The 144,179-nt window shown below is 46.9% G+C and overlaps 1 protein-coding gene across 2 annotated transcripts; it reads right to left on the bottom strand.

The window, feature by feature from the left end:
• Nucleotides 1-77,851: 77,851 nt before the first annotated feature.
• On the bottom strand, nucleotides 77,852-143,337 carry LOC142251544 (histo-blood group ABO system transferase-like). 2 transcript variants are annotated; one of them, XM_075324442.1, is made up of 8 exons: nucleotides 143,252-143,337; nucleotides 142,874-143,172; nucleotides 113,934-114,009; nucleotides 113,646-113,699; nucleotides 113,497-113,562; nucleotides 102,433-102,468; nucleotides 92,490-92,624; nucleotides 77,852-78,866 (listed from the first exon to the last, which is right to left on the bottom strand). In XM_075324442.1, exons 2-8 carry the CDS (start codon nucleotides 142,887-142,889, stop codon nucleotides 78,128-78,130), a joined length of 1,122 nt encoding a protein of 373 aa, XP_075180557.1. In that variant the 5' UTR covers nucleotides 142,890-143,172; nucleotides 143,252-143,337; the 3' UTR covers nucleotides 77,852-78,127. The 2 variants fall into 2 exon arrangements, with proteins under 2 accessions (XP_075180557.1, XP_075180556.1); XM_075324441.1 differs by lacking the exon at nucleotides 143,252-143,337 and having other exon boundaries at nucleotides 142,874-143,225.
• Between the last annotated feature and the right edge of the window lie 842 nt (nucleotides 143,338-144,179).

The raw sequence follows: 144,179 nt of genomic DNA, 5'->3' as shown, positions 1-144,179 counted from the left end.
ACCAGTGCATGGTCTTCTGCTTCAGCTACATTTGGCTCTTCCAGGTTCTGAACAGGTTCTTCTGGGTCTCTTACTTCTCCAGATTGAGGGAATGTAATGACTGGAATAACTACTGCTCCATTGTATTGAGGCCAACTTGCTGGAAAATCTCCAAGTACAGTATGGATCATCTTTTCTTTTGGTTCTTGAACTGGCAAAGGGTTGGGAATTTCTTCAGGGATTCTTAGTTGTTCAGGACATTTCTTTAAGCGATCTCTAGAAACGACAGCTGTTGTTTTTCCTCCATCCTTGCTGATACGGCATGTCTTTTCATTGCTAAGCGTCGATGGTAACACAGTATAGGGTTCTTCTTCCCAGTGATTGTCAAGTTTATGATGTCTTCTCTTTCTCTTGAGAACTATATCTCCTGGCATCAAAGGAACAGCAGGTGCTTTTCGATTGTAGGCCTTTTCTTGTTTCTCACGTTGCTGAGTCAGGCTTCGCTCCACACACTCTTGTACTTTCTTGTATTGGGCTTGGCGGTTGGAATCCCAATCAGCACCTTGTAGATGGTCTTCAGGGGTCTCAACTCCCATTTCCAGATCTACTGGCAATCTCCCTGGTCTGGCCCTCATCAGGTATGCCGGTGTGCAGTTCGTGGAACTCACGGGGATGTTGTTATACATGTCCACTAGATCGGGCAGTCTCTCCGGCCACTGACTTCGTTCTTCCAGCGGGAGAGTCTTCAGAAGGTCGAGAATGATGTGGTTCATCTTCTCACACATGCCATTGGTCTGGGGATGGTAAGGCGTAGTACGGATCTTCTGGCAGCCGTATAGGTTACAAAACTCCTTAAACACTTCAGCTTCAAAGGCTGGTCCTTGGTCAGTGAGCACTTGATCTGGATAGCCATGTGGTCGACAGAAGTGTGTCTGGAAAGCTTTGGCTGCAGTTTGACCTGTCAAGTCCTTGACTGGTACTACCACCAGGAATCTGGAGTAGTGGTCAACCATAGTGAGAGCGTAGTTGTAGCCTTGTCTGCTGGGTGCCAACTTTACATGGTCCAGGGCCACGATCTCCAGGGGCCGTTTAGTTTGGATTGGCTGGAGTGGTGCTCTCTGGCTGTGCTGGTCTTTTCTTCTAAGATTGCAGGGCCCGCAGTTTCGACACCACTTCTCTAGGGCAGATCTCATGCCCACCCAGTAGAATCTTACTTTAAGTAGGGCCTCCAGTTTCTTCCAACCAAAGTGGCCTGCACCATTGTGATAGGCTTCTAGCACCATCCTCGTATCCTTCTGTGGTACAATCACTTGCCACACCTTCTCATGCGTCCTCGGGTCAATGATGCTCCTGTAAAGTTTGTCTTGATAGATGAATAATCGACCCCTCTCCTTCCATAGGTACTGTGCCTCAGGTGGGGCTCCTTTGTCAAGGCTGGCGCCAGGCTGGCTGATCAGTTTCTTTACCAAGCCTACCGCTGGATCATTTTCCTGGGTCTCCTTCCAGTTGTAGTGAGGTAGTGGGTTCAGGGTCACCTCTTGGCGGTTGGCACGCGACTGCCGACACTGTTTTGCTCCATGGCGATGGAACGCTGGCAGCTCAATCTCTTCAAGATCATCTACATCTTCACCCTCGTCTGCTAGGTGAGGCATCCTGGACAGAGCATCTGCGTTGCCGTTCTTGCGGCCAGCTCGATACTTGACAGTAAAGTCATAATTCGCCAGTCGGGCTACCCAACGCTGCTCCATGGCACCCAATTTAGCAGTATCCAAGTGGGTCAGGGGGTTGTTGTCCGTGAAGACAGTGAATTTGGTGGCTGCCAGGTAGTGCTTGAACCGCTCTGTGATAGCCCATACCATGGCCAGGAACTCTAGCTTAAATGAGCTATAATTCTCTGGGTTTCTTTCAGTAGGCCTGAGCTTCCTGCTGGCGTAAGCAATCACACGCTCTTTGCCTCCCTGCACCTGTGAAAGCACTGCTCCCAGTCCCACATTACTGGCATCTGTGTACAGTACGAATGGCAGACCGTAGTCAGGGTAGGCTAGGATCTCTTCACCCGTCAAGGCCCCTTTCATTTGTCTGAAGGAGTGTTCTTCTGCTTCTCCCCAGTGAAATGGCGGGCCGGAGATCTTTCCTTTCTTCTTTGGGTGGCCTACCAGGAGCTCTTGCAAAGGCGCTGCCATTTTCGTGTAGCCCTTGATGAACCTTCTGTAGTAGCCTACCAAGCCAAGGAACTGACGTACCTCCCGGACGGTAGTGGGTGTGGGCCATTCCTGGATGACTGTGACCTTCTCTGGGTCCGGTGCTACTCCTTCTGCACTGACCACGTGACCTAGGTACTGGACCTTTGGCTTCAGTAGATGGCACTTGGATGGTTTCAACTTCATTCCATATCGGGATAGTGCTTCAAAGACTTCAGCCAGGTGTTTCAGGTGGTCCTCGTAGGTCTTGGAGTACACGATGACATCATCCAGGTAGAGCAGGACGGTCTCAAAGTTGAGGTGCCCTAGGCAGCATTCCATAAGCCTCTGGAAGGTCCCGGGGGCATTGCAGAGTCCAAATGGCATGCTGTTGAACTCACAGAGGCCCATTGGGGTGGTGAAGGCCGTCTTCTCCCGATCTTCCTCTGCTACAGATACTTGCCAGTAGCCACTAGTAAGATCTAGGGTAGAAAAGTAGTTGGAGGTTTTTAAGGCAGCGAGGGATTCCTCTATCCTTGGCAAAGGGTAGGCATCCTTGTGTGTTATCTGATTTATCCGTCTGTAATCCACACACATCCTCATCGTGCCATCCTTCTTTCTTACCAGGACCAGGGGAGCCGCCCAGGGGCTACAACTGTCCCTTATGACGCCTGCCTCCTTCATGTCCTTCAGCATGTCCTTTGTGCGCTGGTAATGGGCTGGTGGAATAGGCCTATGTCTTTCCTTAATGGGAGGATGACTGCCTGTGGGTATGTGATGTTGCACCCCTTTGATCCTACCAAAGTCTAGTGGGTTCTTACTAAAGACCTGCTCGTATTCCTGCACGACCCTGTAAACCCCATGTTTCTGGTAGTCGGGTGTAGAGTCAGTCCCCACGTGTAGTTTCTGGCACCAATCCTCTAACTGCTTTTGGGAGGTCTCGCCCTCTTTTGAGTCAGCTTGTGTCAGGGGACCTACAGGTGTTATGGCGTCATCTGAGCATGTAAACAGTTTGGCTATGGTAGCGTACCTTGGTAGTCTGGCTTCCTCCTCCCCACAGTTCAACACTCGTACAGGCACTCGTCCCTTGTGTACATCAACTACCCCCCTGGCTGTCAGAATCGTGGGCCAGTGGTCTGAATGAGTGGGCTCTAGTACAGCCTGGTAATCTTGTCCTCTGAGACCTACCGCTGCTCTACACCACATCATCATTTCACTCCGTGGGGGTATCACAATGGGGTTAGCATCCATCACCCGTACACTACCAATCTCACCGCCAGTCTGTTTTACCTGTTGCTTCCTCAGAATGATTCGGATCTCCTTTTGCAAGGCTCTTTTCGACCCGCCCTCAGAACCTTCAACAATCTGGTGAAGCAACAACAACACTTCCCCTAGGCAATTTTCTATGACATTAGTGCCTAAAATCATTTGCGGGTTCCTTTCTCTAATATCAGTGTCCACAACAATCAGTCCTTGTCCCTTCATTTCCTGCCTTCCCACCTTTATGGTTACCTCTTTGACCTCGATCTGGTCTATAGGTTGTCCGTTGGCAGCATAGATGGTGAGGGAGGGGTCCGGTGGTCGGAGATAGTCGTCCGACCAAAACCTCCGATAAAGGACATACGGGATCGTGGTGACCTGAGAGCCGGTGTCCAATAACGCCGGGGTAGGGATCCCGTCCAGGACGATGGACAGGACAGGACGTCCACCCACGTACTGATCACAGCAGCGACTTGGGCCTGATCTTCTTAATCCTGAGGACTGGCCCCCGGCCCCAGGTTTGGCTCGTTTAAAGGACAGGCCCTTGCATAGTGTCCTGCCTCCTGGCAACGACGACAGATGGGTTGTCCAGATGAGTCATAGCGATCACTGCTCCTGCCTCGGGTTGGGGGACCTCTTCTCCTCCGCATCCAAGGGACGTCCTCTGGGCTGTCAGCTAGCAGGATCCGATGAGGGACTTTGGTCTCTGAGGGCAACTGCATTGCTTTCAGGATTTGTGCGACGTCCTTAGTGAGCTGTTGCACCTGGGAGGATAGTGTATTTATGGTCTCTGCTGGCGTGTTGAGTCCTTTTGCGGTTACCAGGGCCTGCGAGGAGGATTCCGCTCCTGCAGCCGTGGAACTGGCAGGCCATGCTGGTGCGACGGGGTCTGTGTCCACAGGAGGTTGGAGTGCTTTCACTGCCCTGTCTTTCAGAATGGCAAAGTCCACGTCAGGGTGTTCCAGGGACCACAGCTTCATCTGCTTCCCATCCTCAGGAGAACGCAGGCCCCGCAAGAATTGTTCCTTCATCATCCGGTTTCCTTCCTGATCACTGACAGGGTCCACCAGCTTGAGAGCCCGCAGTGCAGCCTGCAGCCTGAGGGCATAGGCTCTTATGCTATCTTGGGGCTTCTGCCGGCAGTTATAGAAGTCCGTCCTCAGCTCTCCCTCGGTGCGGTGTTCAAAAGCAGCTGCTAGTTTGGCAAAGATGGTCTCAACAGAGCTCCGGTCATCATTGGTCCAGGACTCAGCTTCCAATTCTGCTGCTTCAGTCAATTGTCCCAGCACCACAGCGGCCCTCTGCTTACCAGTCATCGCGTGCATGTCTAGCAGGGTGTTGATCTTCTTCTTAAACCCGGTCAGCGTGTCTATTTTACCGGCATATTGGGGCAGCCATTGCGCTCCTGGGACATACAGCAAGGAAACTGGCATTATGGGGGAGATTTCAGCCGGCGCGGCTGCGACCGCGGCACCGGCACCAGGCGCTGCTGCGTCCAGTGCGACGGGGGCTGGCATCGCTTGGGCTGCGTCGCCCTGACCAGGGGCATTACCTCCTGCAGCGTCCATTTTTCTTCAAAAATCCCCGCGCCCCCTTTCCACTTCCTGGATCAGAACGCTCTCCGAATTGTGGGGATTCTGGGGCGGCCACACCTCTTCGTGGGCGGTGCTCTTCTCCCTCGCGCGGGCTGCAGCGCGCGCTTTTGAAGATGGCAATATGGCGGCGGTTCAATTTTTGCGGTCGGACCTCTGAGGCACACGGTCACCTGTCTGAACAGGTCTAGTCCTTATCCTGTTCGTGACGCCAGAAGTTGTGAAGCCCCGCTAGTATGTGTCGGTGCAGTACCTTCAGGGACTCCACGTGGATGGAACAGTCTGGTCACAGGTAGGGAACCTTCTTTTAGGATTGTCGTGACGCCACTCTCAGTATTGCGGTCAGCGGGGACCGCCACTGCAGATTAAGGGATGCCTGGGGCTGATGGTGGGTGCAGTCAGTATATTAGCCCCCTGAGAGTGAGGCAAGCCCCAGGCCCCGGTGTATGTGTGTGGGACCACAGGTCGCAGAATGACTCAAACACAGTCCAAGAAGTCTTTCAACGTGTTTACTCACTGTTTGGAGGTCACGGTGAGATGCCCGGGCGACACTGTGATAACCAGGTGGAACCAGGAATTCCAGGAGGCCGTTCTGAGGGTAGCTGTCCACTCGCCTTCCTTGCACTCTTTCTGTTTTAGGAGGATCCTTTGCTTGAAGCGTGGTAGGACCCCTCCAGGGAAGCTGTTACCACCCTGCTCCCCTCTCTCTGGCTCGTCTGCCGGCAGCGTGGCCTTGGTGGGATGGCTTCTGGCCCTGTCCCCTTATGGGCCTGGTGATTGCTGCTTGGCTCAAGCTCTGTGTAGTCGTGGGGAGGGCATGAAGTACCCCCTCCACCTGTAGGTTAAGCAGCTCTGGATGATCTGCTGCCTGTGCTGGGGACCTAGTTCCCCTTGTGTGCTCGGATACTGGGATCTCCGTACTCAGCCACCCTTCTCTCTGGATGGTTTTCAGGCCGACCCACGGTACTCCTTTCTCCCCCGCTTTCAGCTACTGCACTCCTCAGGACCTGTCTCACACTCTAGAGCTCCTCTGCCCTGCTTCCTCACACTTCAACTTCTTCCTCCAGACTCTCCTCTTCCTCTCTCTCTCTGCCCTGCTTCCTAGCAACCAGCCCCTGAACACACCCCCAGCTGAGAATTGAAAGTTAACTCCTTCTGGCTACTCAAGGGTCCCCTCTGGTGATGTGGGAGGCCTGATCACTATATGTTTGTGTGTGCACCTCATCCTGGCCTTTGGAGATTACCTGGAAGCATTGCTCCCGCATGGGTGCAATACTCTGTGGTGCCTGACCAGGTCAGGGGCGCCACAATGCCACACATCAAATTCAGATCACTCCAGCCTGGCCCAAACAGATTCTGGGCATTAGAACTGGCATCAAAGTGGGCAAAACCCCAATTTTCACAGATTTGAATAAGTAATTGGTGTTTTTGAGGGGTTAAATGGCTTTGGGCCACTGATATCTCACCATAAATACAAACCTTTAGGATTCTCATTCACTTTGGTGCATCCAAATCCCCTTTATAATTTTGTACAAATCTGCACAAGTCAAAATCTTCACAATAACCCACTAATTTACGACAGACTGGAGTTACTTGACTTTGATGCCAGTTCTGATGCCCAGAAACAGGGCTGGCGTCAGCACCCGGCAAACCCGGTCAAATGCCGGGGCCCTGGGCTGCCAGGGGGGCCCACTCGCAGTGGCAGGACAAGTCACAGCTACTCAGGGGCGCCCGGTGCCCGCGCTGTGACCGGCCTCCCCCTTGCCAAGGATTGCACTTTAAATTGTATCGGCATCACAGTTGCCGATACAATTGAAAGCAATGAATGAGAAGATGGAGCATGTGAAAGGGTATTTGAGAGAGCAGGCAGAGACACCAGGCTGATGAACAATCCAACAAGTTTAATTGAGACCCCCCCGAACTCCATCACCGAGGCCCGGGGAATCCCCCCTACCCGTGGAGGGGTCTAACACCTGGCTGCCCACTCCATCGCCCCCGGGTACTCCCAGCTGCAGCAGTGGTACTCCAAATTACCACATACCACGGGTGGCGTCACGAACTCTACACACAACCCCCTGTAAATAGCCCTCTTTATTTTTCGAGTAGCTGCACGACCCCCGGGTCTGGAAACCCCTCGAGCCATCGTGGATCCGGATCCGAGCAGCCAGGCTGCTTGAACACATATGTATCTGTGCATGTCTATGTGTGGATGGGGCCCACTGAGACACTTTCGCCCAGGGCCCAGAAAAACCTGGAGCCGGTCCTGCCCAGAACCCATTTGGGCAAGGCTGGAGTGACATGAACTTGATGTGGGGCATCACTAGGTATGTAAATGTGGTGTGAGATCAGTGGCCCAAAGCCATTTAACCCATCAAAAACACCAGTTACTTATTCAAATTTGTGAAAACTGGGGTTTGGCCCAATGTGATGCCAGTTCTCATGCCCAGAATCTGTTTGGGCAAGGCTGGAGTGATCTGAATTTGATGTGGGGCATCACTAGGTATATAAATGTGGTGTGAGACCAGTGGCCCAAAACCATTTAACCCCTCAAAAACACCAGTTACTTATTCAAATCTGTAAAACTGGGGTTCTGCCCACTTTGATGCCAGTTCTGATGCCCAGAATCTGTTTGGACCAGGCTGGAGTGATTTTAATTTGATGTGTGGCATCTCTAGGTATGTAAATGTGGTGTGAGATCAGTGGCCCAACGCCATTTAACCCTTCACTAAGATACTTCGGTGCCCACTTTAATGCCCTTTTTTTTGCCAGTTTTATAATTTTTGCAGCTGATTTTAAGCGTATTTATATTAGGGCACCTGTTACGAACCGGCGACGTCATAGCCGCAAGCAGCCTTCTGCGGTTCCTGTTGCGCCCAGGCGCCGGCTGCCGTTCTTGGCCATGCCTCGGGTCGTCCAGCTGGCTGCTCCTTCCACCACGTCTAAGTGTGGAGAGGCGACTAGTGCGCATGCGCGCGTCGATTCACCACAGTCAGAGCCAAAAGGGTGCTTTACACGCTGCGACATCACTAGCGATCTCGTTAGCGATGTAACACACCAGATCACACCTGCGATCTGCCGAGATCGCCCATGTGACCGACGCTTCAAAAAAATGACCTATGTGCGATCTCGGTACTGGGTGTCGCGGACTGAAATGGCATGTTCGTCTTCTTATACCAGACTGTTTTACTGCTGAGGGCAGGGTCGAACTAATGCTAGAATAAGATGATGACAGTAGGATATTATTAATAAATTGAATGTTTTGACTCTTTCATGCATTTTCATTTGTAAAGTGTAGCATGTACTTCAAAGTTAGGCAATAGAAATCCTGACTACAGAAAAGACTATAGAAACAAGGTTAAACATTCGTCATTACATCTAAGGGTACTTTCACACTTGCCTTTATTTCCTTCCGTTACAATCCGCCCTTTTGGAAAACAGCGGAATCCGTTAACGGATTCCGCTGTTTCCCATATACTTGTATGGGTGACGGATTGTACCAAAAGGACCTGCGTTGCTTGCGCTGGGCGACGCTCCGTTGCTTCCGCCCAGCGGGAGGAACGCAGCATGTAACGTTATTTTGAGCAGCGGAATTCTCTGAATTTCACTGTGCATGCTCTTTTTTTTTTTTTTTTTTTTTTTTAATCAAACTTTATTTTGGCTCGCGGTGGCTGAACGTTCAGCTGAGCGCCCGGCCATCGGCAAGCGACAGCGCTCAGCTGAGCGACCGGCCCCCAGAATGCCCGGCCGCCGGCAAGTGACAGCGCTCAGCTGAGCGCCCGCCCGCCGGCATGCCCGGGCGCCGGCAAGTGACAGCGCTCAGCTGATCACCCGGCGGTCGGCTGCAGGGAGCGATCAGCTGATCACCCGGCGACCGGCAAGTGACAGCGCTCAGCTGATCACCCGGCGGCCGGCAAGTGACAGCGCTCAGCTGATCACCGGCGGTCGGCTGCAGGGAGCGATCAGCTGATCATCCGGCGGCTGGCTGCAGGGAGCGATCAGCTGATCACCCGGCGGCCGGCTACTGGGAGCGATCAGCTGATCACCCGGCGGCCGGCTACTGGGAGCAATCAGCTGATCACCCGGCGGTCGGCTGCAGGGAGCGATCAGCTGATCACCCGGCGGTCGGCTGCAGGGAGCGATCAGCTGATCACCCGGCGGCCGGCTACTGGGAGCGATCAGCTGATCACCCGGCGGCCGGCTGCAGGGAGCGATCAGCTGATCACCCGGCGGTCGGCTGCAGGGAGCGATCAGCTAATCACCCGGCGGCCGGCTACTGGGAGCGATCAGCTGATCACCCGGCGGTCGGCTGCAGGGAGCGATCAGCTAATCACCCGGCGGCCGGCTACTGGGAGCGATCAGCTGATCACCCGGCGGCCGGCTGCAGGGAGCGATCAGCTGATCACCCGGTGGCCGGCTGCAGGCAGCGATCAGCTGATCACCCGGCGGCCGGCTACTGGGAGCGATCAGCTGATCACCCGGTGGCCGGCTGCAGGCAGCGATCAGCTGATCACCCGGCGGCCGGCTACTGGGAGCGATCAGCTGATCACCCGGCGGCCGGCTGCTGGGAGCGATCAGCTGATCACCCGGCGGCCGGCTGCTGGGAGCGATCAGCTGATCACCCGGTGGCCGGCTGCAGGCAGCGATCAGCTGATCACCCGGCGGCCGGCTACTGGGAGCGATCAGCTGGCGGCCGGCTGCTGGGAGCGATCAGCTGATCACCCGGTGGCCGGCTGCAGGCAGCGATCAGCTGATCACCCGGCGGCCGGCTACTGGGAGCGATCAGCTGATCACCCGGCGGCCGGCTACTGGGAGCGATCAGCTGATCACCCGGCGGCCGGCTGCTGGGAGCGATCAGCTGATCGTTCACAATAGTCTGCCGCTGCTAAAACTGTAAAAAAAAAAAAAAAAAAATCAAAACGAATTGCGTTGTTTTGCAGCATCCGTTGCGCCACTATATGCAACACATCCGTTGCATCCGTTACACAACGCAATGCAACGGATACCGTTCAACGCAAGTGTGAAACTAGCCTAATTCACCCTTCAGTATGATGACACCTGAACTGACATGGCGTAATTGATGGATTGTTTTAAGCAACACACAGAGGATGATAAATGCTTAAAAAATCTGAGGCACCATTTTTCTTTCAATGAAAAAATGGTTCCAACAGATTTTGAGTCTAATTTAAATTATGGTAACTTAAAATTATTTTATGTACTGAATGAATCTACCTTTAATTGTCTTTCAATTAAGAGATGAATGAATGTTGGTGATTTTAGCAATAACTGCAGTAACAAATGATGATCACTTGTTCCTTCCAACCATAGCTGTATTCTGCACAAGGCTGATGATCACTTTAATGTTTAATATACAAAAGTTAGCTTTAACCACAAATGAAATATGCAAATTAATTTACCTTTTCTACATTTATGTACTTGAATCTTTATCAGCTTCCAATCAACTAATCCATTTTCAAATAAAAAATTTAATTCTGTTCACTCTACTATTTAAAACAGTTTCATATCTGCAAATGATGCATTAACATTTTACACACTTTAATAAAACTATCAAATTCTAAAAATTTTGATCATTAATTTTTGGCTATCTCAACTGAATAATCAAAAGGTCAATTTTATTTACATTGAAGAACTGTTAAATTGTATTTAAGTTTGTGATAAATCTGGCTTAGGGGTAGTTCACACACAGCGCGATCGCTACTGAGTCACGTTTTTTGTGACCTCATTAGCGATCTCGCTGTGTGTGACACTGAGCAGCGATCTGGCCCCTGCTGTGAGATCGCTGCTCGTTACACACAGCGCTGGTACGTTTTTTTATTGTTGCTCTCCCGCTGATAAGCACACATCGCTGTGTTTGACAGCGAGAGAGCAACAATCCTGAATGTGCAGGGAGCAGGAGCCGGCGTCTGGCAGCCTGCGGTAAGCTGTAACCAAGGTAAACATCGGGTAACCAAGGTGGTTACCCGATATTTACCTTCGTTACCAGCATCTGCAGCTCTCACGCTGCCAGTGCCGGCTCCTGCTCCCTGCACACGCGGTGTGAGCTGGTAACTAAGGTAAACATCGGGTAACCATACCCGATGTTTACCTTAGTTACCAGTGTCCGCAGCTTCCAGACGCCGGCTCCGTGCAAGCGCAGCGTCGCTTGCACGTCGCTGCTGGCTGGGGGCTGGTCACTGGTCGCTGGTGAGATCTGCCTGTTTGACAGCTCACCAGCGACCATGTAGCGATGCATCAGCGATCCTGACCAGGTCAGATCGCTGGTCGGATCGCTGCTGCATCGCTAAAGTGTGAAGGTACCCTTACGTGAACAATGACACCTTTTATTTTTGGTCACACCATAATAGTCATAAAGCAAGATAGTACAGTTTGTCTAAGGCGGGCTTTGCACGTTGCGACATCGCAAGCCGATGCTGCGATGTCGCACGCGATAGTCCCCGCCCCCGTCGCAGGTACGATATCGTGTGATAGCTGGCGTAGCGAAAATTATCGCTACGCCAGCTTCACACGCACTCACCTGCCCTGCGACTGTCGATCTGGCCGTCGCCCCGCCTCCTTCCTAAGGAGGCGGGTCGTGCGGCGTCATAGCGACGTCACACGGCAGGCGACCAATAGCGGCGGAGGGGCGGAGATGAGCAGGATGTAAACATCCCGCCCACCTACGTCCTTCCGCATATGCATATACTACGGAAGCTGCGATGATGCCGGTAGGAGATGTTCCTCGCTCCTGCGGCTTCACACACAGCAGGAACGAGGAACCACATCGGACCGTCGCGTCAGCGTAATTATGGATTACGCCGACGCTGCAGCGATGATACGATTACGACGATTTTGCGCTCGTAAATCGTATCATCTAGGCTTTACACACTATGATGTCGCATGCGATGCCGGATGTGCGTCACTTTCAATTTGACCCCACCGACATCGCACCTGCGATGTCGTAGTGTGCAAAGCCGCCCTAAGGCCCAGTCACACACAACGACTTAACAGCGATCCCGAAAACGATGCGACCTGATAGGGATCGCAGGTAAGTCGCTGGGAGGTCGCAGGTGAGATGTCACACGGTCAGATCTTAGTAGTGACCTGTATAACGATCTCAGCAGTCACTGTGACCCTGGCACACAGTGTCAAACACAGCGAGGTGTCCTGCTCAGCAGGACATCGCCTTTGAAGAAAATGGCCTGGACCATTCTGCAATGACTAGAGATCTCACAGCAGGGGCCTGATCGCTGGTAGGTGTCACACATAACAAGATCGCTAACGGGATCGCTACTGCGTCACGGAAACCGTGCCTCAGCTGCGATCTCGTTATGTGTGACGGTACCTTCAGTCTTGCCCAAGCCCTTTATTATCCAATCACCCAAACACCCCCCCTCCCACACATAACTGCCCCCCTCTACACCCATAATCACACTCCCCTCCCACTCCACCCAACTACACTCCCCCACCCACAAACTACTTTTCAAACCCTCCCACCCACACCCCCTTTGCCACCCACAAACAAACCCTCTCCTGCCCCCCCCCCCGACTACACACTTTCTCCCACCCACAAACTACCTCCCACCTCATCCGTCCCAATCAACTCCCCCATCCCATTCATACCTCACCGCCATTTACGACCCTTCTCCTTCCCATAACCATCCTTTGGAACCCTCCTCCATTCTTCCATCCTTTCTTCCTCTTGTTTCTTTTTTCTTTCTTTTCTTTTCCTTCCTCTCTCCTGGGAATGAGCCTCTCTATAGTGGGTCGAGGTTCAACCTACGTTCGGTCCTCAGTGCTTGGGGATACTTGTATATATTTCTGAAGCTATGTTTAGCATGCCTTTAAGTGAATAAGTGAAGTGTGGAAGCTCAAGAAAGCGAAATTATTTTGAGGAGCGAAAGAGGGATCAGTAGGAGTCCCTACATACATGCTGGAAAAAAGTGAAGTCCGCAACTGTGTTTTCCTACAAAGGATATAGGATAGCGGTGTTATTTTGTTGGTTTAATTGACTTTTTTTTTTTTTTTTGGAACCACCAGAGAGAGACGCGTTGGACAGATTTTTTTTTTTATAACTGAATGTTTTATTAAGATTTTCAAAACAGATACAAAAAAAAATACATGGATGCATGGATATGTCTCACAAACTTGTTAATGACTGTAAACCAGAAATCAGTATCCATATTATCCACTAATACACTGAAAACAGGGAATATGACAAGACGAACAATACAATACTAGACAGGGAAACATAAGGGAGGGGGGATGGATTGGGGAGGGTGAGCATATCAGGCTTCCATCAAGGCCGTACTTCACTGTTATTCTTTGTTGGCCCAATAAGTATCCCAAAGTGACCAAACACTCTCAAAAAGATCTACTGTGTTAGGCTAAGTTCACATTTCCGCTAAAATCTATCAGTCACAATCCGCTGCTCTTGTAAACAGCGGAATCCGTTTAGCGGATTCCGCTGCTCCCATAGACTTGTATGAGCAGCGGATTGTGACTGATGATGCTGCGTTGCACCCTCCGCCCGACTGATCAGTCGTGGAACGACTGACCGCCGGGCGGGAGGAACGCAGCATGTAACGTTTTTTGAGCAGCGAGATCCGTCGGATTTCGCTGCGCATGCTCTCTGGCTCCCTGCACACGTCACCAGCTTTGGTTGGTTACCCGATATTTACCCTGGTTACGGTGCAAGGAGCCAGCGCTAAGCGGTGTAGGCCCGTAACCAAGGTAAATATCGGGTAACCAAGGTAAACATCGGGTGCTTTGCTGTTACCCGATATTTAGGCTGGTTACGTGTGCAGGGAGGCCGACACTTCCCCGCTCGGCCCCGCCCCCTCCCGCACTCCGCACATGTATGTACACACACACACACACACACACACCTGTCCCCAGCCATGCAGACAAGCACTGACACCCTCGTCTGGCCCCGCCCCCTGCTCGGCTCCACCCCCTCCCGCACTTTGCATGTGCACACACACACATACATACATACATACATACATGCACATACACACACTCACTCACACATACACTCACCTGTCCCCAGCCATGCAGACCGCAGCACTTCTACTGACATCCTCAGCGCCTGGCCCCGCCCCCCGCTCGGCTCCGCCCCCTCCCGCACTTTGCATGTGCACACACATACATACACACATACATACATACATACATGCACATACACACACTCACTCACAGATACACTCACCTGTCCCCAGCCATGCAGACCGCAGCACTTCCACTGACATCCTCAGCGCCTGGCCCCGCCCCCCGCTCGGCTCTGCCCCAGAACTCCGCCCCCCGCACACAACGGAATCCGACAAAGAATTCTGTTCTTTGTCATCCGTTGTACAGCGTTGAACAGCGCATCAGTCACATGCGTCAAGCGACGCATGTGACTGATACAAATCAACGGAAATGTGAACTTAGCCTTATTTGACAGGGCAGATAAATACTCCATCCTTCTCACATCTTGGATCCGAGATTGGAGTTCGGTAAGTGAGGGTGGATGAGCTAACTTCCAGTTGCGGGCAATCAGACATCTAGCTGCTGTGGTCATGTGTAATAGTAACCGCTTCACTCTTTTCCCCAGCTGAGCAAGTGGTATATTTAATAAATAGAATTTAGGGTCCAGGGGAATCCGAAGATTAGTTACTTTATAAATAAGAGATTGCACCAACCTCCAGAAACACTGGATATTGGGGCATACCCAGAATATGTGCGGTATGTCTCCTCCTGTGGCTCCACACCTCCAACAGTTGTCAGGTATAGCTGGGTTTAGTTTATGTAGTAGTGATGGGGTGTGATACCAATACATAAGTAATTTATACTGATTTTCCTTATAGACATAGCATGAAGATGTCTTAGAGGCCGCATCCCAGATCCGCCTCCACATACACAAGGGAATGGACTCACCAAGGAAATCTTCCCATTTCCTCATATTATGTATGCTTTGGCTTGTCTTCCGGGCACGGAGCCATTAAAATACGATATATATCGGAGATGAGGCCTTTAGTAGAGGCCCCAGCTCTGCATAATCTCTCAAAAAGTGTAGGGATAGAGACTTCTAATGAGGCAAAAAGGGAATGCATCAGGTGTCTAACTTGTGAATACCGATATTGGGAATTGCCTGGGAGATTAAATTTAGCAGCTATGGTGGCGTATGGGAGAAGGACTCTGGAACGTGCGTCTACTATGTCAGCAAAGCAAAAGAGTTTCCTGTCAAACCATGTTTTTGTCGTTATACCATGCATACCGTCTAGCATTCTGGGATTAAAAAGAAAAGAAGTCAATGGAGAGTGTTCAGATTTAAGTGGAAACTTCTTGACACAACAGTCCCATATCCTCTTCGTAAAGGCTATAGGGCCCAGGGTATGTGGGTCAGGCTTATTAGATGAGGTGCCCCAAAGGTAGGAGTTAGGGTGTATTGGGGCTAGCCATAACTTCTCTATTTCCATCCATCTAGAGAAGGCACTGCGATTAGACCATGCAGGGATGTGACGTAAGTGTGCTGCCCAGTACGCGTTGGACAGATTTTAAGAAGGTTTTAGTTAAGCTAGGATGAGGAGTAAGATTTCAAGTAATATATAAGGATGCGAATTGTGTCTTAGAACATGAAAGGTCTGCAATCGCTGTGACGACATGGATTCTCATGGGTTAAAGTTTCTTAACATTCAGCCAGACTATTGTTCTTATGTGTGCTAAGTCATGTTTGCTTAGCTATTGCTCTCCAGACTTTTCCAGTAATCATTGTATTGTAGTTGTGTATTGATAATGTAATTACCTTAGTAGCCATTGTCTAGTCGGTGACTTGCCGACTCCATGTAGATATACTGAGTCTTTCTATGCACATCATTTAAATGAACATTATCCATGCAGCTTGAAATTCATCCAATGGGAGAAGCAATCTTGTCCAACCAGTCGATGAGGACGCAGTGTATCCTAAGGGAAGGTTATGGCTATAAAAGGGACTTCTTTAAGCCACCAGGTTGATGAAGGTGGATGGATGCTGATGGATCCAGTCTAAGCTCTTTGGAGCTGACTAGAGGATCAGGATATCTTATGGCTTCAATCTAGGGACCCCGGTTCCGGTTGGAGACCATATCCACAGCCTAGGGATTTCGACTCCGGCTGCCAGGATTGTAACATCAAACCAGGACTACCTAAGGAGGACACTCAGGTTGGGACAGTTCAGTCACCTGTTACAGACTTTGCAGACCTCACACAGCTTCCTGAATCTGGCGTTATTCCTTTCTCGGTGGGTGCCCGCCAAAAGCGGGGTGCTGCTGGACTGGAGTAAGCAGCCCTGGAAGCTCTGAGGCATGGACATTCTAAATCCCTGGTGAGCCAGTGGAAGGGTGAGACTCTGTTGCCTGTTACATTTGGTGTTTTGCTGGTTATGTGTTATGTGCCGTTAATTGTTTGGGGATCCAATAAAGTCTAATTATTGTGATTCCCTCACCCTGTGTTGTCTGAGTAGTGTTACGCCCACGGTTAAGGAGGCCGGCGTTCAGTTGGGATGAGCCCTGAGCCACGCTGTCTTTCTAAAGGCGGCGGGTTTTAGTGGACGAGAGCACCCACTGACCCCCGTGTCTCCACAGGAGAGCACCCACTGAGCCCCGTGTCTCCACAATCGCCACACAAAAGACGAATGATATTGAGGCACTTAAGCTTAAAGTAGACATTGCCCTACTTCTGGAGACCAATTTGAAAAATCAGGATTTCACCAGAATGTGCAAAATGTGGGTGGGAGAAGTGATGGGATCCTCAGCCCAAAATAATAAAGCAGGTGTGTTAATACTACCCCATAAGCAGGCAAATTGTAAGGTAATAACACAGGAAAATGATGGCGATGGGAGAATACAAAAAGCTTTGCTTGATACCCCATGTGGACGACTCAAAATCTATAATGTATATGCACCAAATGAGAGTAATAAGATTTTCTTCCAGGAGTTGGAGAGGCAGGTTTTGGAGGACCCTGAGAGGAACATAATAATAGGAGGGGATCTTAATACGGTAATGAACGTCAAAGAAGATAGGTCGGGCACAGGACACAAACGCATGGTAGCCAGGTCACATGACAGGGTGCTGAATCCATTCACAGAACATACTAGCGAAACTCACACCCGGCAGACCGAGAGTACACTCATTTCTCCCACGTCCATAGCACATGGTCCAGGATAGATTATTTTCTACTAACCCAGGGTCTACTCAACAAAATGAGGAGGATCGACATACAAGATCTGGTGATATCAGATCACGCCCCATTACTCCTAGACCTAGAAGAAACCTACCCCAAGGAAACAGACATACTGTGGAGATTCCCTTCACACTTAGCGCAAGACGAGAACTTCCAAAAACTGGTGAAAATGTGGTGGAAGTGTGACGCCCTGGACTAGCCAGGGGTCCCAGATAACAACAACATACACACACCCCCACCCTAGGCAGTTACAACAGTCAGACAAAAACCCTTGTTGCCTCCCTCCAGGGGCTGATGTCCACACCAGGTGGGGCGGAACCAGGTGGTTGGCCCCGCCCATTGAGGAGTTCACAGTCCTGGAGGCGGGAAAAGGAGTCAGATTAAGTTTGGAGGTGAAAGTGAGAGGAGGAAACTACTGACGTGCCTGGGTTGGACCCCATCTGAAGGCAACCGCTCACACCGTGAGGATATACAGCCACCGCCACAGGCTAGAGATCCAAGGGCCAGCGCCTGCGGGCAAAAGGGCTCCTACGGCACCTATACGCCAGGGAGCGGACTACCATGTGGGAAAACCATCGGAGTCAACTCAGTACATCAAGGTGCAGGGAAAGACAGCCACCATCAGCCGTCCGGGGAGAGCACAACATCAGCACTGCAGCCGGCTGCGGGACCCGTCCATCCGGCCGTTTGGTTTACCAGAGACTCTGTCATTGATTATCTGAGTGAGTACACCAGTGCCGTCCGGCACTGCGCCACGCTGACCCTGCACCTCACCCACCCAGCCTCCCCGTCACCCCACCGGGCCCCGGGACCGCCAACCCCTACCCACGGAGGGGGAAAACAACATCCCAGCTGCTCCCTACCATCGCTCCCGGGATCCCCGTCAGCAGCAGCTGTGGTGCCCATCTTCACCACGACCCGTGGGTGGCGTCACGGACACTCTCTCCCCAAACCAATCATTTTTCACTCACGCTCGAGTCCCTGGATCCGGCCCACCGCTCGAGCCACCGAGCAGCAGCAGCAGCGCTGGACCCGAGCGTTAGCGAGCGCAGCGCCCCGCCGCCCGCGACAGAAGGAATATACATGGGATAATAAGGAGCATGAGGAGAACTCCCATTTATACTGGGACGCAGCTAAGGCAGTACTAAGGGGAAGAATAATGGGATATGTGAAAGCATTGCAAAACAAAACTAATAAAGCATACACTGAAGCCAGCAGAAGGACCAGAGAAGCATACACAAAATACATTAATAATCCATCTATTGGTAATAGGAACAAGTGGATCAAAGAGAGAGCAGAATTTGACTTGTGGGTGGACAGGGCAGAGAGGATGAGGGGCAGAGAGGATGAGGGGCAGAGAGGATGAGGGGCAGAGAGGATGGGGGGCAGAGAGGATGGGGGGCAGAGAGGATGAGGGGCAGAGAGGATGAGGGGCAGAGAGGATGAGGGGCCAGAGAGGATGAGGGGCCAGAGAGGATGAGGGGCCAGAGAGGATGAGGGGCCAGAGAGGATGAGGGGCCAGAGAGGATGAGGGGCCAGAGAGGATGAGGGGCCAGAGAGGATGAGGGGCCAGAGAGGATGAGGGGCCAGAGAGGATGAGGGGCCAGAGAGGATGAGGGGCAGAGAGGATGAGGGGCAGAGAGGATGAGGGGCAGAGAGGATGAGGGGCAGAGAGGATGAGGGGCAGAGAGGATGAGGGGCCAGAGAGGATGAGGGGCCAGAGAGGATGAGGGGCCAGAGAGGATGAGGGGCCAGAGAGGATGAGGGGCCAGAGAGGATGAGGGGCCAGAGAGGATGAGGGGCAGAGAGGATGAGGGGCCAGAGAATTGCATCGCATTATTTTAGATTCGGGAACAAGGCAGGTTCGCGTCTGGCACGAATTGAAAAGGGAATAACTCCTTTAACATCTATAACTCATTTGAGGGACCCATCTGGGGCTAGTCACAATGACCCAAAGAAAGTTAATGACATACTTGGAGATTTCTACAAAAAACTGTATGAACAAGGGCCAGCAAATGACACAGAAGGAAGCAACTTCCTAAACAATCTGTCATTACCCACAATTACGGAGTCGGACAGGGAAAGGTTAAATGCCCCTATAAAAGAGGAGGAAGTGAGAACAGTTGTGAAAAACCTTAAAAATAACAAGGCCCCAGGCCCCGATGGAATGACGGGGGAATTTTATAAAATACTACAGGAAGATGTTATGCCCACTTTAGTAAAAGTTTTCAACTACACTCTCCAAAATAAAATTCGACTACAGTCTGGCAATATGGCGTATATAAAGGTAATACACAAACAAGGAAAAGACCCCTCGGACCCTTCATCATACAGGCCCATATCGCTGATAAATCAAGACATTAAAATATTCTCTACAATCCTGGCAGACCGGCTAGCATTGATCCTCCCATCGATAGTAGGACCACATCAAGAATGGTCAGCAGTATTCAACATTCGCACAGTGTTGGCGGTACTAGATGAAACAAAAAGACCGGGGCTGATAAAAGGGGAACCCTGCATTGTTGGCCTTAGACGCGGAAAAGGCCTTTGACAACGTAAATTGGCATTGGTTTGGGCTAGTATTAGATAAATTTGGCATAATGGGTACTTTTAGGAACTATATGGAGACACTTTACGCTACGCCTGAAACTAGAATTTCCACAATGGGCTTTCTGTCAAATTCTTTTCAGCTACAGAAGGGGACTAGGCAGGGGTGCCCCCTGTCCCCTCTTCTGTTTGACTTGGCCCTTGAACCACTAGCCCAATACTTAGGGGTACTTCACACACAGCGAGATCGCTACTGAGATCGCTGCTGAGTCACGTTTTTTGTGACCTCATTAGCGATCTCGCTGTGTGTGACGCTGAGCAGCAATCTGGCCCCTGCTGTGAGATCGCTGCTCGTTACACACAGCGCTGGTACGTTTTTTTATTGTTGCTCCCCCGCTGATAAGCACACATCGCTGTGTGTGACAGCGAGAGAGCAACAATCCTGAATGTGCAGGGAGCAGGAGCCGGCGTCTGACAGCCTGCGGTAAGCTGTAACCAAGGTAAACATCGGGTAACCAAGGTAGTTACCCGATATTTACCTTCGTTACCAGCATCTGCAGCTCTCACGCTGCCAGTGCCGCCTCCTGCTCCCTGCACACGCGGTGTGAGCTGGTAACTAAGGTAAACATCGGGTAACCATACCCGATGTTTACCTTAGTTACCAGTGTCCGCAGCTTCCAGACACCGGCTCCGTGCAAGCGCAGCGTCGCTTGCACGTCGCTGCTGGTCACTGGTCGCTGGTGAGATCTGCCTGTTTGACAGCTCACCAGCGACCATGTAGCGATGCAGCAGCGATACTGACCAGGTCAGATCGCTGGTCGGATCGCTGCTGCATCGCTAAAGTGTGAAGGTACCCTTATTTATGTCAGAACCAGACAACCATCTGAAGAAGGTAATAGACAAACTGACGTACTTTGGCTCCTTTTCAGGCTACAAGATAAATATCAGTAAAAGTCAGATTCTATATTTGACACCCCTGGGAAATAGGCAAGGTGAGGGAATAGAAGTAGCCATAGCCCCCCATTACATCACTTATTTAGGAATTAAAATAGGCAGAGACTCAATGTCATTATATAGACTTAACTATCCACATCTAATTGAAAAAATAACTAAAGAGCTAGACAGGTGGAAAAATCTTTCCCTGTCCCTGTTTGGCAGAGCACATCTGGTAAAGATGATCAGTTTCTCCCGCTTGCTCTATCCTCTACAAACTATCCCCTTATTGCTGAAACACGCCGATATCAACAAGTTGCAAAAAGCGTTTGTAACATTTTTTGGTAGGGAAAGAGACCAAGAGTATCCTACTCAAAGCTGTGTCTACAGAAAAAAGACGGAGGGGTACAAATGCCCATGATTAGATTGTACAACTTAGCGGCACTTGCCAGGCATATAAAAGACTGGATCAATGGGACAACCTTCTTTTCTAATGTTCAGCTGGAGAAAACTATATGGGAGAGAAAAGGCGCAATAGGGTCTTACCCGATATATTGGGCAAAATCATAAAGAAGTAATGCACTCACCTGAACGGGTTGTGCCAGTCACAACTCCATTGACAGCAAAAAATGAGCGCCCAAGCGGTCCAGCAGCAGCCCTGTTACACAAGTGGAACATCAAAGGAAAAAAAAAACTGGAGAAAACAGGTTTTATGCCGCGCTTGAAGACCACAGACATTGATGTCAGAACAGATGATTCTTTTATTATTTCATTCCTACGCGTTTCGGAGACCTCAACTGTCTCCTTCTTCAGGGTAAGTTCTTTTCCCTGAAGAAGGAGACAGTTGAGGTCTCCGAAACGCGTAGGAATGAAATAATAAAAGAATCATCTGTTCTGACATCAATGTCTGTGGTCTTCAAGCGCGGCATAAAACCTGTTTTCTCCAGTTTTTTTTCCTTTGATGTTCAGCTGGAGAGGGAGCTAAAAAGCCCTTTTAACCTGGTAGCGGTATTACATATGAAGCTAGATAAAATACCAACGTACGTGAAACAGAGCTGTTTATTAAAGGACACGGTGGGGGCCTGAAGAGCACTGAGAAAACTGTATAGACTCCCTTATTGTCTTTCAAAATTTACCCCGCTGTGGGAGGATCCAAATTTTATTCAAGGGTCTCAAAAAAAATTATTTCAAGGATGGAAGCAGAGGGGGATACGGAGGTTGGGTGATTTACTGAAAACGGAGGAGGGGAGAGTTCTGAGCTGGGCGGAGGTATCGGAAAAATGTAACATGGAAAATCACCATTACCTACAATATTTACAAATAACAACACATTACACATCAGTGGTAAAAGAGGTCGGGAAGGCTGAGAAGAAGCGGAGTTTTGATGTATTGATTGGTCAGGGAGCGGGACTTGTATCCCTTTCCATCATATACCAACGATTGAGAGATCAAGTACAGGGCCCCTGGAAAGAGCAAATATATAAAACCTGGGAGACGGCTCTGGGCGATCCGGACATCTCTGATAAAATTCTAAGGGGGTTGGAATCTGTTAAGAAAGTAATGATAAACGAACAATGGAGGGAGATGCAATTTACACCTTTATATACCACATAGCAGCGCACCAGTGCATTTCTTGGACCATTTCCCTAAATGTGGACTCCATAAAGCAAAACTGTTTCACTGCATTTGGGAATGCCCACAGGTGAGGGGGGTATGGGAGGAAGCGGTGGCGTACATATTGAGGATTTGGAAAGTAGTTATACCCGTCACCCCTCAGGCCTGTTTGTTTCACTGTATAGAACCCCCTACAGAAACTGACAGAGCCATTGCTCACATTCCAGGTGTAATACACGTAGTGTTGCTTGTAGTCAAGAAATGCCTACTTAGGAATTGGCTGATAAGACAGACTCCGAGAAATACAGAAATAGTTGATACCCTAAAAACAATAATGATGTACGACAAACTGGATTCGGAGAAACATAAGGAGAGGTCCACTAAAAGATTCTTCAAAAAGTGGAGAACATTTATTGAGCAAAGCTTCACCCAGATGGAAATCACCCAGTTAATTAAAGCATTTGAACACACGTCTTGGTATTGTGTGGAAGACACTGCAGGGGCACTGAAGATGGGGAGCATCCAAAGGACCAACTGAATTGAACAAGTATGTTAATTTGTTAAGTTAAAGGAAATTATTGTTAAGATAATTCTATGAAGATGAAATTGTTGTGACAATGAAAAAGAAAATGATGTAACAGAAACATTGTACGATCCGGAGAATTTTTATGGAATGTAACAACATGTTCTCTTGTTGATGATATGTGCTTGCTGACATCAAATAAAATATGTTTTAAAAAAAACCCCAACCTGACTACATTTCATAGGTCCAAACAACTGGGGGGGGGGGGGGGGGTGCAGCAGTATCAGATTTCTTCTTTCATTATTTAGCTGGTCACCTAAAAGCGTCATCGTTTTGCATGCCCAGTTCTTAAGGCCCAGTCACACTAAGGGTACCTTCACACTTAGCGATGCAGCAGCGATCCGACCAGCGATCTGACCTGGTCAGGATCGCTGCTGCATCGCTACATGGTCGCTGGTGAGCTGTCAAACAGGCAGATCTCACCAGCGACCAGTGAACAGCCCCCAGCCAGCAGCGACGTGCAAGCGACGCTGCGCTTGCACGGAGCCGCCGTCTGGAAGCTGCAGAGACTGGTAACTAAGGTAAACATCGGGTATGGTTACCCGATGTTTACATTAGTTACCAGTGTGAGCAGGGAGCAGGGAGCCGCGCACACTGAGCGCTGGCTCCTTGCTCTCCTAGCTACAGTACACATCGGGTTAATTAACCCGATGTGTAATGCAGCTACATGTGCAGAGAGCAAGGAGCCGCGCACACTGCTTAGCGCTGGCTCCTTGCTCTCCTAGCTGCTGTACACATCGGGTTAATTAACCCGATGTGTACAGCAGCTACATGTGCAGAGAGCCGGAGCCGGCAGCACAGGCAGAGTGAGAGCTGCAGAGGCTGGTAACTAAGGTAAATATCGGGTAACCACCTTGGTTACCCGATGTTTATCTTGGTTACAGCTTACCTCAGCTGTCAGACGCCGGCTCCTGCTCCCTGCTCGCTTCATTTGTCGCTCTCTTGCTGTCACACACAGCGATCTGTGTGTCACAGCAGGAGAGCGGCTTTGAAGAAAACGAACCAGGGCTGTGTGTAACGAGCAGCGATCTCGCAGCAGGGGCCAGATCGCTGCTCATTGTCACACACAGCGAGATCGCTAATGAGGTCACTGCTGCGTCACAAAAAGCGTGACTCAGCAGCGATCTCGGCAGCGCGCTCGCTGTGTGTGAAGCACCCCTAAACAACTTACCAGCGATCCCAACAACGATCCAACCTGATAGGGATCGCTGGTAAGTTGCTAGGAGGTTGCTGGTGAGATGTCACACTGCGACGCTCCAGCGATCCCACCAGCAACCTGACCTGGCAGGGATCGCTGGAGCGTCGCTACACGAGTTGCTGGTGAGCTCATCAGCAACCAGTGACCAGCCCCCAGCGCCGCGTGGAAGATGCTGCGCTTGGTAACTAAGGTAAATATCTGGTAACCAACCCGATATTTACCTTGGTTACCAGCGCACGTAGCGACACGTGCAGAGAGCAGGGAGCAGCGCACACTGAGCGCTGGCTCCCTGCTCTCCTAGTTACAGCACACATCGGGTTAATTACCTGATGTGTGCTGCAGCTAAATGTGCACAGAGCAGGGAGCAGCGCACAACGCTTAGCACTGGCTCCCTGCTCTCCTAGCTACAGCACACATCGGGTTAATTACCCGATGTGTGCTGCAGCTAAATGTGCACAGATCAGGGAGCAGCGCACACCGCTTAGCGCTGGCTCCCTGCTCTCCTAGTTACAGCACACATCGGGTTAATTGAGCAGGGAGCAGCGCACACCGCTTAGCGCTGGCTCCCTGCTCTCCTAGCTACAGCACACATCGGGTTAATTACCCGATGTGTGCTGCAGCTACATGTGCACAGAGCAGGGAGCAGCGCACACTGCTTAGCACTGGCTCCCTGCTCTCCTAGCTACAGCACACATCGGGTTAATTAACCCGATGTGTGCTGCAGCTACATGTGCACAGAGCAGAAGCCGGCACTGACAGTGAGAGCGGAGGAGGCTGGTATCAAAGGTAAATATCGGGTAACCAAGGACAGGGCTTCTTGGTTACCCGATGTTTACCGTGGTTACCAGCCTCCGCAGAAGCTGGCTCCTGCTGCCTGCACATTTAGTTGTTGCTGTCTCGCTGTCACACACAGCGATCTGTGCTTCACAGCGGGACAGCAACAACTAAAAAATGGCCCAGGACATTCAGAAACAACCAACGACCTCACAGCAGGGGCCGGGTTGTTGCTGGATGTTACACACAGCAACATCGCTAGCAACGTCACAAAAGTTGTTCGTTAGCAGCGATGTTGCTTAGTGTGACGGGACCTTTAGGGGTGCTTCACACACAGCGAGCTCGCTGCCGAGATCGCTGCTGAGTCACGCTTTTTGTGACGCAGCAGTGACCTCATTAGCGATCTCGCTGTGTGTGACGCTGAGCAGCGATCTGGCCCCTGCTGCGAGATCGCTGCTCGTTACACACAGCCCTGGTTCGTTTTCTTCAAAGCCGCTCTCCTGCTGTGACACACAGATCGCTGTGTGTGACAGCAAGAGAGCGACAAATGAAGCGAGCAGGGAGCAGGAGCCGGCGTCTGACAGCTGAGGTAAGCTGTATCCAAGATAAACATCGGGTAACCAAGGTGGTTACCCGATATTTACCTTAGTTACCAGCCTCCGCAGCTCTCACGCTGCCTGTCCTGCCGGCTCCGGCTCTCTGCACATGTAGCTGCTGTACACATCGGGTTAATTAACCCGATGTGTACAGCAGCTAGGAGAGCAAGGAGCCAGCGCTCAGTGTGCGCGGCTCCCTGCTCTCTGCACATGTAGCTGCATTACACATCGGGTTAATTAACCCGATGTGTACTGTAGCTAGGAGAGCAAGGAGCCAGCGCTTAGTGTGCGCGGCTCCCTGCTCCCTGCTCACACTGGTAACTAATGTAAACATCGGGTAACCATACCCGATGTTTACCTTAGTTACCAGTCTCCGCAGCTTCCAGACGGCGGCTCCGTGCAAGCGCAACGTCGCTTGCACGTCGCTGCTGGCTGGGGGCTGGTCACTGGTCGCTGGTGAGATCTGCCTGTTTGACAGCTCACCAGCGACCATGTAGCGATGCAGCAGCGATCCTGACCAGGTCAGATCGCTGGTCGGATCGCTGCTGCATCGCTAAGTGTGAAGGTACCCTTACTTGCAAACTCTGTGAGCCACTTAGCTTAACTTTATTTACTCTGCTTCCTGGAAACAGATAGGCTAAGCACACAAAAACTTCTGCCCCTCCTTAGATTGGTGCAGCAGATTGGAGGCAGGCAAAGAGTGTCGTCCGCTTCTCAGACACCATTGCTGAAATGCCCCTATTCCCACATTCGGAAGCTGGCACGGTGCTTTCGCTCTTAATGATATATACGAACAAAATGCCTTGTTGTCCTTTGACCAGATGCAATCCAAATTTCATTTTGCTAGGTGTTATTTGTTTAGTTTTTTTATACTGGGAGCTCAAAACGGAGATACATGACATGCAAAAAACACCTGGGTCTGTTTTAATATCCTCCTTTCCTTTGATAAAGTTGAGCCAGGTCAATTTCCCAATATTTATGCCACACAAGGTGTTCCATAAAAATACATCAGTGGTCAGATATAAAAACACTCCACAGATAGAAAACAATGTGTCCTTCATTCATTTGATTCAGGCACAGCGTCTGAAAGTCCAAGCCGCGGGAGTAGCACAATTAAACTGGACTATTGAAGGTGAGCTGAACTATACATTCCTTTTTCCTTTCCTTTGATAGGGATACTTTGATCTCAAGGGCCTGAAGCAATGTTTCTCAACTCCAGTCCTCAAGACCCACCAACAGATCATGTTTTCAGGTTTTCCTTAGGCTATGTGCGCACGAAGGCTTGGACGCCGAAACGGCCGTCGGGTGACGCAGGTCACAGTGCTCTCCGAGGTTTCTTGTCTCCCAGGTATGTCTGCCAATCCCATGTGGTTTACTCTCTATTTCATCCTTTACATGCAATTGCATATGTAACCGATTGGATCGATTGTGGTCCGGTTACTCTTTATTGGATGCCATCCTGGTGGACAATGTATACCATCCCATTAATTATGGGTTGGCACTAATTTTAGTGGTTATACGGTTTTTCTATCATTTACTATATCTTGGATTGCCTGTGTCTTGCTTTTTCACTTGTGGTTGTGCCGCATCTTTCACCTTCCCTGACCTAATAAAGACATCACTTTTGCACAAATGGCATTTGGTCGCGTCTTTCTCTCCTCTTATGTGCGCACGTTGCGTACAGTCACTGCAGAAATTTCTGCAGCGATCTGAAGCGCACACGTGTGCTTCAAATCGCTGCAGAAAATGTCCGTAGAGAAAAAAAAAAAAAAGCCGATTCCATGCGCTCTGCCATAGACAGAGCAGGAGCTGCCGGCAAAGCGCACGGAAGAAGTGACATGTCACTTCTAGAACGCAGCGCTTCGGACAGCAGCCGAAGCGCTGCGCTCTAAGACGCCACGTGCGCACGGCCCCTGCACAATCTCCATAGACTGTGCAGGGGACGCAGGACGCATGCAGTTACGCTGCGCTACAAAGCGCAGCGTAACTGCATGAATTACGCACACGTGCGCACATAGCCTAAGTCAGGTTTTCAGGAATTCCTTAATGTTGCACAAGTGATGCAATTATTCCCTGTCTAACATTGAGGAAAACCTGAAAACATAATCTGTTGGTGGGTCTTAAGGACTGGAGTTGAGAAACACTGAAAGGGCTAATTTTACTCTATGTACACGCACTTGTTGTCCGTGGGGAACAAATCTCAGCCTTTGGCATGTAAAGAAACTTGACAATTGTTAGTTCCAAATATGCAAGAGGAGGACTGGCAGGAGGTTTTGGAATCACCAACTAAGGTCTCCCCCTCAATTAACACTAATATGACTGAAATATATACAGTTAGGTCCAGAAATATTTGGACAGTGACACAAGTTTTGTTATTTTAGCTGTTTACAAAAACATGTTCAGAAATACAATTCTATATATAATATGGGCTGAAAGTGCACACTCCCAGCTGCAATATGAGAGTTTTCACATCCAAATCGGAGAAAGGGTTTAGGAATCATAGCTCTGTAATGCATAGCCTCCTCTTTTTCAAGGGACCAAAAGTAATTGGACAAGGGACTCTAAGGGCTGCAATTAACTCTGAAGGCGTCTCCCTCGTTAACCTGTAATCAATGAAGTAGTTAAAAGGTCTGGGGTTGATTACAGGTGTGTGGTTTTGCATTTGGAAGCTGTTGCTGTGACCAGACAACATGCGGTCTAAGGAACTCTCAATTGAGGTGAAGCAGAACATCCTGAGGCTGAAAAAAAAGAAAAAATCCATCAGAGAGATAGCAGACATGCTTGGAGTAGCAAAATCAACAGTCGGGTACATTCTGAGAAAAAAGGAATTGACTGGTGAGCTTGGGAACTCAAAAAGGCCTGGGCGTCCACGGATGACAACAGTGGTGGATGATCGCCGCATACTTTCTTTGGTGAAGAAGAACCCGTTCACAACATCAACTGAAGTCCAGAACACTCTCAGTGAAGTAGGTGTATCTGTCTCTAAGTCACCAGTAAAGAGAAGACTCCATGAAAGTAAATACAAAGGGTTCACATCTAGATGCAAACCATTCATCAATTCCAAAAATAGACAGGCCAGAGTTACATTTGCTGAAAAACACCTCATGAAGCCAGCTCAGTTCTGGAAAAGTATTCTATGGACAGATGAGACAAAGATCAACCTGTACCAGAATGATGGGAAGAAAAAAGTTTGGAGAAAAAAGGGAACGGCACATGATCCAAGGCACACCACATCCTCTGTAAAACATGGTGGAGGCAACGTGATGGCATGGGCATGCCTGGCTTTCAATGGCACTGGGTCACTTGTGTTTATTGATGACATAACAGCAGACAAGAGTAGCCGGATGAATTCTGAAGTGTACCGGGATATACTTTCAGCCCAGATTCAGCCAAATGCTGCAAAGTTGATCGGACGGCGCTTCATAGTACAGATGGACAATGACCCCAAGCATACAGCCAAAGCTACCCAGGAGTTCATGAGTGCAAAAAAGTGGAACATTCTGCAATGGCCAAGTCAATCACCAGATCTTAACCCAATTGAGCATGCATTTCACTTGCTCAAATCCAGACTTAAGACGGAAAGACCCACAAACAAGCAAGACCTGAAGGCTGCGGCTGTAAAGGCCTGGCAAAGCATTAAGAAGGAGGAAACCCAGCGTTTGGTGATGCCCATGGGTTCCAGACTTAAGGCAGTGATTGCCTCCGAAGGATTCGCAACAAAATATTGAAAATAAAAATATTTTGTTTGGGTTTGGTTTATTTGTCCAATTACTTTTGACCTCCTAAAATGTGGAGTGTTTGTAAAGAAATGTGACAATTCCTACAATTTCTATCAGATATTTTTGTTCAAACCTTCAAATTAAACGTTACAATCTGCACTTGAATTCTGTTGTAGAGGTTTCATTTCAAATCCAATGTGGTGGCATGCAGAGCCCAACTCGCCAAAATTGTGTCACTGGCCAAAGATTTCTGGACCTAACTGTATAGTGCACCCAGCATATTTAACCCCACTATGATTATTTAGGCTGCATCACTAGGTGACGTTGAAATGCTTGCGGTACCAGGGGGAGGACGCGGACTCTGTCCATATGATCTTGGGATGCCCGGTAATTGCCTCCTTTTGGCGTGAGGTGGTATTGATCATGTTCTCCCTGGCCTCTGTCCCTATACCTCTCGATCCGCTGCTGTCTATTTGGAGTCTTGTACGAGAGAACCTGGTCACAAAACTTTCTTGTAATGGAATCCAGCTCACCCACGCCTGACCTCACCGCACCTCAGACTCGGATCCAGCCCTGCCTCGGCCGCAGCAATGAGAAATGAAGGAAAGCGATCCAGCTGAGTGACCAGGTGATTTATTCAGTGCAATACAGACATGGCATAGTTGTGGTTAACGCGTTTCTGGCTTAACGCCCTTAATCATAACCATGGTTATGATTAAGGGTGTTAAGCCAAAACGCGTTAACCACAACTATGCCATGTCTGTATTGCACTGAATAAATCACCTGGTCACTCAGCTGGATCGCTTTCCTTCATTTCACAAAACGTTCTTGCTTTTTATGGGCAGGAAACTTATAGGAAGAAAAAACAATAAAGCCAGCTCAACTCAAAATGGCATGTATTACAAAATGTGCACTGCACTAAAATTCCAAACTGTACTATTTTAAAATTTTACTACAAGTCATTGGGTATGGTGGCTGTGTGGAGTGGCCTCCGCTCACCTGACCTGACCCCATTGCACTTCTTTCTGTGAGGTCACATCAAACAGCCGGTGCATGCGACCCCTCCACCAACATTGCAGGACCTACGACCACGTATCACAGATGCTTGTGCACACGTGTCACCTACCATATTGCACAGCGTGCAGCAAGATACAGTATGCTGTGCAGAGGCCAGATGTGCATTGCAGCAAGATACAGTATGCTGTGCAGAGGCCAGATGTGCATTGCAGCAAGATACAGTATGCTGTGCAGAGGCCAGATGTGCATTGCAGCAAGATACAGTATGCTGTGCAGAGGCCAGATGTGCATTGCAGCAAGATACAGTATGCTGTGCAGAGGCCAGATGTGCATTGCAGCAAGATACAGTATGCTGTGCAGAGGCCAGATGTGCATTGCAGCAAGATACAGTATGCTGTGCAGAGTCCAGATGTGCATTGCAGCAAGATACATTATGCTGTGCAGAGTCCAGATGTGCATTGCCGCTGATGGGGACCACTTTGAGCATCAAAGTTAAATGAGCGCCATATGCGTGACCAGCATTCAATGTTTTGGGGGGTCATGGGTTTCATATCATAGCATTTCTGTATGCAAGGTGTCGATTCGTATTGATTTGATGATGCCCTGCAACTTTTTAATTCACTTTTTTTCTCTATCTCGTTCCGTTTGAGATAAAAATACTAACTCCGTTGTTTTCCACCAGGTGGTGCTATAGGTGGTTTCATTGCGTAGCGCATGGCTACTTTACTATACCTAGACACCACTTCTATGCCTATGTGGCGCCCCTGAGGCTTCCGTCGCCACAGGTCATTGCACCCCATCCAGCGGTGTGATGCCCCATTCTGGGAGAGGAAGAGAGTGAACTCCGGTCCCCTGGTAAATCCACACTACACCCATTGCTAGGAACACACTGGGACCAGGGAAAGTGGCAGACAACCCTCCCATGCTACATGCTGGGAGGGGTCGTAAGACCCATCCCTGCTCCTATAGGGTAGAACAGGGCAATTGGGGAGGTGGGAGGAGCCATCTGAAAGCAGACACAGAGAGGAAGGTCAAGTTTGAGTAGTCTACCTCAGGGAGTGAAAGGGTGAGGAGCCAGCATGTAGTTGGAGAAGGAGAACGAGAGAAAGTGGGGAAGGAGGAGGAGGCCTGCTGGAGGCAGGAAAGGAGGAGAAGAAGTAACGGAAAGAAAGCTCCAAGTCAGTCAGGAGCTGAAAAGGAAGAAAGAGACACTTCCTGGTGAAGATCCTGGGACTCTGAGGGTCCAGGTGACACCACGCAGAGAGCAGAAAGGTCCCAGGGCCACGGGTAGTCCTAGAGGTGCCACGGGTAGTTGTAGAGCTGCGGTGGCCTGCTCCACAAGAACATCGGTGGAGGGATCAAGCTGCAACAGGGGACGGTCCCTAGAGACTGGAGGAGTGCAAAGATCATCTCCAAACAGTAAAAACCGAGGCCCAGGGAATGTTGTAAACTCCCAGGGCCAGAACCCATCGCAGACCTTTCAGAAAAGGAGTAATCAGCCGACAGGTGACCCCCCAGCCTGGAGGCTGTTGTGGAGGCCAAGCCAGGTTTATCCTATCAAAGGCAAGGCTAAGGAAGACAGCTTGAGATAGAGACACTAAAGAGAAGGGTCTTGGCTTTTACTCTCAGAATCACCCAGAAACGGCGGAGGTCCCTGACAGTGGTCCCAGCAGTCCAAGGGCCCTGGGCCCCGACAAGAATTGTGAGTAAAGAACTTGAACTGCACCCTTGAAGTTGCCTCTGTTATTTCATCTGCATAGACACTCACAAGCACCAACAGTGCCCTGGGCATTGCTCCACCTGTGGGGAGCAGTACCACCATTGCTGCTATAACATCCCCTGGAGGCCTCACACAGCAGCGGCGGCTTCATAGCCGCAGACCACAGGTGGCGTCACGAACACAAACTTTAATTCAAGCCACATACTCTACTGACACCCACCAGGGCCACGGAGCCGGGCCCAGCCACCACTGACTACCACCGGACTAGTCCGGCCCGGCACCGGGTGTCCCATAGCCCTGGGGTGGGCGAGTCAACTTTGGCGTCACAAACAGGATTTCGTGCCCGGTCACACCGGGTACTGTGCGCCTGAAGAATCGTGAAATAGCCTGTGTTTACTGTGAGAAACTGCCGCCATTGAAGCCACTGAGCGCGGGAAGAAGGGGGGCGTGAAAGAAGAAAGTGCGCGAAGAGAAGCCCCGCCCCCTTGTCCAAGAAAAGAGCGCAAAGCGGTGCCCGACATAGAAGGCGGAGGAAGAAGAAATGGCGACTAGATAAACTGGCCGGCTGGCAGAACCAGTCTAAATGCCAGACCAGCAGATAAAGAAAATGTACCTTATCGCCAGCGGAGTGATGCCGGCCGTGATGGGCTGGGCGCCAGTCTGGCGCCAGATGCTAGCGCAGCCTCCGGCCCCGCCTCCGAGAAGGGAAAGGGAGAAGCCGAGTGGCGTGGTCGAGCACCCGAGCAGTGATCCAGCAAGCGTTCCCCAGGTCGGCAGCATGGCAGAGAGGCTGCAGAAGTACGTACCAGGGACCGGGAAGATGGATCCCGAACTGGACCTGCTCCGGGAGGAAATGCAAATCCTGGCTCGGAGACTGCGCAACATGCAAGCAGAGGTGGACCGGCGGAGTGAAACACCGATGGTGCCGGAGAGTGTGGGCCACAGGATGGAGGCCGCGGAGCAGCGACCGGGTGAGCAATGTGAAGCCCCGACCCGTCCGGACCCACTGACCCACCAAGCGCCACCGCCCAGTCCCTCCACTGTCCCGCAAGCCTTCCCCGCCAGCCCCGCTGATGCCCGGTGGGGCACCGGAGGCCTGCCTGAAACCCCCGCAGACGGAGCCTGGGGAGGGGTGGACCCCGAACAGCTAGTGGGCCCCCTACCGAGTCCCCCTGTGAGTCTCCTGGGAACAACATCCCCGGGAGTAAACTGGGACGCAGCGCCCATAGAGAGTGGGAGACTGCAACAGCCCCTGCGCCCCAAGGAAACCCCATAGGCACACGAGATTACCTGCCGGAGACTGGTGGAGGAGTACCGGCGGGAGCGGGAGGCCCGGGAGGAGAAGCGGAAAGCCCAGGAGGCAGCCAACCTGGCCTCCAAGGAGCAAATTCGAAAGGCCCTTAAGGGGTCACAGGGCCCAATGAGACGGGGCACAGTAGTCAATTTCCGGCAGAAAGGAGGCTGGGGCTTCATCAGAGAGCCCGGACTGGGTAAAGACGTCTTTGTAGCCCGACGGGATATTGAAGAACACCTGCCTAAAGGCCACCCCGGGCGAGATGCCAAGTCGGGTGACGCTGTAGAATACACACGGCTGATGGGAGGCCGGGGCTGGTATGCCCTACATGTTCATATCCTGCAGGAGGAGGAGAAGATGGCCTCCGAAGAACCGGAGTGGCGCCGCACTATGTCAGCGTGCAGCGTCTCCCCTGCAGGCAGCAGCCGCAGCACCACCGCGAAGCAGGTCCAGGCCGCAGAACTGAGCAGCGGTCCTGCAACAGCCACGCAGGAGACACAGACGCGGATCTCCATGGCTTCTGTGATGCAAGGTGCAAGACCAAAACAAGACCCAAAGGACCACAGCAACAGCCCCCTGCAGACGAGCAGCCCTCTGCAGCAACGCCGTATTGTGCCTGCAAGCAGCCCCACTCCAATCCAGGTTGCAGAGCAGCGCAGAAGGTCAGGGACCAGCGCCCAGGGGACCCAGACGATAATCTCGTCGGCATACCTGCTGCCAGGAGCAATGCCGGAGTGGGACCCCCGCATCTACCCTCGTGAGTAAAGAAGAAGAGATGCTGAACTGTAAATAGCCCCTGTCTGCCCCTTATGCTTTGTGAAGATGTCCCTTTTGTGCTGTCCTTATGTTCTTTTTGAAGATGACACCCTTTCCTGCTTTACTGCCCCTTGTACTTTTTGAAGATGTCACCCCCCATGTTTATATGTACCGGGCCACGGAACTGGAATGTGGTCCCCGGTGAATGTTTTTGTGTCATGTCTTACCAGGCCACTGGACTTAGTGGCTGGTGTGTTGTTTATGTGCCTTGCGTTTAAAATGAAGCTGAACGAACTGCCAGGCTACTGGACTTGTTGTAGCCAAGAAATGTATATAGTTGCACCCGTTGTGCCCCCTACCAGAATTATGGGGGATGTGCCCGAACCGTGCAATGGACTGGAAGTGCACACTTAGAGTTTTCTTTATAAGAAGTTCGTAACGTTCGAATCATTGTGCCTCCCATAAAGGGAAGAGATGTTTACTGTTTTACTGTTGTTCATAACAAAAATGTTTTGCAGTTCTTCCACATGTTTTTGTTGTTTTTCAGCCCGAGGACGTGCTGGGATTTGCTGTGGGGGAGTGTGGCGCCCCTGAGGCTTCCGTCGCCACAGGTCATTGCACCCCATCCAGCGGTGTGATGCCCCATTCTGGGAGAGGAAGAGAGTGAACTCCGGTCCCCTGGTAAATCCACACTACACCCATTGCTAGGAACACACTGGGACCAGGGAAAGTGGCAGACAACCCTCCCATGCTGCATGCTGGGAGGGGTCGTAAGACCCTTCCCTGCTCCTATAGGGTAGAACAGGGCAATTGGGGAGGTGGAAGGAGCCATCTGAAAGCAGACACAGAGAGGAAGGTCAAGTTTGAGTAGTCTACCTCAGGGAGTGAGAGGGTGAGGAGCCAGCATGTAGTTGGAGAAGGAGAACGAGAGAAAGTGGGGAAGGAGGAGGAGGCCTGCTGGAGGCAGGCAAGGAGGAGAAGAAGTAACGGAAAGAAAGCTCCAAGTCAGTCAGGAGCTGAAAAGGAAGAAAGAGACGCTTCCTGGTGAAGATCCTGGGACTCTGAGGGTCCAGGTGACACCACGCAGAGAGCAGAAAGGGTCCCAGGGCCACGGGTAGTCCTAGAGGTGCCACGGATAGTTGTAGAGCTGCGGTGGCCTGCTCCACAAGAACATCGGTGGAGGGATCAAGCTGCAACAGGGGACGGTCCCTAGAGACTGGAGGAGTGCAAAGATCATCTCCAAACAGTAAAAACCGAGGCCCAGGGAATGTTGTAGACTCCCCGGGCCAGAACCCATCGCAGACCTTTCAGAAAAGGGGTAATCAGCCGACAGGTGACCCCCCAGCCTGGAGGCTGTAGTGGAGGCCAAGCCAGGTTTATCCTATCAAAGGCAAGGCTAAGGAAGACAGCTTGAGATAGAGACACTAAAGAGAAGGGTCTTGGCTTTTACTCTCAGAATCACCCAGAAACGGCGGAGGTCCCTGACAGTGGTCCCAGCAGTCCAAGGGCCCTGGGCCCCGACAAGAATTGTGAGTAAAGAACTTGAACTGCACCCTTGAAGTTGCCTCTGTTATTTCATCTGCATAGACACTCACAAGCACCAACAGTGCCCCGGGCATTGCTCCACCTGTGGGGAGCAGTACCACCATTGCTGCTATAACATCCCCCAGAGGCCTCACACAGCAGCGGCGGCTTCATAGCCGCAGACCACAGGTGGCGTCACGAACACAAACTTTAATTCAAGCCACATACTCTACTGACACCCACCAGGGCCACGGAGCCGGGCCCAGCCACCACTGACTACCACCGGACTAGTCCGGCCCGGCACCGGGTGTCCCATAACCCTGGGGTGGGCGAGTCACCTATAGCTGCCGCCGTTCTCAAGTTAATGGCGGTGGACAGGATATGGGTGGACACACTGTCTATGTTATGTCTATATATCGTACCTGTTATATCTTTGTTGTTTAATAAACAAAATAAAAACTTAACCTTCCATGGCTTCACACTAAACTTGGTTTAACAAAAAATGTTGTAGTTGCAATTGATCATTATAGAAATGGTTTACATTATGTTTGAAGAACTGAAAGCTGAGGCTAAAATAAAGGTCGAAATTGGCATCTAAATCAACAAACTAATGCATGATGACCCAGTCCGAACAAAACTCAACAGGTTGGAACATTTGTGCTCGTTGTACAGAACTGATTATGGAACAGACGAGCTGAACACATAGACAACATGCTTAAAGCATATAAGCAACATGGCTGCCGAATGTCATTGGAAATGTATTTTTTAATGTTCCATCTTGACTTTTTTCCATCCAATTTGGGAAACGTAACTGGAGATCAGATACCAAGGCTGCTGGAACCCCAACATGACGGGGAACTAGAGCTGGATTTTTCAATGGGCAGATATGATGCTCCCAAGTGCAAAACCAGATACATGAAGCGCTTAGAACAGTAGTGGGCCTTGCTGAAGTAAAACTTTTAAACTGGAATACGAGACTTTTTTAAATTATGTTATTACATTACAGTTACATCTAAAAAAATTTTAAGAAATCTTTGATGCAGATCAGATAATTATTGGTGAAAAACTTTGAACAGAATAGTCCACGGCTATTGCCTTCAGAGTTGGAATCTGCTCTACATTTAGTGTAGTACATATGGATTTTTCCCAGTAGCAGATGAACCTTTTTTGATGATTTAATCTTTTATTATGGACATAATATATTACCATATTTTTCGGACTATAAGACGCACTTTTTTCCCCCCAAATGTTGGGGGAAAGTGGGGGGTGCGTCTTATGGTCTGAATGTGGCTGCGGGGAATGTGGGTGCTGCGGTACAGCGGGTCATCGGGGGCACGAGCAGGCTGTAGCAGCCTGCCGTGACCACGTGGACCCGCTCATTTAATATGCACGCCCATCCCCCGCCCATCATCCCTCAGCGCTGAAGCCGGCGCTGACAAGTGGGCGGGATGATGGGCGGGGGATAAACAGCCGGCTCGCATGATCACCCCTGGCAACTACGGCCTGGAGTGATCATGTGCGGCTGTATTCACTGCCCCCGTGCATCATCATCAGCGCGGGGAGCAGTGAATCAGTGTACAGTACTCACCATTCCCCTGCAGCATCGCTCGTCCTCCCGTCTGTGTCAGTGGCAGCGCCGCTGATTGGAGCCATCCCCATTACCCTGCTGGATCGCGATCATCTCCTGTGTTTGTGCCGGCGGCTGAGTGGAGGCTATCGGCGTGCACAGCGATGACGTCATCGCTGTGCACACGTGTCCACACTCAGCCGCCTGCCCGGCACAGACACAGGAGATGATCGCGATCCAGCAGGGTAATGGGGACGGCTCCAATCAGCGGCGCTGCCGCTGACACAGACGGGAGGACGAGCGATGCTGCAGGGAGTGAGGTAAAGTGAGGTGAGTATGAACGTTTATTTTTTTTATGTGCCACAGGATGCGGCCATACACCAGGATGGGGGCATATTATGAGCCGGATGGGGGCATATTATGAGCCGGATGGGGGCATATTATGAGCCGGATGGGGGCATATTATGAGCCGGATGGGGGCATATTATGAGCCGGATGGGGGCATATTATTATGAGCCGGATGGGGGCATATTATTATGAGCCGGATGGGGGCATATTATTATGAGCCGGATGGGGGCATATTATTATGAGCCGGATGGGGGCATATTATTATGAGCCGGATGGGGGCATATTATTATGAGCCGGATGGGGGCATATTATTATGAGCCGGATGGGGGCATATTATTATGAGCCGGATGGGGGCATATTATGAGCCGGATGGGGGCATATTATGAGCCGGATGGGGGCATATTATGAGCCGGATGGGGGCATATTATGAGCCGGATGGGGGCACATTATGAGCCGGATGGGGGCACATTATGAGCCGGATGGGGGCACATTATGAGCCGGATGGGGGCACATTATGAGCCGGATGGGGGCACATTATGAGCCGGATGGGGGCACATTATGAGCCGGATGGGGGCACATTATGAGCCGGATGGGGGCACATTATGAGCTGGATGGGGGCATATTATGAGCCGGATGGGGGCACATTATGAGCCGGATGGGGGCACATTATGAACCGGATGGGGGCATATTATGAGCAGGATGGGGGCATATTATGAGCCAGATGGGCCCATATGCCATGATGGGTTATATAGCAGGATGCGACCACATGCCAGTATATAGCAGGATGCGGCCATATGGCAGGATTACGGTATATAGCAGGATGAGGGACATATACTGTATATACCAGGCAGGCAGGATCATTACCAGGATGCGGCACCTTAGTAGAGAATTTGGGGACATTACCCCCATAACAGTGTCAGCAGCAGATCCTCGCCCCATAACAGTGTGTCATGACCACATTTTTTGCTTAAAATTTTATTTTCCTATTTTCCTCCTCTAAAACCAGGGTGCGTCTTATAGTCCGGTGCGTCTTATAGTCCGAAAAATACGGTAGGTTTCTAGCCATTAATGCAATTAGCATTCTCTGCCCTATCTAGTGGGGGAGTGTGGCCTTTGTGCAGGAGGCTTCATGTTACAGACATTAGGGAGTTCTACACACTTTGAATTGAATGATATAATTGTGTAAAGAGGTGGAGTGTAATGTTATCTACCCAACAAGGTAACTGACCCCTAGAAGCAGGAAGAAATAAAAATACAAATTTATGGGGGATGTTATTGCTGTGTCTTGGAAGCGTTCAGACCGGCCACTACTTGGGTTGTTGGAGAATGTGGTTCCTTTTCCACGTGGTATTGTGTGGTCTTGCCACTCTACTGTATTTAAAGAATGGTTATAAGGACCAGTGTCGTAATTTCATTGATGTCGGATAAATGGGTAGAATTCCCTGCTTTATTCCTTTCGCTGTTCCCTGTGTTACAGAGTAATCGTTAGTTTTTGCCGTCTATCTCTACTGACAGACTTTCAAAAAGTAAGTACACAATATAACGTACATTTAAAAATGGTAAGATATACTTTGTAGATACTATTATGTACACCCCTTTCACATGTAAAGCGCCTTGGAATTGATGGAGCTATAATAATAAATAATATTAATAATACTTCAAGTTTATTCCCCACATAACAAATACAAGAAATAAAATACATAACTGTTTATATAGGATAAATGTTCATTCGCAGTAATCTACATACATTCTTTGATCATTGCCCAACGAAGAAGATTATGCGCGTATAGCGTTATGTGACAAAGAGTTACGTGAAAAACTTCTGAACTACACATAGACTTGATAATTTTTTTAGCAAATATTATTCAGGACATTGAGATGTTCATTTTAAGTACTTGAGGTCCAGGGTACCACTTTTTAAATTAATCGTATGGACGATTGAGTACATTTGATTACGCTTGTATATAGCATTATATATCTTAGAATTTCCAATTCATACAGAAACCTTGAGACATTCATTTTGAGCACTTGTGGACCAGGCACCTTGATCAAAATAAAAATTATGTATGATCAGTTTGTTTTAAAACAGTTGGTCACCATAGATGAATGAATACCTAATAGCGAACGTCTAACTGCAGACTATCCTGAATCTGGTCTTGTTAATGTGGGCGGTGAGGAGCCTTTCTGCCAGACACAAAATCTCTTTTGGCTTACGAGGGGTGAGGGATTACTCCTAATATATGTAGAATTAAAATAACAGAGATGGGTTTAGCGATTGGGCGGCTACTTCTCTAAAACAGGCTGATAAACCGCGACGGCTAATCTCCGAAAACAATGAACTTCCTTCAGCTCCAAGAAAAGAGTAATTATAAAAACACAGAATAATAAATGTAACCGTCATCCACCGAACATGGTAATGTCTGTCATGTGGTGTATTCAGAAAAAAATCAGAGAATATAAGCGATACATTATTATCAGGACAAAAATAGGGGCAGTATTATAGTAGTTATATTCTTGTATATAGGGGGCAGTATTATAGTAGTTATATTCTTGTACATAGGGGCAGTATTATAGTAGTTATATTCTTGTACATAGGGGCAGTATTATAGTAGTTATATTCTTATACATAGGAGCAGTATTATAGTAGTTATATTCTTATACATAGGAGCAGTATTATAGTAGTTATATTCTTGTACATAGGAGCAGTATTATAGTAGTTATATTCTTGTACATAGGGGGCAGTATTATTATAGTTATATTCTTGTACATAGGGGGCAGTATTATAGTAGTTATATTCTTGTACATAGGGGGCAGTATTATAGTAGTTATATTCTTGTACATAGGGGGTAGTATTATAGTAGTTATATTTTTGTACATAGGGGCAGAATTATAGTAGGTATTCTTGTACATAGGGAGCAGTATTATAGTACTTATATTCTTGTACATAGGGGGCAGTATTATAGTAGTTATATTCTTGTACATAGGAGCAGTATTATAGTAGTTATATTCTTGTATATAGGGGTCAGTATTATAGTAGTTATATTCTTGTACATAGGGGTAGTATTATAGTAGTTATATTCTTGTACTTAGGGCAGTATTATAGTAGTTATATTCTTGTACATTGGAGCAGTATTATAGTAGTTTTATATTCTTGTACATAGGGAGCAGTATTATAGTAGTTATATTCTTGTACATAGGGTGCAGTATTATAGTAGTTATATTCTTGTACATAGGGGCAGTATTATAGTAGTTATATTCTTGTACATAGGGGCAGTATTATAGTAGTTATACTCTTGTACATAGGGGGCAGTATTATAGTAGTTATATTCTTGTACATAGGGGCAGTATTATAGTAGATATATTCTTGTCCTGGAATCATTATATCCAGACTTGTTATGACACAGGAGACTGTGTATTTTCCCTCACAGTGTGACGTGTTTGCTACTTTTAATAAATGATTTTTTTGTTTTCACTTCGCACACTATAATCCTTGATTTCTGTCTGTGCAGCCCACGTGACATTAGTGGTAATTAACACATGCGTACACGGGGTGTCAGCACAATGCAATTAATGAATACTGCTATAAAAGGTAAAACCGTAAGGTACTTAGTTAGTGTTCTCCATCAAAGAGCGCAAAAACCATAAAGCTACATTAAAGTGCACGGACACCCTAATGCTGGGGACTAAGTACATTTAGGTTCTTAACATTATATATATATATATATATATATATATATATATATATATATTGGCCACATAGCATATTTTCTTTGGTGGGGGGGTCCTCAACAAATAAGGATTTTCTACCTTGCAAGCACAGGTTTTTCTAGAGACTGTTTTGGAGGACATTTGTCAGTGTTCCGGGATTTCCAGTTTTCTTTTGAAGGATCTTGCCCTTTGTTAACATGGAGTTTTCTGTTCTGTTGCCCTACTTCCTGTTCATCTGTTTTAATAGCCCGCCCCTAAGCTTAGTCTAGTTGCTTGAGTATACTGCTTCCTGTCTACTCCTGCCCTGCTGCTCTTGGTTCCTGATTGTATTTGGATCCTGTTGAAAATACCCGACTCCGGCTCTGGACTCCACCTGGTCTCATCAAGCTGTGCCCTCGCTGGTCCCGGACTCCGTCTGCAGTCACTGGTCGGCGCTTCTGCCCGGTTCATATCCGCTCTAGGACTCACGTTCCACATCACGTACGGACATTTTTGGACTGTCCTGTTGCCCTTTCGTGTCCCGGCTGCTGCGCATTTAGGCCTTCTGGGGTGATCGCCAGACAGCCCCTGTGTAGGGGTTCGCTCCTGGTGGCCTCCCTGGGGGAGTCCGGTGCACGGTCCCGGGAATTCCCCTTTGCTCTGAACCTGGCAGGTATATACCGTGTTTATGTTCTTTCCTGTGTACATATTTATTGGTTGCACATAGAAAACTTGTTTGCACCAAGACCCCGTCTCTGGTTGTCATTGCCCTAACACTATCGAAATCCTCAGTTCATACCATAGTATTACATTATACTCAAGCCAAGTAAGAGTATTTCGCCGGGGCAATGACGGAGACACGAATAGATCAACTTTTCTCCATGATTAACTCCTTGCAGCAGGAGATGGAGGCGGTGCAAACTAAACTTAGAGAGGTGGAGGTACAGCTGGGCCACAATCACCAGGTGCTTGGTCCGGCTATTCAGGAGTTGCAAACCAGAGTGGAGGCTCAGGAATCCACCCCAACTACGTCCGTATCAGCTCCCGGTATGCTTAGGTTACCCCCATTTCGTTTCAGTGGTGATCGAAGTCAGTTCCGTGGGTTTGTTAATCAGTGTATACTGTTTTTTGATGTACATGCTGATTATTACCGGTCTGACCGGTCAAATGTATTATGCATAATCATGTTGTTCACATCACGAGCACTGGCTTGGGCTAATCCTATGATTGAGAATCGTGATATCTGTTTAAATAACCTGGATGATTTTTTAACAGCCATGGCACAAATGTTTGATGATCCTGATCACCGTGCTACCGCCGAATCAGCTCTCCTTTCCTTACGTCAGGGAAAGCGGTCTGTCATCGAATACGCCACCGAGTTCAACAGGTTAGTGGTAGACACCGACTGGGGAAACAATGCGCTATTGTCAGTTTTCAGAAAGGGTCTGTCCGGTACCATCAGGGACGATTTAGCTCGTGCCGAATCTCCACGGGATTTTGAACAGTTTCTCCATCATTGTGTGCGTATGGATACCCGCTTGACGGAACGTAGACAGGAAAAATGGGCAGCTGTAAACCGGGTAACCGACTTTGCTTTCCCTTCTAGGGAACCCGCTCACAAGACGCCACAGGAGGCCGAGGATGTTCCTATGCAAGTGGACTCTCTGCAAAGGCGAGAGACCAACGAACGTCGTGAACATCGGCTCCGTGAGCGTTTGTGTTTCTATTGTGGTCAATCGGACCATTTTCTGATTGATTGCCCAAAACGTCCCAATCGCCCGAATAAGGTACTAGCAGCAGTGGCAGAGTGTGACAACACTGACGCAGAGTCCGACGTCTCTGAAACCAGTATACACCTGGATGCGGTAGTTCCCTCGACATTGATGTCAACTTCACTTAAGCACCAGGAAGGGAAATACACCCATTGCTCGCTTCCCATTCAGATCCCATTAATTCCTACATCTGCTATGATAGACTCTGGGGCAGGGGGAAATTTCATGGACTCTTCTTTTGCCAGGAAACACGGTATCCAGACTCAACAAAGATCCTCACCGGTTACCATGGAGACGGTAGACTGTTCTCAATTAGTTTCCGGACCAGTTGATCGGGAGACTGTACCCCTTGAATGTGTGATGAAACCAGGTCAGCAGGAGACCCTTGTTTTCATGTTGATTTCTTCTCCCCATTTTCCAATAATTTTAGAAATTCCTTGGCTGCGGTCTACAAATCCAGTCATCGATTGGGAGACTAAAGAAATATCCTTCCCACCCCAGAATGGTCCGACCATTAGTCCAACTGTACCGGTTCCAGTAACACAGAATGCGGAGGGCACTGTGCAGGTACCTGTTCTACCCCCGGTTTATAATGAATGCGCAGATATATGCGACAAAAAAAAAGCAGATCGGCTTCCCCCGCATAGACCGTATGATTGTCCCATAGAATTACTCCCAGGGGCAGAGATCCCGTTTGGTCATGTCTACCCGTTGGCGGCCCCAGAGCTACAAGCACTAAAAGATTACATCGATGAAAACCTAGCCAAGGGATTTATTCGGCCTTCTACCTCACCAGCGGGGGCACCCATCTTTTTCGTGAAGAAGAAAGAGGGGACTCTGAGACCTTGTATCGACTACCGGGAACTAAATAAGATAACCATCCGGAACTGGTATCCGTTACCGTTGATTCCTGAACTATTGGAGAGAGTACAACAGGCCAAAATATTTACTAAATTGGATCTCCGTGGGGCGTATAATCTACTCCGCATACGTCCTGGGGACGAGTGGAAAACAGCGTTCAGATGTCGGTATGGACATTATGAGTATTTAGTGATGCCCTTCGGACTCTGTAACGCCCCTGCGGCTTTCCAAGACCTAGTCAACGATATTTTTAGGGATATAATGGACCAGTTCATGGTGATTTACCTGGATGATATCTTGATCTTTTCTGATTCCCTACAGGAACACCAGGAGCACGTCAAGACAGTCCTTGCCCGTCTGAGGGATAACCACCTGTATATTAAACTTTAGAAGTGCGAATTCCATTGCTCAAAGATACAATTTTTAGGCTATGTCATCTCTCCTCAGGGACTGAACATGGAGTCTGGCAAGATAAGGGCAATTCTAGACTGTCCGGAACCGGGAAACATCAAGGAGGTACAACGCTTTGTCGGTTTTGCTAATTTTTACAGACGCTTTATCCGCAACTTTTCAGAGATCGTCCGTCCTATCACACTGTTAACCAAAAAGGGGCAGAAGTTCGTGTGGTCCACCCAGGCCCAGGAAGCTTTCAATCGTCTCAAGGTTTGTTTTACCTCAGCGCCAATACTAATACACCCGAAGCCCGCACTCCCTTTTATTGTGGAAGTTGATGCTTCCGATTATGCATTAGGGGCTATCCTTTCACAGAGGACTGGGGACAAGAGTCTCTTGCATCCATGTGCCTTCTTTTCTCGCCGGTTGTCCCCTGCAGAAAAGAACTATGACATTGCAGACAAGGAATTGTTGGCGATTATTTCTGCTTTTAAGGAATGGAGACACCACTTACAGGGAGCAGCGCAACAAGTGGTAGTTCTCACAGACCATCGTAACCTGGAATTCCTTAAATTTGCCAGGTGCCTGTCTCCACGGCAAGCCCGTTGGAGCCTGTTCCTTAACCAGTTAAATTTTATCGTTACATACCGTCCAGGGTCACGTAATGGGAAAGCCGATGCCTTGTCCCGAATCCACGCTATGGACTCCGTGCCTGGAACCCCGTCTCAGACCGTTTTATCAGATGCCAATTTTGTTGGAGTAATCCAGGACCAGGACTTGTGGAAGGACATCAAGCTGGCCTATGATGGTGACGTATTTCTTGCTGCCCCCCCCGAATGATGTGACTCTTGTCCTTCGGAATGGTGTGTGGTTGAGAGAGCGACGTATTTATGTCCCACAGGCTGTAAGACTTTGGGTTCTCAAGTTGGTCCATGACTCCGTGTTGGCAGGTTATAGGGGGGTACAGAAGACGCAGGAATTTCTGAGTCGTTTTTTCTGGTGGCCTACCTGTTTAAAGGATGTGAAAGACTATGTCCACTCATGTGTGGTTTGTGCCCGGTGCAAGGTCCCTCGTGTGGCTCCTATGGGACTCCTTCAACCATTACCCGTACCATCTCGCCCTTGGGGATCCATCTCAATGGATTTTATTGTGGAGTTTCCCATCTCGGGCGGTAACAATACCATTTTGGTGGTAGTTGACCGGTTAACAAAGGCTGCTCACTTCATTCCATGTACCGGTCTTCCCTCAGCCGCAGAGACAGTGGATTTGGTTATCCAGAATATATTTCGGTTGCATGGGGTACCGGATGAGATCATCTCTGACCGGGGCGTGCAGTTCACTTCTAAATTCTGGAAAGGGTTTTGTTCTGCACTCCATATTGATGTCTGTTTGTCTTCTGCATACCATCCCCAGACAAATGGGCAAACTGAACGGACTAATCAAACCATGGAGCAGTACCTGCGATGTTATGTCAGCCATCTGCAGGACGATTGGTTGAAGCTGCTTCCTTTGGCGGAGTTCTCGTATAACAACACTCAGAGCAGCTCCACTAAGGTAACGCCCTTATTCGCTAACTTGGTAACCCAAGTTATCATCTGAGTATTTTGCCTAGGTCACCGGTAGCAGTTTCGGTGCCAGCAGTGGAGGACAGATTGACGGAGCTACAGCAAAATCTAGAGGTTTTGAAGGACTCTTTGGCTTCGGCTCAGGAGCGTTACAAGAAGTCGGCAGACACTCAACGGAAACAGGCACCCATGTATAAGTTAGGGGACTCGGTGTGGTTATCCACCAAGAATCTAAAACTGGGTGTTCCTTCGCAGAAGCTGGGGCAGAAATTCATTGGTCCATTCAAGATCACCGGGATAGTGAGCTCTGTGGCCTGTCGGCTGAAGTTACCACGGAATTTGAAGGTACACCCGGTCTTTCACGTTTCCCTGCTGAAACCGATTTCTCCTAATTCGTTTCAGGGACGTATCGTGCCTCCTCCTGCACCGGTGATGGTTGATGGCCAGGAGCAGTTTGTGGTTGAGGACATTATTGACTCCCGCTCCATCGGCTTCAGTATCTGGTTCGTTGGCAGGGATACTCCCCCGAGGATAATTCCTGGGAACCCGTGGGTAACATCAGAGCGCCCCGGAATATTGCTCAGTTTCATCGGAGGTACCCAGACAAGCCTGGCCCTGGTTCGTCCTGAGGCCGTTTCTGGGGAGGAGGGGGGGGGGGGGATACTGTCAGTGTTCCGGGATTTCCAGTTTGCTTTTGAAGGATCTTGCCCTTTGTTAACATGGAGTTTTCTGTTCTGTTGCCCTACTTCCTGTTCATTTGTTTAAAAGCCCGCCCCTAAGCTTAGTCTAGTTGCTTGAGTATACTGCTTCCTGTCTACTCCTGCCCTGCTGCTGTTGGTTCCTGATTGTATTTGGATCCTGTTGAAAATACCCGACTCCGGCTCTGGACTCCACCTGGTCTCATCAAGCTGTGCCCTCGCTGGTCCCGGACTCCGTCTGCAGTCACTGGTCGGCGCTTCTGCCCGGTTCATATCCGCTCTAGGACTCACGTTCCACATCACGTACGGACATTTTTGGACTGTGTCCTGTGGCCCTTTTGTGTCCCGGCAGCTGCGCATTTAGGCCTTCTGGGGTGAACGCCAGACAGCCCCTGTATAGGGGTTCGCTCCTGGTGGTCTCCCTGGGGGAGTCCGGTGCACGGTCCCGGGAGTTCCCCCTTGCTCTGAACCTGGCAGGTATATACCGTGTTTATGTTCTTTCCTGTGTACATATATATTGGTTGCACATATAAAACTTGTTTGCACCAAGACCCCGTCTCTGGTAGTCATTGCCCTAACGCTATCGAAATCCTCAGTTCATACAATAGTATTATAACATTGGTGTCTTGTTTTGCTTGTGTACTTTACACCATTTATGCTTTTTTTTGCTGCGATTTTGCCATAACTATATTTTAGCGACATTAGACTCCGTACATAAGAGGTGGGCTGCAATCCGCCCCCCTGCGCCCCTCGTGTGGTGTGTACGGTGCTCTTATGGGGTCTGTGTTGTCCTTTGCAACCAAAGCAAAGTTTTCATTTTACAATAGCAACCAATCAGAGCTCTGCTTTCGTTTTACCTCAGCAGTGTAAGAAATGGCCGAAGCATCTCCTTCTTGTCAGTCAGGTGTTTTCCTCATGACCAGCTGAGGGAGTATTCTCCGGTCGTGATGTCTGTATTACCAAAACCCTTATCCTAAAAATAAACACACGGACTGCATGCGACTTGGTTCAAAAATGGCCACAGCAGCCTTTATTGCCTATTGTTCACAAACTAAGCACCTTAAGGCCCCGTCACACTAAGCAACATCGCTAGCAACATCGCTGCTAACGAACAACTTTTGTGACATTGCTAGCGATGTTGCTGTGTGTGACATCCAGCAACAACCTGGCCCCTGCTGTGAGGTCGTTGGTTGTTGCTGAATGTCCTGGGCCATTTTTTAGTTGTTGCTGTCCCGCTGTGAAGCACAGATCGCTGTGTGTGACAGCGAGACAGCAACAACTAAATGTGCAGGCAGCAGGAGCCGGCTTCTGCGGAGGCTGGTAACCAATGTAAACATCGGGTAACCAAGAAGCCCTGTCCTTGGTTACCCGATATTTACCTTCGATACCAGCCTCTCTCACTGCCTGTGCTGCCGGCTCCTGCTCTGTGCACATGTAGCTAGCTGCAGGACACATCGGGTTAATTAACCCGATGTGTGCTGTAGCTAGGAGAGCAAGGAGCCAGCGCTAAGCATTGTGCGCTGCTCCCTGCTCTGTGCACATGTAGCTGCAGCACACATCGGGTAATTAACCCGATGTGTGCTGTAGCTAGGAGAGCAAGGAGCCAGCGCTAAGCATTGTGCGCTGCTCCCTGCTCTGTGCACATGTAGCTGCAGCACACATCGGGTAATTAACCCGATGTGTGCTGTAACTAGGAGAGCAGGGAGCCAGCGCTAAGCGGTGTGCGCTGCTCCCTGCTCTCTGCACGTGTAGCTCCGTGCGGTGGTAACCAAGGTAAATATCGGGTTGGTTACCGATATTTACCTTAGTTACCAAGCGCAGCATCTTCCACGCGGCGCTGGGGGCTGGTCACTGGTTGCTGGTGAGCTCACCAGCAACTCGTGTAGCCACGCTCCAGCGATCCCTGCCGGGTCAGGTTGCTGGTGGGATCGCTGGAGCGTCGCAGTGTGACAGCTCACCAGCAACCTCCTAGCAACTTACCAGCGATCCCTATCGTTGTTGGGATCGCTGGTAAGTTGCTTAGTGTGACGGTACCTTTAGGGACGCCGTCTAATGGGCGACCCAGAACAACAACACACAGATAACAATAGACAATGCCAATTACATGACCCTCCCGGGGGCAGGCCCAGTCCATAACTACTACTCCCCTTGCCCCTGGCCGCAACACACCGACCCAGAGACGAGGTGCCAATCACCCACGGATTGACACCCCCACACTTTGGCAGAACCCCGTGCCTGCCACATCCCGGAACCGAGAGCCACCATACCCAGACAATGACTCCCGGTCCAGTTACCAGTCACTTCCAACCTCTGGACCAGACCTACCCCCCCGCCGCTGTGACAAATAGCATCCCAACATCCCAAACCACGTCTCCCAGATGACAACACAAAAAGGGAGGGTGGGCGGGGATCTCTTGGCGTCCGGAAGAAGAAGAGGAGGTAACCCCCTCCTCTCCCAGACTAACCCTTTCCCTACTCCTCCTCTTCCTCCCAAGCTAAAACCACCCCTTAATGCCATAATAGGCCTGCCTACCAAACTGTCCCTATTAACACCATCACTCCCTAACTCCCCCTTGGTGATGTCGCCCCTCCTCCCCAAGGGGGGATCCATGGCTTTCTCGACGGTCGTGTCGTCTGTGAGTACAACATGGCTCCTTGCGATGGAGGCAGCTGATGTAGACATATTAGTCCTGTCGGGTCTTCCCTTTCCCACACAGAGCTCTGTACCTGGTTGACGTCAAGATGGCCGACACAAAAAAAGTAGACAGTACGGTCCTTATTTATTGTTGCATTTGTGCTTTTTTTTTTTTTTTTTAGTCCAGTTTTTGGGCTTTTCACCTGTTTTTCTCATGCACCTTTTATTTTTATTTTTTTCATTTTTACTTCTATTATACTGTCTTTTATGTGTTCTTCTATTTCGGGTTTCTTCTCATTCGCCATTGATGGCCCGTTCGTGCGCAAACCTTATCAACTGCAAAAAAACGCCTGACTACTGGGCGGCCAACAAGGGGACGGCCACCAAGTATTAAGTCTTGTTTGCAAGAGGGATCAAATACTTATTTCTCTGCAAAATGCAAATGTATAGAATTTATACAATGTAATTTTCTGTATTTTATTTTGGATATCTTATCTCTCACTGTTAAAATTAACCGACCCTTCAAATTATAGACCGTTCATGTCTTTTCAGTGGGGAAACTTACAAAATCAGCAAGGGATCAAATAATTATTTCCTTCACTGTATGTGCAAATTTTTGCACACATTTTGCCTCATTTTAAGCAGAACAACAAAAAGTCACAATTCAAAGGTAAAGTGAATTTCATAAAATTTTACGCTTAATTCTTGAAGTGAATGTGCCATTTTTTAAGAATATGGAGCAAGAAACGTCAACGAATATCGCAAGAGAAAATAAGAAAAATGACTTCTGTATCGCCCCACTGCGACCGCCGAGTCGCTCGGATCAGTGCTCGTACGGTGGTTGGTGACTCGAGCCTCTCACGGACCTGGGGGTCACGTCGCTCTGCAAGGGAGTTGGCGCTACACGCAGGGACTTGGCGGTGAGTTCCACGGCCGGGGCCGCGGTGGTTTGTAAGGGGGGATGTAAGTTTGTGACGCCACCCACGGGTTGTGGTGAATAGATGGACACCACCGCTGCCGTTAACTAGGCCTCCCGGGGACGGTGCTGCGCAGCCTGGTGTTGACCCCTCCGTGGGTAGGGGAGCGATGGTCCCGGGGGCCCGAGGGAGGTGCTGAGGCGTGGGAGCGGGTGCGTGCTGATGCGGTGCACGGCCCGAAGGCACTGGTGTACTCACTATGACACAATACACTGGAGTCTCTGGTAAACCAAACTGGGTGATGAACAGGGCCCGCAGCCGGCTGAAGCTTCTCCCAGAATAGGTTGGTGGTTTCCGCCTTTCGCCTGCACCTCTTTGTATGAATGTTTGACTCCTATGCCTAAGCACGGTAGTCCGCTCCCCGACTGGTATATGCCGTAGCAGCCCGTTTGCCCGCAGACGCTGGCCCTTTGGGTCTCTATGCCTTGGCGGTGGCTTTACCCTGTATGGTTGGGCTGTTGTCTAACAGGTCTTGTGTGGGATAGGTCCTTAAGTCAAGTCCTCAATCAGTTGATTTGACTCGGCCCTGTCGGTTCAGGGCTTTGTACTTGGTCTGAGTACTCCTCCTGGTGCTCCGATTTCCAATCGGTTCCCCGGTTCAGTACCGGCGGGCCACCGGTTCCACCGGCTGTAATCCCAGCTCCTGCAGGCGGCCACTACCGTCTGCCTCCTTGCCAAAGGTGACTGGGCTCCAACCCAGCCACCGGAGTAGTCTGTTGGCATGCCTGGTCACAGGTCTGCCCTTGAACTCATCCTCCCTCCTTCACTGTCAAGGTACTCCTCACACTGCTCTAGAACTTCTGTCTGAACTTGTGTCTTTCCCGCCTCCAGGCCTGTGAACTCCTTGGTGGGCGGAGCCAACTGCCTGGCTCCGCCCCCCCTGGTGTGGACATCCTGGAGGGTGGTGACAAGGGTTTCTTGGTTGGCTGCTGTCACCTACTCAGGGAGGGGATGTATGTGTGTGTGGGACTTCCTGGGACGACCTGACTAGTCCAGGGCGTCACACTTCACAAGGGAAAAAGTGTGAATGTGTTGGAGCGGCCGGGTCACAGCCCAGACCTCAATCCAATGGAGAATCTGTGGTCAGAGGTGAAGATTAGTGTTGAGTGAGTAGTTGAGTATCTGTACTCACTATGCTGTTAGCGAGTACTGTTCGCAATTCGCATATTCGTTACGAGTAGCGGGTGCAATGTAAGTCAATGGGAAATACTCGTTAAGTAGCGAGTAACCTCAAAGCTGTACTATTCGCACGAAAAGTATGGCTTTCGGGTTACTTACTACTTAGCGCGGATTTCCCATTGACTTACATTGCGCCCACTACTCATAACGAATATGCGAGTAGCGGACAGTACTTGTTAACCATTCGTACTCTCTATGCTGTTAACTACTCGCTCAACACTAGTGAAGATCGCGGTCACCAAAGGAAACCTCCTACTGGATGGAGCGGGAGGAGTTTTGCTTCGAATGGGCAATAATTCCAGTGGCAAAATGTGGAAATCTAATATAGACTGGCATCTGTAATTGCCGCAAAAGTAGGCTCTAGAAAGTACTGGCTTTAGGGGGGTGAATAGTTATGCACACTGCAGTTTTCAGTTTTGTCCTATTTTTGTTGTTTGCGTCACAATAAAAAGAACCAAATGTTCATTGTCGCAGGCATATTCTTTACATGAACTGATGCAAACCCAGGTTGTAAGGTAGCAAAAGATGAAAAATGTCAAGGGCATGAATAGTTTCGCAAGGCACGGTATGTACACATAAATTCTGGTAGCAAAGCAAACAGAGTAATAAAAAATAATTTTACAGTGGAACCTTGGTTTAAGAGTAACCTGGTTTAAGAGCGTTTTGCAAGACAAGCAAAGCTTTTTAAAAAGTTATAACTTGGTTTAAGAGCAATTGTGCCGCCCCGTGCTGGGCTGCAACCGAGCCGCTCGGGTCCGGACCTTCAGTGGGTGGCTCGAGGGTCTCCAGACCCGGGGGTCCTGCGGTCACTCCGACCAAAAAGTGGTTGGCGGTTTGGGGACGTAGGTGTACGGCCGGAGCCGTGTTTTAAAGTTCGTGACACCACCCACGGGATGTGGTGAAGGTGGCCACCACCGCTGCAGTTACGGGGCACCCGGGGGAGATGGTATGCAGCAAGTTGTTAACCCCTCCGTGGGCAGGGATGGTGGCCCCGGGACCCGTTGGCGGTGTTTTGGCGGTGTAGGGAGATGGGCGGCCGGAGGGCACTGGTGTACTCACTATTAGAATTAAACACTCGAGTCTCTGGTAATCCAAGATGATGGTGGTCGGTGCCCGCAGCCGGCTGCAGTCGGGTTCCCCCACCCGGTTGGTGGTCTCTGCCTTTCTCCTGCACCTGTTTTAGTTGTTGGACTCCCTGCGCTTGCAGCGTCAGGAGTCCGCTCCCCGGCTTGTGGGTGTTGGAGGAGCCCGTTTGCCCGCAGATGCTGGCACGTGGGATCTCTGAGCCTGGTTGGTGGCTTTCTATCCCCCTCGTTGGGCTGTTGTCTTCTATGAGGGACTTTGGGTGGGAAAGGACCTAAAGTCCAGACCACAATAAGTTAATTAACTCAGTCCAGTAGTTTCTAGACCTCGTTTCTAAGTACCCCCTCTTGTGCTCCGGTTTCCGAGTCGGTTCCCCGGGTCGGTACCGGCGGGCCACTACCCTGTCCCGGTCCACCACGGTTCAACCGAGCCGTCTTCCCGGCTCCTGCAGACAGAGGCCTCCGTATGCCTCCTAGCCAAAGGTGCCCGGGCTCCAACCCTGGCACCTGTCAGTCTATCACAGGCCTGACCTACAAGCCTGTCCTCCTCCACTGCACTCTCAAACTGAACTGCTTGTGAACTGACTGTGTTTTCCTGCCTCAGGCTCTCTGAACTCCTCGGTGGGCGTGTCCAACCACCTGGCTCCGCCCCCTGGTGTGTCCATCAGCCCTGAGGGAGGTGACTAGGGTGTTATGTGGTTGGCTGGTGTTACCTAGTGAAGGGACTGGTGTTGTGAGGGGCTCTATCTGTGACTACCTGGCTAGTCCAAGGCGTCACACCATGTACACTTCCGATTCCGTCCTTTCACCGTGCTCTGACCCTCTCTGGAGGTAACTTTCTGTCCATATGTACTGTATATTGTATACAGTTTACCATTGCACAGTACAGTATATACTATATAGCATTTCTATCAATTTGCATTTGTGCATACAGTACTGTACTCTCTTTTGGCTAACCAGTGCAGCCCATTGCTTGTACTGTACCTCTCTCACACACCAACATTTTTATTATAAGCTAATGTGCAGTTTAATTTGTTTTACGTGTTTTTTATTGTATTGCACAACATTTTATATTAATGTACTGTAATAATTTTATATGAATACAGTACATTATTTTGTATTACTGTAATAAGTTTGTATAAATACACTAAATATTTTTGGGTTGTGGAACAAATTGTCTGCATTTCAGTTATTTCCTATGGTAAAATTTGATTTGATATAAGAGTAACTTGGTTTAAGAGCACACTGCCGGAACCAATTATGCTCGTAATCCAAGGATCCACTGTGTATATACAGTCATATGAAAAAGTTTGGGCCCCCCTATTAATGTTAACCTTTTTTCTTTATAGCAATTTGGGGTTTTGCAGCAGCTATTTCAGTTTCATATATCTAATAACTGATGGACTGAGTAATATTTCTGGATTGAAATGAGGTTTATTGTACTAACAGAAAATGTGCAATCAGCATTTAAACAAAATTTGACCGGTGCAAAAGTATGGGCACCTCAACATAAAAGGGACATTAATATTTTGTAGATCCTCCTTTTGCAGAAATCACAGCCTCTAGTGGCTTCCTGTAGCTTTTAATGAGTTTCTGGATCCTGGATGAAGGTATATGTGACCATTCCTGTTTACAAAACAATTCCAGTTCAGTTAAGTTTGATGGTCGCCGAGCATGGACAGCCGCTTCACATCATCCCACAGATCTTCAATGATATTCAGGTCTGGGGACTGGGATGGCCATTCCAGAACATTGTAATTGTTCCTCTGCGTGAATGCCTGAGTAGATTTGGAGCGGTGTTTTGGATCATTGTCTTGCTGAAATATCCATCCCCTGCGTAACTTCAACTTCGTCACTGATTCTTGCACATTTTTGTCAAGAATCTGCTGATACTGAGTTGAATCCATGCGACCCTCAACTTTAACAAGATTCCCGGTGCCGGCATTGGCCACACAGCCCCAAAGCATGATGGAACCTCCACCAAATTTTACTGTGGGTAGCAAGTGCTTTTCTTGGAATGTCGTGTTCTTTTGCCTCCATGCATAACGCCTTTTTGTATGACCAAACAACTCAATCTTTGTTTCATCAGTCCACAGGACCTTCTTCCAAAATGTAACTGGCTTGTCCAAATGTGCTTTTGCATACTTCAGGCGACTCTGTTTGTGGCGTGCTTGCAGAAACGGCTTCTTTCACATCACTCTCCCATACAGCTTCTCCTTGTGCAACGTGCGCTGTATTGTTGACCGATGCACATTGACACCATCTGCAGCAAGATGATGCTGCAGGTCTTTGGAGGTGGTCTATGGATTGTCCTTGACTGTTCTCACCATTCTTCTTCTCTGCCTTTCTGATATTTTTCTTGGCCTGCCACTTCTGGGCTTAACAAGAACTGTACCTGTGTTCTTCCATTTCCTTACTATGTTCCTCACAGTGGAAACTGACAGTTTAAATCTCTGAGACAACTTTTTTTACCTTCCCCTAAACAACTATGCTGAATAATCTTTGTTTTCAGATCATTTGAGAGTTGTTTTGAGGAGCCCATGATGCCACTCTTCATAGGAGATTCAAATAGGAGAACTACTTGCAAGTGGCCACCTTAAATACCTTTTCTCATGATTGGATACACCGGCCTATGAAGGTCAAAGCTCAATGAGGTTACAAAACAAATTTAGTGCTTTAGTAAGTCAGTAAAAAGTAGTTAGGAGTGTTCAAATCAAGAAATTGATAAGGGTGCCCATACTTTTGCATCGGTCAAATTTTGTTTAAATGCAGATTGCACATTTTCTGTTAGTACAATAAACCTCATTTCAATCCAGAAATATTACTCAGTCCATCAGTTATTAGATATATGAAACTGACATAGCAAAAACCCAAATTGTTATAAAGAAAAAAGGTTACCATTAATAGGGGTGCCCAAACTTTTTCATATGACTGTGTGTGTGTGTGTATATATATATATATATATATATATATATATATATATATATATATATATATATATATATATAAAAAATGATATAATATATCACTGCGTGTGTGTGCGCATGTATATATGTATGTGTATATATGTGGTTTTTTTTTATATATACAGTAAAAGACAATAATTGTTTCTGTGTATGTATGGTTGTGTGTGTGTATGTGTGTGTGTGTGTATATGTACACGTATATGTATATGTGTATGTGTGTGTATATATATATAATATATATATATATATATAACCAACAAAGACTCCTGGTGGGGAAATACATTCTCTTTTATGAATCCAGCCACTTGACTTTAGGACCTAGCAGGTTGTGTTTCTGCCATTGTATAGGCGTGTATGCAAATATTATTATTCTGTCTATTGCTTTATATAGCTGTAAAAAGCATTGATATATGTATTACCTAAGCTACTGAATAATGTATGTGTAAAGAGTTCCAGTATTGGATCATCTGTAGTTTATTACGGACCCTAAATGGCCTCTGCTGACGGGGTCGCAAGTGTCTACACCGAGGGTGGATGTGTGAAGTGGTAGGAAGACCCCTTATGGGTACTAGGCCCATGAGCCAGCAGCTCCTGTTTGGATGCCTACTGACCCTGTAGTGAAGGTTATACCATTTACAAAAGGGGGAAATTGATATAGAAGGGTTAATAGTTTCTGTATTTCTTGACTTTAAATATTCCATTAGTACATCTGGTGTAAGGTCATAGCCACTCTATAGCCTACTAAAAACTCAAGGATTTATTATCATTGTCTGGAACTTTTTTTTATCTTATCTCATATGCATGACTCTACATTTTTGTTTTTCTCAAACTTAAAGGTGATATGATCAACTGGTAAATTACCACTAAGGCTTTTTGAATTGTCACGCTGTAAATAGTATAAATTATCTGTGCATTGACTAAATAAACAGAAAACTGATCATGCTTTCATGAATGCAGGTCTTTTTCTCCAAGCGCTCGATATTGATGAGGCCTAATTCAAAGGACCTCACTGGTGATCCCATAAGCTGACTTCTGAGTCAGAATAGAACTTCTACATCAATATATATATACATAGTTATATACATGTGTGTGTGTGTGTGTGTGTGTATATATATATATATATATATATATAATATATATATATGTTACAATCTGGCTTCCGACCCCATCATTCCACTGAAACTGCCCTGACCAAAGTCACTAATGACCTACTCACCGCAAAAGCCAAGCGACACTACTCTGCCCTCATCCTCCTGGACCTGTCCTCTGCCTTTGACACAGTAGACCATTCCCTCCTACTACAGATTCTCTCATCTCTGGGCATCACAGACTTGGCCCTATCTTGGATCTCCTCATACTTAACCAACCGAACTTTCAGCATCTCCCACTCTCACACCACTTCCTTATCTCGCCCCCTATCTGTCGGTGTCCCCCAAGGTTCAGTTCTTTGACCCCTGCTGTTCTCCATTTACACCTTCGGCCTGGGACAGCTCATAGAGTTCCACAGCTTTCAGTATCATCTCTACGCTGATGATACACAGATCTACCTCTCTGGATCTGACATCACCTCCCTACTAACCAGAATCCCACAATGTCTGTCTGCTATTTCATCCTTTTTCTCTGCTCGATCCCTAAAACTGAACATGGACAAAACTGAATTCATTTTCTTTCCTCCTCCTCACTCAACCCCCCCACCTGACATATCCATCAATATCAATGGCTGCTCACTTTCCCCAGTGCCATGTGCTCACTGCCTGGGAGTAATCCTAGACTCTGATCTCTCTTTCAAGCCACACATCCAAGCCCTCTTCACCTCCTGCCGCCTCCAACTCAAAAATATTTCCCGGATCCGTACATTCCTTTCCCAAGAATCAGCAAAAATTCTAGTACATGCCCTTATTATCTCCCGCCTGGATTATTGCAACCTCCTTCTCTGTGGCTTCCCTTCTAACAGTCTCACACCCCTACAATCTATTCTAAACTATGCTGCCCGTCTCATCCACCTGTCCCCCCGCTACTCACCGACCTCTCCTCTCTGCCAATCCCTTCACTGGCTTCCCATTGCCCAACGACTCCAGTTCAAAACACTAACCATGACCTACAAAGCCATCCACAACCTGTCTCCTCCCTACATCTCTGACCTAGTCTCCCGCTACTTACCTGCACGTAACCTTCGATCCTCACAAGACGTCCTTCTCCAATCCCCTCTCCTCTCCTTTTCCCACCATCGCATCCAAGATTTCTCCCGTGCCTCCCCCATACTCTGGAATGCTCTGCCTCAACACATCAGACTCTCGCCTACCTTGACAAGCTTCAAAAGGAACCTGAAGACCCACCTCTTCTGACAAGCCTACAACCTGCCGTAACCCTCAGTCTGATACAGCGCCGCAAAATCAGCTCTACCCTAACCTACTGTATCCTCACCTATCCCTTGTAGACTGTGAGCCCTCGTGGGCAGGGACCTCTATCCTCCTGTACCTGTCTGTGTCTTGTATTGTTTATGATTATTGTACTTGTCCCTAATATGTATACCCCTTTCACATGTAAAGCGCCATGGAATTGATGGAGCTATAATAATAAATAATAATAATTATATATATGTTACCGGCAATGTGTAAAAACAGGCATTCTATAGTTCTATAGAATACCTAGGCAATGTATACAATGCTGGAAATGGGTTGTCAAAGTATGAAATACATCAAATGTTCATACATTTCCTAGTCATTCTATAGAATACCTAAATGACAAATAGGCGGAGTGTAGAATACTACAGCGGTGGTCCCGCCAAAAGTAGGTGTCATGAATGACACTTCTGAGTCCTTTTTTTTTTTCCCAGCAAAGATATCCTGTTGTTCATTTTGCATTTCTTCTTTCATGTTTTTCACTGTTTGTTACTAAAGACTAATAGTCAGGAATGACACTTCTGTTTCTGTTTCTCTGTGTTTTTTCCCAGTAAAGATATCCTGTTGTTCATTTTGCATTTCTTCTTTCATGCTTTTCACTGTTTGTTACTAAAGACTAATAGTCAGGAATGACACTTCTGTTTCTGTTTCTCTGTGTTTTTTCCCAGTAAAGATATCCTGTTGTTCATTTAGGATTTCTTCTTTCATTCGTTTTTTGACTGTTTGTTACTAAAGACTTTTCCAATCTGGGCAGTATATCAGACTTTTCCCTGAGCAGTTCTTGTCGTTCTTTATAATACCTAGACATTTTATGTAATGGCTAACTTTTCCAATCTGGGCACCTAGACATTTTATGTAATGGCTAACTTTTCCAATCTGGGCATTATATCAGACTTTGCCTGAGCAGTTCTTGTCATTCTTTATAATACCTAGACATTTTATGTAATGCCTAGGAAAAGTATAGAACAACGCAGATATTTCATACCTTGCCTGAAAACAACAGGGATTGTGTACATTGCCTAGGTATTCTATAGAATGCCGGGTTTTCATACATTGCGCCTGTAACACATTATATATATATATATATAAAAAAAAAATTTTTCTTTAGTATAAAAATGCCAACCCCCTCCTGATCCTGTATATACAGATCGCAGACGGTCCCATTTGATGTTTTTCATTTTATTATATATTATAAGTTATTGTTTTCTGTCTGTTTTCATTTAGCACATGGTCGCCATATACAAGAAGGAATAATCTCTGTAATTTACAAGGTAAGTGATTTATTTATGCCTCTGTCGACCTATGAGCAGCTCAGCTTCTCCTCTGCACTCGTCCTCCACCACAATGCTGTATATTGTTATTGTCCATGTTTATAGGTAACTAGCTGTACTACCCGGCATCGCCCAGGTTAATAACTGCTGTTAACAAAATAGAATGTATTAACAAAAATGTATTCTGCACACAAAAACCACAAAACAAATAGACATAAATGTAATTATAATGTCTGTCTCACCGTCTGTATATATCTCTCTGTCTCTCTCTCTCTCTTTGTCTGTCTGTCTCTTTCCCTGTCTCTGGCTGTCTCTTTCCCTGTCTGTCTATCTATCTATGTCACTTTCTCTGTCTGTCTCTTTCCCTCTCTTTCCCTGTCTGTCTCTTTCCCTCTGTCTCTTTCCCTGTGTCTGTCTCTTTGTCTGTCTCTTTACCTATACCTGTCTCAATCTCTTTCCCTGTCTGTCTGTCACTTTCCCTGTCTGTCTCTTTCCCTGTCTGTCTCTTTCTCTCTCTGTCTCTTTTCCTCTTTGCCCCTGTGTCTGTCTCTTTGTCTGTCTCTTTACCTGTCTTTGTCTGTCTCTTACCCTGTCAGTCTCTTTCCCTCTCTTTCCTTGTGTCTGTTTGTTTCCCTGTGTCTGTCTCTTCACCTGTCTGTGTCTGTCTCTTTCCCTGGCTGCATTGTGACACGCCAACATTCCATATAAGGGCGTGGCTGCGCATTCTTCTGACGTTCTGGCTGCACTGTGGCTCCCAGCTCCATTCGCTTTAATGGAGGCAGGTTTTTTGGTGATTAACTGTAAAGCGCGGAGTTAAAATTTCCCCTCAAAACATAACCTATGACGCTCCCGGGGTCCAGAAGTGCGAGTGTGCAAAATTTTGTGGCCTTAGCTGCGACGGTGCAGATACCAATCCTGGACACACACACACACACACACACACACACACACACTTAGCTTTATATATTAGATATGACAACCAATATAGCCCCCATTATAGTTCATGTAGGAGTTGTCACCCATGTTTGCCCAGACTACTGAACATCTTGTTGTAGATCTTTATTACTGATGTGTCCCGGTAGGCCGGTGGTGGATTTGCCTCTCTGTCTGGCACTGTGTACAAGGGACACAGTGTAACTGCCACCATGAACTGTACGGGGAGCAGTTCTCTTTCTAGCTCTGTTTTTGTCTTTAAAATGCTTGATAAAAATTTAATTGGAATCTGGGGTTTGTCTGATCCTGGCCGGTAAGGCGAGTTGGCACAGCATATGATATAACAGCATATTAAGGTGTTCAGGAAGGGGTTAAGCCAGATGGAATGCAAATATTGTGGTAAATAATAATTTGGATACAACAACAGAATCCATTCTTGACTCTCTCATTTGTTCAGCCTTAGATTTAAGCACAGATAGTACTGCCTCCCTGACTCAACCTACATGCTGGATGTCCTAATGCTGCTCATGTGATTTACTAATTTAAGAACTTTCATGTAAGGGAGAGTCTCAAGAAGATAACTCCATTTTTTTATAAAGGCTTATACATGGAAAATGAATGGACCATGGACAGCATATAGGGTAGGACGGGCGCTATAAGTGCGGTCCTCCGGCGGCCCTGATTAGGTGCTAGGAGACTGGCCCGGGAGGGGGCATCTGCCTCCCGATCCCCTGTGCCGCCCCTGCCCCTGCTCTGGGGGGGTTGAGAAATAAATGACTGAACTGACCCATCAAAAACTGTTATGTACCTGAGGTATCAGGAGTCAGATACACTTGTAAAAAAAGTCCAAAGTACTGGTACCAGTTTGCGCAAAATCAATGTTTGGATCGTGGGCCAATCAGCTAGACAAAATAATAAAAGGGTGGAAAATTGGAGCAAGGTCCAGGAATTCTGGAAAAGCATACAAACTCTCGTATTAAATAGTGGAATAAATGAATACACTTGAGGCCCCCTTCACACGTCCGCGCATTAAACGCATGTGTGTGACGGTCCGTATGGCCATCCGTGTCTCCCTGTGCGTGTTCTCCTTGTGCTGTTCATGTGACATCTGGATAGCGTGAACTTGTATACTTACCTGTCTACGGTGTGGCTGTCACAATTGCTTCCGGGTCCGCAGTCAGTGCAATGAATATTCATGAGGCGTAATGAGCTGGACCCGGAAGCAACAGCAGCACCGGAGACCGGTAAGTATAAAAATCCATTTATTGTCAGTGAATGGATGTCCTCCGGTACGTGGCTCACTGATGTCACAAGGATCACATTAGTGTACGGTCCGTGTGACATCTGTGCTGCCAGCCAAAAACGGACATATCGCCGCATGAAACAAAAAACACAGACTTTTGAGCAAACCTATTGATTTTAATGAGTTTACATGTGTCTGTCTCGGGTACGTGTAAAAACACGAGTGGAAACACGGGCATGCGAAGGAGGCCTAAAACCTATGTTGTGGGCCTTCCATTATAGGGAAAAAGAAGGGGAGGATGAGACTGGTATAGCCGGAGAGAAACCAACTTTATTTCATTCTATAAGTGTACCGCCCCGGGGCTCGGCCGGCTGCCGAGCAGCTCGGATCAGTGCTCGGATCCAGCCTGGTGTTGACCCCTCCGTGGGCAGGGGGTGATGGTCCCGGGGCCCGAGGGTTGTGGGGTGTGGGCGAGATGGTGTGGTGCGGTGCGCGGCCCGAGGGCACTGTTGTACTCACTATGACAGATACATCGGAGTCTCTGGTAAACCAAAAAGGATGGTGGTCGGTGCCCGCAGCCGGCTGCGCTTTTCCTCTTTCTCAGGTTGGTGGTTCTCGCCTTTCTCCTGCACCTCCGTGGTAGAACTTGACTGCCTATGCTTCAGCAACAGTAGTCTGTGTGGAGACACGGGGCTCAGTGGGTGCTCTTGTCCGCTGGCCCAGCCGCCTTTAGAAAGACAGCGTGGCTCGGGGCTCATCCCAACTGAACGCACGACCTCCTTAACCGTGGGCGAACACTACTCAGACAACACAGAGTGAGGAAATCACAATATTAAGACTTTATTGGATCCACAAAATATTAACGGCACATAACACATAACCAGCAAAACACACAAATGTAACCGGCAACAGAGTCTCCCCCTTCCGCTGGCTCACCAGGGATTTAGAATGTCCGTGCCTCAGAGGTTCAAGGGCTATTTACTCCAATCCAGCAGCACCCCGCTTTCGGCGGGCACCCACCGAGACTGGAATAACGCCAGATTTAGGAAGCTGGCTGAGGTCTGCAAACTCTGTACCAGGTGACTAGATTGTCCCAACCTGGGTTTCCTCCTTAAATTTTAATATTAAGTTAACCCATAAGAGTAATGCAAGGCGTTTGGATTTCCTCGATATTGATATCGAAATTGATGACAATCAGGTTATCCAGACGGATGTTTTCCGCAAAACAACTTCGGTTAACTCCTTGCTGCATGCCTCGTCGTCCCATGATCAGTCTACTATTCGAGCCATCCCGACGGGTCAATTTTTGCGCATGAAGCGCATTTGCTCCTCCGACCTTAAGTTTGAGGAGCAAGCGGCGGACCTTACGATTCGGTTTCAAGAGCGGGGTTATAGTAATAGGAGCATTAAAAGAGCTTATTTACGGGCAAAACATACCCCTCGTTCCACCTTGCTTTATGGTGGGGCGGCTAAGTCTGGCATCTCCTCTGTTTCTGGTCCAATTCGGTTTATCTCCACATTTAATCATGAATGGGATAGCATGCGATCTATCCTGAACAGGCACTGGGGGGTCCTCCAGTCTGACTCTACTCTTCGGATTTTATTGTCCGATCGCCCACTCTTGACACCTCGTAGGTCACGTAATCTCCGTGACATTCTTGTCCGGAGTCATTACATTCCACGTCAGCCTAGCACTTTTCTGGACCTTGGTAGCCCCCTTAAGGGCTGTTTTCCCTGCGGCCACTGTCTGGCCTGCAGCAATGTCCTTCGCACCTCGTCCTTCACTTCTGCTGATGGAGCCCGTAATTATGACATTCGGCACTATATATCATGCGGCACCAGCAACGTGATTTACTATGCCACGTGCGGGTGCCGCATGATATATGTAGGTCTTACCAGCAGAGAATTACGCAAACGCTTGAGGGAACATGTGAGGGACATTGCTGCGGCCCGGACGGTGGTTGATACTTCCAGCCTTAAGACCCTTCCACGTCATTTTCGTGCCTTCCATGCGTGTGATCCTAGATCCCTACTTGTCAGGGGTATCGATGTTATTCATGGGGGCGCAAGGGGAGGGAATGTGCGAAAAATTCTAGCCCAACGTGAAACTCGCTGGATTTACACCTTGGGAACACTGTCCCCTAGGGGGTTAAATGAACATCTTAGCTTTGCACCATTTTTGTGATAAGCACTGTCTTTCTCCTGTCTCCCTGGTTTTAAGTGCCTCGTTTTTAATTATATACTTTTTTGTTTTTAATTTCAGTAACAAATTTCTCCTGGCACTTCTTTAGGAGCGCTGAACACCTCTGCATGGCATTCACTCATATTTTCTATGACTGGGATCACGGATCGGGACTTACATTCAAGATTAAAGATCATCTGCACTGTACTCTCTGTCCGTGTGATCAATGTTATTTCTGTCTTATGCTCCCTCCCTGGTCCCTCCCCTCTGCGTCTGACAGCTGCACCTCCGGGTATACTTTCCGGTCTCCTCGGCATCTTTAATCGCCTCTGCGCATGCGCTGGGTGTGAGTGACGCGTCCTCATTCCCGCGCATGCGCATACTGTTTTGATGGGCGTTGATTGCTGGGGACTCCGGAGCCCTGGACTTCCTGTGATGCGGTCTGTGCTGACGTTGCTGGGGGAGTGACCAGGGAGGTCTGGCGCCATGCTTAAAAGCATGTCTCACTTACAGCGTGGCTATCCCCCTGATGAAATGATAACACTTATAGGATCGTGAAACGTATGCATCGGGGTCTCCAGGGGGACCTCTTTGCTGCCACTCACAGGCTGTGTGTGTTTATGGGTATGCCTTTTTCCATTCTAGGTCCTGCGCCCATTGCCTTTTACCTTATGTCTGACCCATGATCAGTGTAATTGCCACCTGGTTTATGTAATGCAATTGCAACTTCTATGCTTACAATAGCATTATTGTTTGTGTCTTTATGGGTCATGTTTGATGCATACGCAGTGTGGGATTATTGTATTCACATTACAGTCTATGACTCCTGCTTTATTCATGCGTATTGGCATTGATTACATGTCTTATCATGATTTTCCCATAAGCACTCATGTTTTACCTTTTGCAATTGCTATGTGATAATTCACCATGGGTGTTGTGTTGATGGCTTTGGCTATGTCCGATGCATGATTAATGTGGGGCACTTATTTTGTGCTTATATCATTACTTCCACCTATCGTTGTATCTGGCTGTTACTGTATATGTATATTGGCCATATATATATACATTTTTTGCCATCTCCACAGCATTTCATGTTTATATTACTATCTCATGGTTGCTAATTGATACCATATTGTATGTTATATAATCTTTCATACATTTTTTGTCACACACATGCCTTTGATGTTGCCGCTCATCTCCTTTTGTGCCAGTCCTGTGCCTAAATAAATCGTGTTATTTTGCATCACACTCTGTTTGTCCTCCTTGCCTCCAAAGTCTGTACCAGGTGACTAGATTGTCCCAACCTGGGTTTCCTCCTTAAGTAGTCTCTGGTTTGAAGTCATGTAGCCAAGTGTTCCTCTAGTCGGAGCCAAAGTCCCTAGACCGAGTCCACAAGGTATCCTGGTTCTGATCCTCTAGCCAGCTCCTAAGAGCTTAGACCGGATCATGCAAAATCCATCAACAACCGGTGACTTAAAGAAGTCCCTCTTTATAGCCATAGTCTTCCCTTCGGATATACTGTGCCCTCAGCGGATTGGTTGTACAAGGTTGCTTCTCTTATTGGATGAATTTCAAGCTGCATGGATAATGTTCATTTAAATGATGTGGATAGAAAGACTGAGGATATCTACATGTGGTCTGCAAGTCACAGACTAGACAATGGCTACTAAGGTAATTTACATTAGATTAGCAATACACAACTACATTACAATGATTGCTCGGAAGGGTCTGGTCCCAAACAATAGTTTAGCAAACATGAGTTAACACAGAAGAACTATACGTCTGGCTGAATTTTAAGAAACTTTAACCCATGCTAGGGATTGGGTGTCCATGTCATCACAGTCCGCTCCCAGGCTTTATGTGTGTCGGGGAACCCGTTTGCCCGCAGGCGCTGGCCCGTGGGATCTCTCTGCCTGTGCGGTGGCTTTTTATCCCCCTCGGTAGGCTGTTTCCGTCTTTCGGGTCTTGGGACGGGAAAGGACCTAAGGTCCAGACCTCAATCAGTGAATTCAACGTGGTCCAGTGGCTTTTGGATCTCGTTCTGGGTCTGAGTACCCCTCCTGGTGCTCCGGTTTCCAGTTGGCTCCCCGATTCGGTACCGGCGGGCCACTACCCTGTCCCGGTCCCTTACGGTTCCACCAACCGTCTTCCCGGCTCCTGCAGGCGGCAACCACCGTCTGCCTCCTGGTCACAGGGTATCTGGGCTTCTACCCAGATCCCTGACAGATGTGGACACTCTGCTACTACTCGCCTCTCCTCCCTAACTGATCTGTTTTGTGTTTTTCCCGCCTCAGGCTATCCAGACTCCTTGGAGGACCAACTGCCTGGCTCCGCCCCCGGGTGTGAATATCAAGACCCGAGAGGGGTGACTCAGGGTTTTTAGGTTGGCTGGTTACACCTTTTTAGGGGCTGGTGTTTGTGCAGGGGGTCTACCTGTGACTACCTGGCTAGTCCAGGGCGTCACATAAGCATCACTTCCAAGAAACTGAAAGATTGTCTCCGGCTCCCTCAGAGCTGGTGATAAAAATCCAACCAAAATCCTTGTTTACTATAGAAAAATTCAAAGCGGGTCGGAATAAAGACAAACGGACAGTGATTTTTTTTTTTATTATAAGTGGAGGAGATTTATTCTGACTTATTGCAGTAATCTGGAAATATAACCAATAGTTCATCCTTTCTACAATACTGAATGGAATCTCGTATTACTGGGGGGCTCGGGGAACGTGAAGGTACAGGGAGAATTAGTTTTTGTTTTCTTGTTCTGTGAAGCCCCCTGTGTTGTGAATACATTTTCCAGTTTGGTTCTCCCTCTTGTGGTCAGTGCTGGCGGTGCAGTTGACTTGTGGAATGAGAGCTACACTCCTGTGGAGGACTGGCAATCAGGTCTTTCAGATTGGGCCTATATAACTGAGTAGTTTTCTCCTGTTACTTGCCGGTGCTGAATGGATTTCCTGTGTGTTAAGGACATTCTGAAACTAGCCCTTCTCTGTACCAGAACTCCTCTCAGATAAGTTAGTCTTTGTACCTCTGCTTATTGTGTCCACTTTCTTGTTGTTTTTTTCTGTTTTGATATTATTGCTTGATTCCAATTTTGTCTGTGTGGAGTTCCTGGTGGAATTGGATCATTCCCTGCTGGGAGTGTCTGTATACTTAGCTCCATGATTCTGCAATGTATTGTTTTGTCATGCTTGGTATTTATTCCGTCCATCTTCTATATTCGTGTTTTTGGATCCCAGTAACATCAGAGTACTGATATAGTGGGGGAGAGTCTGTGTGGGCTCAGGGTTTTTCCATATCAGGCGTGCTGAGATTTTTTAGGGTTTTTACAGCTCCAGACAGTGCTCTTTCCTATCCTTTCCTATAAAGATAGTTTGGGCCTCATCTTTGCTGAATCTGTTTTCTAGCTTTGTATTGTTTTTTTCCTATATCACCGTAGTCTTTACATGTGGGGGTGCTATCTATATCTTTGGGGATTGCTCTGAGGCAGATTAACTTTTCTTCTATTTCTATCTGTAAGAATATTTAGTTCTCCGGATGTGTCGAGATGACTAGGTCACTGTAGGCTCGTCCCACGGCTACTTCTAGTTGTGTGTCAGATTTAGGTCTGCAGTCCGTTAAGGTTCCAGCCACTCTGGTTACTTTTCGGGTTTCTGCATTTTTTGATCCTCCTTGGTCCATGAATCAAAACACCCCTGGGTATTAAAGGGAACCTGTCACCAGTTTTTTCAGTATTGAACCTAAAGTCTCACCTTCTGCAGCTCCTGGGCATTCTATGAAGGTGCACCTTGTTTCTGACTCCCCTTGCAGACCCCGGAAATAACTTTATAAAATCTGACCGCCACGTATGCAAATGACCTGTTCTGGTCGGATGGGCATGCTTTTTCGGCTCCTGTCCTCCCTCCTGCCACTGTTTGTTGTCCTCCTTTGATGACTGACTGATGCCAATGTGGCGCCCCTGAGACTCTGGTCGCTACAGGGTACTGCACCTCCGTAAATGTGTGGTACCCATCTCAGGTAAGGGGGGGTTAATCACCGGTGTTTCACATTCACACTCTACATACAGCTTAGGAGCCTTCACACAAGGTGGGATGGCTCAGGGTAGGCAGGGGGACGGCCATCACAATACATGGGACTTCCCTGGTCATTGAAGCCAGCCACCTGGGGGGGGGGTTCCACTTGGGTTAGGAGTAGGCGCAACACACTCACATCATAAACAGATCCGTCGGGACCATAGTTCTGATAAGACACCTCTGGAACTCTTGAACTTTACTAGGCCCGGGGCTTGGAGCAGATTCATTGCCCGGAACACCATGATGGGACTGCGGGGGAGGTAGTAGTAATCCTACCCTTGAAACCAGGGGTTTCGGGAGGTCACTTGAGTACTGTTGCGGAGGGGGACTCTGTCACTGACCCCGCCGGTCTTCTCATCCCTGTTTGCTGTCAATGCAATCGAGCAGGAAATTATGCCAGAGAATGTCCAGTGATCGTGCCAAACCAGGGGGTCAAGACCGTCCCTCTGAAAACATCAGCAACCAAGTAAGAATAATTGTTAATGTTTTTCACATGCAAAATGTTTTCTAATTGCTAATATTTGCATGCCTTGAAATGTTTTGATGACCTATGACCGGTATTGTTAAAAATGTTTTGAAATTATTGTTGCCACCCATAAAGGGGAAAGATGTTTTCTTGTTAACTTGTTACATGCATATAAAAATTGCGGTGTTAACTGTGTGTTGTTGCAGCCTGGGAGTGCTGCCATTTGCCGTGGGGGAATGGGGCGCTCCTGAGGCTCTGGTAGCCACACAGTACTGCGCCTCAGTTAAGGTGCGGTACCCATCTCGGGTAAGGGGGGATTAATCGTCGGTGTTCCACATTCACACTCTACATACAGCTTAGGAGCCTTTACACAATGTGGGATGGCTCAGGGTAGGCAGGGGGGTGGCCATTACTATACATGGGACTTCCCCGGTCACTGACGCCAGCCACCTGGGGGGCGGATTCTACTTAGGGGTAGAAGTAGGCGCAACACACTCACATCATAAATAGATCCGTCGGGACCATAGTTCTGACAAGACACCTCTGGAACTCTTGAACTTTACTAGACCCAGGGCTTGGAGCAGGACCTCGGCCAGAGTACCTAACTGCGGAAGGGGACATCCTAGACAAGGGACATTCTCCTTCTCTCTCTTAAAACACCGGTGGTAGCCCCTTTACTTGCTTGGGATTGACTGGAGCCCACGACGGCAGAGACCAGCACCTGGGTGTAGCTTTAAATTAGTGAGTAAAAGAACCTGATTTGTGACGCCGTCGATTCACGCTCCGGCGCTTCCAAGGGACTTCCAACCCACCATGATCCACCCGGGGCCCGCTCCACCTGTGGGGAGTGACAGCATCCGAGCTGCCATAACACCTTCCCCGGTGAGGAATTCTGCAGCGGCGGCTACTCCCTGGCTGCATACCACAGGTGTCGTCATGACTAACCTTCCCAAATACCCCGCTTCCCCCACCATTTCCTGTACGCCTTGGGGCAACAGAACCGGGCAAGGCCACCCGTGACATCGCCTGACCCGGCCCGCGACTGCCCGGCAACGAGTAGGTTAACCACCTGCCCCGTGCGCTACACCTCATCATCCACGTAGCTGGGCTGAATTTTGTGCCTGCGCAGAGTAATTCCCGGCTCACACAGACGCACTTCGCTCTGCCCCATTGCGGGCAGAGCCGAAAACATAGGTGCGCTTGCATGAGCCTGTGAGCTCACTCACAATCTCGCATCTGCACAGACAGCTCACGGGCTCGCGCAAACGCTCCTATGTTTTCGGCTCTGCCCGTAATGGGGCAGAATGAAGTGACTATAAAATGTCTAGGAAGGCAACCACCTATTAGGCTACTAGTAAGCCATAAACGTGCTCATATTTAAGTGCTCCCCAAAACCACCAACTTACAATATATAAAAGGAATCTTTATTCAGAGAGCACTATAATATAGAGGCAGAGACCCTGAATCCGGGGATGTATCATTTTGCTCATGAGCTTGCTGTAGTTTTGATATAATCAGTGTTTTATAAGCAAGAGATTATCACTGCCAGACTAGATTTGGCTTGCAAGATCTGTGAAACCCCGCCTCCACGATGGATTGGCAACTTTCTGCCTATGCACAGTGTACACTGGAAGCTGCCAATCAGGGGTGTGGGCGAGGTTATACACATCCCAGCATTCTGTCCACTGCTACATATTCAGTAGAATCAGGCTCTCTGCCCCTACATCATGCTGTGCTCAGATTACATAGCAAAATGGGTGGCTCAAGCGCCTCCGGACCCGGGGTCACTTCGCTCTGAAAGGGTGCTGGCGCTACTTAGGGGGGTGGTAGGTAGGTGTACAGCCGAAGCTGTGTTTGAGTTCGTGACGCCACCCACGGGATGTGGTGAAGGTGTAGACACCACCGCTGCAGTTACGGGGCACCCGGGGGAGATGGTGATGCAGCAAGATGTTAACCCCTCCGTTGGCAGGGATGATGGCCCTGGGGCCCGTTGGGGAGAGCTGGGCGGTGCGCGGCCGGATGGCACTGTTGTACTCACTGTTATTGACACACACAAGTCTCTGGTAAACAAAGTTGATGGTGGTCGGTGCTCGCAGCCGGCTGCGTCTGGTCCCCCACCCGGTTCGGTGGTCTTTGCCTTTCTCCTGCACCGTGTAGTGTATGTGTAGACTGCCTGCGCTTCAGCGATGGCAGTCCACTCCCCGGCTTTGTATATGTCGGAGGAGCCCGTTTGCCCGCAGATGCTGGCCCGTGGGATCTCTCTGCCTGTGCGGTGGCTTTCTATCCCCCTCGGTGGGCTGTTGACTTCAGTCAGGACTTGGATGGGAAAGGACCTATAGTCCAGACCGCAATCAGTAAATTAACTCAGTCCAGTGGATTCTGGACCTCGTTTCAGGGTCTGAGTACCCCCCTGTGTGCTCCGGTTTCCGAGTCTGTTCCCCGGGTCGGTACCGACGGGGACTACCTTGTCCCGGTCCACCATGGTTCCACCGAGCCGTCTTCCCAGCTCTTGCAGGCTAGGCCACCGTATGCCTCCTAGCCAAAGTGTTCGGGCTACGACCCTCACACCTGTCAGTCCGTCACAGGCCTGTACCACAGGGCTGACCTCCTTCACTCCTCAACACTTAAACTGAACTGACTGCACTTCCTACCTCAGGCCCTCAGAACTCCTCGATGGGCGTCGCCAACCACCTAGCTCCGCCCCCCTGGTGCGTCCATCAAGCACTGAGGGAGGTGACTAGGGTTTATGGTTTGGCTGGTGTTACCTTGTGTGGGACTGGTGTTGTGCGGGGCGCTATCTGTGACTACCTGGCTAGTCCAGGGCGTCACACTAGATCCAGGAGCGGTACTATTACTATTACTTACCTCTGATCGGGACATTTGACGATCAAAACTCCAGGGTTATGCACATCCTAAAAAAATATTGGGGTATTTTCACAAGTGACCCCGATCTATGACGCCAACACACGGTCACCTTTAGGAGGGGAAGAACGGTCATTCATAGCCTGTATGTGGCGCTTTAGGGCAGCAGGGACAAGGCTGGATCGGAATGATGTGGGATGTGGGGTCGTATTTCTTTTGTAGTTACATCACTCCCTCTAGAGAATATACAATGTTGTGACAGAAAGGACCTATAAAATAGCAGCCAAAACTACAGGGGTGGTGTACTTGTGTACATGCACCTGCCCACTAAATTACCGTATTTTTCATTTTATAAGACGCACTGGATTATAAGACGCACTGGATTATAAATCGCACTGGATTATCACATCAAATTTGAAGGAGCAAAATAGGAAAAAAATATTTTTTACTGCTAAAATGAGGGTCCATCTTATAATTCTAGTGCCTCTTATATTCCCTCACCAGGGGGAGCGGCGGTGGTGGAGCGGCTCAGGAGGGTCACAGGAGGCAGGGTAGGCGATGCTGCGGGCTCGGAGGAGGGGGTGTCATGGCTCAGGAAGGTTGGCGATGCTGCGGGGTCAGAGGAGGGCATGTCACAGCTCAGGCGAATCGGCGATGCTGTGGGCTCGGAGGAGGGGGTGTCATGGCTCAGGAGAATCGGCGATGCTGCGGGTTCAGAGGAGGGCATTTCGCAGCTCAGGAGAATCGGCGATGCTGAGGGTTCAGAGGAGGGCATGTCGCCGCTCAGGACAATCGGCGATGCTGCGGGGCCAGAGGAGGGCATGTTGCAGCTCAGGAGAATAAATTGATTTTTTATTTTCCAAGATATTTTTCAAGCAATATTTGTGTTATCAAAAATCAACGTTTCGGTCACACGACCTTCATCAAGTATAATAACACAGAGCTTGTAAGATAGAATGAATGAATGTTTGTCAATATGAAGATAAGAAGCTGCCTCTCCGGGTCCGTAATGCATTATACTTGATGAAGGTCGTGTGACCGAAACGTTGATTTTTGATAACACAAATATTGCTTGAAAAATATCTTGGAAAATAAAAAATCAATTTATTTTCAACCTGAGTGCCGAATTTAATATAGTATTGATAGGGGGTTGGACCCTATTCTGGCACCTTATCACAGCAGGAGTGCCGCACTTCTATATCTAATTGCAGCTCAGGAGAATCTGCGATGCTGCGGGCTCGGAGGAGGGGATGTCATGGCTCAGGAAGGTTGACGATGCTGCAGGGTCAGAGGAGGGGATGTTGCAGCTCAGGAGGGTAGGCGAGCTTCAGATTCGGAGGAAGGGGCTGCGGGCTCGTGGGGTGTCACAGCAGCGGGCGCCATTAATTTGCCACTGGGCTTTGAGGAGGGGGTGTCGCGGATCAAGAGGGTTGGTGATCCTGCTCGCTCCTGGGGTGTCATGGCGGCACGCGCCAATGATCTGCTGACGGATTGAGGGCGCCATTAAATTGCTAGCCGGTGGCATAATGGAGTTGAAAAAAATGGAGGCGCGTGCAAAGATTGGCCTCCACGGCCATTTTCATCAAGTCCATCATGTCAACCGCTGACTATTCAAAGCAGCCCGCAGATCAATGGTGGCCGCCACCGCGACACCCCGCGAGCCCGCAGTATCGCCGACCCTCGTCTGTCACACACTGACCCGCTTAAGCCACGACACCCCCTCCTCTGAGCCGGCTGGCAAATCCGTGGCGACCGCTGCCGTGACACCCCATAAACCCACAGTATCGCCGATCCTCCACTGCGCACTGGCCTTCCGAGCCCTCTGTATCGCCGACCCTCCGCTGCCGCACACTGACCTTCCGAGCCCTCTGTATCGCCGACCCTCTGCTGCCGCACACTGACCTTCCGAGCCCTCTGTATCACTGACCCTCCGCTGCCGCACACTGACCTTCCGAGCCCTCTGTATCGCCGACCCTCTGCTGCCGCACACTGACCTTCCGAGCCCTCTGTATCGCCGACCCTCTGCTGCCGCACACTGACCTTCCAAGCCCCCTGTATCACCGACCCTCCGCTGCCGCACACTGACCTTCCGAGCCCTCTGTATCGCCGACCCTCCACTGCGCACACTGACCTTCCGAGCCCTCTGTATCCTCGACCCTCCACTGTGCACACTGACCTTCCGAGCCCTCTGTATCGCCGACCCTCCACTGCGCACACTGACCTTCCGAGCCCTCTGTATCCTCGACCCTCCACTGTGCACACTGACCTTCCGAGCCCTCTGTATCGCCGACCCTCCGCTGCCGCACACTGACCTTCCGAGCCCTCTCTATCGCCGACCCTCCATTGCCGCACACTGACCTTCTGAGCCCTCTGTATCGCCGACCCTCCATTGCCGCACACTGACCTTCCGAGCCCTCTGTATCACTGACCCTCCGCTGCCGCCCCGGTAAGCCATATCCGGTTTATAAGACGCATGGTCGCACCCCCATTTTTCCCCCAGTTTTGGAGGGAAAAAAGTGCATCTTACAAACCGAAAATTTGGTATGTGAGGAAAACTGAGAGAGTTTAAAGTTATTATGAATGAGCGTCTGGGGGATGTGAAGAATAAGAGGGGCACGCCGATTGCTCCACACGTGAATCGTCACTACAGTGGGAACCCGGAAGCTTTATCTTTTAGAGCCATTGAAGCCGTCCCACCCTCGACTAGACTGGGGGATTGGGACAAAAAATAGTTGAGAGAGAGGTGCTGGATTTTTTGGCTGAAATCCATGTGTCCGGGGAGGGAGGGGGGGGGTCTAAATAAGCAGCTCAGATTTACAAGACGCTCGAGCCACCCACCAGCGAGTCCGGATTCGAGCGCGGGGCGGCACACTAGCGCAGCCGAAGTGCTGACTAAGTGGAAAGAAGAGTAAATTTCCTCCTCCTTGAGATTTATGAATATTCTCTTGGTGGAGGAGAAGGCTACACTTCAAAAAAAAACTACAAGAACTTATAGAATCAGCCCATAAATATAAGACAGGCCCAAATTTACCCAGCATTTTGTCTGGAATCCATGTGCCCGGGAGGGCTAAATAAGCAGCTCAGATTTACAAGCTTCATACAATTACTTGGTGTACTTCTAGATACCCAGCCTGTGCCAAATAATGGTCTCTAATGGGACTATGGTAATTAGGAGACGGCCATAACTTGTGTAGTCTGCATATCATTATCTATATTTTCATATTTGATTTTGCACATGATGTTTCTTTTGCATTCTCATTATGGAAGCTGCTTGACACCTAGTAAGCAGGCTTTTGCTATGTAATCTGAGCACAGCATGATGTAGGGGCAGAGAGCCTGATTGTACTGAATATGTTGCAGTGGACAGAATACTGAGCTGTGTATAACCCTGCCCACACCCCTGATTGGCAGCTTCCAGTGTACACTGTGCATAGGCAAAAAAAAATTGTCAATCAGTCCTGGGGTGAGGTTTTATAAATTAGCCTGACAGTTTTGCAAGCCAAACCTAGTCTGGCAGTGATAATCTCCTGCTTATAAAACACTAATTATATCAAAACTACAACAAGCTCCCGAGCAAATGATACATCCCCGGAATCCGTGTTTCTGCTCCTATATCATGGTTGTTCTCCAAATAAATATTCCCATCATATAAGTCGGTGGTTTTAGGGAGCACTTAAATGTGAGCAATTTTACGGCTTCTTAGTAGCCTAATGGGTTCACGGAACTTTAGTTCTTAGGACTGTGGTTGCGTTCGTAGACTTTTTATTCATCTTATGTAGGGAATGTGAAGAGGTCCAGACCCCAAATTTTATTTATTTTTATTTTTTAGCTTTTCTCTTGTCTACTTTGGGTCTGGACTTCTCCTCTGTATGGTGTCGGGTGTCAGCAGATGCACTATACAAACTGGATGCAATTGTAGAATAGATCTCTTTTAGGGCTTGTTCACACACAATGTATTTTTCATACATTTTTTTTAAGACCCGAAGAAATGTAGCATTTTACAATAGTTACTAGGTGAATGAGATGTCTAAAATCTCTATTACAGGGTGTCCTTTTTTTACAATCAGTGACCTTTCTCATATGTAAAGAGAAAAAAAATCACAATGCTTTTCCTACCTATGACGGTCTCAAAAATGGACGACACACAGAGGCGTCCCGCATACTGTCTGCGATTTTTTTTGGACCTAAAGACTTGTATGATTGATTTTGATCCGATAGAATGGCTATAACAATTATACTGACCCCGCCCACCTCATTGTCTCTCCTCCCCGATGCTGCGGAATCTCTACAGTCCCTGACAGAAGTTCTGTCGCTTATCCATGTTATGTAAATAAAAGCTTATAACCTGACTTTAAATTCATCCACTGGTTTCATAAATTACTCTTTTGAAAGCTGAAACCCTCTCAAATTTGGTTTAGGTTAAAGTTGCTGAAATATTGATCATTTAATGAATACAGAAAGGTCAGATTTTGGCAAGACAAAAGTTTTGTCGCCTTGTCATATAATGCACCCAATCCTAGTTTACATCCTCACCTGTGCTCACTAAATGATTGGTTAATTAGTGGGGGTGTATAAAAAGAAACCCAGCACCCCAGACCTTCACTTGGACTGCAACTTGACCTCTGACAACATTCCAAAAATCCACCCTATGACCAAAGCCTTGATTATTAAGAGGCTGAAGAGCAGATCCACTGCAGAGGTGGCTGACACCTTTAATGTGTCTCAGCGTCAAGTACAAAGAATTAAAAAAAGATTTGAAGAGACTGGAGATGATTTTGACAAGCCCAGATCCGGCAGACCCTGCAAGACAACTGCTCAGGAGGAACGTTTTATTGGTTAGAAAATCCAAAGCCAGACCCTCTTCCACTGCAGCAGAGCTCCAACAGGCCTGCTCACCTCAAGTCTCTGTGTCAACTAGAACAGTTTGTACGATTCTGTCTCGAAATGGCCTCCATGGTCGAATCAGTGCCCAGAAGCCAGCACTAAACAAAAGGCAATTAAAAGACTATGTGGCATATGCCAAGTCCCACAGCCTGCTAAACAGATGGACGCTGGAAAAGTGGCAGAAGGTGGATTTCTCTGATGAATCTTCAGTTGAATTACACCACAGCTGCCGCAAATACTGCAGGAGACCTACTGGAGCCCGTATGGATCCAAAATACACCCAGAAAACAGTTAAGTTTGGTGGTGGAAAGATCATGGTCTGGGGTTATGTGTCACCCAGGGATAAGGGGTACCCAGAACCGGGCCAAGGGGTCACTTCTGTGAGTCTCACGGTGGCGTGACCCGGTCTGTGATCCCAGGCTTCACAGCAAAAAGGGGATTATGTACAGGGGAATTGTCCGTGATGCCACCCGTGGGTTGCGGTGATGAGATGGTGGCACCGCCGCTGCCTCAGGGGACTGTGCCCGGGACTGGAGGTGTGGGGCAGCAAGGTAGAATCCCCTCCACGGGTAGGGGTGGTGTAGTCCCGGGGCCCAATTGGGAGTTGTGGTGGTGGCAGGGATTGCAGGGAATAGTACACTCACAGTTCGGTTATCGTGGTGCTGGATGAAGCTGGATTGATGTGGAGGGTCAGGAACGCAGATGGAATACTCAGAGTCTTTTGTAAACCAAATTGCTGGTAACTGGTGCCCACAGATGCTGTGAGGACGGGTCCCACACCCGTGTGTGTAATTCAGGTGTTGTTTTCCTGCCTGAGGTCTGTGTCTGCTCCGTGCACCGGTCCGGACAGGGTCCCGACAGCTGGCACGGGGGGGGCACTACCCTCTCCCAGTCCACTTCGGGTCCCCACAAGTGGCTGGCCTATTCCTGAGGCCCTCACTACCACTTCTCCTAGCCCCACACAGGGGCTGCTTCCGGACTCCTCTCCTCCTGCAGACTGAAACTAAACTCTGCTCTCTCTAAGCTCCTCTCTCCCCCTCCCGTTTTCCTGAGGAGGCAGGTGAGTGGGGCCTGATTGGCTGGTGTGTATTGGTGTGGGAAACTCCCCAAGGGAGAGTGAGATCTGCACCAAAAAGATGGATGCAGACCTCTGTGACACCCTGGTTTTTGCCAGGGCGGCACAGTTACATTCAGTATGGGGGTGTGCGAAACATTTGCAAGGTGGAAGGCAATATCAGTAGCCTAAAATATCAAGAAGTATTAGCTACAGCTTACATTCCCAATCATAAAAGGGCTCAAATTCTGCAGCGGGATGGTGCTCCATCTCATACAACCATCTATACAACAAAGTTCCTCCTGGCAAACAAGATCAAGGTGCTCAAGGACCGTCCAGCCCAGTCACCAGACATGAACATCATTGAGCATGTTTGGGGTAGGATGAAAGAGGAAGCTTGGAAGACAAAACCAAAGAATCTAGATGAACTCTGGGAGACATGTAAGACTGCATTCTTTGCTATTCCTGATGACACCATCAATAAATGGTATGAATCATTGTTGAACCACATGGATGCAGTCCTTCAAGCTCATGGAAGTCACACAAAATTTTAAATATGGCTCTAATCGCACCACAACTTCATTCACCAATGTTATGCAACATATCTTTGTATTAGAAGTTAATTATTTGTTTGAATTTCACATTACTTTCGTGGGCGACAAAACTTTTGTCTTGCTAAAATCTGACCTTTCTGTGTTCATTAAATGATCCATATTTCAGCTTTGCAGCAACTTTATTTTTATAACCTAAACCAGATTTGGGAGAGTTTCAGCTTTCAAAAGAGTAAATTCCTCCATTGGTTTCATAAATTAAAGTCAGGTTATAAGCTTTTATTTACATAACATGGATAAGCGACAGAACTTCTGTCAGGGACTGTAGCTTTATTGACCGCTCCTCAACATCCCTCCTCCCTGCTGAGATTTCACACTGCTCAGTGTAAGCTGCAGCTGACAGTGGTTCAGGGCTTAGTAGACTGAATAGATTTGGACTCACTCTATAGCTAGGCTCCTAAAATGATCTTTTTAGTATTTGGCAGAAGCTGGGGGGGACACGGTAATATTGGTTGCGATACAGGTTGTGCGACCAAAGTTCAATTTTTGCCTCTGCTACATTGTGGCATAGTTTGAATGAATAGGCTTGCACTGCCGTCCGCAAGGTAACATGACAAGCAAGTTGCTAAAAGTCTGAATCATTTGGATTTTGTGTGGCTTGCTTGCAATGTCACCATGTAACCCCATTCTGACATGATTTGTCAAAGTAATTACACCGGCTTTATCAGGTCTAAGAGTTTTACTTAACAAAATATAGAGCTTATATTGTGAAGTCTGTAATAAGGGCTAGGATCACGCTCCCATCAAGTGCCAACTTATTGCGGAAGGTTTGGTTTTTTTTAGTCGTTTTTATCTTTTTACGTATTTGTACAGTTCTGTGGATCACATTACTGCTGTATACATAAAAAAAATATTACTGTGAAAAATTTAGATCCGACTTTTTACCCCTTTTTAGGACATTTTGTTAAAAGTTCTAAAATTTTGAATTTTTGAAAACTATCCTAAAAATTTTAGTTTTGCTCGGAGTCTTGAATAGTCGTTCAACGCTCGCCTGTTCCGGATCGCATTGTGATTTTTGGGAACGGCAACAAATCTTCTTTTCTTAAGGAAGTCCCGACCTCCAAAATTATTGTCCCACAGATATTCGGGAGACAATATTTTGGTCGGCTTGTGATAGAGGAAATATTTGTTCAGGTAGCTCTCGTCGTGCCAGATAGCCTCAATATGGTTGGCTTTGTCAGTCATCATCGCATTGTGGCAAAAATTGGTCAACTTGAAGACCTCTTCCACTGTGCCGCCAAAATATCCCCCCGCATAATAAAAATCTCCTTCATCGGGAGGAATGCAGGCGGTGGACTGTTTCCTGCGCTCGAACGTGAAGTGCTCGCGAGATGAACCGTAGAAACCAGGATGTAAAGTGCCAAAAACATCGGTGAGGATCTCCACCCCAACGTAATCGCTGAACTTCATGTCCACGTCTACACACACCAAGTAGTCCACTTCATTGATGAACCTTTGTTGGGAATGGTCACGAATCATTTCCATGCGTCTCATGGACACGTCCTGCCATCTTTGGTAACTGGGGACCTCTAAGACCACCAGTTGTCTTCCCTCGGCCACGGTGATATTTGGGATGTCTTTAATGCGGTCTGTGAACACATAGTAGTTCACCTTATGTCCAACCATGAAGAACTTTTCAGCGGTTTCGATAAATATCTGCAGAAAGACGGTGTACCTGAAATAGAGAAAATTGTACTTTTAGTGACAACATTTGTATTAATTTTCGGATTGCGGGGGAGGGGAAGGGGAAAAATGGGGAGGGAAGACAGGGAGAGCGGGAGAATAAAAACAAAACCGTACAAACTTATAACAAGCGCCGTAATATAAAGTCAGAAGAAATGAGAGAGCGACTTGCATAACATGCAGAGTGGATATAAATCTACACACCCTTGTTACAATCCCAGGTTGTTGTCATGTTAAAAAAAAATCCCACCAAAAAAACCCAATTAGAACTTTTACAAACTTTAATGTCGCCCACAAGCTGTATAAATCCACTGAAGAACAAAAATGAAGCCAGTTTTAGGGGGGGGGAATTAAAAATAACTAAAAGAATGTGGTTGCCTAAGTGTGAACACCCCCTTATAATTGAGGTTGATCACGTTTACTCTCATGTTACATTGTAGTTGATGTATAGCTGCCATCATTTACAGCAATTCTGATTAACACCATATGATGTTTACATGTTCTGGGAGGATTTTCCTCACATTTTACAGCAGAAACCACAGTCTGTAAACAGCTGACAACACAGCAAAGGGTTCTGCAGCTGACAACACAGCAAAGGGATCTACAGCTGACAACACAGCAAAGGGATCTACAGTTGACAACACAGCAAAGGGATCTACAGTTGACAACACAGCAAAGGGATCTACAGTTGACAACACTGCAAGGGGATCTACAGCCGACAACACAGCAAGGGGCTCTACAGCCGACAACACAGCAAGGGATCTACAGCCAACAACACAGCAAAGGGATCTACAGTTGACAACACAGCAAAGGGATCTGCAGCTGACAACACAGCAAAGGGATCTACAGCTGACAACACTGCAAGGGGATCTACAGCCGACAACACAGCAAGGGGCTCTACAGCCGACAACACAGCAAAGGGATCTACAGCCAACAACACAGCAAAGGGATCTATAGCCGGCAACACAGCAAAGGGATCTACAGCCGGCAACACAGAAAAGGGTTCTACAGCCGGCAACACAGCAAAGGGATCTACAGCTGGCAACACAACAAAGGTATCTACAGCCGACAACACATCAAAAGGATCTACAGCCAACGACACAGCAAAGGGATCTATAACCGGCAACACAGCAAAGGGATCTACAGCCGGCAACACAGCAAAGGGATCTACAGCCGATGACACAGCAAAGGGCTCTACAGCCGACAACACAGCAAGGGGATCTACAGCCGACAACACAGCAAAGGGATCTACAGCCGGCAACACAGCAAAGGGATCTATAGCCGGCAACACAGCAAAGGGATCTACAGCCGGCAACACAGCAAAGGGATCTACAGCCGATGACACAGCAAAGGGCTCTACAGCCGACAACAGCAAGGGGATCTACAGCTGACAACACAGCAAGGGGATCTACAGCCAACAACACAGCAAGGGGATCTACAGCCAACAACACAGCAAGGGGATCTACAGCCGACAACACAGCAAAGGGATCTACAGCCGACAACACAGCAAAGGGATCTACAGCCGGCAACACAGCAAAGGGATCTACAGCCGGCAACACAGCAAAGGGATCTACATCCGGCAACACAGCAAAGGGATCTACAGCCAACAACACAGCAAAAGGATCTACAGCCGGCAACACAGCAAAGGGATCTCCAGCCGGCAACACAGCAAAGGGATCTATAGCCGGCAACACAGCAAAAGGATCTACAGCCGGCAACACAGCAAAGGGATCTACAGCCGGCAACACAGCAAAGGGATCTACAGCCGGCAACACAGCAAAGGGATCTACATCCGGCAACACAGCAAAGGGATCTACAGCCGGCAACACAGCAAAGGGATCTACAGCCGACAACACAGCAAAGGGATCTACAGCCGGCAACACAGCAAAGGGATCTACATCCGGCAACACAGCAAAAGGATCTACAGCCAACAACACAGCAAAAGGATCTACAGCCGGCAACACAGCAAAGGGATCTCCAGCCGGCAACACAGCAAAGGGATCTATAGCCGGCAACACAGCAAAAGGATCTACAGCCAACAACACAGCAAAGGGATCTACAGCCGACAACACATCAAAAGGATCTACAGCCAACGACACAGCAAAGGGATCTATAGCCGGCAACACAGCAAAGGGATCTACAGCCGGCAACACAGCAAAGGGATCTACAGCCGACGACACAGCAAAGGGCTCTACAGCCGACAACACAGCAAGGGGATCTACAGCCGACAACACAGTAAAGGGATCTACAGCCGGCAACACAGCAAAGGGATCTATAGCCGGCAACACAGCAAAGGGATCTACAGCCGGCAACACAGCAAAGGGATCTACAGCCGATGACACAGCAAAGGGCTCTACAGCCGACAACAGCAAGGGGATCTACAGCCGACAACACAGTAAGGGGATCTACAGCCAACAACACAGCAAGGGGATCTACAGCCGACAACACAGCAAAGGGATATACAGCCGACAACACAGCAAAGGGATCTACAGCCGGCAACACAGCAAAGGGATCTACAGCCGGCAACACAGCAAAGGGATCTACAGCCGGCAACACAGCAAAGGGATCTACATCCGGCAACACAGCAAAGGGATCTACAGCCAACAACACAGCAAAAGGATCTACAGCCGGCAACACAGCAAAGGGATCTCCAGCCGGCAACCCAGCAAAGGGATCTATAGCCGGCAACACAGCAAAAGGATCTACAGCCAACAACACAGCAAAGGGATCTACAGCCGGCAACACAGCAAAGGGATCTACAGCCGGCAACACAGCAAAGGGATCTACATCCGGCAACACAGCAAAGGGATCTACAGCCGGCAACACAGCAAAGGGATCTACAGCCGACAACACAGCAAAGGGATCTACAGCCGGCAACACAGCAAAGGGATCTACAGCCGGCAACACAGCAAAGGGATCTACATCCGGCAACACAGCAAAAGGATCTACAGCCAACAACACAGCAAAAGGATCTACAGCCGGCAACACAGCAAAGGGATCTCCAGCCGGCAACACAGCAAAGGGATCTATAGCCGGCAACACAGCAAAAGGATCTACAGCCAACAACACAGCAAAGGGATCTACAGCCGGCAACACAGCAAAGGGATCTACAGCCGGCAACACAGCAAAGGGATCTACAGCCGGCAACACAGCAAAGGGATCTACAGCCGGCAACACAGCAAAGGTATCTACAGCCGACAACACAGCAAAAGGATCTACAGCCAACAACACAGCAAAAGGATCTATAGCCGACAACACAGCAAAGGGATCTCCAGCCGGCAACACAGCAAAGGGATCTATAGCCGGCAACACAGCAAAGGGATCTACAGCCGGCAACACAGCAAAGGGATCTACAGCTGGCAACACAGCAAAGGGATCCACAGCTGGCAACACAGCAAAGGTATCTACAGCTGACAACACAGCTAAGGGATCTATAGCTGACAACACAGCTAAAGGATCTTATCTGTGACATAACCTGAAGCTCATGGACCCCAGTGTAAAACCTCCAACAAAGGCTCCCAATTATTGCAGATCTTTAATAGTAATGGTCTTTTTATGTGGGCCAAAATAACCTTTTATGCCCCCTTGGCTTAGGGCCTGGGTGTGATTGCTGCCCCGGTACCTACTATTATACCGTAGTTATCCTCCTGGATCTCATTGTTAAAACTTATCAGTCAGGAGAAGGTATTCGATCTACCATGGACACTGTGAAGGTGGTTATCAAGATGTGGCATAAATTTGGCAGTACAGTGACTTTACGGAGAACTGGGTGCCCCTCGAAAATTGATGAAAAGACAGAAAAAAATTAAGCTACCAAAAATCTGACAGTTACATTAAAGGAGCTGCAGGAAATTCTTGCTAGTACTGGTTCTGTCTTCCATGTGACCACAATCTCTTGTATTTTTCATATATCCAGCCTGTGGGGTCGGGTAGCAACATGGAAGCTTACAAAGAAAAACATCCAAGCCTGGCTATGTTTTGTCAAAACCTACATCAAATCTGCCAAAGGGGCAAAAAGTGTTATGGTCTGATGAGACAAAAATTGAATTTTTTTAGCCATAATTTCAAAAGATCTCTTTGGTGCAAAGCCAACACCGCACATCACCAAAAAAACACCATCCCCACAGTCAAACATGTTGGAGGCAGTATTGTGTCCTGAGGCTGTTTTTTCGGCATCTGGACCTGGGGCTTTAGGCGGGCTTTGCACGTTGCGACATCGCAAGCTGATACTGCGATGTCGCACGTGTGAGTCCCCGCCCCTATCGCAGGTACGATATCTTGTGATAGCTGGCGTAGCGAACATTATCGCTACGCCAGCTTCACATGCACTCACCTGCCCTGCGACCGTCGCTCTGGCCGGCGACCCGTCTCCTTCCTAAGGGGGCGGGTCGTGCGGCGTCATAGCGACGTCACACGGCAGGCGGCCAATGGCGGCGGAGGGGCGGAGATGAGCAGGATGTAAACATCCTGCCCACCTCCTTCCTTCCGCATAGCCGCCGGCGGCAGGTAAGGTGATGTTCCTCGTTCCTGCGGCTTCATACACAGCGATGTGTGCAGGAGCGAGGAACAACATCGTACCTGTCGCGGCAGCGTAATTATGAAAAAGTCGGAGCCTGCACTGATGATACGATAACGACGCTTTTGCGCTCGTTCATCGTATCATCTAGGATTTACACACTACGACATCGCAAGTGACGCCGGATGTGTGTCATTTTTTATTTGACCCCACCGACATCGCACCTGCGATGTCGTAGTGTGCAAAGCCGCCCTTAGTCAAGGTGGAGGAAATTTATGAACATTTATGAACATTTTCAAATATTGGTGAATTCCCGCAACAAAACCTTCATACAAAAATGAAAAGGAATCTTCGCTATCACTACCACAATGATGTTAAGCAACATCCAAATTAATAAATGAACGTTTTAGAGTGACCTAGCCAAAGTCAAATCTTGAAATTGTGTGGGTGACCTGAAGAGGGCGCTGTACACAGAAGATGCCACAGCAATCTGACAGATTAATGCATAAACTAAGGGTACTTTCACACTTGCGTTGTTTTCCTTCCGTCACAATCCGCCCTTTTGGAAAACAGCGGAATCCGTTAATGGATTCCGTTGTTTCCCATAGACTTGTATGGATGATGGATTGTGCCAAAAGGACCCGCGTTGCTTCCGCTGGGCGACGCTCCGCTGCTTCCGCCCAGCAGGAGGAACGCAGCATGTAACATTTTTTTGAGCAGCGGAATCCTTAGGATTTCACTGCGCATGCTCTCTCTGGCTTCCTGCACCCGTAACCAAGGTAAATATCGGGTAACCAAGCAAAGTGCTTTGCCTAGTTACCCGATATTTACCCTGGCTATGTGTGCAGGGAGCCCGACACGTCCCCGCTTGGCTCCGCCCCCTCCCGCACTCCACTCCGCATGTATACACACACACTCACCTGTCCACAGCGCCATGGCCCCGCTCGGCTGCGCCCCCTCCCGCACTCCACTCCGCATGTATACACACACACACTCACCTGTCCTCAGCGCCATGGCCCTGCTTGGCTCCGCGCCCTCCACTGCGCATGTATACACACACACACACTCACCTGTCCTCAGCGCCATGGCCCCGCTCAGCTCTGCCCCTCCCGCACTCCACTCCGCATGTATACACACGCACGCACACTCACCTGTCCTCAGCGCCATGGCCCCGCTCGGATCCGCCCCCTCCCGCACTCCACTCCACATGTATATACACATGCACACACACTAACCTGTCCTCAGCGCCATGGCCCCGCTCGGCTCCACCCACCCCGCACTCCGCCCCCCCGCACACATTCTCGGCGGACAAGCAATCAGCTGATCACCCGGCGACCGGCTGCTGTGAGCGATCAGCTGATCACCCGGTGACCGGCTGCTGTGAGCGATCAGCTGATCGTTCACAATAGTCTGCTGCCGGTAAAACTGTAAAAAAAAAAAAAAAATCAAAACTGATTCCATAGTTTTGCAGCATCCATTGCATCCGTTGTGCCACTATATGCAACACATCCGTTGCATTTGTCACACAACGCAATGCAACGGATGCCGTTCAACGCAAGTGTGACACTAGCCTAATGATCACAGATGCAGAGAGTTTGAACACAATCAGGCACACGGGTAAGTGGCACGCCAACACCAATTTCACCTGCTTGTGTGTCAAAGAGCCCACATTCAGCTAAAATGTGTTGCAGCACAGAGACCCACCAGCTCCCTGCACTGCAATACACACTGTTGGCCAATCACAGACTAGAAGCAGACATCAGCTTGCCATTGACGGGCGGCGCATAACAAGGATGTCATGTGCTTCATGTGATGCCTGCGTTGGCATGCAGAAGTCATCTGCTGGCTTCTGCATCGACTATAGAAAAGGATACTTCACATTGTGGGAAATGGGGAAGGTAAGAATAATTGTTTGTTCCTTTTTAAAATGTAGTTGAGAAGAATGAAAGGGGGCCCAGGATGGGGTACATTATTACACAATGGGGGCCTAGGATGGAGGACATTATTATAGGACCGGACATTATTACACAATTGGGGGCCCAGGATGGGGTACAATATGACAGAATGGGGTCCCAGGATGGAGGACATTATTACAGGAGCGGATATTATTACACAATGGCGGCCCAGGATGGGGTACAATATTACAGAATGGGGTCCCAGGATGGAGGACATTATTACAGGAGCGGATATTATTACACAATGGCGGCCCAGGATGGGGTACAATATTACAGAATGGGGGACCAGGATGGAAGACATTATTCCAGGACTGGACATTATTACACAATGGAAGCCAAGGACATGAGACATTTATCAAGATAGGGCCCAGGATAGGGGACATTATTACAGAATGGGGGCCCAGGATGGAGGACATTATTACAGGACCAGACATCATTACAGAATGGGGGCCCAGGACATGAGACATGATTACAGAATGGGAACCCAGATCAGGAAACCTTAGAGAATGGCGGCCCAGGACAGGATATATTATTACAGGATAGGGCCCAGGATGGGGGACATTATTACAGAATGGAGGCCCAGGACAGGATATATTATTACAGGATAGGGCCCAGGATGGGGAACATTATTACAGAATGGAGGCCCAGGACAGGAAACATTACATGATTGAGCCCAGGATGGGGGACATTATTACAGAATGGAGGCCCAGGACAGGATATATTATTACAGGATAGGGCCCAGGATGGGGGACATTATTACAGAATGGAGGCCCAGGACAGGAAACATTACATGATTGAGCCCAGGATGGGGGACATTTTACAGAATAGGCGTCGAGGTCAGGAGACATTATTGCAGGATTGAGCCCAGGATGGGGGGCATTGTTATAGAATGGGCACCTAGGACAGGGGACAATATTACAGAATGGGGGGCAAGGAGATGAGACACTATTATAGGATTGAGCCCAGGATGGCGGCCATTATTATGGGACAGGGGACATTATTACAGACTTGGGGTCCAGGAAAGGAAACATTATTATAGGATACTGTCCAGGATGGCAGACACTAGTACGGGACATTATTACAGGATTGAGCCCAGGATTGGGGACATTATTAAAGAATGGGGGCCCAGGACAGAAAACATTATTACAGGACTGAGCCCAGGATGGGGGATATTATCACAGAATAGGGCCCTTGGTCAGGAGACATTATTACAGATTGGGGGCTCAGGACATGAGACACTATTACTTGATTGAGCCCAGGATAGCGTCCATTATTATGGGATAGGGGACATTATTACAGAATCGGGGCCCAGGACATGAGAAATTATTACAGAATGGGGACCCAGATCAGGGGACCATACAGAATGGGGGCCCAGGACAGGATATATTATTACAGGACAGGGCTCAGGATGGGGGACATTATTACAGAATGGGGGCTGGGGTCAGGAGACATTATGACAGGATTGAGCCCAGTATGGGGGACATTATTACAGAATGGGGGCTCAGGACATGAGACACTATTACAGGATTGAGCCCAGGATGACGACCATTATTATGGGACAGGGGACATTATTACAGAATTGGGGTCCAGGAAAAGAAACATTATTATAGGATACTGTCCAGGATGGCAGACACTAGTACGGGACTTTATTACAGGATTGAGCCCAGGAATGGGGACATTATTACAGAATGGGGACCCAAGGCAGGAGACTATTATAGGATAGGGCTCAGAATGAGGAAAATTACAGAATGGGGGACCAGGATGGGGTACATTATTATAGAATGGACCCAGGACAGGAGACATTATTACAGGATTGAGCCCAGGATGGTGGCCATTATTACAGAATGGGGGCCCATGTTAGGGAACATTATTACAAAATTAGGATCCAGGACAGGAGACATTATTACAGGATAAAGGCTAGGATTGGGGACATTATTACAGAATGGAGGCCCAGGAGGGGACACATTATTACAGGATAGAGCCTAGGATTGGGGACATTGTTACAGGGCAGGGGAAGTTATTACAGAATGGGGACCCAGTACAGGGAATATCATTACAGAATGGTGGCCATTGTTAGAGGATGAAGGACATTATTACAGAATAGGGACTAGGAAGGGGGATATTTTAAAAGAAAGGGGCCAGAACAGGGGACATTATTACAATATAGGGGCCATATAAAATAGGGGACATTATGGATTTTGGATAGAGCTATGGATAAGGGGAATAAAGAATTTGAGTGCCCTGATGATAAAAACTGGAATTTTGGGGGGATAAAGTATGAAAAGCCACCTGCTGATGGATCCTGTCAAATGGTTTCTCTGCATCCAAGGTCAAAAAGAAAAGTCAACTGAAGAAATAAGATCTAAAATTCTTCTTGTTCCATCAGTTGCTGTTCTTCTCTTGTTAAACCCGATGGTGAACACAGAAAGTCAATCAGTCTGTTAGCTTGGAAGAGCTAAGCAAAAATCTGTGTCTGTATTTTGGAGTGATATAGAAAGGTCGTTAGCCATGTTGGAAGGATCTTTGCCAGATTTGGGAATGGTAACTCTAGATTCTTGTAATGTTTCGGAGGGGAGCTGATCAGAGGAAGCAGCCAAGTTGCAAAATCTAGTTATGTATGGAGTAAGGGAAGATTTAGAAGTAAATCATAAGAGAATCATTTGTCCAGGATTTGTCCAGTTGTGCTCAAAAGTTTACACACCCCGGCAGATTTTTTGCTTTCTTGGCCTTTTCTTAGAGAATATGAATGATAATACAAAATCTTTTTTTTCCATTCAAACTACTAGTAGTGAAGCCATTTCTTGTCAAACTACTGTGCTTTCTCTTTTTAAATCATAATGACAATCAAAAACATCCAAATGACCCTGGGCACATTACTACAGGATGGGGACAAGGAAGGGCACATTACTACAGGATGGTGACAAGGAAGTGCACATTACTACAGGATGGGGACAAGGAAGGGCACATTACTACAAGAAGGTGACAAGGAAGGGCACATTACTACAGGATGGGGACAAGGAAGGGCACATTACTACAAGAAGGTGACAAGGAAGGGCACATTGCTACAGGATGGGGACAAGGAAGGGCACATTACTACAGGATGGGGACAAGGAAGGGCACATTACTACAAGAAGGTGACAAGGAAGGGCACATTGCTACAGGATGGTGACAAGGAAGGGCACATTGCTACAGGATGGTGACAAGGAAGGGCACATTGCTACAGGATGGTGACCTTGAAGGGCACATTGCTACACAATGGTGACAAGGAAGGGCACATTACTACGAGAAGGGGACAAGGATGGGGCACATTACTACAGGATGGGGACAAGGAAGGGCACATTACTACATTATGGGGACAAGGATGGGCACATTACTACAGGATGGGGACAAGGATGGGCACATTACTACAGGATTGGGACAAGGATGGGCACAAGGATGGGCACATTGCTACAGGATGGTGATAAGGATGGGCACATTACTACAGGATGGAGACAAGGATGGGCACATTGCTACACGATGGGGACAAAGATGGGCACATTACTACAGGATGGGAACAAAGATGGGGACATTACTACAAGAAAGGGACAGGAAGGCACATTACTACAGGATGGGGACAAGGATGGGCACATTACTACATTATGGGGACAAGGATGGGCATATTACTACAGGATGGGGACAAGGATGGGCACATTACTACAGGATTGGGACAAGGATGGGCACAAGGATGGGAACATTGCTACAGGATGGTGATAAGGATGGGCACATTACTACAGGGTGGAGACAAGGATGGGCACATTGCTACACGATGGGGACAAAGATGGGCACATTACTACAGGATGGGAACAAAGATGGGGACATTACTACAAGAAAGGGGCAGGAAGGCACATTACTACATGATGGGGACAATGATGGGCACATTACTACAGGATGGTGATAAGGATGGGCACATTACTACAGGATGGAGACAAGGATGGGCACATTGCTACATGATGGGGACAAAGATGGGAACATTACTACAGGATGGGAACAAAGATGGGGACATTACTACAAGAAAGGGACAGGAAGGCACATTACTACAGGATGGGGACAATGATGGGCACATTACTACAGGAAGGGGACAAGAAAGGGCACATTACTACAGGATTGGGACATGTATGGGCATATTACTACAAGATGAGGGCAAGGATGGGAACATTACTACAGGATGGGGACAAGGATGGGCACATTGCAACAAGATAGGGACAAGGATGGGCACCTTACTACAAGAAGGGGACCAGAATGGGCATATTATTACAGGATGAGGAGCAGAATGGGGACATTACCACAAGATGAGGACCCCATGGGAAAATTACTAAGATGTTGGCCAAAAATACTTTATAGTGCTAACTGTAAAAAAATATTACTTACAAAAAGGGGAAAAATGTAACCAAAATAATGCATGGATTTTTTTTACAAAAGGCCACTTTACACGCGCAGATATCGTTACCGATATCGCTAGCGTGCGTACCCGTCCCCATCGGTTGTGCGACACGGGCAAATCGCTGCCCGTGGCGCACAACATCGCTCAGACCCGTCACACTACTTACCTGATTAGCGACGTCGCTGTGACCGGCGAACCGCCTCCTTTCTAAGGGGGCGGTTCGTTCGGCGTCACAGCGACGCTACTAAGCGGGCGCCCAATAGAAGCGGAGGGGCGGAGATGAGTGGGACTTAACATCCCGCCCACCTCCTTCCGTCCACATTGCCGGCGGCCGCAGGTAAAGTGAGGTTCCTCGTTCCTGCGGTGTCACACGTAGCGATGTGTGCTGCCGCAGGAACGACGAACTACATCGTTACGGCAGCAGCAACGATAATCGAGATTAGGGGGGCATGTCACCGATTAGCGATTTTGCACGTTTTTGCGACGATGCAAAATTGCTCATAGGTGTCACACACAACGACATTGCTAAAGCGGCCGGGTATGCGTCACAAATTCCGTGACCCCAACGAGATCGCTTGAGCGATGTCGTAGCGTGTAAAGCGGCCTTAAGTCTTTGGCTTTGTGATTTTTTTTTTTTGCTTCTATGGTAACGAATGTTACATCACATGAAAGCCTTATGTGTCTAATATATGTTTTCAAAATTTTGTGTTTGTTGCTTATGGCAACAGTGATCTACGCACGCGGGAAAACAAAATTCCGAAGTCTAATGCGATATTTACAGCAACTGAGAGCAGAGGAGTGATAACATTCTTGTTGCTGCAAGGAAAGTCCGCGGCGGATATTCATGGTGATATGTCACAGACCTTGGGGGATCAATGCCCTTCATATTCCACAGTTAAGAACTAGGTTGGCAAATTTAAAACGGGCCACTTCAGCCCCAATGATGAGGAACCTCCTGGACGACCGAGAGTGGTTTTTGTTACGGAGATCCTCGATGCTGTGCACAACCTCATACTGGAGAATCCACAAATTTCAGCTAAAGCAACAGCAGACATCATGGGGATTGTGTTTGTGTCATTATCCATGAATATTTGGAGATGAGGAAGCGATCTGCAAAGTGGATCCCCAAATGTGTGACAACAGATCAGAGAAGCAGCGAGTGACAACTTCCCGGTCCATTTGTTAGCGTTTCTGGACTGATAAGAACTTCTTGGAGTGACCGGTCACTATGGATGAGACCTGGATTTATTTGTATGACCCTGAAAACAAGGATCAGTCAAAAGAGTGGAGGCACAGTGGTTCTCCTCCTCCAAAGAAGTCCAGGGTGCAAAAATCCGCCACTAAGGTGATGGCGTCTGTGTTCTGGGATAAGGAGGGCGTGCTGCTAGTGGACTACCTTCAAAAGGGTTCCACCATCAATGCAAGGTATTACATTGAACTTTTGGACCAATTGAAGGCAGCTGTGAAGACCAAAAGGCACGGCAAGCTGTGCAAAGGGATCTTGTTTTTGCAAGACAACGCCTCCGCTCACACTGCACAAGCGACCACGGCAAAACTGGCAGAGCTGGGCTTCCAGCTGGTTGACCACCCACCATATTCAACAGATTTAGCTCCCTCCGACTATCATCTGTTCCAAACCTGAAGAAATACCTCAAGGGTACAAAATTTCATACCATTTCTGATGCCATGGCTGCTTCGGATGCCTGGTTTGAGGCACATCTGAAATCTTTCTTTTTGCTCGGGTTACAGAAATTGGAATACCGATGTAAGAAGTGTGTTGTCATCAGTCGAGAGTATGTGGAATAAATGTAAAGTTTCATCATCCTATCTCGTTTCTTTCTGGATAAAGCCAGAGATTTATCATCAGCCCCTCGTAGATCTTTGTCCCTCCTTAAGATTCGAGAGAGATCCATTCTACCTCCTATACATGAGGAGAGCCTCTTCTCCTTCAGTTGTGGAATCTCGCCATAACATCCTGCGGAGCGGAGGCAAGGATATGGTTATTAGCCCAGTCAATAATTAGGTCACATTCGTGAATTTTTGGGGAGACATTGTCTGCAGTCTTCTAAATCAATGACTTTCAATTGCAGAGTCTTAAGGTCCTGATGAAGGACTGATTGAAGGTCCACTAGTAAGTTGTGTGCAGAACTGATGTCAGAAACTTTTATTTTCCATCTGATCGATCCTCCATGTCCTTTTCCACTGTGATATTCAGTGAATAGTTGCTTGGAAAAGTCCTCCTGAATAGACATTGAAAGTGAGGGGGGTTATCTGCAGACGGCGTCTTCTGGCTTCTCTGCCTTTATAAAAAAAAAATGTCGAGAAACCTCTTGGTTCTTCTTCAGACCTGATCAGTTTTCACATCATTAGATGCTGAATACATAGCCATAAGAGTAGAAAGAGAAAAATCATTTTTATATCACTCTGTTATATCTTTTCCTACTTGTAATAACAATGAAATGACTCTGCTCACTCTGACCCAGTCGACAAAGCAAAGCTGACAAGTGAGATGCACAAAACAGGAAGTGTCAACAACATACAGAGACAGCACTAGAATCCAGTGTGGAAACTGCAATAGTTGAATATTATTTAGGAGGCAAAGGTAAAAATGTGGGTGACCTATGCCACCCTAGGAATGGGAATCGCATAAGAGTGCCAGGTATTCCTATTGTGAATGGCAGGATGGGGCATGTGATGTTAATTTCTTCTAAAACAGAAACTTACTTTTTGATGGCAAACACAGTGAGCCCAACGTGAACGTTTCGCTGATGAAATTGTGCGTTCAGTATGTCGATATTGAAGCCGCCTTCCCATATGATTGGAGCAAGCCAAGGGGTCAACATCAATACGTCGGTTCTCCTAATAGAATAAATATATATTAAATGTTAAATGAGAATTTTTGCTGTTTACATGGAAATAAATAGCTGACATGTAGAAGTTGTCAATATGTTTTGTCATGGGTCATTGTGTCCAACAAATTGTGAGATATGGTGATTGCGCTGCACATTCATACGTAATTGTCACATGGAGGTTTTATTAGCTTCTCAGATGTCATGGTGTCGTCGGGTTCTGTTCAGACTACGGATTCTGACACTCCGCCCGATAACTTTTCTGAGGTCTGTAATCTGCGCAGGATGACTCAGGTGTTGACCAACTGATTGGTAATTCATAAGAGTCATCTCTGCTGGTCTGCTTGTGAGTCATCTTTGATCACATGTTGTGGAGGAGCCAATCACATCAGCTCCCCTACTATATATACTAACTGGACACTTCCATTAGTGCCGGCTATAGTTTATCTTAGCTGGTCTGGTGAGTTGTTATGATCCAGACTAACTAATGGTTGTTGTAGTGATTGTGGAGTTCACCCTTGTTGTCTTTTTGTCGCTACCTTCCTGCTCTTGCTTTTCTCCTTAGTCTCCTGTGTGTTTGCAGTGTGTCATAGTTTGTTTTTCCTTGTCTGTCTTTATCTGTGTTTCCATCTCTCCCGCCCCTTCCTTCCCTGATGGGAGGTGGGAATAAGATCAGTTCTGGTCAGGAGCTTAGCCAGGCACGGGACTCGGGCATCTCCACCATTAGGAGTAACCCTAACCATAGGAATATCCTTGCATGAGGAGCCCCTGTCCCTCATGTTCCTACAGTCCCATTGTGACAGTGATGAGAGGCAAGACTTTCCCAGGTCAGGTGACTGATGAGGGGTACAACATTAAAACATGAAAATGTGGGTCAGACGAGACAGGAACTCAGAAGAACATTTGGGGACCTCACACTGAAGAAACTATCACCCAGCAAGACGAGCGAACGAGACCTACGAAGAGCTATGCTCCTCAACGAAGTTTACAGATATTGACAAAGTTGAGATACCAAGAGGGAGAGACTGCGATCGGCTGATTTTACGAGATACAAAGTGGATTTTTTGCCTAAATATACAGACACCACTAGGCTTAAATGTACAGCTCAAATTTTTGGATATCTAGGGATTTCTTCGGGAGAGACGACATGGATAGGAAGTCCGGTAACGCAAATGTTTCAGAGTGCCAACCCTTTTGGTCAGGTTATTTTTGGGTCTTTCCTGGATATTTAACCTCCCTAACCCTTCCCCACTCTGAACCCCACCGAGACTAAGTTAATCTGTATTTTAGGTGGGCTCAAGAGACGACATGATTGACTCTGGTACCAGCAATCGATCCATCTACCAAAAGTTGTTAATGTTCCAACCTTGATCTCTTTTTACCTGATCTGTTACAAGGTTGGTTTAGTGAAGGGGTCTCGACCCAGATGTGAATATTTTCATCTATGAGTGACCAGTCAAGCCTTCTGAAATACTAATTTAAGACGCGAGCTGTTATTATTTATTTAATATGCTTATATGGCGCTATCATACTCTACAGGACTTTAAAGATATTGTCTTCGTTGTCTCCATTGGGGTTCACAGTCTAAGTTCCCTATCTTTGGAGCATGGGAGAAAATTGGAGGATCTGGAGGAAAGCCACCGAAACATGGGAAGAACATTCAAACTCCTTGTAGATGTTGTTCTTGGTGGGATTTAAGCCCAGGACCCCCAACTAACTACTGAGCCACCGTCCAGCCTGGGCTAAGCTAGGCATCTCTTAATTTTTCATAATTTATAGCCAGCAATGCGGATTTGTTTGTGTATCCGGCATTGGTCTACTTCATTAAGGGTTGGTTTGCTTTATTCATCAAGCTTAGATGACGAATCCTACTGGAGGGACCGTATCGGGAGATGGATAGAAATGTTTAGGATACTTATTCTGCCTGGTAATCGGGCTCTTCATGACAGCTGGTTCTGACAAGGTGGATCTAGTAACCGATACCCCGCTGGTACCATTGAGATCCTCAGTTGAGATCACTGGATATTTTGATGCCTTCTATTCTCCACATAGTGTCATAGTGTGACTATGGATACAGCAGGGATCTGGGGCTCCTAGACTGGCCCCCCGGCTATCTCTGATCTCAGAGTTACCCCTGAAGGTGGAGATGTCTGAGCCACCTTCCTGGCCCTGCTCTTGACCAGCCCTGATCTTATCCCACCCTTCCAATTACCCCAGGGGGAGCCAGGACAGGAGTGTGATAAATCCAACAGAAATAGACAGACAGGGTAAACCAAAACACTCCCTCACTGCACGCTCACACAAAGGTATAAGTCAATAAACGTTTACGGGGAAAATTAAGAGCAGATGATGAGAGTTCCACAACAACTCCAAACACCATTCAATATAATCACCAGCAGGACTGGGACGCACCAGCACATAGACACACACACACAGCAGTAAGCTATAGTCGGCATGGGAAGACAGATTCCACCATCTTAAAAAGGAGGAGAGTAAATGTGATCGGTTTCCAACAACATGTGATCCTAGAGGTAAGCAGCAGGCTAGTAGAGATTAACTCTTGCTGGCTTGACCATTAATGAGCCCACAGCTGGTCGATGACCGAGCCTGCCTGTGTAACTCAGAAGCACCAGAGAAACAATAGGGTGGAGTGTCAGAATCTGTGGTGTGAACAGCGTCTAATGCCGCCATGACACTCGAGGAGTTTTGAGCAAAACTCCGCGTGACTCATACTTGATGGCCGAGATTGTTCTTGGCTTTTTTTTCTTTATTTACTCTCCTGTGCTTTTCTTAGACACTAGAGTGGACTACAATCTTGTTTTACAATGTGACGTACAGGAAAAGCTATGTCACCTTTGTGTAGCAAGATGTGATAATTGCAAATCATCTATTTTTATTGATATTATCAAAAGTTATATTTAAACTCCATGCACTTTATTGAACATATTCATAATATTGATTTATTGAATTGTTTTTATAGTTTCTACCCATCTCTTTGTTGCTGGCCGAGTCTGTGCTCATAGATCATGCAAAGAGGTTTTGTACACAATGGCGTCTTACTGTGATGCGGGGCTGACCATTACAATATTGGTTGTAGATGAACATTGGTTACCAACTTGCTGATGGTAATTGCTGCTTTGTGACCGAATTGTGAGAATGATAATTAAAACATTATATCATAGGAGAACCGTGGTAGCCTGCTTGCTGATGGTTTCCACTTTTAAAGGCTCATACCTTTTTATGTAATGCTTTAAAGGGAATCTGTCAGTAGGATCACCCTTCCTAAGCAGTCTTTATGGGCATGCTATAGACTTAGAGGGTTTAATAAAATGATACCTTTATCGCTATGATCTGATGTATTATTCCATAGCAATCCACATTTTTCTTAAAGAACTGTTAAAGGGATGATCCAAAGTAATTTTCATCTAAATCCCTGTATGTGTAGTGCCATGACCGAAACTAATTTCTAATATACTTGCAGTAAAAATTCCCTCACTGCTATTGTATTTTTATTTTCTCTACTTTCTCTCTGATGACTATTTGTTTGAGAATCGCAGTGCATGCTGGGATACTGAAACAAAATGTCATCAGGAGGCAGAGGATACGGTCACAGCCTCTGTCCCCACCTTGAAAGCATCATCAGTGAAGCTCATTTCAGGGGCTTAATTCCCTCACTTCTATTGTATTTTATTTTCTCTACTTTCTCTCTGATGACGCTTTGTTTGAGAATCGCAGTGCATGCTGGGATACTCAAACAAAATGTCATCAGGAGGCAGAGGATACGGTCACAGCCTCTAACCCCACCTTGAAGTGAAGCATCATCAGTGAAGCTCGTTTCAGGGGCTTGGCTAGTCCCTGCACATTGTGCACAATGACAGTGCACTCTCTGTTGTCAACTCAGATTAGCAGTAATGAGCTGGCAAGACAGCAGTGTGCACTATAAGTGCGCATTGAAGTGAAGCATCATCAGTGAAGCTCGTTTCAGGGGCTGGGCTAGTCCCTGCGCGCTACACACAATGACAGTGCACTCTCTGTTGTCCACTCAAATCAGCAGTAATGAGCTGGCAAGGGAGAAGTGCGCACTATCAGTGTGCACTGAAATGAAGCATCATCAGTCATCATTTCAGGGGCCAGGCTAGTCTCTGTGCATTGCGCACAATGACAGTGCGCATTGGCAGAATACCCAATGTGCAGAGACCAGTACTTCCCCCGCAATTGACGTCAGTGGATTCTACATCCCGGATATTTTGACACCTCGCACTGACTGCACAGTTCTCCGTTGTCGACTCGTTAATGCTGACAACAGAGTGCACTGTCATTGTGTACATCACACAGTGCACTTCTAGCAAGAACTAGCCTAGCCCCTAAAATGAGCATTACTGATGATGCCTCGTTTCATGTAGGGGGCAGGGGCTGCTGCTGTGAACAAAGCCTCTGCTTGTGATGACACTTTCTTTTCGAGTATCCTACCTTAGCATGTACTGGGATTGTGAAATAAAGCCACATCATGAAGGAAGTAGGGAAAAAATACAATAGCAGTTAGATAGTAGTGAGGGAAAGAGAGGAAAGTTTTAATGCAAGTATATTAAAAATTGGTTTAGATGAGAGCACTAAATAAATAGGAATTTAGGTGAAAATTACTTTGGCCTTCTGACCACCACTTTAAGATCTATGGGTCAGACATAGATCTCAGAACTAACACAGTACAGCAGAACTAAGCTTTGTCACCTTACAAACACATTTGCAGCTGCCGCTGTCCTCTCAGTGCTTCAGCCGCTGCTCACCAGCAGTCAGTGTGTGTGGGGAGGTAATGACAGTACAGCAGAACAGACAGCAGTGTAAGAGGACAACTGCAAATGTGTTTGTAATGAGACAAAGTTCAATTTTGCTGTACTGTTCTGAAATCTATGTCTGGCCTAATGATCTTAACTAGAGATGGGTGAATCTGCAGATATTCAGGACCGGAATTGATTACGAATATCTGCCTGGATGCCAATCCCCATATAAGTCTATAGGGACCCGAATATTGTGCTTTAAAATGGTGACAGAAAGGGCTACGGGGATTAGAGCAGGAGCTTTATACTTGAGTCTCCCACATGGCTGTAATGCTACTTGCGGGGCCACTCATTACCCTCTTACATATTCACTGCTTCCCCTGCCCACCAGTAGCCCTGGTGTCTGTGATTGGTGATTGATTGCAGTCAGACCGCACCCCCAATCTGTGTGACAGCGTTTGTGATTGCTTGGAATCACACATGCTGTAAATATCTCCTTAGTGGTGTAAAAATAAATAAAATTGTCGTAATATCCCCCCCCTTATTGTGACACACAGCACAGATAAAGTATACGGCTACAGGCTGCAGCCCCCAGCTGTGCGCTTATCTTGGCTGTGTATCAAAATAAGAGGAACCGCATACTGCTTTTTTTTAAATTGTTTAGGTAAATAATGTTAAAAAACAGCGTGCTGTTCCCCCAATTTTGATACCCAGCCATGGTAACGCTGACAGCTGGGGCTGTTTTTTTCAGGCTGGGGAGACCCATGGTTATTGCCTGCAGCCACCCAGAATTGTCGCATCCATTAGATGCAACAATCCCTGCACTTTACCCGGCTCATCCCGATTGCCCTGGTGCAGTGGTAATAAGAATAATATAAGGGGTTAATGACAGCTCACAGCTGCCATTGAGCCCTAGATTATTAATGATGAGGATCTATAAGACCCCCCCATTTCTAATACTGTAAGTGAAAAGAAATAAAACACAAACACCAAAAAAATAAATGATTTTAAATAAAATGCAAAAAACGCACCCTCTTTCTTCAATTTATTAACCTCAAACACCCAGTTCTGACGTAATCCACACAAAGTCCCACATCGATCCCGGCTGTGCTTCATCTTGCAGTTGCAGTGCTCAGGCACAGAACATGACCGCCCACTGCAGCTGCAGGCAGAGATGTCACTGAGTTTATGTGCGCTCACAGCTGGAAAATGTTAATGTCAGATATCAAGGTATAATTTATTCAACTGTTTATGACATGCATGGCCATATAGATGGCTTAGGAGGGTTGATCATGTAGCGCCCCTTAAGCCATCAGGGAGCTATAAGATTCTGCATCCCCACCAGGATGCAGGGCCTACCCCCTAGGGAGACCAGTGTCGGTAACAACAAAAAGCCAGGTAATCCTCAGTTTTTCCCCAATAATCCCCCAGACAATGGTACATAGCTAGGGTCGGACCAATGGATTGCCGCCTAGAGGTGGAGCTAATCCAGTCCACTAGTTGACCAGGTGGGAGGGGCAGACTGTGGACAGTAAGTCAGAGAAGTGAGTTAGGGGAGTGAAGGTGGATGTGAGGAGACGTTCTGATGCGGGTTAACGGTGACCTGGTACCCAGGGGAGTAGTTGCCGGTGGAGCGCGATGGAGTGCTCCCGGAACTACGCTCTGACGGGGTACAGGACCCTAGGACAGAAATGAGCTCCAAGCCGACCTGTTAACACCTGCACAGTGAGGGGACCATCAAGGACCTCACTGATCCTAAAAATCCGAAGACTCAGTAGCAAAGGGAGAACCGGGGACAGGACCAGAGACTCCATCCCCACAGCGTTCACGCTACCGTCATACGGACAGAAGTGGGAAGAAACACCACCGGATGGCGACCCCCAGTTGCTCTACGCCACGGGGACCCACTAACCAGAGACAGGTGCAGGGGAAGAAGGTACCAGATTACTACACTGCCACTGGAACAAAGGGGACCTGAAGGTGAAACCAGCTGGCCTCGGGTGACCAGTTACCACCAGAAAGTGAGTAAAGAACCAATTGCACTGAACCCCTTGTGTGGCCTACCTTCTTCTGACACCCGTCATTACACCTACCCTCTGGGGGCCAGCCCTGCTTGCAGAGGGCCTAACATCTAGGCTGCCACTAACACCAGCCCCAGTAGAGGATATTGTGCAGCGGCGGCTCCATCTATATAGCCCCAAAACCGCAAGTAGCGTCACGTATGAACACCAATCTAATCCCTAATAAATATATCCCCCTTTACAAAAAGGGTCCAGGGCACGGAACCGGGCAACGGCCACCAAAGTGACATTCCCAATATACATACTGGCCGGGACGGAGTACCCCATATCCCTGGGCGCGACAATCCTACTGACAAATTCCCAATAATACACCTAGTTATCTAGTATCCTAAAACAATATTGGTACAGCCTAATATCCATGGCAGACCTGGGGAGCTTTATTAGGCAACTTGTTACAATGGTGCACAGTAAAGCAAATCGTGTCAGTTGGGTGACTGAGATGATTCCCCCTTTCTAACTGTCTAGATGCTACGGTTGCTATTTACTGCGGCATCTAAAGGGGTTACCAGCCAAGTTCACTTGTGCATGTGCCTTTCTCATGATAGTAAGCCGAGGTGTGCCAACCACCGGAGAACATTGCCAATTTGTTATAACAAGTTGTGAGAAGGAGGCTGGGCCGGTCTGATCTGCCACTGTATACGCCTAGGGATATACATAAATGATAGGCTCCCAGTTACACTTATTTATGGATTGCCTCCAGCAAAGATGACTGGGCATTCAATACAGCCAAGAAAATTAGCAAAGTGAAGTATGCCAGCACAATGGAGGTAAGAATGCCCCGATCCGGCCCCTGTGAGATAAGCGGGAGGTTTCCCAACACAGAAAGCAAACCGACACCAGCAAAACTGATAGCAAGGCACAATGGATGGCATTGCTCATACTTGTCCGGCCTACGTGCCTATTCTTGAATTATTTACAGATCACACAAACTGTAGAAATAGTCTGGGTGTATCCTCAAGCAGTAAGGTAAAACAAACAGCACAGGCACAAATCTGGCTGCAAAAAAGCATCTATTGTGTGTGATAGAGCCAGCAATATCCATGTATTAAAGGGAAAAACCATTTATTTTTAATGCAAATTGTGTAATATTTCATTTTACCTGTGGTGGCGCTGCACAAAAACAGAACCCCTTCCACTAGGTTCCTGCAAAGACTACAACTACCGTAATTACTGTTAATGGCGCATGCGCTCACTATAGACATGTCACAGCGGCTCCGGAGCATGCACTCACAATATACAAGTCACAGCAGCTCCGGAGCATGCGCTCGGTATATACATGTCACAGCGGCTCTGGCGCATGCGCTCACAATATACATGTCACAGCGGCTCTGGCGCATGCGCTCACAATATACATGTCACAGCGGCTCTGGCGTATGCGCTCACAATATACATGTCACAGCGGCTCTGGTGCATGCGCTCACAATATACATGTCACAGCGGCTCTGGCGCATGCGCTCACAATATACATGTCACAGCGATTCTGGAGCATGTGCTTACTACAGTATATACATGTCACAGCGGCTCTGGCGCATACGCTCACAATATACATGTCACAGCAGCTCCGGAGCATGCGCTCACAATATACAAGTCACAGCAGCTCTGGAGCATGCGCTCGGTATATACATTCCACAGCGGCTCTGGCGCATGCGCTCACAATATACATGCCACAGCGGCTCTGGCGCATGCGCTCACAATATACATGTCACAGCGGCTCTGGCGCATGCGCTCACAATATACATATCACAGCGGCTCTGGCGCATGCGCTCACAATATACATGTCACAGCAGCTCCGGAGAATGCGCTCGCTATATACATGTCACAGCGGCTCTGGCGCATGTGCTCACAATATACATATTACAGCGGCTCTGGAGCATGCGCTCACAATGTACATGTCACAGCGGCTCTGGCGCATACCCTCACAATATACATGTCACAGCGGCTCTGGAGCAGGCGATCACAATATTCATGTCACAGCGGCTCCGGAGCATGCGCTCACTATATGCATGTCACAGCGGCTCTGAAGCATGCGCTCACTATATACATGGCACAGCGGCTCTGGAGCATGCCCTCACAATATACATGTCACAGCGGCTCCGGAGCATGCGCTCACTATATACATGTCACAGCGTCTCTGGAGCATGCCCTCACAATATACATGTCACCGCGGCTCTGGAGCATGCGCTCACAATATACGTGTCATAGCGGCTCTGGAGCATGCGCTCACTATATACATGTCACAGCGGCTCTGGAGCATGCGCTCACAATATACATGTCACAGCAGCTCCGGAGCATGCGCTCTCTATATATATATCACAGCGGTTCTGGTGCATGCGCTCTCAATATACATGTCACAGCGGCTCTGGAGCATGCGCTCACTATATACATGTCACAGTAGCTCCGTAGCATGTGCTCACTATATATATATATATATATATATATCACAGCGCTTCTGGTGCATGCGCTCTCAATATACATGTCACAGCAGCTCCGGAGCATGCGCTCGCTATATACATATCACAGCAGCTCTGGCGCATGCGCTCACAATATACATGTCACAGCAGCTCCAGAGCATGTGCAGAAAGGATATGAAGCTAGGGACGTGCACCTGTAGAGTGCATGCCTGGGGAGATGGCCGTCAATGCGAAAGAGCGGGATTTACTCAGCGATTGTCAGGCAGTTCAGACCAACAATCAGACTGAAAAAACACACAGTACACAGTGCCTGCACCAGCAGAATAGTGAGTGCAGCTCTGGAGTATAATACAGGAGGTAACTCAGGATCAGTAATGTAATATATGTACACAGTGACTGCATCAGCAGAATAATGAGTGCAGCTCTGGAGTATAATACAGGAGGTAACTCAGGATCAATAATGTATGTACACAGTGACTGCACCAGCAGAATAGTGAGTGCAGCTCTGGAGTATAATACAGTATATTCTAGATTAGTATTTAATAACTTACGGAGGCTTTAAAGCATTCGGCTTTTCATAAAGCATACTGGGAAACAAAAAGGAAATTATGTATTAGGTTAGCAGTTCATGTGCTGAGTAGTAGTAATAACATAATTTATCTAATCAGCAGTAGGTTTAGGATTCCAACATTGTTTTCTAAATACATGAAATATCCCGGCAGAAAAGGGAAGTTTTCTGCACAGGTTACAAAAAATTATAATATCCTCAAAAAGTTACATTTATTTCAGTAATTCAATATGTGTCGCCAGGGGTTAAGGGGACACCCAGAACCGGGCCAAGGGGTTGCTTCTGGAAAGGGGATCACGGTGTCGTGGCCCGGTCCGTGCTCCCTGGTTCCACAATAAAAAGGGGGGTTATGTTCGTGACGCCACCCGTGGAATGTGATCAGAGATGACCACCGCTGCTGCAGAACCTCCGGGGTGATGGAAGGCAGCTTGAGATGGGACGGCTCCCCACGGGTAGAGCCTTTTCCCCGGGGCAGTGTGTTAGTCTATGGGGGGAGTGCAGGACACGAGCACAATAAACAGGCAGACTCACGGTTTTGCAGTTTCTTTGTCCTTTACTGTAGATGGCATTCAGCAGAGTACTGTCCACGGAGTCTGTGAGGGGTTCAGGGCTTCTCCCACCCAGCCGGGCCGTTTTGGCTTCCTTGCCTGCACTGTGTGTCTGTGGCCCCGCTGCTGAGTGAACTATGCAGCTGGCTCTGCTCTGCTCTGCTCCTAGGTACCGACCTGACAGGCAACTCGAGTCCTTACTAGTATGTTCCTGAACTCTGCGTTTGTTGCTTGTGTCTGTGGTACAGGTGAAAGATCTGGAATCTTCACTTCTCTGGTGGTAACTGTGCAGCATGTAACCTGCAGTCTCGGATCCAGCATCCGTTCTGTGTGCTCCACTGGGGATGAGCTCAGCAATGCTCTGCCTCCCAGGAATGTTCTCTGTGTAATCTGTCTCCTTTCCTCAGACCCTCAGCTAGGCCTGGAATTGGTCAGTGGATCCTGAGGTGAGCTAAAGCCAGCTTCCAACCTGCAGAGATCTTGTCTCCTCAGTGCTCTGCACTGAACTTCCAAACTGAAACTACTGACCATTTCCTCCCCCCAGCAGAATGTACAGGGAAGCAGCTTGGTCTCCCCCTTCTGGCCAGGAGGTCTTGGTGTTGTGTGTGGGGAGTTAACCCTTTGTGTTGTTACTGTGGCAACCCTGGGGTGCCACATTCCCCCTTAGTGAAGAACAGTACTCCGGGACTGTGAAACAAACAAACAAGTTATCACAACAATTATATATATACAGAGTCTCAAAAGGAAAAAAATACAAAAACCTTAAAGCTCAAAAAGAGTCCAAAATGTTCAAAAATATGTAAGTGTTCATACAGTATAGTCTCTGTAGGTACTGGGCTTTTGGTCTTAACGTTGCAATTAAATAAACATTTCAATCAACAAACACTTCTTAAAGGTGTCTCTACTCTGGTCATAAGTGCAGTAGGCCTCACGGCCCTCGGGCCACCAACAATGTGATCAAGTTGTAACTCTCCGTGCTGCCACCTTACACCACTCTTCTCTCACCTTTTCTGTACACTAAACTGTTACGGTTTTTCATATAAACATTATAACATATGTACATTTTATATGCAATTCCACATTAGTCTTTATATCTTGCTGGTATCTGACCCTGAGTACTACGCTGTGACCTGCGTACTGCTGGTGTACTGGGTGTACTTAGCATAATGGTGTGGGTGGAAGTGTACCTATTTGGTGTTTCTGGTACTTGTGAGGATGGGGGGCTGACTGTAGGACTGGCAAGCTCACTGGGACCAGGAATCTGTTCTTCCTCTACGGTTTCAACTTCCAGTACTTCTTGTCTTGAGACTTCTTGTGGTATGGGTTCTGATTGTGGTTCCGCCACTTGAGGGAAGGCGATCATTGAGACTACTACTGCTCCATAGTAATTTGGCCATGTTTTTGGGAAATCTCCTAAGACTGTATGGAATACATCTTCTTCCTTCTTGACAGGTTGTACCTGTACGGGTAAGGTGACTTCTGGTGTCTTCAGGGTTTCAGGACACGGTTTGAGTTGATCTCTTGACACGACAGCTGATGTCCTTCCTTCATCCTTACTGATGAGACACACTTTGGGATTATCCATACTGGATGGTAAGACTGTATATGGGGTGGTTTCCCACTGATTATCCAATTTGTTTGTGCGCCGTTTCCTCTTGAGAACTTGGTCACCAGGTTGCAATGGGGTTGCTAGAGCATGCTGGTTGAAGGTTCTCTCCTGTCTTCCTCTAGCTTGTTGGAGACTTTTCTCTACGCACTCTTGTACTTGGCGATACTGCTGCTGACGTAGGGTATCCCAATTGGATTCTTGAACTTCTGCATCTGGCTTCAGAATTCCCATATCTAAATCAATTGGCAGTTTACCGGGCCTTGCACGCATGAGGTAAGCGGGGGTGCAGTTTGTAGAACTCACCGGGACATGATTGTACAAGTCCACTAGGTCTGGCAATTTCTCTGGCCATTGATTTCTTTCTGACTCTGGTAAGGTCTTCAACAGGTCAATCACAATATGGTTCATCTTCTCGCATAAGCCATTTGTTTGGGGATGGTATGCTGTTGTGCGGATCTTTTTACAGCCATACATGTTGCAGAATTCTTGGAAGATCTGTGATTCGAAAGCTGGACCTTGATCTGCAAGGACTTGTTCTGGGTAACCATGGGGTCTGCAAAAGTACGTCTGGAATGCTTTAGCTGCTGTTCTAGCTGTAAGGTCTTTCACGGGTACCACCACTAAGAAGCGTGAGTAATGGTCCACGATGGTTAAGGCAGAGACATAGCCGGACCGGCTTGGTGACAACTTGACGTGGTCTAATGCGACTAGCTCGAGTGGTTGCTTGGTTACTATGGACTGGAGTGGAGCTCTCTGGTTCTGTTGATCCTTTCTTCTGAGGTTGCATGGTCCGCATTTTCTACACCAATCTTCAATTGATTTTCTCATGCCAACCCAGTAGAATCTCTCTCTTAAGAGCACTTCCAACTTTTTCCAACCAAAATGACCAGCACCGTCGTGGTAAGCTTCCAGAACCATCTTGACGTCTCTCTTGGGCACGATGATCTGCCAGACCAACTCATGTGTTTTTGGATTGGTGTGCCTTCTACAGAGCTTCCCTTGGTACAGGAACAATTTACCTCTCTCTTTCCAGAGATGTTGTGTCTCAGCTGGGGCATTCTGATTAGGATAAGCACCTTGTTGTGTAAGCAGTTCTTTCACTAGCTTCACAGCTGGATCACTGTCTTGTGTGTCAGCCCATCCGTGGTGTGCCAATGGGTTGAGAGTTGCCTGCTGTTGTTTTTGGTAGACACTCGGTTGATACTGTCCCACCTTAGGATGGTGAAAGGCCGGCAGCTCAATTTCTTCCAGTCCCTCCGGTTCCTCTTCTACGTTCCCCGAGTGTGGCATCCGGGATAAGGCATCTGCATTCCCATTCTTGTGGCCTGCCCTGTACTTGATGACAAAGTTGTAGTTTGACAGTCGGGCTATCCATCGCTGTTCCAGCGCACCTAGTTTTGCAGAATCCAGGTGGGTCAACGGATTGTTGTCAGTAAAGATGGTAAATTCTGCAGCTGCCAGGTAGTGTTTGAAACGCTCTGTTACAGCCCAAACTACTGCCAGTAGTTCTAACTTGAAGGAGCTGTAATTCTCTGGGTTTCTTTCTGTAGGCCGGAGCTTCCTGCTTGCAAAGGCAATAACTTTCTCCTTGCCTTCCTGCTTTTGAGACAATACTGCTCCCAGTCCTACGTTGCTGGCATCCGTGTACAAAATGAAGGGTTGATGGTAATCTGGATATGCCAGGATCTCTTCTCCTGTCAGTGCCCACTTCAACTTCTTAAAGGACTCTTCTCTCTCATCACTCCACTGGAAAGGAGGATTTCGGGCTGCAGACTTCTTTGACTGTCCTACCAGGATGTCTTGAAGGGGAGCTGCTAGCTTCGTGAACCCTTTTATAAATCTTCTATAGTAGCCCACCAGTCCCAGGAATTGCCTCACCTCTTTCACGCTGGTGGGTCTCGGCCAATCTCTGATCACGGTAACTTTTTCAGGATCTGGTGCTACCCCTTCTGAGCTCACGACATGTCCCAGGTACTGTACCCTTGGCTTTAGAAGGTGACACTTGGATGGCTTGATTTTCATGCCGTATCCGGATAAGGCTTCAAACACTTCTGCCAGGTCTTGTAGATGCTGTTCATAGGTCTTGGAGTAGACTATGACGTCATCCAGGTACAAGAGGACAGTTTCGAAGTTCTTATGTCCTAGGCAGCACTCCATCAGTCGCTGGAAGGTACCAGGCGCGTTGCAGAGTCCAAACGGCATACAATTGAACTCACAGAGGCCCATCGGTGTGGTGAACGCTGTCTTCTCCTTATCAGCCTCTGCCACAGGAACTTGCCAATACCCACTAGTCAGATCTAGGGTGGAAAAGTAAGTAGCGGATTTTAATGCAGCCAATGACTCTTCTATCCTAGGTAATGGGTATGCATCCTTGTGTGTAATGCGGTTGATCCGTCTGTAGTCTACACACATCCTCATGGTCCCATCTTTTTTCTTAACTAGCACTAGTGGGGCTGCCCAGGGGCTACAACTGTCTCTTATTACTCCTGCTTCTTTCATTTCTTTGAGCATGTCTTTGGCGCATTGGTAGTGAGCCGGTGGTACTGGTCTATACCTCTCCTTTATGGGTGGATGGTTACCTGTGGGTATAGTGTGCTCTACCCCTTTGATCTGCCCAAAGTCTAATGGGTGTTTGCTGAATATTTGTTCATATTCCTTCACTACCCTGTATACTCCATGCTTTTGATGGGAGGGTGTAGAATCGGTACCTACATGTAGCTTTTGGCACCAATCCTCCAGCTTTCCCTCTGAGCCATTGTCCTCCGCCTGATTTGACGGCTTCAAGGGCTCAACGGTGGTGATGGCATTGTTATCAACCGTATATAGCTTAGCCATGGTAGCATACTTTGGTAGGGTGACCTCATCTTCCCCACAATTTAGAAGGCGTATTGGCACTCTTCCCCGATGTACCTCAACTATTCCTCTGGCCGTCAATACAGTGGGCCTACTGTCTGAGTACACAGGTTCTACCAGGGCCTGATAGTCTCGCCCTCTGATGCCTATTGCAGCTCTACACCAGACCAGCATTTCTGTTTTGGGAGGAATTACAATAGGTATTGGGTCACTTACCCTTGCACTGCCAATTTCACCTCCTGACATTTCTACCTGCTGCTTCAGCATCAAGGCTTTAATTTCCTTCTGCAGGAGTCTCTGTTGCCCAGGTTTGGCAGTCTCGACGATCTGCTGCAAGACAGTAATTACCTCTGCAAAACAATTTTCAATTACATTCATTCCTAGCAGCATAGTTGGTTCACGTTCTCGTCGGTCAACATCAACAATGATAATACCCTGATTCTGCAATTCTACTCTCCCAATCTTAATGGTCATTTCTCTGAAACCAACCTGTGGTACTAATTCACCATTGCTAGCCCATATATTCAATGCAACATTAGATGGACCACTGCTAACGTCTGAATCAGCCCAGTACCTCTTATAAAGGACATGCGGAATTGATGTTATTTGGGAACCAGTGTCCAGCAAGGCGTTGAGCGGAATGCCATCCAGCACGATGGGGATGACTGGACGTCCTCCCACATACTTGTCGTGCCAGGGTGAAGGACCTTGAGAGTTCATTCCTGAGGAGCGGCCCGCCTCCCCAGGGGATCCCCATTTAAAGCACATTCACGGGCAAAGTGACCTGGCTCCTTGCAACGGCGGCAAATGGGCTGTCCATCCGGCTGGTAGCGGTCGCTGGGTCGTCCTCTCGTCGCTTGGTATCTCCTAGGCCTCATCCACGGGACATCCTCCTTGCTGGTCGCCAGCTCAATCTTGGGTGCAGACTTGGATCCACGCAGCTCCTGGACGATTCTAGCCATGGAAGCAACAGTGTCCGTAAGGGCTTCAAGCTTTTGATGTAGAGCCTCATTAGTGATGGGCTCCAGGTGGTTAGCAACAGCCGCTGACATGGCCGATGTCACCGGCACTACTGGCTGCTGGGGTGCCACTGTAAGCTGTTGAACAGAGTCTATATCCTGCGGCTCCTCCACCTGCTGGAGGCGGATGGCTCTATCCTTTAGCTGGGCAAATGTTAGTCCTGGATCCTGGATCACCATCATGCTCAGTTGTCCCCGGTGGGAAGGGGATGAGAGTCCATCCAGGAATTGGTCTATCAGCAGCTTATCTGCTCCAGGGGCTAAGGCAGGTTCTGCTAATTTAAGTGCTCTGAGCGCCTCCTGCAAGTTTAAGGCAAAGTCTCTTGCGCTCTCTCTAGGTTTTTGCTTGCATCCAAAGAACCTCATTTTAGCCCGGCTGCCAGCAGTGGATTCAAAAGCTGCTTTTAGTCCAGCTATTATATGCTCTACAGTGTCCTTTGCATCGTCCGGCCAGGATGTAGCCTCCCGCTGGGCATTGCCAGTTAACTGTCCCATAAGCATACCAACACGCTGAGCTTCTGTCAGGGGGTACATGCTGTAGTAGATTTTTAGCTTTCCGATAAAGTCATTAAGTGTGTTGGGCTCACCTGAGTACTGCGGCAGCCACACTGCACCCGGGGTGTACGGCATCAGGAACGGCATGATAGGTGCCGCTGCACCACCGGGTACAACAGCGTCTCCCTGCTGCGACATCTTTGCGCCCCCTTAGTTAATTTCACCAGTCTTCTTGACAGCAAGCCTGGGACACTTTTCTGCGTTTTAGTTCGGGTCGCAGCACCTCCTCCACAAGCGGTGGGCGGAGTCTTAGTTTAGGCGCGATGTTTTCCCGCGCGTAGCAGGTAATGGCGTGATTAAAGATGGCGCCTGGAAAATTTTACCAATGATGTTTTTGGATTTTTCCAGGTATCTTTGCAAAGTTTAAAGTCCGTTCTTTGTTGCAACAATTCACAGTGCAAGTCTTTTATGCGATGCAATAAGTCTTTACAGGCGCACGTCACCCGGGTTGCAGCCGGGTCCAGTCCGCATCCTGTTCGTGACGCCAAAGTTGTGTCGCCAGGGGTTAAGGGGACACCCAGAACCGGGCCAAGGGGTTGCTTCTGGAAAGGGGATCACGGTGTCGTGGCCCGGTCCGTGCTCCCTGGTTCCACAATAAAAAGGGGGGTTATGTTCGTGACGCCACCCGTGGAATGTGATCAGAGATGACCACCGCTGCTGCAGAACCTCCGGGGTGATGGAAGGCAGCTTGAGATGGGACGGCTCCCCACGGGTAGAGCCTTTTCCCCGGGGCAGTGTGTTAGTCTATGGGGGGAGTGCAGGACACGAGCACAATAAACAGGCAGACTCACGGTTTTGCAGTTTCTTTGTCCTTTACTGTAGATGGCATTCAGCAGAGTACTGTCCACGGAGTCTGTGAGGGGTTCAGGGCTTCTCCCACCCAGCCGGGCCGTTTTGGCTTCCTTGCCTGCACTGTGTGTCTGTGGCCCCGCTGCTGAGTGAACTATGCAGCTGGCTCTGCTCTGCTCTGCTCCTAGGTACCGACCTGACAGGCAACTCGAGTCCTTACTAGTATGTTCCTGAACTCTGCGTTTGTTGCTTGTGTCTGTGGTACAGGTGAAAGATCTGGAATCTTCACTTCTCTGGTGGTAACTGTGCAGCATGTAACCTGCAGTCTCGGATCCAGCATCCGTTCTGTGTGCTCCACTGGGGATGAGCTCAGCAATGCTCTGCCTCCCAGGAATGTTCTCTGTGTAATCTGTCTCCTTTCCTCAGACCCTCAGCTAGGCCTGGAATTGGTCAGTGGATCCTGAGGTGAGCTAAAGCCAGCTTCCAACCTGCAGAGATCTTGTCTCCTCAGTGCTCTGCACTGAACTTCCAAACTGAAACTACTGACCATTTCCTCCCCCCCAGCAGAATGTACAGGGAAGCAGCTTGGTCTCCCCCTTCTGGCCAGGAGGTCTTGGTGTTGTGTGTGGGGAGTTAACCCTTTGTGTTGTTACTGTGGCAACCCTGGGGTGCCACAAATACAAAAAGGGAAACGCATACACCGTGTGCAGAATTATTAGGCAAATGAGTATTGTGATCACATGACACTTGTTATACATGTCGTCCTACTCCACGCTGTATAGGCTGAGAGCCAACTACCAATGAAGTAACTCAGGTGCTGTGCATCTCTGTAATGAGGAGGGGTGCGGTGTAATGACATCAGCACCCGATATAAGGTGTGCTTAATTATTAGGCAACTTCCTTCCCTTTGGCAAAATGGGTCAGAAGAGAGATTTGACGGGCTCTGAAAAGTCCATATTGTGAGATGTCTTGCAGAGGGACGCAGCAGTCTTGAAATTGCCAAACTATTGAAGCGTGATCACCGAATAATCAAGCGTTTCATGGCAAATAGCCAATAGGGTCGCAAGAAGCGTTTTGGGCAAAAAAGGCGCAAAATAACTGCCCATGAATTGAGGAAAATCAAGCGTGAAGCTGCCAAGATGCCATTTGCCACCAGTTTGGCCATATTTCAGAGCTGCAACGTTACTGGAGTATCACAAAGCACAAGGTGTGTCATACTCAGGGACAGGCCAAGGTAAGGAAGGCTGAAAACCACCACCTATGACCAAGAAACAGAAGATAAAACCTCAAGACTGGGCCAAGAAATATCTGAAGACTGATTTTTCTCAGGTTTTATGGACTGATGAGATGAGAGTGACTCTTGATGGGCAGATGGATGGGCCAGAGGCTGGATCAGTAAAGGGCAGAGAGCTCCGACTCAGACGCCAGCAAGGTGGAGGTGGGCACTGGTATGGGCTGGGATCATCAAAGATCAACTTGTGGGACCTTTGCGGGTTGAGGATGGAGTGAAGCTCAACTCCCAGACCTACTGCCAGTTTCTGGAAGACAACTTCTCCAAGCAGTGCTACAGGAAGAAGCCGGTATCGTTCAAGAAACACATGATTTTCATGCAGGACAATGCTCCATCACATGCATCCAACTACTCCACAGCGTGGCTGGCCAGTAAAGGTCTAACAGATGAAAAAATAATGACATGGCCCCCTTGTTCACCTGATCTGAACCCCATAGAGAACCTGTGGTCCCTCATAAAATGTAAGATCTACAGGGAGGGAAAACAGTCACCTCTGGGAGCAGTGTCTGGAGGCTGTGGTGGCTGCTGCACGCAATGTTGAGCATAAACAGATCAAGCAATGACAGGATCTATGGATGGAGGCTGCTGAGTGTCATCAGAAAGAAAGGGGGCTATATGGGGCACTCATTTTTTGGGTTTTGTTTTTGCATGTCAGAAATGTTTATTTCTAAATGTTGTGCAGTTATATTGGTTTACCTGGTGAAAATAAACAAGTGAGATGGGAATAGATTTGGTTTTTATTAAGTTGCCTAATAATTCTGCACAGTAATAGTTACCTGCACAAACAGATATCCTCCTAAGATAGCCAAATCTAAAAACCCCTCCAACTGCCAAAAATATTAAGCTTTGATATTTGAGTCTTTTGGGTGATTGAGAACATAGTTCTTGATCAATAATAAAATAAATCTTCTAAAATATAACTTGCCCAATAATTCTGCACACTGTGTATATAGAGTCATTACACACAGAGGGATCTATTCCTATATATTATATAGTCATTACACACAGAGGGATCTATTCGTATATATTACATATTTATTATGTGTAATGATTATATAATATATAGGAATTGATCCCTCTGTGTTTAATGACTCTATATAATATATAGGAATAGATCCCTCTGTGTGTAATGACTCTATATAATATATATGAATAGATCCCTCTGTGTATAATGACTCTATATAATATATAGGAATAGATCCCTCTGTGTGTAATGACTCTATATAATATATAGGAATAGATCTCTGTGTATAATCACTCTATATAATATAGAGGAATAGATCTCTGTGTATAATCACTCTATATAATATAGAGGAATAGATCCCTCTGTGTGTAATGACTCTATATAATATATAGGAATAGATCCCTCTGTGTGTAATGACTCTATATAATATATAGGAATAGATCCCTCTGTGTATAATGACTCTCTGTAATATATAGGAATAGATCCCTCTGTGTGTAATGACTCTGTAATATATAGGAATAGATCCCTATGTATGTAATAACGCCATATAATATATAGGAATAGATCCCTCTGTGTGTAATGGCTCTATATAATATATAGGATAGTTCCCTCTGTGTGTAATAACTATATAATATATAGGAATAGATCTCTCTGTTTGTAATGACTCCATATAATATATAGGAATAGATCCCTCTGTGTGTAATGGCTCTATATAATATATAGGAATAGATCCCTCTGTGTATAATGACTCTATATAATATATAGGAATAGATCTCTCTGTTTGTAATGACTCCATATAATATATAGGAATAGATCCCTCTGTGTGTAATGACTCTATATAATATATAGGAATAGAGCCCTCTGTGTGTAATGACTTTATATAATATATAGGAATCGATCCCTCTGTGTGTAATGACTCTATATAAGATATAGGAATAAATCCTTCTGTGTGTAATGACTATATAATATATAGGAATAGATCCCTCTGTGAGTAATGACTCTATATAATATATAGGAATAGATCCCTCTGTGTGTAATGACTCTATAGAATATATAGGAATAGATCCCTCTGTGAGTAATGACTCTATATAATATATAGGAATAGATCCCTCTGTGTGTAATGACTCTATATAATATATAGGAATAGATCCCTCTGTGTGTAATGACTCTATATAATATATGCGTTTCCCTTTTTGTATTGAATTACTGAAATAAATTAACTTTTTGAGGATATTCTAAATTATTGAAACTCCTCTGCCCGTGTCTTTATATTGCCCCCAATGAGTACAGGACACTCCTCCTTGGGGTTAGGTACGTGCCCACGATTACATTCTAAGAAAGGAGACGGGCATTGTTCACAGAGGGGACATTTCTCCTACTGTGTAAGTACCAGAAGTATTCCTTTGTTGGTGTTTTTACCTCTCGAGAGAAGCAATGGGCAGATGTTCCAGCCGGGAGACACTGACATCAGTTTGGGCTTTTGTCCTGTGTAGAAAAGGGAGCGTTAAATGATATGTATTATTTTATAGGTACGGAGGGTGTTATATGAGAGGGTAGCAATTACTCACTGAGGATCGCAGATGGTTAATTGCGGATGCCACCTGCTCCTTTTCAAGTTGATCCTGGAGAAAAACAGCCTGCGGTCAGCCTCAACTGTCTGATAACAGAGAGCAATAGCTGCAATCTACCAAAAATAGCCAGTAACAAGAAATTGCCTGTTCACCTGGCTGATAACAGCGAAAAATAGTATAGTAAAGTTAAAGGAACACTGTAGGCAGAGCAGATACCGTGTTATGCCTGGTGCAGATATTGATGGGGCAGAGCGCATCGGAAATTCTTTCTTCATATGTACTCACCAACAAAAGGATGCCAGGGACAGCAGCACCAGGTAGATGAGGACACAAAAACACTTCCTCGTGGAGCTTTTTTCATCTAGAACAAAACAAAAATACAAAAACAAGTGAAACTGATGGGATCTGACGACAAGGCCTTCAACTATGGTAAGTTGTGTACACAGCTGTAGTCTCCGGTGCGGTGTCTGGGGCTTTCTCATGGGGTTTGGTCTCCTTATTGCTACAGAGCAATGTTAATAATTCAAGGTTACTCCCCATCTGACAATTATGCTGCGATGTAAAGCATGGGGGAAGAACAAAGGAGAAGCCTTAGCTGTCATGTTTGGTACAGGAAGGGAAACCCTGTGTTAAGGGAAGGGGGAGATGGTGACCCCTGACCAAACCTACCACTGTTCCCTGAAGTCCCTCACCACCCTAGATAGGTTACCACCTATGCATCAAGCAGGATACCTGACCCTAGATATCCCTAGTGCTGGGCCCTGGGGTCCCTCACCACCCTAGATAGGTTCCACACCTATGCACCGACCGGATACCTGACCCTAGATATCCCTACTGCTGGTCCCTGGGTTCCCTCACCACCCTAAATAGTTTCCACACCAATGCATCAAGCAGGATACCTGACCCTAGATATCCCTAGTGCTGGGCCCTGGGGTCCCTCACCACCCTAGATAGGTTCCACACCTATGCACCGACCGAATACCTGACCCTAGATATCCCTACTGCTGGGCCCTGGGGTCCCTCACCACCCTAGATAGGTTCCACGCCTATGCACCGACCGGATACCTGACCCTAGATATCCCTACTGCTGGGCCCTGGGTTCCCTCACCACCCTAGATAGGTTCCACACCTATGCACCGACCGAATACCTGACCCTAGATATCCCTACTGCTGGGCCCTGGGGTCCCTCACCACCCTAGATAGGTTCCACACCTATGCACCGACCGGATACCTGACCCTAGGTATCCCTACTGCTGGACCCTGGGGTCCCTCACCACCCTAGATAGGTTCCACACCTATGCACCGACCGGATACCTGACCCTAGATATCCCTACTGCTGGGCCCTGGGTTCCCTCACCACCCTAGATAGGTTCCACACCTATGCGCCGACCGGATACCTGACCCTAGATATCCCTAGTGCTGGGCCCTGGGGTCCCTCACCACCCTAGATAGGTTCCACACCTATGCACCGACCGGATACCTGACCCTAGATATCCCTACTGCTGGGCCCTGGGGTCCCTCACCACCCTAGATAGGTTACCACCTATGCATCAAGCAGGATACCTGACCCTAGATATCCCTAGTGCTGGGCCCTGGGGTCCCTCACCACCCTAGATAGGTTCCACACCTATGCACCGACCGGATACCTGACCCTAGATATCCCTACTGCTGGGCCCTGGGGTCCCTCACCACCCTAGATAGGTTCCACACCTATGCACCGACCGGATACCTGACCCTAGATATCCCTACTGCTGGGCCCTGGGGTCCCTCACCACCCTAGATAGGTTCCACACCTATGCACCGACCGGATACCTGACCCTAGATATCCCTACTGCTGGGCCCTGGGTTCCCATACCACCCTAGATAGGTTCTGCACCTATGCATCAAGCAGGATACCTGACCCTAGATATCCCTAGTGCTGGGCCCTGGGGTCCCTCACCACCCTAGATAGGTTCCACACCTATGCACCGACCGGATACCTGACCCTAGATATCCCTAGTGCTGGGCCCTGGGGTCCCTCACCACCCTAGATAGGTTCCACACCTATGCACCGACCGGATACCTGACCCTAGATATCCCTACTGCTGGGCCCTGGGGTCCCTCACCACCCTAGATAGGTTCCACACCTATGCGCCGAGCAGGATACCTGACCCTAGATATCCTTAGTGATGGGCCCTGGGTTCCCTCACCACCCTAGATAGGTTCCACACCTATGCGTCGAGCAGGGTACTTGACCCTAGATATCCCTAGTTCTGGGCCCTGAGTTCCCTCACCACCCTAGATAGATTCTGCACCTATGTGCCAAGCAGGATACCTGACCCTAGATATCCCTAGTGCTGGTCCCTGGGGTCCCTTACCACCCTAGATAGGTTCCACACCTATGCGCCAAGCAGAATACCTGACCCTACATATCCGTAGTGCTGGGCCCTCACCACCCTAGATAGGTTCCGCACCTATGCACCGAGCAGGATACCTGACCCTAGGTATCCCTAGTGCTGGGCCCTGGGTTCCTTCACCACCCTAGATAGGTTCCACACCTATGCGCTGAGCAGCATACCTGACCCTAGATATCCCTAGTGCTGGACCCTAAATAGGGAACCTGTGGGATGAGCTCTTCGAAAATCCGACTAAACACTAGGGAAGACATAAGGAGGACACACGGGTGGGGATGGAAGCATGAATTACTTATCCACAGATGACTCAGGTAGAAGTTCAGCAATGATACTACATAGGAGTACAAGCCACCTGCTTGCAACCAGAGCTTGAATGAACTGAATAATATCACCAGTCCAGGGAAGATGGGAGTATTTAAACACATGGAGAATACTAATAATCAGCAACTGGATGGAAGGAGAGCTCTGCTGGGTCCTAAAGGGGAAGAGATGAAAACCCAGCAGGAAAGCTGCCTATTACAATCAATACTAACAGCAGGAACAATAGAAAGTCAGGGAGAATTTTGTGCAGCCAAATGCTGTGACCCTCTATTGCCAGAAACCACATGACGGTCACCCACTACACACCCGTGACACTAACTTCTATGGAGTCAGTATGTGAGTTTCAGACCACCTCCAATTCCAATAAGCAATGCAGCCAAGCTAGAGTCAATGAGGCAAATCAGGTAAACTGCCGCTGCAATGCCGTGTCCTGGGGGCTGTTGTGGTTTTTTTTGGTTTGTTTGTTTTTATGTTTCTATTGGGGGAACATATAAGTTTTTGCTCATTTTTTACTACCACAGGGTAAACAATACAATCCTGGAGCTTAACAATATAGGAAATATATATATATATATATATATATATATATATATATATATATATTTATTTGGCTGTTCAAGTACGCACACAAATATTTGTTTCTTCATTTATTTATTAGGTGGGGTGATGTGATTTTTTATTTTTTTTACATATTTGTAACATTTTTTTTTCGTATATTTTTTTAGCCTCCCTAAAGGACATCCCGTTACACATTACATATCATAGGGGAAACATTGCACAACGATAAGTCCTAGGCAGCAAGCCCGCTGCCTGGGGGTTATACTTGACACTGATCTCTCCGTCACTTCCTATATACAATCTCTTGCCCGCTCCTGCCGCTTGCACCTCAAGAACATCTCTAGAATCCACTCCTTTCTCACTATGGAAACGACAAAAACCCTCACCGTGGCCCTGATCCACTCTCGCCTTGACTACTGTAACTCTCTATTAATTGGTCTCCCCCTAACTAGACTCTCCCCTCTACAGTCCATCCTCAATGCAGCAGCCAGGGTCACCTATCTGGCTAACCGCTACTCTGATGCCTCTGCTCTGTGCCAGTCATTGCACTGGCTGCCCGTATATCACAGGATCCAATTCAAACTGCTTGTTCTCACCCACAAATCTCTCCATAGTGCGGCACCCCCTACATCTCCTCCTCATCTGTCTATCACCTACCCGTCCTCTCCACAGTGCTGCACTCCCTACATCTCCTCCTCATCTGTCTATCACATACCCGTCCTCTCCACAGTGCTGCACCCCCTACATCTCCTCCTCATCTGTCTATCACATACCCGTCCTCTCTACAGTGCTGCACCCCCCCTACATCTCCACACTCATCTCTTTCTATCACCTACTCATCCTCTCCACAGTGCTGCACCCCCTACATCTCCTCCTCATCTGTCTATCACATACCCGTCCTCTCCACAGTGCTGCACCCCCCTACATCTCCTCCTCCTCTCTATCACCACAAAGCTCTCCACAGTGCAGCACGCCCCTACATCTCCTCCTCCTCTCTATCACCACAAAGCTCTCCACAGTGCAGCACCCCCCTACATCTCCTCCTCCTCTCTATCACCACAAAACTCTCCACAGTGCAGCACCCCCCTACAACTCCACCCTCCTCTCTATCACCACAAAGCTCTCCACAGTGCAGCACCCCCCTACATCTCCACATCTCCACCCTCCTCTCTGTCTATCATCCCACCCGTTCTCTATGCTCTGCAAATGACTTTCGACTAACATCCACACTAATTCGAACCTCCCACTCCCGAATCCAAGACTTCTTCCGAGCTGCACCAATCCTCTGGAACGCTTTACCCCAAGAAGTTAGGACAAATCACAACTTACTCAGCTTCAGACGCACCCTAAAAACGCCTCTTTTTAGGGCGGCCTATCACACTCCCTAGCCGAACTAATTTCACCTAATCCCTCTACAACTTCTCAGAACATAACCCCACGTCAAACTCCATGGCACCCAAATGCATCTCAAGGCTCTGGCCAACTGGTCCAGGAAGCCATTATCTATCCCCTATTTCCTTGAGATGGCTGGATTGTCATTGTAAATAAGCACTTGTACCTTGCCCCCCCCATCTCATTGTAGATTGTAAGCTCTCACGAGCAGGGTTGCCTTTTTTTCCCTTTTAAATATTATATCTTCTATAATTGTTACTTGTTTGTATATGTTTATGTATATGATATGTATATGAGCCTCCTGAATTGTAAAGCGCTGCGGAATATGTTGGCGCTATAGAAATAAAGATTATTATTATTATTCTCCTGGCGTTATGTAAATGCCCATCTCCCGTTTGGGCACCCGGACACATCAGTCACCCGAAAGGGAGACCTGATGCCTCCCTCAGGGCAAGTAGGACACACTAGGTGGGCGGAGTCAGGCGGAAAGGCACGCCCACCGAGGAGACTACTGTCCTGAGGCAGGAAATACAAGCAGTTTTAAGTCTAGAGTTCAAGTTGATAGTTGGAGTTGTAGAGCTGTCAGGGACCCGGGTAGGAGCCTGGGACCCTTGAAACGTCAGGCAGGCAGACGGTGGTGGCCGCCTGCAGGAGTACCGGTGTACGACCGGCGGAACTGTAGGGACCGGGCAGGGTTGGAACCCGCCGGACCTGAACTGGGGAGTCAACCGTGTACCGGAGCACCAGAAACCGGGTACTCAGACCCCGTCCTAGCTTGGAAGCCACTGATTGCAGTCTGGACCTCATGGGTTCATCCTCACCCAAAGTCCCGAAAGAAGGTAACAGCCCACCATTACGGGGTGAGAGCCACTGCCGAGGGCCAAACACCCGACGGGCCAGCGCCTGCGGGCAACCGGGGGCTCCTCCGGCAGCTGAACGCCAGGGAGCGGGCTACCACTGTCCAGACAGGGGAGCCAACAGCCAAAACAGGTGCAAGGGAAAGGGGCCACCATCAGCCTCACAAGGGACACAAGCAGCCGGCTGCGGGACCCGACCATACCCGAACTTTGGTTTACCAGTGACTCTGAGTGGGAATTAATCGTGAGTACACCAGTGCCATCCGGGCAAAGCATCATACCGCAGTACGGCACCTTGCACCCCGACTTCATCATCGCCCGTCCCACCGGGCCCCGGGACACACCGCCCCTACCCACGGAGGGGCTAACATCCAGGCTGCGGCCGCAACACCGCTCCCGGGATCCCCCTTCACCCCAGCCGCAGCGGTGGTGCATCCCGTCACCACAACCCGTGGGTGGCGTCACGGCTCACCCGACACCCACCGTACACCACCACCCCCACTGCTTCCCCTTAACGGAGTGACGTGGCTCCCGGTCTGGAGGCGCTCGAGCCACCGACAACCCGAGCCCGGACCTCGAGCGGCCCGGCCCGGCGAGGGAGCAGCCGAGCCCTCTCAGGGCGGTACACATCCACTCCTTTCTGGCGTCACAATTATATAACCGTGATTACTGTAACACCAACTCATTTAGTAAGAGTGAGTCATCACCACCCGTATTCCTATATTTGATGCACAGCACGTAATAATCCTAAACCTGCCGGTCATCAGGACTTTGCATTGCAAATCCCATCATTTGCAGTGGAAACACATTTACATGGCGGCCGGTAATGTACTCAGTGCAACTTGTCATCATTATTCACTCAGCAGAATCACTGACGCTGATCTACCGACATTATAGGCAGCTCTTTGCTGAAGTATTCAACCCACTGAAATGTCAACTGATTGGGTCCTAGGCGGTCATGTTGTTTTATCAGGTCTGCTCTCTGACCCTGGCCTTTAGCACTTCTACAATAGGCTGCTGATAAGTCTTTGGCTTTGTGATCTTCTTTTGTTTCTATGGTAACGAATGTCACATCACATGAAAGCCTTACGTGTCTAATATATGTTTTCAAAATTTTGTGTTTGTTGCTTATGGCAACAGTGTTCTCCGCACGCGGGAAAACAAAATGCGATATTCACAGCAACTGAGAGCAGAGGAGTGATAAAATTCTTGTATCTACAAGTAAAGTCCGCAAAGGATATTTTGTCATCTGGTAATGGAAATATAGGAGGTTTCCACATTACTGGTAACACAAAGGCTCTGGAAAAACACTGTGGCTCCCCCTTCAAAAAAGAAAGCCAGCAAACTCTGTGATCTCAAAGCAAAATGCCCCATCACTTTTGAGTCCCACAATGTGCCTAAACCACAGTTAGCATCCACATGTTGGGATTAATGTAGTGAGGAGAGCTGACTTAATTTACGGGGTGCAGGTCTCCAGAATCGCAAGCTGGGCACAATGTACGGGCACTACAATGTACTGGGCACAACAAGGACTTATTTGCAATTTTTAATTCGGAAAATTTCACTGCATTTGATACCATGGTTTTCCACTACACCCATAGATGAATTCACAGAAGGGTGTAATTTCCAAAATATGGTCACTTGAGGGGGTTCCTGTTGTTCTGGCACTTAGGGGCTCTGCAAATGGAGTTCGCAAACTATTCTAGGAAAATCTGCGCTCCAAAAATGAAATGGCGACCTTCCCTCCCGAGCCCTGCGGTGTGGTCATACTACTGTGCAGTCAAATGTAGAGTATTGCCACGTTCAGGAGAAATTGTGGGGCCTTTTTTTTTACCTATTCCTCTTGTGAAAATTAGAAATCTTGGGTTATAACAACATTTTAGTGGTAAAAATGTAATTATTTTTTCTTCACCGCCCAATAGTATAACATTCTGTGACACACCTGTGGTGTCAATATGCTCACTGCACCCCTAGATGAATTCATTGAGGGGTGCAGGTTATACAATGGGGTCACTTGTGGGAGTTTTCTGCTGTTTTGGAATCTCAGGGGTTCTGCAAATATAACATGGCACCCAAAAACCATAACAGCAAAATCTGATCTCAAATATGGCGCTCCTTCGCGTCTTCATTTTGTACTGTGAATCAAAAGTAGTTTTTGACCACATATGAGATATCAGCGTTATCAGGAGAAATTGCACAACAAATTGTATGGTGCATTATCTCCTGCAACCCTTGTGAAAATGAAAAAATTGGGGTTAAAGCAACATTTTTGTGGCTAAAAATGTATTTTTCATTTTTTACAGCTTAATGTTATAAAATTCTGTGAAGCCTCTGGGGATTCAAGGTGCTCACCAAACATCTAGATAAATTCCTTGAGGGGTCTAATTTCCAAAATGGGGTCACTTGTGGGGAAGCTCCACTGTTTAGGTACCTCAGGGGCGCTCCAAACACCACATGGCATCCGCTATCGATTCTAGCCAATTTACATTCAAAATTAAAATGCCACCCCTTCCCTTCCAAGCCCTGCCGTGCACCCAAACAGTAGATTTATACCACATATGAGGTATCAGTGTACTCAGGAGAAATTGCTCAACAACTTTTATGGTGCACTTTTTCTTATGACCCTAGTGAAAATACAAAATTTGGGGCTAAAATAACATTTTTGTGGGAGAAAGTAAAAATGTTTCCTCATTGGATTAGTTTCTGTAAAGCATCTAAAGGGTTAATAAACTTGTTAGATGCGGTTTTGAGCACTTTGAGGGGTACAGTTTTTAGAATAGGGTCATTTTTTGAGAGGCCTAGGTGACAGAAAATGTCTAAGCCACTTCAAATGTGATTTGGTCCCTAAAAAAACGATTTTGTAAATTTTGTTGGAAAATGTAGAAATTGCTGATAATTTTTTTCCCTTTCTAATGTCCTAACAAAAAAAAAAAAATATGTTTCAATAATTGCACCGATATAAAGTAGAAATGTGGTGAATGTTATTTATTAACTATTTTATGTGTCGGATTTAAGGGGATCAAATTTCAAAGTTTTGAAAATTGCAAAATTTTCCAAAATTTTTGATAAATTTCCAATATTTTCACAAATAAACGCAAAAAATATTGTCTTAAATTTACTACTATCATGAAGTACAATATTTCATAAAAAAATGTCAGAATTGCTGGGATTCGTTGAGGCTCCAGAGTTATCACCTCATAAAGAGACACCGGCTGGAATTGAAAAAAATGGCCGAGTCTGGAAGGTGAAAACCAGGGTAAAGGGGTTAATGGTGCAGAATTTTTGCATTCTGTGAGCGAAATATACTCTTTCTATGCATCTTGAACTCCAAATTAATAAGATTTGTTTTACGAGCGCTTGGGAAATCATTGCAGCACACACCCGCTTTGTGGTGTACTGAAAGTTTCTGCTTCAGTACATCATGTGACCAGTTTATATAGTACCTCAAACAAAGAAATAAACTCCTCCGAACTATTCACCAATAAGAACAATAGGGGCATGACATGTGACCAGTTTATATAGTACCTCATACAAAGAAATAACTCCTCCGAACTATTCACTAATAGGGACGATAGAGGCGTGAACAAAATGGATTCTATTCTCTCACAACTATTTTGGCACTTAGAGTAATAGTAACCACCGAAGAATTCCTATAGGATGGAACTGGGCCAAACCAAGACCAGTACGGAAACTGCAACTGATTGGAAGGGGGCTGGGTGCAGGGCAAAGTGCTACACATCCACTGTTGAGTGAAGGAGATGACATCGAATTCCATTGTTTCCTATTCAACCCCTTCATGACATCCACTGCAGATGTATGTTGGAAGCGGATGCATGGAGCTAGGTGAGCTTGCCCCATACCTGGCAGGTAATGGCTGTGTGTTACAGCCCAGACCACCTCTAACAATCGCGAATAGAGGTGGTGTTACCCTGTTAAATCCCGCTGTCAAACCAAACTCTGATTTAACATGTCCGACATGGGGGTGCACCATTTTAAGTGCCCATGACGTGATCGCGGGTTGCCGATGGGCTACTATGACAGCAGGGGGTTGTCTGAAGACCCTTGTGCCTATCATAGCGGCGCTCCTCTGCAACCTGCCTGTGCCCTGGCTTCAGAGGCGACTGTGATTTTTACTATATCCAGCAATACTGTGGTATTATTTTATACAGCACAAGGGGTCAGACGATCGCATATTCTAGTCCCTTAAAGGATGACCATTAAGGATAGTGAAAAAAAAAAAAAGTGTTTAAAAAAATTATTAAAAAATAAACTTAAAAATATTTAAATTAAAAATAAAAGTATAAAAAAACTCAAAGTTGTATCGCCACATTCAGAAAAGTCTGATATACTATATAAATAAAATATTATTTTAAATATAAATAAAATATAATATATTATATTTTATAAAATGTAATATATTATAAAATATATTAAATATAAAAATAATTAACCCGATCGGTAAACACTGTAAACAAAAGAAAAATTCAAGAACGACAAAATTGTATTTTTTGGTCACTGCACTAACACAAAAAATGCTGTAAGAAGCGATGAAAAAGTCATATCTATCCCAAAATGGTGTCAATGAAAATGTTGTCTCACCCACGCAAAAGCTGTGACAAGGCTTAATCAATTGAAAAGTGAAAACGTTACATTTCTTGGAAAATAGCGACATAACCCCTCCCCCTTAAATTTTGTTTTTGCAAACTTCTGATTTTTTATTTTTTTTTTAGACAACCCCGCTCCCCAAATTTTTTTGTTTTTCCAAGTTTCTTTTTTTGTTTCCAGACAACCCTTCCCCCAAAATTTAGTTTTGCAAACTTCTGATTTTTTTTTTTTAGACAACCCCTTTCCCCCAAAATTTTGTTTTTGCAAGTTTCTGATTTTTTTTCAGACAACCTCTCCCTAAAATTTAGTTTTGCAAACTTCTGATTTTTTTTCGTTTAATATTTCTTTATTGTTTTCAAGAAAAATTATATAACAAAGCATGAATATAGATAATTTTGTAGTGCTCGGTTTTACAGAATATGGAAAAGTTGCAGTTTGGTCTGGGCATTTAAATCTTATACAGCATATACTACAGTGAACTTTATCGTAGGTTTTACAAGAAAAATTCTTCATAACATCCTTAATGGCATCTTATCCCAAGTATATATCAATCATTTATCTTTTGTTCTATTTAATATGTAGATGGCAATATCATTCTGTATAATCTTGCCATATATTTCAACAAGTAAACCTATGTACACTAATTAGATAAGCAAGAGAAGGAAAAGAGGGGAAAGAAAGAAAAGCAAGGGATGAAAGGAGAAGAAGAGGGAGAAAGAGAAGAGAAAGAAGGAAAACACGAGAAAGAGAGAGGGGGAGATTCTGTAGGGTTCTGTAACGTGGCACCATGCCATCCTCCCATCAGGAGGGCCACTTCGCCCCGCCAAACATCAGTGTGGCAGCGTGCCCGTGTGTAACCAGGATTGGAATTGTTGTGTTTCTCTGAATTGAAGCCACGGATACCAGGTGGAAAAGCATAGTGAGTCTCTCCCTTCATCAAATTCTCTTATCTCTTCCAAACGTCTCAGGGCATCCATAGCCCCCACCCAGTCTGCTCTTCTCAATGTATAGGTGGACCTCCAATGTTTCGGTATGATCTGTCTCATTGAAATCATGATGTATGAGAGCAGACCTCTCTTCACCTTAGAGATTCCCCCCCCCCCCCCCCCCCGTACATTGAGAAGAGTGCCACTTCCGGTGAGGGTGTCACTCCCACTTGATGTAAATGATTATAGAGAGCAAAGACGTCTTCCCATAATCCCTGGATCCCTGGACAAGACCACCAAACATGCAGCATTGTGCCCACCAAGGTCTGACACCTCCAGCAAGTGTCTGAGACCTCTGGAAACATTCTGTGGAGCCTGGCGGGCGTCCTGTACCACCGTGCAAGGATTTTATAGTTGAGTTCCTGCATTCTACATGAGATAGTGGATTTGTGTGTTAGGTTAAATGACTTATACCACTGTTCTTTGGAATTAGTCTTTCTCAGTTCTGACTGCCATTGCCCTACATACTCGGGCAGGTCCCCCCCGTCCCTCCAGACACTGTTATGTTGTAGATTATCGAGACTGTGTGGGGAGGTGTTTCTCGAAGGAAACATAGTCTGTCAAATGGAGTCAAGTCCTTAAACTTCTGATTTTTTTTTAAGACAACCCCTCCCCCCCAAAATTTTGTTTTTGCAAGTTTCTGATTTTTTTTTTTCAGACAACCCCTCCTCCCCAAAATTTTGTTTTTGCAAGTTTCTGATTTTTTTTTTCAGACAACCCCTCCCCCCTAAAATTTACTTTTTTGAAAACTTCTGATTTGTTGTTTTTTTCCACCAGTAAAATAATAATAATAAAAAATATCTTGTAATCCTACTGATGAGGAGACTCATACTGCGAGGTCATTTTTACCACAAAATATACATCGAAGAACAATTTCTCAAAAAAAGCAGACATTTGGGGGGGAGGGGTTTTGCAATCTTTCCCCATTTGGAATTTTTTCTTGTTTTCTAGTACACTATTTTGTAGAATGAATGGTGTCACTGAAAAGTACAACTCGTCCCGCAAAAAAACAAGTCCTCGTGTGTCTGTGTGCACAAAACAATAAAAAGAAGTTATGAGTCTGGGAAGAAAAGGAGTAGAAAATGAAAGTGCAAAGACGGAGATTGGTGCCGTCGCGAAGGGGTTAATACATGGGCACAACTCATATAAAAAAAAAAGGTTTCTGGCTAAAGGTTGCCCTAAGGACCTGAAGATCCAGATTGACGTCCCAGAAGGAAAGTAGTAAAAAAAAGAAAAAGACTGGAGATTAGATAAAGAAAGGAAGGAAAAAAAAGATAAAAATCTCCACATTCCATGGAGACCATGAATCCATTACAAACATATTGTGCAAATATCTTTTGCTATTTTTTCGTTATCCGTCCAGACCATTAGGAAAAGGACGAATAAACACACACAACATCAAAAATGGGATAATACAATTGTTCTACCGCGCACCATAAATAATAATAATTAATAATAATAATAATTATTAATAATAATAAAGATCCTGTTGAACCTAACAGAACGAATCCCTGAATCTCATCCAATATCATTTCAGGAGGTTGGTTAATGGAGAATTCTTTTTGGCTCTTAAGCTAAGTACTTTGTCCCCCGAGGGGTTAAATGAAACCTCTACGAGCACATGCCCATAATAGATGACTAATTGCATTTTGTTTTTTTTTGTTTTTTTGCTATCTTCATCTTGGGATGGTTTATATAATGTCCCTTTCTTTATTTGTCTTATGTTGATCCATTGAGTGATCAGGTTTTGATGCTCAGTTTTCTTGAATCACGGCTGCATTTATATGTTGTATTAGGCACGGTAGCTCAGTGATGAGCACTATACAGTGGCTCAGTGGTGATCACTATATGGTGGCAGATATCACTATTTGATAGATCAGTGGTGAGCACTATACGATGGCTCAGTGGTGAGCACTATACAGTGGTTAGCACTATATGGTGGCTCGGTGGTTAGCACTATACAGTGGCTGAGTAGTTAGCACTATACGGTAGCTCAGTGATGAGCACTATATGGTAGCTTGGTGGTGAGCACTATACAGTGGCTTGGTGGTGAGCACTATACGGTGGCTCGGTGGTTAGCACTATACAGTGGTGAGCACTATACGGTGGTTTTGTGGTGAGCACTATACGGTGGCTTTGTGGTGAGCACTATATGGTGGCTCGGTGGTGAGCACTATACGGTGGCTCGGTGGTGAGCACTATACGGTGACTCAGTGGTTAGCACTGATGCTTTGCAGCGCTGGGGTCCTGGGTTCACATCCTACAAGGACAACATCTGCAAGGAGTTTGTATGTTTTCCCTGTGTTTGCGTAGGTTTCTGCCATGGTCTCCGGTTTTCTCCCATACTGATAAGGACTTTAGATTGTGAGCCCCAATGGGGACAGAGTTGTTGATGTATGTAAAGCGCTGTGGAATTAATGGCGCTATATAAGTGAATAAATATATTTTTTATTATTATTATAATTATTATATAATGTCCTTATTATTATATATTCCTTTTTTAATTATTCCTTTTTTTAATTATTATAAATAAATAAATAAATCTTTTTTATATAGCGCTAACATATTCCGCAGCGCTTTACATTCATCAGGAACACTGTCCCCATTGGGGCTCAAAATCTAAAGTCCCTTTCAGTATGTCTTTGGAGTGTTATTATATAATTTCCTTTTTATGTATTATATATTTATCGGGTGTGACGTCACTACTACCCTCATCAGAGCTGCACCGCCGCACCAGGTGAGCAGATTCCATCTTCCCGCTTTCTTATCCCTGCACCTCTGCTATGTGCACACGTCATGGATTTACTGCAAATATTGATATAATTTTAGCAGGAAACCCCTGCTTAAAAGCATTAACGTTTTTGCCACATTTTTTAAATGCGTTCCCCCCCACCCCCTCCATTCATTAGAATAGGCTGCAAAAAACAATGCTGGAAAATAGGAACTGCTTATAATCTGCATGAAAAAATAGATGACGTGTACGTGAGACTCCAGGAATCTCATTTACTCTGCTGGTGCTAGGAAAAAACGCGACAAAACCGCCGTAAATACTCATGGTGTGCACAGATATTCTATGTTTGCATAAGTCTTGGCGCCTACAGAGTGCTGCTGTATCCTTTTGTTTGTGTTTTGCGTAGTCTTAGCAGCTTGCACCTGTTCACACTTGCTATGTTTGAAGATGCAGTTTTTGGGTTTCTTTGGAGGGGGGGACGTTGCAGCATATATTGGAGGTATAGTCGGCCTCCTTTTCTCTCCGCCCATCACCACAGAGTGGTTTTATCCAGTGCCAGATCCTATCTGCCGACATATTTGTAGGCGTTTAGTCCAGGAGCGGCATGACACTAGTATAGGGTCCCATCAAAGAAAGGTCACCTTGCCGTGGTTGATGGGCTCACAAGAATTGACCAATTTTTGCTCAAAGAACATTAATTTTTCTAAGTACCGTATTTTATGGTTTGTAAATTGCACCAGATTATAAGACGCACCCCAAATTTAGAGATAAAAAAATAAAATAAAATGGGGTCCGTCTTATACTCCGGTGGTGTTTTACCGGAGGGAGGGGCGGCATTGGTGGTGGAGCAGGGCAATAGGAGGCAGGGGTGGTGCTGGAGTAGGGCAATGCTGCAGGTGCTGCAATGGGTGCTGTGCTGGCTGCGGATGTTGTGCTGGCTGTAAAGGCGGCACGGTGGCTCAGTGGTTAGCACTGCAGTCTTGTGGTGGCTCAGTGGTTAGCACTGCAGTCTTGCAGCGCTAGGGTCCTGGGTTCAAATCCCACCAAGGACACCATCTGCAAGGAGTTTGTATGTTCTCCCCGTGTTTGCATGGGTTTCCTCCGGGTTCTCCGGTTTCCTCCCACACTCCAAAGACATACAGATAGGGACTTTAGATTGTGAGCCCCAATGGGGACAGTGTTGCCAATGTATGGAAAGCGCTGCGGAATATGTTAGCACTATATAAAAATAAAGATTTTTTTTTTGTTTAGGAGCAGGCGGTGCAGCGGGTGTTACAGATGCTCTGTCGGTGGTGCAAGTGGCGCCCGGAGTCAGTGCGTGCACAGATTGAGTTCTCGGCTGAATGATAAGCTCAGATATCATCTGTCCATGCGCCACCTCTGGGCGCCATTTTCCTTAAGTCCGCTGCTGGGAGATCAATAGGCCGGAGGCGGTGCATGCGCAGATGAGATCTTGAGTCAACAGCTCCATTTGCGCATGTGCCGGCTTCGGGCACCTTAATTTGAAGCCGCACCGCCGACAGAGCATCTCATCTGCCGCACCACCCTAATCCACACAGCCCCCACTGCAGCCATCACAGGGCCCACTTTCCACCTCCTGGTAAGCTACATTTGCATTATAAGACGCACCCCTCATTTTCCTCCCAAATTTTTGCAAGGAAAAGCCCATCTTATAATTCGAAAAATACGGTATGTTCTATATAGCATTAATGCAGATTAAATGTCATATATTCTATGTTTGCATATGTCTTGGCACCTACAGAGGCTGCTGTATCCTTTTGTTTGTGTTTCGTGTAGGTTATAGCAGCTGGCACCTGTTCACACTTGCTATATTTGGAGATGCTGTTTTTAGTACTTCTCCTCAGGCTGCCATCACCTATTGTCCTTGCTGGCTGTTACGACCTGCTGCAATGTGATGCAGCCCAAGACTCCAGTTTCTAGCAGTGTTCTTGAAGAATCTCAACCCATTCCTTCTGGGTAATGGTAAGAGGCACAACTTACTCCAAGCCGTACTTTTCGGATTATAAGATGCACTTTTCCTCCCAAATAATTGGGAGGAAAATGAGGGGTGCGTCTTAAAATCCGAATATAGCTTACCGGGGGGGGCTGTCTGTGCAGCTCTGTGTGCGGGCGGCCGGGTGCCTGTCGGTGCGTGCGGGTGGATGGGTTCCTGGTGCCGGCGGCCGGCTGCCTCTCTGTTCCAGCAGTCGGCTGCCTCTCTGGGCGCCGGGAGTTAGTGCATGCGCAGATAGAGCTCTTGGATGAGAGCTACATCTGCGCACGCGGTGCTCCGGGTGCCAACATGTGAAGCCGGGACCACGGACAGACTGGGACACTCGCCACACCGGCCTGCTCCAGCACTGACCCGCCGCTGCCACCACTGACACGCTGCTGCTACCACTGATCCGCCACCAGCACAGCCTCTGCCTCCTGTGGCCCCGCTACACCATTGCTGCCGCCCTCCTCGGGTAAGACAACACCGGAGCATAAGACAGACCCCATTTTTTTTTACCTTTTTTATCTCTAAATTTGGGGTGCGTCTTATAAAACGAAAAATATGGTGTGTGTGTGTGTGTGTGTATGTGTGTGTGTGTTTATATATCTATCAGTGCCTTGTGAAAGTATTCAGCCCCCTTGAATTTTTCAACCTTTTCCCACATTTCAGGCTACAAACATAAAGATAAAGATGTTAATGTTCTGGTGAAGAATCAACAAGTGACACAATTGTGAAGATGAAGGAAATTTATGGCTTGTTTTAAACTTTTTCAAAAATAAATAACTGAAAACTGGGGCATGCAATAGTATTCATCCCCTTTACTTTCAGTGCAGCAAACTCACTCCAGAAGTGGATTGAGGATCTCTGAAAGATCCAATGTTGTCCTAAATGACTGATGATGATAAATATAAGCCCCTGTGTGTGATCAAGTCTCCGTATAATGCCCCTGCTCTGTGATAGTCCCAGGGTTCTGTGTAAAGCGCAGAGAGCATCATGAAGACCAAGGAACACAACAGGCAGGTCCGTGATACTGTTGTGGAGAGGTTTAAAGCCGGATTTGGTTACAAAAAGATTTCCACAACTTTAAACATCCCAAGAAGCCCTGTGCAAGCGATCATATAGAAATGGAAGGAGCATCATACCACTGCAAATCTACCAAGACCCGGCCGTCCATCCAAACTGTCATCTCACACAAGGAGAAGACTGATCAGAGATGCAGCCAAGAGGCCCATGATCCCTCTGGATGATCTGCAGAGATCTACAGCTGAGGTGGGAAGAGTCTGGCCATAGGACAACAATCAGTCATACACTGCACAAATCTGGCCTTTATGGAAGAGTGGCAAGAAGAAAGCCATTTCTCAAAGATATCCATAAAAAGTGTCATTTAACCCCTTCACGACCGGCCGATTTTTCGCTTTCCGTTTTTCTTTTCGCCATTCTTTTTCTGAGAGACGTAACTTTTTTTATTTTTCAGTCAATATGGTCATGTGAGGGCTCATGTTTTGGGGAACGAGCTGTACTTTTAAATGAAACCATAAGTTTTACCATATAATGTACTGGAAAACGGCAAAAAAATTCCAAATGCAGAAAAATTGCAAAAAAAGTGCGATAGCACTGTTGTTTTTGAGCTATTTTATTCACTGTGTTCACTATATGGTAAAACTGATGTATGGGTGTGATGCCTTAGGTCAGTGCGAGTTCGTAGACACCAAACATGTATAGGTTTACTTTTATATAAGGGGTTAAAAAAAAATCGGACGTTTGTCCAAAAAAAGTGGCGCATGTTTTACGCCATATTCCGTGACCTGTAACGTTCTCATTTTTCGTGATCTATGGCTCAATGACGGCTTATTTTTTGCGTCTCGAGCTGACGTTTTTAACGGTACCATTTTTGCGCAGATGCTACGTTTTGATCGCCTCTTATAGCATTTTGCGCAAAGGTTGTGGCGACAAAAAAACTTCGTTTTGGCGTTTGGAATTTTTTTTGCCGCTACGCCGTATACTGACCAGATTAATTGATTTTATACTTTGATAGATCGGGCGTTTCTGAACGCGGCGATACCAAATGTGTGTATATTTTTTATTTTTTTAACCCTTTAATTTTCAATGGGGCAAATGGGGGTGATTTGAACTTTTTAGGTTTTTTTGTTTTTTTTTAAAATTTTTAAAACTTTTTTTTTTACTTTTTTTTTTTATTTTACTAGTCCCCCTAGGGGGCTATTGCGATCAGCAATCCGATCGCTCTGCACTATCTGCTGATCACAACTACACAGCTGTAAACAGCAGATATGCTCTCTTTCTCTTTCACTGTGCTGCTGGCACAGCGAAAGTGAAAGCAATTCATGTGTAGTACAGGAGTCATCACATGACCCTGTGCTACCATGACAACTAATGGAAGTCACATGATCGCGTCACGTGACTTCCGGTGTCGAGCGGTAAGTAAAAGTTTACCGCAATCGCGCTTATATTGGCGCTGTCACATATTGACAGCGCCATGTAAGGGGTTAAATGGCACGAGCAGATAACGATTCTGTGCTCGTGCCTAGCAGGCACACATCTCAGCTGCGAAAATCAGCTGAGATGTGTGCCGATCGCAGCATGCTGCTGCCGGCAGACCGCGGGCAGTAACGTTATGACCGCTAGGACGTAATTTTACGGCCCGTGGTGGTTAAGGGGTTAAAGTTTGCCACAAGCCACCTGGGAGACACCAAACATGTGGAAGAAGGGGCTCTGGTCAGATGAAACCAAAATCGAACTATTTGGGCACAATGCCAAACGATATGTTTGGCATAAAAGCAATACAGCTCATCACCCTGAACACACCATCCCCACTGTCACACATGGCGGTGGCAGCATCATGGTTTGGGCCTGCTTTTTCTTCAGCAGGGACAGGTAAGATGGTTACAATTGATGGGAAGATGGATGGAGCCAAATACAGGACCATTCTTGAAGAAAACCTGTTGGAGTCTGCAAAAGACCCGAAACTGGGACGGAGATTTGTCTTCCAACAAGACAATAATCCCAAACATAAAGCAAAATCTACAATGGAATGGTTCACAAATAACCGTATCCAGGTGTTAGAATGGCCAAGTCACAGTCCAGACCTGAACCCAATCGAGAATCTGTGGAAAGAGCTGAAAACTGCTGTTCACAAACGCCTCCATCCAACCTCACTCAGCTCCAGCTGTTTACAAAGGAAGAATGGGCGAGAATTTCAGCCTCTCCATGTGCAAAACTGATAGACACCTACCCCAAGAAACTGCGGCTGTAATCGCAGCAAAAGGGGGCGCTACAAAGTATTCACTTACAGGCGATGAATAATATTGCACGCCCCAATTTTCAATTTATTATTTTTTAAAAATATTTAAAATAAGCAATAAATTTCCTTCACCTTCACAATTGTGTCACTTGTTGATTCTTCACCAGAACATTAACATTTTTATCTTTATGTTTGAAGCCTGAAATGTGGGAAAAGGTTGAAAAATTCAAGGGGCTGAATACTTTCGCAAGACACTCCCCATAATTGTGGCTACTGAGTACTGTAGCCTCTAAGACTAGTATCTACCCCATTATATGGTGGTAGTAATGGTTATATTAGTGCACATTTGTCCTCGACAAGTAACATACTGAGGCTTTTTCAGACTCTAGGACACACCCAGCCATAAGACGCACCCTAGGATAGACCGTATAAAAAAGGAAAAACAGATTTCCATCTACGGTAATTAAAATGTGTTTTATCCCAGAACATTACCATAATAATGGTCAAAAAGTGACTCATAGTCTAAATATATAAATAGAATATTTTTTTATAGATTTAAGGTAGATACAACAAAAAGGTGCTTCAAGATAGAAAATGTAAACACTGGGGACGATTGGACATGTATCAGGACCAACCATAAGTATAATTAACAGTGTAGTCGTACAAACTGTATACCATCAGAAATTTCCAATTAATGTTTATAACATGCTACACTGCTAAGATGCAGATATATGTGTGAAAAATAACATGATATCAACTGTATGATACAGTGAAAATCTATCAGTGGCACAGAACACAGCCAAATAGAAGAGAATATCCTTATAGCTTAAATAGCATTATATATGTATACACTATGTGAAACACATAATGCACAATGCATGAGACCTATAGCCTGGGCAGTTTACACGGGCTGTAATACTGTGTCACCCACAAAAATAATCACAGAATCAATTACACAACACACCTGCCAAAGTATACGGTCCCGGTACCACGTCCACGTCCTGACCCCGACACGTGTTTCGGCCCCTGAGGACGCTAGGGGCTTGATTCTGTGATTATTATATTATATATATATATATACACACACACACACACACACATCCCCCTTGTACAAAGTGTTCCTGTGTCACACACTGCCCCCTCTTTTCCTGATACTGTTGGAGTAGTTTACATAAGGAGTGGTGTGACCTGTAATGTATGAGGACTGGTGGGGTCTGGGCCTCTACCCCCACTCCAGCCCTATTTAATTAGTAGATTGCAATCTCCTCTGCCCCTTTCCTGATGACCAGTCAGCTCTGGATTATTCCCAGTTTGAACCCATTTCTTTGTCATGATAACGCTTTTTTCTTTAACCTAAAATTAGCAAAATCAGGAAATCAGGCAAAACTGGTTCCAGTAAAAGAAATAAGTTACGCTTCATTACCTTCATTACAGCACTATCAGTTGTAATGTGCAGTTTGTACAAACTCTACCATGGAAATATACGTATATAGATAGATAGAAAAAAAAATAAAATATATATATATATATATATATATATAAAAAAGAAAAAAATTATATATATATACATATAAAACATAGTTTTATATATATAAATATATATATATATATATATATATATATATATATATATGTATACAGATAGAGAGAAATAAATATATATACAGAGAAAGAAATAAAAATAAATATACAGATAGAGAGAAATAAAAAAAATAAAAAAAAAAATATATAAATGCAGTTAGGTCCAGAAATATTTGGACAGTGACACAATTTTGGCGAGTTGGGCTCTGCATGCCACCACATTGGATTTGAAATGAAATCTCTACAACAGAATTCAAGTGCAGATTGTAACGTTTAATTTGAAGGTTTGAACAAAAATATCTGATAGAAATTGTAGGAATTGTCACATTTCTTTACAAACACTCCACATTTTAGGAGGTCAAAAGTAATTGGACAAATAAACCAAACCCAAACAAAATATTTTTATTTTCAATATTTTGTTGCGAATCCTTTGGAGGCAATCACTGCCTTAAGTCTGGAACCCATGGACATCACCAAACGCTTGGTTTCCTCCTTCTTAATTCTTTGCCAGGCCTTTACAGCCACAGCCTTCAGGTCTTGCTTGTTTGTGGGTCTTTCCGTCTTAAGTCTGGATTTGAGCAAGTGAAATGCGTGCTCAATTGGGTTAAGATCTGGTGATTGACTTAGCCATTGCAGAAGGTTCCACTTTTTTGCACTCATGAACTCCTGGGTAGCTTTGGCTGTATGCTTGGGGTCATTGTCCATCTGTACTATGAAGCGCCGTCCGATCAACTTTGCAGCATTTGGCTGAATCTGGGCTGAAATTATATCCCGGTACACTTCAGAATTCATCCGGCTACTCTTGTCTGCTGTTATGTCATCAATAAACACAAGTGACCCAGTGCCATTGAAAGCCATGCATGCCCATGCCATCACGTTGCCTCCACCATGTTTTACAGAGGATGTGGTGTGCCTTGGATCATGTGCCGTTCCCTTTCTTCTCCAAACTTTTTTCTTCCCATCATTCTGGTACAGGTTGATCTTTGTCTCATCTGTCCATAGAATACTTTTCCAGAACTGAGCTGGCTTCATGAGGTGTTTTTCAGCAAATTTAACTCTGGCCTGTCTATTTTTGGAATTGATGAATGGTTTGCATCTAGATGTGAACCCTTTGTATTTACTTTCATGGAGTCTTCTCTTTACTGTTGACTTAGAGACAGATACACCTACTTCACTGAGAGTGTTCTGGACTTCAGTTGATGTTGTGAACGGGTTCTTCTTCACCAAAGAAAGTATGCGGCGATCATCCACCACTGTTGTCATCCGTGGACGCCCAGGCCTTTTTGAGTTCCCAAGCTCACCAGTCAATTCCTTTTTTCTCAGAATGTACCCGACTGTTGATTTTGCTACTCCAAGCATGTCTGCTATCTCTCTGATGGATTTTTTCTTTTTTTTCAGCCTCAGGATGTTCTACTTCACCTCAATTGAGAGTTCCTTAGACCGCATGTTGTCTGGTCACAGCAACAGCTTCCAAATGCAAAACCACACACCTGTAATCAACCCCAGACCTTTTAACTGCTTCATTGATTACAGGTTAACGAGGAAGACGCCTTCAGAGTTAATTGCAGCCCTTAGAGTCCCTTGTCCAATTACTTTTGGTCCCTTGAAAAAGAGGAGGCTATGCATTACAGAGCTATGATTCGGATTTGGATGTGAAAACTCTCATATTGCAGCTGGGAGTGTGCACTTTGAGCCCATATTATATATATAATTGTATCTCTGAACATGTTTTTGTAAACAGCTAAAATAACAAAAATTGTGTCACTGTCCAAATATTTCTGGACCTAACTGTATATATATATATAAATGAGTAGAGAAATAAATATATATGTACAGATAAAGAAAAATAAATAGAGAGTGTGTGTTTGTTTGTGTGTATATATACATATATATGTAATATTTTTCTTGCTTTCAACAATATAAATAAATAGAATCTTCTGTATAATATTTATCGTTGCACATTAGAAAATCAAATATTTTTACTGCAATTATAACCACCCTGAAAAAAAAAATAATACACTCTTTTGGATTTTTTTATATATAGTGCTGGAGAATCTTTTTAAAAAATTGGTTACATTGTAGCAATTGTTCTGTACCTTTTAATTGTTGAATGACATGAATGACACAAGAGCACTCAAACTGTATATTCTGCATGCCCTGAATGATAAGCAGAAAGTATAACATTCTGCTTATCATTCAGGGTATGCAGAATATACAGTACATGTATGATAGGAGGGAGAGCAGAATATACAGTACATGTATGATAGGAGGGAGGGCAGAATATACAGTATATGTATGATAGAAGGGAGGGCAGAATATACAGTATATGTATGATAGGAGGGAGAGCAGAATATACAGTACATGTATGATAGGAGGGAGGGCAGAATATACAGTATATGTATGATAGGAGGGAGGGCAGAATATACAGTATATGTATGATAGGAGGGAGAGCAGAATATACAGTATATGTATGATAGGAGGGAGAGCAGAATATACAGTATATGTATGATAGGAGGGAGGGCAGAATATACAGTATATGTATGATAGGAGGGAGAGGAGAATATACAGTATATGTATGATAGGAGGGAGGGCAGAATATACAGTATATGTATGATAGGAGGGAGGGCAGAATATACAGTATATGTATGATAGGAGGGAGAGGAGAATATACAGTATATGTATGATAGGAGGGAGAGCAGAATATACAGTATATGTATGATAGGAGGGAGAGCAGAATATACAGTATATGTATGATAGAAGGGAGGGCAGAATATACAGTATATGTATGATAGGAGGGAGAGCAGAATATACAGTATATGTATGATAGGAGGGAGGGCAGAATATACAGTATATGTATGATAGGAGGGAGAGCAGAATATACAGTACATGTATGATAGGAGGGAGAGCAGAATATACAGTACATGTATGATAGAAGGGAGGGCAGAATATACAGTATATGTATGATAGGAGGGAGAGCAGAATATACAGTATATGTATGATAGGAGGGAGAGGAGAATATACAGTATATGTATGATAGGGAGGGCAGAATATACAGTATATGTATGATAGGAGGGAGGGCAGAATATACAGTATATGTATGATAGGAGGGAGGGCAGAATATACAGTATATGTATGATAGGAGGGAGGGCAGAATATACAGTATATGTATGATAGGAGGGAGGGCAGAATATACAGTATATGTATGATAGGAGGGAGAGCAGAATATACAGTACATGTATGATAGGAGGGAGAGCAGAATATACAGTACATGTATGATAGAAGGGAGGGCAGAATATACAGTATATGTATGATAGGAGGGAGAGCAGAATATACAGTATATGTATGATAGGAGGGAGAGGAGAATATACAGTATATGTATGATAGGGAGGGCAGAATATACAGTATATGTATGATAGGAGGGAGGGCAGAATATACAGTATATGTATGATAGGAGGGAGGGCAGAATATACAGTATATGTATGATAGGAGGGAGGGCAGAATATACAGTATATGTATGATAGGAGGGAGAGCAGAATATACAGTATATGTATGATAGGAGGGAGGGCAGAATATACAGTATATGTATGATAGGGAGGGCAGAATATACAGCATATGTATGATAGGAGGGAGGGCAGAATATACAGTATATGTATGATAGGAGGGATAGCAGAATATACAGTATATGTATGATAGGAGGGAGAGCAGAATATACAGTATATGTATGATAGGAGGGAGGGCAGAATATACAGTATATGTATGATAGGAGGGAGGGCAGAATATACAGTATATGTATGATAGGAGGGAGAGCAGAATATACAGTATATGTATGATAGGAGGGAGGGCAGAATATACAGTATATGTATGATAGGAGGGAGAGCAGAATATACAGTACATGTATGATAGGAGGGAGAGCAGAATATACAGTACATGTATGATAGGAGGGAGAGCAGAATATACAGTATATGTATGATAGGAGGGAGGGCAGAATATACAGTATATGTATGATAGGAGGGAGGGCAGAATATACAGCATATGTATGATAGGAGGGAGGGCAGAATATACAGTATATGTATGATAGGAGGGAGGGCAGAATATACAGTATATGTATGATAGGAGGGAGAGCAGAATATACAGTATATGTATGATAGGAGGGAGAGCAGAATATACAGTACATGTATGATAGGAGGGAGGGCAGAATATACAGTATATGTATGATAGGAGGGAGGGCAGAATATACAGTATATGTATGATAGGAGGGAGAGCAGAATATACAGTATATGTATGATAGGAGGGAGAGCAGAATATACAGTATATGTATGATAGGAGGGAGAGCAGAATATACAGTATATGTATGATAGGAGGGAGAGCAGAATATACAGTATATGTATGATAGGAGGGAGAGCAGAATATACAGTATATGTATGATAGGAGGGAGAGCAGAATATACAGTATATGTATGATAGGAGGGAGGGCAGAATATACAGTATATGTGTGATAGGAGGGCAGAATATACAGTATATGTATGATAGGAGGGAGGGCAGAATATACAGTATATGTATGATAGGAGGGAGCAGAATATACAGTATATGTATGATAGAAGGGAGAGCAGAATATACAGTATATGTGTGATAGGAGGGGGAGCAGAATATACAGTATATGTATGATAGGAGGGAGGGCAGAATATACAGTATAAGTATGATAGGAGGGAGAGCAGAATATACAGTACATGTATGATAGGAGGGAGAGCAGAATATACAGTATATGTATGATAGGAGGGAGGGCAGAATATACAGTATATGTATGATAGGAGGGAGAGCAGAATATACAGTATATGTATGATAGGAGGGAGAGCAGAATATACAGTACATGTATGATAGGAGGGAGAGCAGAATATACAGTATATGTATGATAGGAGGGAGGGCAGAATATACAGTATATGTATGATAGGAGGGAGAGCAGAATATACAGTATATGTATGATAGGAGGGAGAGCAGAATATACAGTACATGTATGATAGGAGGGAGAGCAGAATATACAGTATATGTATGATAGGAGGGAGGGCAGAATATACAGTATATGTATGATAGGAGGGAGAGCAGAATATACAGTATATGTATGATAGGAGGGAGAGCAGAATATACAGTATATGTATGATAGGAGGCAGAGCAGAATATACAGTATATGTATGATAGGAGGGAGGTCAGAATATACAGTATATGTATGATAGAACAGAGAGCAGAATATACAGTACATGTATGATAGGAGGGAGAGCAGAATATACAGTACATGTATGATAGGAGGGCAGAATATACAGTATATGTATGATAGGAGAGAGAGCAGAATATACAGTATATGTATGATAGGAGAGAGAGCAGAATATACAGTATATGTATGATAGGAGGGAGAGCAGAATATACAGTATATGTATGATAGGAGGGAGGGCAGAATATACAGTATATGTATGATAGGAGGGAGAGCAGAATATACAGTATATGTATGATAGGAGGGAGGGCAGAATATACAGTATATGTATGATAGGAGGGAGGGCAGAATATACAGTATATGTATGATAGGAGGGAAAGCAGAATATACAGTATATGTATGATAGGAGGGAGAGCAGAATATACAGTATATGTATGATAGAAGGGCAGAATATACAGTATATGTATGATAGGAGGGAGGGCAGAATATACAGTATATGTATGATAGGAGGGAGAGCAGAATATACAGTATATGTATGATAGGAGGGAGGGCAGAATATACAGTATATGTATGATAGGAGGGAGAGCAGAATATACAGTATACGTATGATAGAAGGGAGGGCAGAATATACAGTATACGTATGATAGGAGGGAGGGCAGAATATACAGTATACGTATGATAGGAGGGAGAGCAGAATATACAGTATACGTATGATAGGAGGGAGGGCAGAATATACAGTATATGTATGATAGGAGGGAGAGCAGAATATACAGTATATGTATGATAGGAGGGAGAGCAGAATATACAGTATATGTATGATAGGAGGGAGGGCAGAATATACAGTATATGTATGATAGGAGGGAGAGCAGAATATACAGTATATGTATGATAGGAGAGAGAGCAGAATATACAGTATATGTATGATAGGAGGGAGAGCAGAATATACAGTATATGTATGATAGGAGGGAGGGCAGAATATACAGTATATGTATGATAGGAGGGAGGGCAGAATATACAGTACATGTATGATAGGAGGGAGAGCAGAATATACAGTACATGTATGATAGGAGGGAGAGCAGAATATACAGTACATGTATGATAGGAGGGAGAGCAGAATATACAGTACATGTATGATAGGAGGGAGAGCAGAATATACAGTACATGTATGATAGGAGGGAGGGCAGAATATACAGTATATGTATGATAGGAGGGAGGGCAGAATATACAGTATATGTATGATAGGAGGGAGAGCAGAATATACAGTATATGTATGATAGGAGGGAGGGCAGAATATACAGTATATGTATGATAGGAGGGAGAGCAGAATATACAGTATATGTATGATAGGAGGGAGAGCAGAATATACAGTATATGTATGATAGGAGGGAGATCAGAATATACAGTATATGTATGATAGGAGGGAGAGCAGAATATACAGTATATGTATGATAGGAGGGAGGGCAGAATATACAGTATATGTATGATAGGAGGGAGGGCAGAATATACAGTATATGTATGATAGGAGGGAGGGCAGAATATACAGTATATGTATGATAGGAGGGAGGGCAGAATATACAGTATATGTATGATAGGAGGGAGGGCAGAATATACAGTATATGTATGAAAGGAGGGAGGGCAGAATATACAGTATATGTATGATAGGAGGGAGAGCAGAATATACAGTATATGTATGATAGGAGAGAGAGCAGAATATACAGTATATGTATGATAGGAGGGAGGGCAGAATATACAGTATATGTATGATAGGAGGGAGAGCAGAATATACAGTATATGTATGATAGGAGGGAGGGCAGAATATACAGTATATGTATGATAGGAGGGAGAGCAGAATATACAGTATATGTATGATAGGAGGGAGAGCAGAATATACAGTATATGTATGATAGGAGGGAGAGCAGAATATACAGTATATGTATGATAGGAGGGAGAGCAGAATATACAGTATATGTATGATAGGAGGGAGAGCAGAATATACAGTATATGTATGATAGGAGGGAGGGCAGAATATACAGTATATGTATGATAGGAGGGAGGGCAGAATATACAGTATATGTATGATAGGAGGGAGGGCAGAATATACAGTATATGTATGATAGGAGGGAGGGCAGAATATACAGTATATGTATGATAGGAGGGAGAGCAGAATATACAGTATATGTATGATAGGAGGGAGGGCAGAATATACAGTATATGTATGATAGGAGGGAGGGCAGAATATACAGTATATGTATGATAGGAGGGAGAGCAGAATATACAGTATATGTATGATAGGAGGGAGGGCAGAATATACAGTATATGTATGATAGGAGGGAGAGCAGAATATACAGTATATGTATGATAGGAGGGAGAGCAGAATATACAGTATATGTATGATAGGAGGGAGAGCAGAATATACAGTATATGTATGATAGGAGGGAGAGCAGAATATACAGTATATGTATGATAGGAGGGAGAGCAGAATATACAGTATATGTATGATAGGAGGGAGGGCAGAATATACAGTATATGTATGATAGGAGGGAGGGCAGAATATACAGTATATGTATGATAGGAGGGAGGGCAGAATATACAGTATATGTATGATAGGAGGGAGAGCAGAATATACAGTACATGTATGATAGGAGGGAGAGCAGAATATACAGTACATGTATGATAGGAGGGAGAGCAGAATATACAGTATATGTATGATAGGAGGGAGGGCAGAATATACAGTATATGTATGATAGGAGGGAGGGCAGAATATACAGTATATGTATGATAGGAGGGAGGGCAGAATATACAGTATATGTATGATAGGAGGGAGGGCAGAATATACAGTATATGTATGATAGGAGGGAGAGCAGAATATACAGTATATGTATGATAGGAGGGAGAGCAGAATATACAGTATATGTATGATAGGAGGGAGAGCAGAATATACAGTATATGTATGATAGGAGGGAGGGCAGAATATACAGTATATGTATGATAGGAGGGAGGGCAGAATATACAGTATATGTATGATAGGAGGGAGGGCAGAATATACAGTATATGTATGATAGGAGGGAGGGCAGAATATACAGTATATGTATGATAGGAGGGAGAGCAGAATATACAGTATATGTATGATAGAAGGGAGAGCAGAATATACAGTATATGTATGATAGGAGGGGGAGCAGAATATACAGTATATGTATGATAGGAGGGAGGGCAGAATATACAGTATATATATGATAGGAGGCTACAAGAAATGCATTATATGAGCAGGGTGCAGTCGCCTCCACCGGGGATATACCGGTAATAGCTGCACTTTCCCCAGGGTTGCTGGTTCTGTATGTACTTACTTTTCTCCGGCTGCATGGTGCTGGGCTCTCGGGGCTGCTGCACTGACTCCGCTGCACATCAGGTGTGGTGCTGGCTCCAGTTTCATATGCGGAGTAAGACTACACCTGGTGCATGGTGAGTAAGCCTCTATTCAGCATTACACCAGTGCCCCATAGAGGCGCACACAATGCCGGAAGATGGCTTTGTTCTGTTCAGTGTAAACAGCTTCTTTTAATAGAACGTTCAGAAAGAAATCAATCGCCTTCAGGGAGTGATTGGGTCACAGGCGCTGAACAATCCCTTCATGGATCCTAAAATACTGAGTAGATAAAGTAAATTCATGGAGTAATACAAGTCATGGAGTAAAACTCGTCTGCTGTCCAATGTAAAATATTTACCTGAAGCCAGAAATCCCCTGCATACAGTAATACAGAGCATTGTCTCTGCAGCCGCCACTAGAGGGAGCTCTGGTCCTGGATGGGAGGTTTGTGTCACTGAGGTGGCTAGCCTCCGTGATGCGAGTCCCGTAAAAGAAGGTTCCCAATAATAAGTTCCCAAGGGTTTTTTTTTTTTGTATGGGCCTGGGTTTAAGGAGAAACCAGAAGAGCTGGGTGGGACTGGCTGCTTCCATACTTCCATTTTTGAATTTGAAGCTCCTATTTAAGGCAATCGGGCTGCGTTACTGCTGTCCGCGATGAAGGAGGTGGAAAAAACCTTTATTGCAGTCTCGGACAGAGATCCTGAGAGAGCTGCAGTTTAAGCTGAACGGGTGAGCTCGGCTTTTGTTACATGATAAGATTCTGTCTGCAGCCACCACTAGGGGGAGCTCCCTGTATACAGAGATACATGATAAGACCCTGTCTGCAGTCACCACTAGGGGGAGCTCCCTGTATACAGAGATACATGATAAGATCCTCTCTGCAGCCAGCACTAGGGGGAGCTCCCTGTATACAGAGATACATGATAAGACCCTGTCTGCAGTCACCACTAGAGGGACCTCCCTGTATACAGAGATACATGATAAGATCCTGTCTGCAGCCACCACTAGGGGGAGCTCCCTGTATACAGAGATACATGATAAGATCCTGTCTGCAGTCACCACTAGAGGGAGCTCCCTGTATACAGAGATATATGATAAGATCCTGTCTGCAGCCACCACTAGAGGGAGCTCCCTGTATACAGAGATATATGATAAGACCCTGTCTGCAGTCACCACTAGGGGGAGCTCCCTGTATACAGAGATACATGATAAGATCCTCTCTGCAGCCACCACTAGGGGGAGCTCCCTGTATACAGAGATACATGATAAGACCCTGTCTGCAGCCA

This window comes from Anomaloglossus baeobatrachus, chromosome 9, assembly GCF_048569485.1.
Source record: "Anomaloglossus baeobatrachus isolate aAnoBae1 chromosome 9, aAnoBae1.hap1, whole genome shotgun sequence".
In the NCBI taxonomy this organism is placed as follows: Eukaryota; Metazoa; Chordata; class Amphibia; order Anura; family Aromobatidae; genus Anomaloglossus; species Anomaloglossus baeobatrachus.
The sequence above is the reverse complement of the archived record's forward strand: the minus strand, read 5'-3'. Positions and strand labels throughout refer to the sequence as shown.

Coding starts and splice junctions, on each gene's coding strand:
- LOC142251544 (XM_075324442.1), bottom strand. Junction 113,563..113,645: donor TTAACCATCTGCGATCCTCA/GTGAGTAATTGC, acceptor TTTTCTACACAG/GACAAAAGCCCAAACTGATG. Junction 78,867..92,489: donor ACTGTGTTTGCCATCAAAAA/GTAAGTTTCTGT, acceptor TCTCTATTTCAG/GTACACCGTCTTTCTGCAGA.